At 35.6% G+C, this 144,179-nt stretch overlaps 10 protein-coding genes, 2 long non-coding RNA genes and 1 pseudogene across 17 annotated transcripts; 6 read left to right on the forward strand and 7 right to left on the reverse strand.

Moving 5' to 3' along the window:
* The first annotated feature begins 6,538 nt into the window (after window positions 1-6,538).
* On the forward strand, window positions 6,539-7,408 carry LOC133871612 (uncharacterized). The gene has a single exon (XM_062309038.1). The coding sequence runs from the start codon at window positions 6,539-6,541 to the stop codon at window positions 7,406-7,408; it is 870 nt and encodes a 289-aa protein (XP_062165022.1).
* A 4,407-nt stretch (window positions 7,409-11,815) lies between these two features.
* LOC133870994 (preprotein translocase subunit SCY1, chloroplastic) lies at window positions 11,816-24,215 on the forward strand. 5 transcript variants are annotated; one of them, XR_009900805.1, is made up of 9 exons: window positions 11,816-12,054; window positions 13,334-13,491; window positions 13,591-13,976; window positions 14,498-14,797; window positions 14,880-14,969; window positions 15,664-15,787; window positions 17,916-18,181; window positions 18,492-18,688; window positions 21,909-22,047. XR_009900805.1 is itself a non-coding variant. In XM_062308316.1 (8 exons), the coding sequence occupies exons 1-8, from the start codon at window positions 11,876-11,878 to the stop codon at window positions 23,971-23,973; spliced, it is 1,632 nt and encodes a 543-aa protein (XP_062164300.1). In that variant the 5' UTR covers window positions 11,817-11,875; the 3' UTR covers window positions 23,974-24,215. The 5 variants fall into 5 exon arrangements, 3 of the variants coding, with proteins under 3 accessions (XP_062164303.1, XP_062164300.1, XP_062164301.1); XR_009900806.1 differs by having other exon boundaries at window positions 18,492-18,652; window positions 21,909-22,041; XM_062308316.1 differs by lacking the exons at window positions 17,916-18,181; window positions 18,492-18,688 and adding an exon at window positions 23,743-24,215 and having other exon boundaries at window positions 11,817-12,054; window positions 21,909-22,072.
* Window positions 24,216-25,357: 1,142 nt separating this feature from the next.
* Window positions 25,358-35,618, reverse strand: LOC133870584 (cyclic nucleotide-gated ion channel 17-like). The gene is made up of 7 exons (XM_062307743.1): window positions 35,456-35,618; window positions 34,196-34,766; window positions 30,797-31,009; window positions 30,307-30,593; window positions 28,465-28,576; window positions 27,007-27,243; window positions 25,358-26,420 (listed from the first exon to the last, which is right to left on the reverse strand). The coding sequence occupies exons 1-7, from the start codon at window positions 35,482-35,484 to the stop codon at window positions 25,698-25,700; spliced, it is 2,172 nt and encodes a 723-aa protein (XP_062163727.1). The 5' UTR covers window positions 35,485-35,618; the 3' UTR covers window positions 25,358-25,697.
* Window positions 35,619-39,734: 4,116 nt separating this feature from the next.
* LOC133870162 (uncharacterized) lies at window positions 39,735-46,854 on the reverse strand. The gene is made up of 5 exons (XM_062307219.1): window positions 46,725-46,854; window positions 45,812-45,896; window positions 44,918-45,031; window positions 40,349-40,450; window positions 39,735-40,181 (listed from the first exon to the last, which is right to left on the reverse strand). The coding sequence occupies exons 1-5, from the start codon at window positions 46,820-46,822 to the stop codon at window positions 40,137-40,139; spliced, it is 444 nt and encodes a 147-aa protein (XP_062163203.1). The 5' UTR covers window positions 46,823-46,854; the 3' UTR covers window positions 39,735-40,136.
* An 11,265-nt stretch (window positions 46,855-58,119) lies between these two features.
* On the reverse strand, window positions 58,120-59,058 carry LOC133871613 (uncharacterized). The gene has a single exon (XM_062309039.1). It carries the CDS (start codon window positions 59,056-59,058, stop codon window positions 58,120-58,122), a length of 939 nt encoding a protein of 312 aa, XP_062165023.1.
* A 2,990-nt stretch (window positions 59,059-62,048) lies between these two features.
* LOC133871614 (small ribosomal subunit protein uS11c-like) lies at window positions 62,049-62,759 on the forward strand. Its single transcript, XM_062309040.1, has 2 exons — window positions 62,049-62,307; window positions 62,653-62,759. Exons 1-2 carry the CDS (start codon window positions 62,049-62,051, stop codon window positions 62,757-62,759), a joined length of 366 nt encoding a protein of 121 aa, XP_062165024.1.
* Window positions 62,760-63,059: 300 nt separating this feature from the next.
* LOC133871269 (uncharacterized) lies at window positions 63,060-66,019 on the reverse strand. Its single transcript, XR_009900840.1, has 3 exons — window positions 65,205-66,019; window positions 64,584-64,619; window positions 63,060-63,282 (listed from the first exon to the last, which is right to left on the reverse strand). It is a non-coding gene; the product is annotated as an uncharacterized LOC133871269 (long non-coding RNA).
* Window positions 66,020-70,992: 4,973 nt separating this feature from the next.
* On the reverse strand, window positions 70,993-72,057 carry LOC133870334 (uncharacterized). Its single transcript, XR_009900699.1, has 3 exons — window positions 71,992-72,057; window positions 71,692-71,923; window positions 70,993-71,596 (listed from the first exon to the last, which is right to left on the reverse strand). It is a non-coding gene; the product is annotated as an uncharacterized LOC133870334 (long non-coding RNA).
* A 5,118-nt stretch (window positions 72,058-77,175) lies between these two features.
* On the reverse strand, window positions 77,176-80,242 carry LOC133872015 (RING-H2 finger protein ATL56). 2 transcript variants are annotated; one of them, XM_062309520.1, is made up of 2 exons: window positions 79,566-80,242; window positions 77,176-77,328 (listed from the first exon to the last, which is right to left on the reverse strand). In XM_062309520.1, the coding sequence occupies exon 1, from the start codon at window positions 80,114-80,116 to the stop codon at window positions 79,580-79,582; it is 537 nt and encodes a 178-aa protein (XP_062165504.1). In that variant the 5' UTR covers window positions 80,117-80,242; the 3' UTR covers window positions 77,176-77,328; window positions 79,566-79,579. The 2 variants fall into 2 exon arrangements, with proteins under 2 accessions (XP_062165504.1, XP_062165503.1); XM_062309519.1 differs by lacking the exon at window positions 77,176-77,328 and adding an exon at window positions 78,161-78,807.
* A 6,316-nt stretch (window positions 80,243-86,558) lies between these two features.
* On the forward strand, window positions 86,559-91,709 carry LOC133871616 (putative EG45-like domain containing protein 1; annotated as a pseudogene).
* Window positions 91,710-97,781: 6,072 nt separating this feature from the next.
* LOC133870286 (putative EG45-like domain containing protein 1) lies at window positions 97,782-98,560 on the forward strand. Its single transcript, XM_062307375.1, has 2 exons — window positions 97,782-97,881; window positions 98,289-98,560. The coding sequence occupies exons 1-2, from the start codon at window positions 97,782-97,784 to the stop codon at window positions 98,558-98,560; spliced, it is 372 nt and encodes a 123-aa protein (XP_062163359.1).
* A 20,759-nt stretch (window positions 98,561-119,319) lies between these two features.
* Window positions 119,320-121,180, reverse strand: LOC133871963 (RING-H2 finger protein ATL13). The gene has a single exon (XM_062309448.1). It carries the CDS (start codon window positions 120,980-120,982, stop codon window positions 119,444-119,446), a length of 1,539 nt encoding a protein of 512 aa, XP_062165432.1. The 5' UTR covers window positions 120,983-121,180; the 3' UTR covers window positions 119,320-119,443.
* A 12,422-nt stretch (window positions 121,181-133,602) lies between these two features.
* Window positions 133,603-142,952, forward strand: LOC133870471 (probable E3 ubiquitin-protein ligase XBOS32). The gene is made up of 10 exons (XM_062307601.1): window positions 133,603-134,907; window positions 135,039-135,098; window positions 135,310-135,381; window positions 135,481-135,656; window positions 135,747-135,907; window positions 136,904-136,962; window positions 137,044-137,090; window positions 140,043-140,183; window positions 141,058-141,149; window positions 142,199-142,952. Exons 1-10 carry the CDS (start codon window positions 134,713-134,715, stop codon window positions 142,717-142,719), a joined length of 1,524 nt encoding a protein of 507 aa, XP_062163585.1. The 5' UTR covers window positions 133,603-134,712; the 3' UTR covers window positions 142,720-142,952.
* Window positions 142,953-144,179: the final 1,227 nt, after the last annotated feature.

The raw sequence follows: 144,179 nt of genomic DNA on the forward strand, positions 1-144,179 counted from the left end.
ATGCATGATATAGGGCTCGTTTTACTCGAGTAGTCAAAAAATTATCTTTAAAGAATAAATATAATCCATCTTCGGTTGGCACAGACTATTCACCTAACCACTAAGATATGGTACGACCCGTCTTCCTTAGGTATGGATCAGCTATGTCTCTAATAGGATACATACAACCAATGAAAAAGTATAACTCATCTTCGATTGGTACGAACTGTCTATCTAAATTATACCAAACTAGGGTGTAGTACAATCTATTTTTCCTAGGCATGGCCTATCTAACATTCTTGATCATATATCAATTAAAACCGTTATATAACAATCATTCATATAATCACAGAAAATATGAAGGATTGAGTTCAATCAATATAAAAGACTTTTTAAGATAAGATAAGAAATTCATAATGATTGAATATAAACATTAAGATTAATTCTCACAGTTATACAACCATCATGCATATTGGAAATCCCAAATTAAAATACAATTAAACAATTGTTACTTGGAAATGGCTACATCAACACTCTATTACGAATTTAGCCGCTCATCATGGTGCTGGGATGGCCTCCTGCCATTTTTTTTTTTCTCTTCTTCAACTTATCAAGCCTCCAAGAAGAATTTTCTATTTAAAGCTATGCACCAATTCTCTTGAAACTTAGGGTCTATTTATAGAGACTAAGAGATGCCTAAAATCCCTAAGAATCCAAGAAAAATCGGAACTTAGTCTCTTAGTCAAAGTAGGAGATTGAAAATTCAATCTAAGTAGGAAAAAGATTCAAAATTCGTCCGAATCTGCAGTCTTTTATTGCGGGGCAATTTTGGCACTGTAAACATCTGAATTAGGAAAAATCTTTTTTCTGACATACTTGTTTAATTTTTTTATTAGCTTTCCAACGCCACCAATTTTATTGCAATCTAAGATTTGGGAGGAAAGTTATGATCAAAACACTGAGACATGTGCAGAATCCAATCCGATTTTGACTTTTATTGGAGAAATTCTGATTTAATTATTTCCTTGATTTGATTAAACTTAACTACATCATATAAGTCTTCTATTATGATTAGTTAAGCTCATATCTTCTAGGTATTCTCAAAGTGTGCTTTAAGCCCAAAATCAATGGAATTACTTGCATGTTTATTTAAAATCTGAAAATAATAAAACAACACAAAATCAAACAAATAACAATGCTAAGAAATTAACGTATGCAAGTTAAGGAGCTTGAATGTGCAATATTCATCACTTATCAACAGTTTTTGTTATTAAAGTTGATTTCCGCTGTTTAGATTTGTATCCCCTGCAAAGTTATTATTACTATGATATATCAGGTACAGGTTATGGGACTTGTACTATGAGTTGGCTGAGTGACAAATAATCATGCCACTGTGGTGATCCATTTTATGTGTTCATATAAAGGAAAAAAAAAAAAAAAAAGGCTGTCACAACACTGCCTTCGGATATAAAAAAGTGTATCAATGGAAACCTTATTCTTAGGTCCTTCCCCCACCCAACACCAACACCATCAACATTTACACCTACATCCTCCACCATCCCAATTGATGCCCCAATACTATAACCCGCCTCCCTATTCATACAAACTATTAGCATGTCATTGAACTCTTGTAGCACCATAAGATTTTGATTGAAAAGCCAGGCCGACCTTCCATCACCCTTGCCTTATCTCCTTCATCAATGAAATTGATCAGCCATAGGTTTTCTTGCAACTCCTTAAACACTACTTTACCTATAAGTTTCAATAGTTTTGTCATTAACATTCGAAAAGCCTCATTCTTTATCTATTTTTCGACAATAATCCATCCTACCAAACATCTTGCTCCCTTCTTTTCTAGATATGCAATATCCTATTCTGCAACAAAAATACCCTCCTCTACCTGTGTTAGAGTAAATCTACCCCACATCTCCTTTGAGGGCTCATTTGGTATATGGAAATGGAATAGAATAACTATTCTATTGTTTGGTTGCACACCATTCCTAAGAATAGCAATTCCTTAAAAAAAATGGAAAATTGCACCATTGATCTTTAGGATTGGCCTAAATTACTAATCATTCCTTGTGGTACAAAAAATTATTGTAGGGTCCTTGTGGTAAACTAAAATTACAAATTACTCTCCAAACTCGTTTTTCGTCCACAAAAACAAAGCTTGTTAATTTGCCATATCATACCCATAGAAATGCAACACGTGTAATTTGTTTTTTAAATTCTTGGAAGACACAGATTGACTTTTCCACATCATTTTGCGTTGCCCACGTAAGACACCCGACACACACGGCAGGGAGTGATCCACATCACTTGACTACGGTAATTTTTTTTAGGTAACCCTATCCCCAACTTTTACCACGATTATTCGCCATTTGCTGCCTCTCATCCACTCGTTCTCCTCTTCCTCAAACTCATCTTCTTTCTCACGCCACTCACCACCCATCTTCAGGGAACTCAGCCCATTATTGACCACCACTGTAATCTCCGGCGGAGAAGTCATTTTTCGAGCACTGCCGAGATTTGACACTTTTCACTCGTGTTTGAGCACCACCGAAATCAGCATAGGGTAAGCAACCTTCCTTCCTTCACGATTTTTTAAATTGTTATCTTGAATATGAAATTGTGACTTGTGAGTTTAAATGGGTATAGAATCGACCACTAATGGGATTAAATGGAGGTTGGAGATAGTGGGTTCCAACAAAGTTGGGCTTCTCGGTTCTTTTTAGATCTGCAATCTATGTGCCATTTTTTGGGCTTGTTTTCCCCCTTTGTATGTCTTCATGCGTAGGATTGTGCATGTGCATTTGGAACACCTCAAATACTGAGTGATAATTGATCATTCTCTTGGCTCATGTGTAATATAACATCAGCTTATTGTTTCATCATATGAAATGCAAACTGTTAATTTTGGGTTATTTAGACATTTATACATACTACGAGAATCACATGTTTTATTTGTTAATTTGAAATCATTTGTCTATTGATTTAGATGTTGTCGAATTGGTCATCCTTGGCAAATGGCATCGAAGAGTCACGTGAATGCTATTGTAGTATGAGAACATATATAAGGACTTCATGGACGGAGAAAAATCCGAGAAGACGGTTCTTTGGATGTGCTCAATACGGCAAAGGCCCATATTACAAGTATTTTGAATGATTTGAACTACGCATTTGTGAATGTGGCAACAAGCTTGTATACGAAATAAGGGTGAGGATTAAGACTATAGAAAAAGAACTTCATAAACAAGCAAAAAAAGAGAAGTGATCAAATGTCCTTTTGTTTGTATCATGGGGATTATTTGTTGCACTTTTGTTCACTTTTATGTGTTCGTTTTAAATCACATTTGTTTAGCAACATATAAATTGGTCATGATTGTATATAAGCGTGAATGCTTTTTGTTATATGTAATCAACTGTAATTTTATTTCTTGGACCTTAAAAAACAAGAATTGTTTCTTGTTTTGTTATCCACATGAAGAACAATTCGTAATGGTAATCTCATTATTCGGATGCTTAATTGAGCGAATTGTTATTCGGATGTTTTATATTATACTAAAACACTTTTTCAAACCAAAAACAAAAAAATACCTCCAAACAAATTAACAAACAGAAGCTAAATGTTTTTTTACTAAATTGACACTCATATAAAATTCCAAGGGTATATATATATAGGGAGAACTTCACAAAAGGGTATCGAACTATACCGCGTTTTTACAGAAGGGTACTGAATTATCATTCCTCTCGAACCCGGGGTTTTAACTATCAAAATGAATCCCAGAAGGGCATTCCGTCTGTTCTCGGCGTTAAAACGCAACGGAAGTCAATTCACATGACTTCCACGTGATTTTTTTAATGGGTTTGGTCTTCTTTGCCCCTGACTTCAACGGATACAATTTCAAACTTAAAATTCCGCGATCGTATTATATTTTCCTATTTTTCCCCAAATTGCTTTGTAAGTATCCGGAAACCCTAGAGCTCCCAATCCGTACTCGTGCGCTAAGAACCCTAACCGTGCTGTTACATTGTGGCTTGTTTCGACAGTATACACAAGAATCAAGCATCAAAGGCTGATTTTGACTAAAGGTAATGAACTTTTTTGCTCTTTTTTTTTTCAGTGTAAATGAATATTTATTTAATCACATTTGTTTATTTGCGGATTACTTGTTTTATTTTCGAAATGCTGGGCATTATTTTAGGGACACTTTTCCCGTTGTTTAGGGTTTAGGTTGTTATGGGACCATGTGTTTGGTCATCGGCAATATCTAGGTCTTATTGAAGTTGCTGAGATGGTGTATTTTATATATTCTTTGGTTTGTGGTCCTATTTTGTTTGGGTTTGTGGTCCCATTTGTTCCTGTCATTATTTTGTTTCAGGTTTGTTGTTCCCTTTTCTTTTCTTTTTTGGTTTGTGGTCCCATTTCGAGTTTGTTGCTTAAGGTTGCAGAAAAGTTCTATTTTTTTAACACTATCTGTTGTGGTTAGTGGGTCTTGATGTGTTTGCCATTATGGGGTGACTTTTGTTTTGGTTTGGTGGCTGATGCCTTTATTATGCATGCTGTATCCAGAATTGCTTTACTCTGCTTGTGGACCCAATGCCTTTACTTTTTTCTTTTTTTTTTTGTCTGCTCACTAGGACGTGTCATTGTTTTGTCAACTTGTCTATTTGTAGGACACGTAATGTATCCAGAATTGCTAATGTTTGAGGTGCACCGTGGTGGCCGATTTAATAGGGAGCATAGGGCCACATATGTTGGTGGAGACATATCACATTACCCTGACCCATATGATAAAGACGAGTTGTCATTTATTGAGATAGAGAGGGTTGTTAAGACTTATGGGTATGGTCCTGGTGACCTAATTTACTATAATCTACCTACCAAGAGTCTGGATGAACGGCTACGACTTATTTCTTCTAACCATGATGTCATTCAAATGTTGGAGCACCATAGGGAGCATGGAATTGTAGAGTTATATTTGGTTGCCTTTGGTGTAGTAGATGTAGATGTAGATGTAGAAGTAGAAGTACATGGAGAAGAGGGTATTGTTGATGAGGAAGAGGAAGAAGAATATGAGAGAGTGTCTGTAGACAAAAGTGACCCATTCTGGGATCCGGTTCTAATTGATGACTCTGATGCTTATGATTTAGATGCAGAGGTGGGATTAGAATATGATGATGTTGGAGTAGATGAAGGGTTTGAACTGCAACCAGAAGATGTTGTGGATCAAAAGGTTGGAGTAGAAGCAGCAGTTGGTGAAGCAGAAGAGGGTGAGGGTGAGGGTGAAGGTGAAGGTGAAGGTGCGGGTGGGGGTCAGGGTGGGGACCAGGGTGAGGGTGAGGGTTATTCAGATATTTCCGGTAGTGATGGACTGATCTCACCTATTGCTAGTGATGAAGAGGGTGCGGCTGAGGCTGAGTCTTCAAGACGGCCTTGTGTCACCAAGAGGGTTCCATTTAGTAAGGATGATTTGAAAGATCCGATTTTGCAGCAAGGTAACACTTTTCGGGATGTTTATGAGTTTAGAAAAGCCATTATGCAAGCCTCTGTATCGAAAGGGAAGGACTTGACTTACCAAAAGAATTCCAGGACTAAATGCATTGAGTGTGTGCAAACAAGAATTGTAAGTACAGAGTTTATGGGAGGCAGTTGAAAGATGAGTCCACGTTCATGCTAATTTCAATTAGGCCTAGATATACATGCCCTAGGAGGTACAAAAATCACTTGATCACTTCGAATTGGGTTGCCGAGGAGTGCATGGACTATTTTAGGGATCAGCCAAACATGCCTATAGATGTCCTGAAGAAAAAGGTGAAGAAGAAGTGGAATGTTGAAATCCACGATAGTTCCTTATATAGGGTTAGGAAGAAGGCACAACAGACCATTTATGGAAAGTTGGGTGAGCAATACTATCGATTATGGGACTACTGTGCGACAATTAGAAGCACAAATGTTGGGAGTTGTGTTGTTCTGATGGTTGAGAGACCTATGCCCGAAGTGCCTTGTAGATTCTAGAGGATGTACATGTCATTGGCAGCCATGAAAAATGGATTCAGAGATGCGTGTAGGCCTATCATAGGCCTTGATGCATGTTTCTTAAAGGGAGTTTACAAGGGACAGTTAATGGCAGCTATTGGAAGGGATGCCAATGATAACATGTATCCAATTGTTATAGTTATGGTGGAGGCAGAGACTAAGAACAGCTGGACATGGTTTCTCGAGGCCTTATTAGCAGATCTTGGCCCTAAGGGTCCACATGGGTAGACTTTCATTTCAGATAGAAAAAAGGTAAATATTAAATATATCTTTTTTTATGATTTACATGTCTTGTATGTGATTTGGTATGTTAAATCTAATGAATTTGATAGAGATATTGTTTTCATGTGTGCAGGGATTGGTACCAAGCCTACATGAGGTGTGTCCTCATGCTGAACATCGAACATGTGTGCGACACTTATATGCCAATTTCAAAGACGATGGTCATAGGGGGTGTTATTGAAGGACCTGCTGTGGAGAGCTACTTCATCTTACACATAGACTGGATTTTATGCTACAATGGAGGAGCTCAAGGGACTAAACCCTAAAGCACATAAGTACCTAGAAAAGGTTGACCCTAGAACCTGGTGTAGAGGATGGTTCAACACAAGCACAAAGTGTGACCTTCTGCACAACAACTTGGCTGAGTGCTTCAATAACTGGATCCTTAAGTTTCGGGATAAGACCATCTTGACAATGTTGGAAGGAATCAGGGGCAACTTAATGAGAAGGTACCAAAGGAAGAGAGATGCTATAAGGGCCATGGAGGGGAATGTGGGGCCAAAAATTAAAGAGAAGTTGGAGATAGAGGAAGATGAGGCCAGCCATTGTACACCAAGTTTTGCTGGTGATGGTTTATTTGAGGTTGATTGCAAGGGCAGGAAGTATGTGGTCAATTTGATCCAGAGAACATGTGGGTGTAGAAAATGGGATGTCTCTGACATCCCATGTTGTCATGCCATCTCGGCAATATGGCATGGTGGAGGCAACCCAGATGATTATTTGAGTCATTACTTTGGAAATGAGATGTACTTAAAGGCATATGCACCCATCATTTACCCTGTACCAAGTGAGGAGCAATGGGTTAGGACAAATCAATCAAAGATTGAACCACCTAAGTCAAGAGCAACTATAGGTAGACCTAAGAAAGTTAGAAATAGAGGTGCTGATGAGACATCAAATCCATACTCAGTTAGAAAGGGTGGCAAGAAGAACCAATGTGGGATGTGCAATAAATATGGTCACAATACAAGAACATGCACGGTTAGGATGAGGCATGTTGAAAGACAACAACGTAGGAGAACTTCCTACAGAGAACATGCTGCAGATACTGACTGCAATCTTGACAGAGTAATGTTTCTTCTTTGTGATTGTTTAGCATACATTTAGTACCTAAAGGCATATGTTTCTTTATACTGTGAGTTTAATATGTTTGTGTTGTTTTGTGATGGTTTCTGACATTTGATGTGTTCTTTTTAGTTGGGTGAATCCTCCAGTGCACCATCTGTGGGCCATTCTAGTGCACCAACATCTAGTGCCTCAACATCTAGTGCCCCATCTACTCACAATCCTACTGTACCAACAAGGGGGAGGGGTTGAAAGAGGGTAAGAGCAAGAGGAGAGGGTACAAGCACTACATCTACTGCACCAAGTAGGGGTGAGAAGAGCACTAGAAGAACGGGTGCAAGCACAAGATATACTAGGAAGAAGGTCAGTACCAGTTTGGCAACTAGAAGCAGAGTTGGTGGAAGATTGAGAGCACATCCTACACAAACTAACCCAAACACTCGAGGAAAGGTGATGCTTGACCTCATTGGGAACCCTTCTGGACTACCCAAGGTTCCAAGAGGTGGACCTGCATGCTCATGGGATCCTCCCAGGGTTGCAGGTGGCATAACTTTCAGACTAACTCCCCCTGATTTTGACATAAACAAGACAAAAGCAACAAGTTCTGACATTCCTCCACCTGTAGGCAAAAAGGATAAAGGAAAGAAGAAGATTTGGCAAGTCTGATGTGTATGTTTGGATATGTGTTGTACATTTTGGAAGGGCATGGACAACATGGTCATGATGTATATTTTGGATTTCTGTTGTGTATTTTGGAAGGGCATGGACAACATGGTTTTCAGGATGTATTAACTTAACTCATGATATCTAACAGCATGGTTATGATTTGTAACTTATGTTATTTAACTTATGGTACTATTTTTTGGAAGGGTTTAATTTGTAATTTCAGTAGCTACATTTGATGTGTTTTGATGTTATTTGAGTAATGGAAGGTTAAGGAATTGTTATGCATTGGTTTGTTTTTTATGTCATTTGACTTTTGTGTAATGATTGGAGGAATTTGTTTGGTTTGTGATTGGATGAGTCTAGCTTTTCTATTCAGGTTTTTTATACCAACAGGTTTACAGGAACACATATATAAACCATTTTGAAACCAAGTGGTTTATGATGGCATTTTGGTATTGTCTGTTATTGCCTTAATCTGTTGGTACCAATTTTGGACAAAAAACAATAATTAGTAACAAATGGTATCAACAAGTTTACAGAGACATACCAAATTGGTCATTTACAAGTTCTTTGGAACCAACACAGTATTACAGAATATCACCCAATGATAACATGTACCATTTTGAAACCAAATTGTTTATGATGCTATTTCTGGTATTGTCTGTTATTGGCATTATTTCCTTAATTTGTTGGTACCAAATGTTGTTTATAACTCTGTGAACTTCTTGTTAACAAATAGACCAATTGAATGACCAATAACATCCATCCAATTTTGGTACCAATTTTGAACCCAAAACGACAATTGGTAACAAATTGTAGTAACAAGTTTACAAAGACATACCATATTGGTCATTTACAAGTTCTTTGGAACCAACATAGCAATTGATATCACCCATGAACAACAATATTTCAAAGATAACAACTACAATACACTTATCAAGGGAAATTCATAATCCGGCTAACAATTACAAACCAGTTACCACCCTTGAACACAATCCGACCAACACTCAAAACATTATAATGCACTACATCATTACAAAAAAGTTTCATGCCAACATCATCCTTGATGCATTGCACTGGCTGTGAGATTGAGGATATACAAGCAACAACATAAATATCACCCATGAACAAACAAAGGCAAATTTGTACTTCCTCTCTACTGACCGAAGCTTCATCTTCTGTCTCTCTAGTTTCGACTTGTATTTCTCAACTTCTTCCCTGCATTTATCAGCTTCATTCTTATTTCTCTCAGCTTCAGACTTATATTTATCTGCTTCATCCGAGACCTGGGTTCCACTCAATTTCCGTTCAAGCTTCAAACTCTCGTGCCACTTTCTCAACCTCGACACAACTCTTAGATCGTATACACACATTTCAGGATCACGCCATAAAAAATAATCATATTTCACAGCTTCTTGCTGTATAATCGGAAAATCCCATCAATCAACACTTGTGGAACCCTTAGGAAAAAAAAATTGGGAAAACAGAGATGGAACCCTAAAGGGGAAAAAAAAATTGAAAACAAAGATGGAACCCTAAGGGGAAGAAATTATTTACCTTGTAATTTACACAAGAATAAAAACTTCTACCATAATTTTCCATGGTGAAGGATGTCCACGAACATGCTTTCAATCCACATTTACACAGTGGACCGGTAAAGGTTGTCGAGCTCGATTCACTGTCAGACATAGGTTATGATCGCTTCCACGTGAAGAAGGGAAGAAATTAACTCATGCAAAAAAACCTACCTTTCACGCGTTGATGGAGGTAGGCCGAAGCTGAGAGTGTATATATGAGCTGAGAGTGTATCAATGTATATGAGATAAGTGCTTTGTGAATGAAGTTTCAGACTTGATGTATCTGTTGAAGTCAGGGGCAAAGAAGACCAAACCCATTAAAAAAGTCACGTGGAAGTCACGTAAATCGACTTCCGTTGCGTTTTAACGCCGAGAACAGACGGAATGCCCTTTTGGGATTCATTTTGATAGTTAAAACCCCGGGTTCGAGAGGAATGATAATTCAGTATCCTTCTGTAAAAACGTGGTATAGTTCGATACCCTTTTATGAAGTTCTCCCATATATATATATATATATATATATATATATATATATATATATATATTATTTTCTAATTAGTATCTCCAATAGTTTAGCTAAAAGCTTGTGCTTCTCTAAATTCAGCTAATAAAGGCAAAAAATGAGCTCCAAAAGATTCTCTATAAAGACATAATGTCAATATTTGCTAGAGTGCTTGACCATTTCTAAACAAGTGTAGGAAAGTTCTGATACCATATAGAAAAATATAAAATATAAAATATGAAAGAGAAGAGAGAGAGAGAGCGGAAGCAGTAAGAGACTTATGGGTTACATCTTAATTGAATTGTATTATTATATTCACTATATTGAATTGTATTACAATGCTCTCAATTTATAGAGAGATTATGAGTGATGAACAAGTAAACTTAAAATAGACCTAAACTAATTAAAGAAGGAAATAAACCCTACAAGGAAATAGAATAATGGATAATATAAAGTGGCAACCAAATCTCCAAATAAAACCTAAAAGGAAAATATTCTTATAAGAAAATAAACTAATGTAATATGTAATATAATCAACATAATATAATATATATAACAACAAGCATGGTAGCGTGTTACTTAATTTTTTAATCATTTCCCACCATTTTTAATTACTTGTCACTGTTTTTAGAGGCTTCCATTGTTCTTAATTTAATTTTTTTTTTTTTCTCTTCTTTTCATTTTGTTTCCAAGAAACTTGAATATTGGACTCTTTTATTTCTTGTTGTTACTCTGTTTTTATTGGTTGCTTTGTGATATTGAGGTATATTGAATTTTGGGTATTTGCAAGAAAATAATATAAAAAGAATAATAAATATTAAAAAAGTAGTAGTTAAAGTAGGTACTTTTCTTTTTTTTTTTTTTTTTCTTTTTTTTTTTTTTTTTTTTTTTTTAGTGTAGTGCGTGTAAAGTGGAAGTAGGTCCTTCTTTGGCGGAGGCTATGGCGGCTCTTCATGCTATTCTTTTTTGTAAGGAAACAAGTTTTACAAATATCATTTGTGAAGGTGATGCCTGATAGGTGATCCAAGAGATAAATGCGCCTCATTCTCTTCATGCTCGTATTGGTTACTTTGTGGATACTATTAAGCAAGAGCTGAGGTGTTTTTCATATTGTTCGTGGGTTCATTGCTACAGAGAATCTAATTGTGTTGCTCATGTGATTGCTAAGAAGGCTTCTTCTTTGTGCTTATCTAGGACATGGATAGATGAGATGCCTTTATTTATTTCTGATGTTGTTTGTAGAGTCCTTGTTGTCTCTAGACTGTAATTTGGTCATCTTTTTTAGAATATATTTGACTTGAGTTCAAAAAGAAGAAGAAAAAAAAAGAAGAAGGTATGTTTGGCATGTAGGTGTGAGTTTAATATTTTTTGGAATAGCAGTAAGAAGTGATAGATGCGATATCAAGTAAAAAGAAATTATATAAAAAAGTGGAAAAAAAAATTGTATCGTAGTGAAATTTTTTATTTAAATAGTAATAAAAAATTATTGATTTAATATAAAATTAAAATATTTTAAAATTGATTGTTTTTAAAAAAAGTAAAAATAAAGTAGGAGGATTTTTTGCCAATGCCAAACAAGCCCTTGCTGAGATGCTAATATAGTAAGTAATAAATATTAGTTTTACTTACAAAAAAATAAAAATAAAAATAAAAATTAGTTTTAATTAAATGTTTATTTCATTGTACGGATGAGAAAGTTGAGAAACTGTTATCCAAAGTGAGATGCACAGCCAAAGTGAGAATTGGTAGTAGCGGCAGATAAAAATGTTGATAACGGTCAGAGAAGCTTCTTCTTCTCCCCTTCGCTTCCACCTATCCACCCTTTCTCATCTCAACCCCAAAGCCTGTCGGAGACCCAAAACATCGTTCTGCCGAGCCAGCTTTTCTGTTCAGAGAAAACCCAGCAGCACCGTATCATGGAACATGGGTCTTGTCTCAGAAAGGTATGCGATACCCTTTTCACTCTTTTTTTCTCTTCCATAATTATTTCTATGTTCCTTAATTCCTCAAAAATGGGTCTTTGGCTTTTGTAATATCTTGTTTGTGCGTGATTTCTTTTTTCTGTTCGTTTTCTAGCTGTAGTTTATGAGTTTCTCACACAAACACATACGCAGTTACACAAGGCGAGCAATTAGAAAAAGGGACCAAGAAACTGAGAGTAATGAGTAAAATTAGATGGAATTCTAGTCCGAAAAGACACCGCCACTAGAGGATTTAGTGGACAGTCAGCTGAAGCTGGGATGCAGTTTAAGTAGTGGGACAGAACTGGCTTGAAGTTGTTCACAAACAATGTGGCATTTCAACTCATTGTGTTCTGTAGATTTGTGAGAGACTAGGTTAGCAGCTATAGGAAAAGCAAAGATGGCGGTCCAGGGGGACAGACCGTTTGAAGAACGGGAATGTCAAGATTGTGTAGTGGAATGCCCAAAAAGTAAACATTGTTTGGTAAGTCATTATCTAGGTTCATTGTGATTTTTTCCAATCCCACTCAAAGTAGGGTTCTGAAGAGTATCCGTCAGGGTCTTCTTTCAGATGCACATGCTATCGCAGTGTATAATATAAGAAATATCATGCATTGTGGCTTGAAAATACTGTTTTCTGCAAGGATTTGTTTAGTCTAGGCAAACTAATTCTCTATTTATTTTGGTCACCTGACCTATGATAGTGCCTTTCTTTTGTTGAGTATCTTCATTTCAAAGATTTTCTATTCATTTTTCCAACATAGTATGATCTAAGGCATTTAGGGAAGTCCAATAAAAAGTTGAGACCTTGAGAAAGCCATTCATGAGAACTATAATCTAATAAGGCATTAACTTTTGAGTAATGCTAGATATTATATTTTTATCCTACAATTGTTCAACAATGTTGACGTGTCACTCCAAATCAACCATTCGATTTATTTATTTAACAAGGATTAATCTAAGGGTTAGTTGGGAGTGTCACGTCAGTCTTATTGGATGAATGTTGGATAGAATTATAGTATCTAGCATGTCTCTTAACTTTTATTTGTTTTTCCAAATTGGAGAAAAATTTCACCTCAGGAATTTGGGTTCTGCATACCTAGTGACTTTTAAGAGCATTGAACTCTTCAATACTGATAACAGATTAGATTAAATGCAAATTTCCTTTTTTGTCATCACCGTATTCTGGAGCAACTGCCAGAAATGCAGGTACCTGTTGTTGTAGTTATTTATCCTTCTGCTGACAATAATTCCTTTGCAGCTGTGAGGGCTCCAATTTTGATCCCTTGAATATTAATTCAGATTCATCTTCTGGTCTAAATGCTGTCTGGGAAAGTTTTCTATGCTTGTTTTCACAAACATATGAGGGTGCCTCTGGTACAAAAAAGGAGAAACCTAGCTCTGCTCGAGGAGTGGCAGGTTTGTCTCTTGACTTAATTTTTTTTTTTCTCAAGATTATCAAGTTGCAATTGATGTCCGTAGCTTTTAGCAGTTGATTGAAGCATTTTGAATTGGCAGCTGCAATAGAGGACAGTTCCATTGATTTTGGGGACTTCTTCAAAGGGCCATTACCAGGAAAGTTTCTCAAGCTCTTGGGATATCTAGCCTTATCCCGACTTGGAATATATATACCTCTTGGTGGGGTAAATAGCGAGGCTTTTCTTGGAAATTTGGATCAGAACAGTTTATTAAGCACTTTGGATTCTTTTTCTGGAGGAGGCATTGGTAGACTTGGGATATGCTCTCTTGGTATTGTTCCCTTCATCAATGCACAGATTGTGTTCCAGCTTCTTGCGCAAATATATCCAAAGTTGCAAGATCTTCAAAAAAGAGAAGGAGAAGCAGGAAGAAAGAAAATTCTTCAGTATACTCGATACGCTTCGGTTGGGTTTGCCATAGTACAGGTAAGGAACTTCACTTAACTTGAATCAAGAACAGTTTTACACATTATAACTTGTGGGATGAAAAAGAACTTCAACTGGTGTCTCAGGTTACTGATTTGGATCTTTAGATTAAAATAAAGAAAAAAAGTGAAACTGAATACCTTAAAACTGGAATTCAAAATAATAGAATGATTCCAATAGAAAGGAAAAATTGCACAACCATCATATGCTGAATATTGATTCCTATTATTAGAATCTACCAAGTCAAATTTGAGTATATGGAGGGCAGTTTTACTCTGAGCTGGTATGGACTGTCTAATTAGGGCAGACAGTGGATATGTCATGGATAATTTAAATCTAATAATATGGCACAACTGTTTCTGGAAGGATAGACCATCAACATCCTCTCCTGAAAGTTCCTATATCTTATTAAAAAGTTCCCTAATACCAACACCATGTACATTGTAATGCTTCTACATTAGGGGCTGTTTGATGAGCTCTGATTGTAATATTCAGTTATCCATCTCTGGTTGCCATTACAGGCAATTGGCCAAGTACTCTACCTTCGTCCCTATGTTAATGACTTCAGTACGCAGTGGGTTCTTACTTCTGTTACCTTATTGACACTTGGCTCAGTATTTACAACATACATTGGGGAGCGAATCTCTGACCTAAAACTTGGAAATGGCACATCTCTTTTGATATTCACAAGCATTATCTCCTACTTGCCAGCATCTTTTGGTAGGACTGTTTCACAGGCATTTCAGGATGGTAACTACATTGGACTCATTGCCATCGTTGTCTCCTTCTTTCTATTGGTCCTCAGTATTGTATATGTTCAGGTAAGTGCTGCTTATATTTTTTTAACCAAGATGTCATTGGAAGTAAATAAATGTTCACAATTATATCAACAAAGGGTTTCAGGAAGCGGAGAGGAAAATTCCACTTAACTATGCTTCAAGATACACCAGTAGAAGTGGAGGACTTCAAAAATCTGCTTACCTACCCTTTAAGGTTTGTATACTAGCTTCTTGCTCTATGTTTCTGTAGTTTTGGAGTTCCCATCCTTTAATTGGAGGACTCTAGTCAACACATACTTGGAAATGTTTACTAGTTGTTTTTTCATCTACAGAGTCATTTACTCATGCTTTGAGGCTCATAAAGACAAGGATAACTAATCTGTGGCCATGGGCCAGATTAATTTGGAATCTTGTTCCAAATTTAAAATCAAGCATATTCTTTTCCTGCCTTGTAATCATATAATCACTAAACCAGATCATCACAGCCAATTTTATCTTATTCTGTTGACAATTGACAATGATTTTTACCTCTAGCGTCTGGTGAGAACATTGATTACAGATTAAATTATTTCTTATCTTGTCGGTTATTTCTTTGACATCTTTGTTTAGCCATCATTCATGATCACCATATCCGTTTCATAGTCCTCCGATCAGGTTGATAGCTGTATATTGATGTCAGAGCTCTGCCAAAGTGGTTCTCCACATTCCATTCCTGATCTAATTACTTAGTTTATGCACTTATAGCTTGTTTTATGTGTAATTTTACATTTACATTTATCTTCTCTTTGCTCTAGCTGAGTCTAATTCTTTTGTTTAGGATAAAAGAATCTAATAATTCTACAATTTTGTCCAAGTGAAACTTTATTAGTTTGTTATCTTCAAAAACATCTAAATCGTCTGATAAGCAGGTGAATAGTTCTGGGGTGATGCCAATCATATTTTCTACATCATCATTAGCTCTTCCTGGTACTCTAGCACGCTTCACTGGTTTAACTGTGCTGAAGAATGCTGCAGTGGCTTTAAATCCAGGGGGTAAGATTTGTAACTTTTAGTTGTAGAAATTGTTGAAGATTGAATATATAAACTGAATATGGTCTGTTTGTGGACACCAATAATGCTATTCCCATTCAGCTGACATGATGATCTCTAAAACATATTACAAATGTCCATTTTTTTTTTTTTTTTTTTTTTTTTTTTTATGAATAATAATAATTTTATTGAAAAAAGGCAAAGCCCTCGTACACGAAGAGTATACAAGAGAGCCGATGCTCTATCTGCTACTACAATCTAGAAAACAAATCAGATCTACTAAATTCCCCACGGAAAAATTAAGAAGGGGGACAGGTTAAGGAGAGGGTGATAGGTTAGTTTGGAATCCCTCTACAATGGGCTTATTTGAAGTAAGGTCCTATTATGAAGTGCTTAGTAGGAAAGAAGACCCTTCATTTCTGTGGAAGAATATATGGTGTGCTAAGGCTCCGACAAGGGTAGCGTTCTTTGTATGGTCTGCAGCTTTAGGAAAAATACTGACCCATGACAATCTGCGAAAGAGGAATATTGTGGTTATTGAGTGGTGTTGTATGTGTAAAAAGAAGAGGGAGGCTATTGATCATCTGTTACTTCACTGCGACACTGCCCGTGAGCTTTGGAGCTTTATGTTTTCTTTATTTGGAGTTGAGTGGGTCATGCCACAAACGGTGCTGGATTTGTTGACTACTTGGGGTGCGTCTTTTGGGCATGGCCTAGCTAAAAAAGCTTGGCGGTTAGTTCCTCACTGTGTTTTGTGGAGCATTTGGCAGGAGCGGAATGCGAGGCTTTTTGAAGATGTAAAGACTGTAATGGTAGTGTTAAGGAAGCGTGTGCTTAACACGCTATTTCTTTGGTTAGCGTCCAGTCTTTGCCACCTAGGTGTTTTTACTTTTGTAGACTTTCTAAATTTATTACCTGTTCCTCCCTTTTAGGGGCGCTCTTGTATATTTCCCGTGTATTAGGGTTGAGCCCCTCTGCGCTTTATTGGTGAATTTGAAATTACTTATAAAAAAAAAAAAAAAAAATTAAGAACATATACAAATGTCCACATTTTACTCAAGTTATAGGCAGCTGTTGTGTGATGAAACTGTTGAAGATGGAAACTTCAGATATGCTATGATTTGATTGCTTGATTTATTCCTATTATTCTGATTGTAATTTGCTATTAATTTCTTTTCATAATAGTTTGTATTTCTCTTCTATTTAAAACCCACGTAAACGTATGAAACAATATTGAGGAACAAAACAACCTTCTTCTTCTTCCACTTCCAACTTGGTATCAAAGCATTTGTATCCTAGGGAATAGGAGGCTGTTGGTGGTAGTAAGAGAACCTGGAAGATTTGGGTTGTCCAGATACTGACGCTCTAATGATAGGAGCTGCCGGAGTTGTGCTCAGGGTCTTATGAGCATCCTCTTTGTGTACCCCAAAGGTGGTCGGAGCGTGATGGTGGCTGGTCTCCTTTGCCTCGCTTGAGAACATGGCGACCAAGCGATTGGATGCTTTGATATGTTGTTGCGTTGTCTTTTCTAATGTTAAGGTGTCAAATAGGGTGTTCTTGACTATTTTGGCACCTTTTTGGTGTTTTCCGGTGACAGTGTTGCATTTGCTGGTGACAAGTAACGACGGTGGCATACAATGCAAAAGCGACAATCCGTTTTTGTCTTGGCTGTAAATTGCAAGTCGTTGGAGAGGCCCAAGATTCAGGTTGTTTGGTGCACAACAAACTATATGTTGTGCAGTGGAAGGCTAAACAACATGTCGTTTAGGAAAATGTCGTCCGATAACACATTAACCTCAATGAGAGGTCATTTAGTGAGGTAAAAAAAAAGAAAAGGGAATCAATATATTTCTCATGTCTGCCAGAAGCTCAAAACTCCCTTAACTCAGATCTTATGATATGATTCATTTTAATTTATTCATTCATATTTGATGCATTCCCGAGCATAGTTGTGTATTAGAGCTATTTCATTGAATGTTTGAACTCAAAACGTCAAAAATGAGTTAGACCTCAGAAACTCACATCAAGGGGATAGAGAGTCAAGTGACCTCTTATAGTGAGAATCCAACTCTTCATACATGAGGCTCAAGATGTTGGAAGACTTATTGGAGATTTCGTGGTTGTCCTACAGGATGTCAAGAGGGTCGTTCAAGAGGTGGAACCAGGCCTCGGGCCAATCATACTTCTTTGGTAGTGAAGATTTTTCCACACCAGATTCTAGTTCTACTTTGGCTGATACTAGTCTTTTTACCAAGGAAGAGGTAGACACACTTCGTCAGCTTATGTCTCGATTGGAAACATTTGCTAGTGTTTTTAGTAAGGAAGAGGTAGACACACTTCATCGACTTATGTCTCGATTGGAAACATTTGCTACTGCATCCTCCTTTGCCCATACAGGTAATTTGGCCACGACTTTTAATGCTTCTGCTACTCTATCTGATGATCCTTAGATCATTGACTCAGGGGCCTCCAATCATATGACTGGTATATCTTCCTTGTTTTCTTCTTATCATTCTTTGTTTCGCCAAGGAAAAAGTTAGAATAGCCAATTCTCTGTCATCAGTATTTGGTAAAAGCTCTATTTCTATTACAACTTCTATGTCATTGTCGTTTGTCCTTCATACCAGACTTTGCAGTTAACTTTTTGTCCATTGCTCGTGAATTAAATTGTAAAGTCATCTTTTATTCTGATTATTGTTTTTTCCAGGACCTTGTCACGGGGCGGATAATTGGTAGTGGTAGCTTAAGAGATGGTCTGTACTATTTGGATTATTAGCCCATGCCACAAGGTCAGCTGACACAAGCTTATTACACCATTCGGTCGGATGACTCAGCAGCAAGAATTTGGCTTTGGCTTTGTCATTGGCGGTTAAGACATTCTCCTTTTTTGTTATTGCAACAAAGGTTTCTTTCCTTATTTTCGCATAAACTTGTTTCTAAGTTTCAATGTGAAACTTGTGAACTTGCTAAACATCATCGAGCATCATTTTCATCTAGTAGAACCAAAAGTGATGCGCCTTTTGCTCATACTACTATTTGGGGTCCTTCACGGGTGGTCTGTATCTTCTATTGAAGATTTTTCCTAGACCACCTGGGTCTATTTGTTAAAAGATAAAAGTGAGGTGTCCTTTGCTTTTATGATATTTCACAGAATGATTCAAACCCAATTTAACGCCTCCATCAAAATTGCCTATTATGATAATGGGGGTGAGTATCTATCTATTACTTTCGGTACTTTTTTTCGTGAACATGGTATTATCAATCAAAACACTTGTGTTGATACTCCCCAGCAGAATGGAGTTGAGCAAAAAAATCGGTATCTTCTTGAGGTAACTCGATCCTTAATGCTTGATATGCATGTCCCAAAATCTTATTCAATAGGATGCCCACCCGTGTCTTAGATTTCAAAACACCACTTCAGGTGTTGTCCTCACCTTTATCTACTTCCAAGGGTGTCTCTCCAAAAGTGTTTGGATGTGTTTGTTTTCTTCACATTCACGCTTTGACTCGGGGTAAATTAGATCATTGTGCTCTCAATTGTATCTTTGTGGGGTTGTACCCCTACTCAGAAGGGGTATAAATGTTATCATCCCCCATCACAAAAAGATTTTGTTTTGATGGATGTTACATTTTTTAAGTCGCAACCATATTTTTCATCCACTCAAACTTTTTTTTGGAGCCAAGTGAAGAGAAGTTTTCTATGGTCCTTTACATGTCCCTGCTCTTGTGCTAGAGCATGACAAACAACAACCGTTTGCTCCTGAGTCTCCCAATGATGAGTGGTATGAGCTGTCGCTAGTGGAGGAGCTAAGAGAGTCGCCAATGGAGGAGCTTAGAGTTTACTCCAGACACCAGAAAAGTAAGACTATCTCTAATGGTACTTGCCAAACATTTGACCCTGACTTGGGTAATACTACTTCTCTCATTGATTTAAACTCATCAATACTCGTCATCCTATATCTGATTTTGTTTCTTGTGAGCACCTTTCACCATTATATCGTTCCTTTGTGTCCAAATTGTCATATGTGTCTATTCCTAAAAATCTATTGGAGGCACAAAATGGAGGAAAGCGATGCAAGAAGAGATTAAAGCTCTTCACAAAAATAATAATTAGGATCTTGTTGAATTGCCTAATGGGAAGAAGGTAGTTGGATATAAATGGGTGTTTACTGCCAAGCATAAGGCCGCTGGTTCAATGAAACGATATAAGGTCAGACTAATTGTAAAAGGTATGACTATGAGGAAATATTTGCTCTGGTAGCAAATATGAACTCACGTGCGAAGGAAAGGTAAGGCTCACGTGTTGTAGCATTGAATGCTGCTCCTTGTGGGTTTCGGGTTTGAGGACTTAGATCCTTGCGGGTTTGTTGGGTTTTTCTTTGTAGGCTGGTTTGGTTGTTCCTGTATATTTAGGGGCGCCTTACGCTTTTTTAAAATAAAACCTTTCTTATCATATATATATATATATATATATTTGCTCTGGTAGCAAAGATGAACTCAATTAGAGAGTTCTACTTTCGGTGGCTGCAAATTTGGATTGGTCTCTACACCAATTTGATGTGAAAAATGCATTTCTTCATGGAGATATAGAAGAAGTATACATGGAAGTTCATCTTGGACTTGAAGATTCATCTTCTATGGGCAAAGGGTGTAAACTGAAGAAAGCTTTATATGGTCTAAAACAATCTCTGAGAGCATGGTCGAGCGCTTTTCCCAAGCTATGTAGAGATTTGATTACAAAAAAAAGTCAAGCTAATTACGCACTTTTTAACAAACATGCCTCTCAATGAAAGGTAATGGCTCTGATTATGTATGTTGATTATATTGTAGTAACATGAAATGATGATGAGGAGATATGAAACTTAAAAAAAATATCTTGCAAACGAATTTGAAATAAAAGACTTGGACAATTGGAAGTATATTTTGGGCATTGAGGTAGCGAGGTCAAAACATGGTATATTTTTCTCCCAACGGAAATATATTTTTTGATCTTCTTAAGGAAAAAAGAATGCTTGGATGTAAAGCCATTGATAATCTAGTGGGGGCGAATGTTAAGTTGGGAGAAATTAGTGAGAGTCCTGTGGTGGATAAATGTAAATATTAGCGATTGGTTGGCTGATTGATCTATCTGTCTTACACCCGCCTCGACATTGCATATGCTGGTGGTGTGGTGAGTCAATTTATGGATTCAAATTACCTTATTGCGCCATGTAAGGCTATGCCTTATTCTGACATATGGCATAGCTCACAGTGGTTTCTAGATTCAGTACATAAGCAGAATTTAGAGCCATTGTTCATGGAGTATGTGAAATGTTATGGTTGAAGATACTATTGAAAGAGCTTGGGTTTGATTTCAAGGTTTCTATTAGATTGTATTGTGACAATAAAGCTGCAATTAAAATTGCTCACAATCCAGTCCAACATGATCAAACCAAACATCTTGAAATTGACCAGCACTTTATTAAAGAAAAACTTCGAAAGGTATAATCTGCACACCATATGTAAAGACATGGGAATAACTTGCGGATATTTTGACAAAGAGAGTGTCTAGTAATGTTCTTCATTCAGCCTTATGCAAGTTGGGCATGTGAGACATCTTTGCCTCAGCTTTAGGGGGAGTGTTGAAGATGGAAACTTCGAATATGCTATGATTTGATTGCTTGATTTATTCCTATTATTCTGAGTGTAATTTGCTATTAATTTCTTTCCAAAATAGTTTGTATTTCTTTTCTATTTAAAACCCATGTAAACGTATGAAACAATATTGAGGAATAAAACCTTTTTCTTCTTCCACTTCCAACTAAACTAAGTTATAGAAATTAAGTCTTATTATGCTCTATTCTCCCTTAAGTCTTTTCCATATGCATACGTTGATGAAGTCATTGTGATTGTTTCCCATAGACAGCTTATTGCTGTTGCAGTCTACATGGTGGGACACTGGGTTCAAACTGCATGTTTTACCTTGTTGAAGTTATAACGATATTTATCCATACTGAGGACTAAAGATAATCAAATGAAGTAAAAGAAACATTCCATCAGTTTTTTAGCATTTTGCAGGTTGACTTTCTATTTTTATCGTATTGAACATTTGATAATTTAAAACTAACCAGATAAATCTTTGCAGGTTCCCTCTATCTTCCGACGAACATCCTTTTAATAGGTTTCTTCAACTACTATTATACTTTCCTACAATTGGACCCCGATGATGTGAGTGAACAGTTAAAACGCCAAGGTGCATCAGTTCCACTTGTCCGACCTGGTAAAAGTACCGCTGCATTTATTAAAATGGTAAATTTCACATTTTTGATATAATTTATGGCCACTTAATACATTATTAATCCTGGGTTTTTACTCGATCAACTTTTTTATGATTGGGGCCATAAATGATGTTGCTTTGGTGTTAACATAGTAGGATTATCAGGTGCTGCTTGTGTGAATAAGGCTATGCCATATGTCAGAATGATTTGAAATGATGTGAAATTAGAGTTTTCTTCTTCTTCTTCTTTCTTTCTATTTTCTTTTTCTTTCTTTCACTGTGATTCACAGTTGCCTAAACTTTTCAAGCTGTAGCATTAACTGCCAGATAAAGTAAACGAGTAGAGTAAAAAAAATCCATGTTGTATATTTGAAAGAGGTTTACTTTCTTGCATTTCTCATATTACAATCATCTTCCTGCTGAGTCCCCCGTTCTTCTCGGTCCGATTCGAGTAACCCTCCAAGCTAGGAGATATTGAAAAAGGCAGTAACAAGAAGCCTGCTCTTGACTTGAATGGATGAATGAAGCTCTTAATGTGTATATTCATCAAAGTATCTTTGTATTGCATTTTGTTTTTGTAAGTATATTTCAAAAAAGCGTAGAGGGGCGCAACCTAAAGTACACAGGATTTATACATTATATATAAGTAAAGTATCTTTGTATTTTTTATTCATTAGGTCTTATTTTAGATGTTATTAGGTCTTGGGATTTTATTTGTGGGTTCTGTTAGTTATTTAGTTTTGGCTTAATGATCAAAGCCCATCAAGCCCAAGTCTTATAAGTAGAGTCTTTTTAGAAGTCTAATTCTTGTTAGGGTTAATGTTCCAAGTCTTATTAGGGGTTTGAGCCTTATTTGAGATTTTTTTTTTTTTTTTTTTTTTTTGTAATAAGTGTTGATGTAACACTTTACTTTAATGGAGAGAACAATTTTTTTGAAAATTTTATGGCAATTATGCTCTTGAGATTTATATGATGCAATCATTTCCTAAGGTGCGATACTGAGGAAACCCTTGATGTGATACTTAAATTTATTTTCTTCATTTTATTCTTATTTTCCTTCTTAATTTTTCAACGATTTCAACCTGATCCCAGAATACTCATACCTGAATTGTGTTTTCATCTTTTCCCTAAAAGTCCAATCCTGAAACCCCAAACCATCAAATAGCTTATAAAATACCTAATAATATAATTTTACTGTTAGGTGGTACTGTTGCACCTAGAATAGTAGTTCAAAACTTGAAATTTCCTCATAGTTTGACCTCCAAACCCTACCCTATACGTTCTCCTACTAAGAACCTTCCTACTTTTACCATCATAAAACTCTAATCCTAGCTCTTCATAAACCCTAAAAGAATGTTTCTGGTCAGAATTTTTTACATCGGATTTGGTGTCGAGCTTTTGTCCTACATCATGGTCTTCATTTTTGTTGACCTCCAAACAGCCCCTATTCTTTTCCTTCATTATTGAAAGAAAAGGGCTTCAAAAGCTAATTCTCCAAGAATTTTTCAACAGTGTTGTGCAACCTTCACTAACGGATTATGCTAAATATATCACACTTCCCTACTTCTGTTTTTTTTTCCCTTAATAAAATGGTAGCAAACTTCATTATTGAACCCTCTTTAAAGTTAATGCATGAATTACATACCTTTTTGGCTTCAATATGATTCTGAATTCAAATATGTTCTTTTATGGTTGGAAATAGGTTCTTAGTCGGATATCAGTTCTTGGTTCGGCCTTTTTGGCGATCCTGGCTGCTGGTCCTGCCGTGATTGAACAAACCACACACCTGACTGCATTTCGGGGATTTGCTGGCACATCTGTTCTCATTCTTGTTGGCTGTGCAACAGATACTGCTAGAAAAGTTCAAGCAGAAATAATATCCCAGAAGTACAAGAACATAGAGTTTTATGACACTGAAAGGTACGGCCCATAAAAGGAATGGCAGGTTAAAGGCTAGAGAGTGGACAAATCTGCAAAAGAACTTATAGTGGGAATCTGGCTCTCTATAGATAGCATGGTGATACTTTTCCATGTTGGTTTGATTCTGCAGTCCCTGTATTATACTATTTTTGATAATAAATATTGATTTAGGCTTGTACATAGTGCTGCAGAACAGCCCAAATTTTCTTCCTCTAAAATCTATGGCAAATAATTGCAAATTTCATCGTTTGTTAACCAAGTGTGTCAAAGGAAACAGAAGTGGCCTTTGTGTTATATATATACACCTTTTATATGCCGTCGGTATTCCAGTAGTATTGAGTCATTGAATAATGATAGATGAGTAAAACCGTCAAAAGAAAAAGGGTTACCACAGGATCAATGTTGATAGAATGGGTTGCTGTGAACGTTGGATTTTGAAGCGTAGTGGAATGCTATGATTCCAAGTGTCCCGCATTATGTATATAAGTTCTTAGATACTTTTACCTCATAAGTCGGTTTTCAAGAGGTGAGTTCTCCTTAAAGTTTGTTTCACATAAATGCAATCCGAAAATATTAATGAAAATAATGAAACGAAATGGGAAGACTTAACTGCAATCCTACAAAATGTATTGAGAAGATTTTACATTGCCAGTGAGTAAAATGTTTCAAACTCCCTCCCTATGATCTGGGTATACTTTTGTTATGGGATTTCATGATCTTTCTGCCTAATCGTATGGGGTGTTCAGGTTGGGACTATTTTACTTCCTATATTGACTAAAGTTAGCCTAGAATGAACTAGAGAGTCAAATCACACCTGCTTCATTTTCCTGTTGACAAGAATTCCAAACTATTAATAGTCAGCCCTAGGTGACCTGAATAGGAAAATAAAAACTCAAGAGTGGCGGCATGGCCACCTCATCTTAGGTGCTGGAAGCAGCCCCAAAACCAACCCACTTTCCTGTTGGCCATGTGGCCACCCCCTCTATTATGTTGGGGAGATTGCATAGCCACCCACTTCTGGCCACCCAATATGATAAAAAGAGCCACTCTGGCGCAACCTCCTCTCCGTTTTTCTTTTAATAAATATTAAGTCAATCTTTACACTTGAAGAAGAAATGAAAAAAGAAAAAGAAAAAGCATGTATTGTCTCAAAATACTATAGAGAGCTTTTTTAGAAAAGCTCTGGGGGAAGAACCAGTTTAGCAAACTCTGGTCGTTAAACCTCCAGAGACTACTTTCATTGAGGCCATAAGAGGTTAGTGTACCTAGAAAGTTGCCATATATGGATTTTAATGTCATATTGACATATTCCAATTTTGAATGGGAAAGCTGTATTTTGATTTCAAATCTGAAAGTGCCCTAATAGTCAGTTTGTTACATTCCTATAATGCTTATAATTAGATGTCCATCCTAAATATTATCCATTTGCAGACTTTATATTTAGGTTCGTAACACAGTTTGACTGAGTCAGGTGTAAAGCTCATAGTTGAGTCCACTAAATTTTATCAGCTTTCTCTCTTAAGCAAGTTTACATCTTAGACATAACATTAATGCCCCTCCCATCCTTTTCTGTGCTGCAAAACGATCTTTTTACCCACCTCCTAAAGGTGTCAACACTGAAGCAGAGAACTTCAAGAAGCATCACACAAGCCACCTCCCGTAAAGATGTGGAATCCCATATTCCAAATGAAACAAATTCTCAAGCACAGTCACCATATACTAGCCCGACGCAAGCAACTACTCGTCAGGCTCAGTAGAGAAGTCAGGCTCTTCAGGTTTCCGTAACTTTGGCATATCATCTTTTAACCTATGGGCTCCTCTCCTTGTGTTTGCAGCAAACCTTGAAGCCAGTATTGTGATCCCAAGGTTCAGTCTTGCCTGAGAAGGACTTGAACCAGCAGAAAAATGTTCCTCTTCTTCTTGCCCTGTCTCATCCACTTCTTTCTGGTTGAAAGCAAAGGATTCCCTCATGTTGTGATCTTTTATCGACATCCTCCTCTTGTACCGCCGCCAAGCAGCCTGTATAAAGCAGGCCGCCCATGTCCTCCAATGGTGAGAATAGAACCGGAAAGTGTGCTGCAGCTTCTTGCTGTGGAGCCGTCTGAATTGATTGGCCACAAATTTGAGATCTTCAGCTCGCAGTGCGAAAGCTTCAACTTCATTTAGTGCTTTGACTGTTCTTGTTGAGGATGGCAAGTTGACTGTAGATTTCGGGAGCAAAGCCCATGCAAGTAATTCCTCTCCACAAAAATCTCCAGGTCTCAATGTAATTGAGTTGAAGAAACCAGTCCGACCTCCATTGGTTGTGGAACTGTCCAGTCTACCTCTGATAATAAAGAGCATCTCTGTCACAGGGTCACCCTCACAAACAATGTAGGTGTCTGCAGTGCTTAGGGAAGATACTAGACGCTCGCATATTGCATCAAGCAGCTGATCATCCATCTGCGAGAAGAAGGGGACCTGCAAACACGGAAAGCAAGAGGGTTCATATACTTCCACTGAAGTAACTTAATTATATATAAAAAGAAAAATAATAATTGCCATTTGTTCCTAAGATTTCTTGAGACCAAATGATGCACATATATTGAATAGTTGTAGCAATATTGCCTAGGCTGGATGGAGATGAGGTATCTAGTATATCAGAGATACTACTTAACATGTATCTTGAATGCAAAAACATGCTTGCTGGTATTCTATATTATGACAGCATTTTTTACGTCTAATGTCTGGCTTATTTGGTACGCCATATCCCTTGATCATTTTCTAAAACACAATTTGTGAACTGGAGGCTACAGACAGCTTTTGGAGCAGAGTAATGCTCAAATTGGACCAAATGGCTTGTTTCTAATACATCTCTGTTGGGCTGTTCCTCCACAATTTCACACAAGTCTAGCCAGTTTAGTTAGAAATGACATTCCCAAGGATCTTTATGGCTGTAAGTCCCACATTAGAATTCCTCCAAACCCATTACTTTGGATAGAATATGACAACAGATGACCAATGAGTGCAGCTTTTTAGCTCTAGAAATACTTTGGGAGAACCATACTCGTCGAACAAGGTCCAAGCATAGGTGGCGCTGGATATCATGGCGAAGATCAGCAGGTAATCCACGACGGATGGATTCTTCATCAACTCCTCGAGTTGCAAGCCACTTATATTGAACAAAACGTCGAACACGTTGTTTTAAATCTTCAGGGAGTTGGCGATGCCTCATCCACTCCTCAGTGTCCCTTTGCTTGAGTCTCCATTCCTCGAGCCTCACGGTAAGAGATTGCAAGTACGTCTACACCAGAAAAACAACTTTAAGCACAAATTAACATATCTTAAAGGAGAATCAATGACATGTTCTCTAAATTTGATCCAAATTTTTTATTTAAAATGTAACTGATTCTAAAAACCCAGTAATTAGACTGGAGGAATGAAAAACAAGATACAAGTGAATGACAGGAAAACAAAAGAACTTAGTAGCATCAGCTGCAAAGTACAGACAACAAGATGATCCATGGTTTCATATTCACCATTTCCCAAATGGATAGGAATAGAGTGCAAGACCAGCAAGAAAAAGAACATAGCCAACCCTGCTCCGAACAACAAACAATTTCAGAAGACAGTACGAAACTTCCTAAATACACAAGTGTTGTGCATGCAAAGACGCACAACACCCAAGGTTATATGTTCTTACATTCAATTATTATTTCAGCAAAGAGGCAAAAGCAAAAGCACTTGGGTACATGGGAAACATTGACCAGAAAAACACTATTCATATGTTGAATCAAACATTGAGATAGAGAATAAACTATGACACAGACACGAAAGAAAGGTGCACTGGAATAACACAGATGAGTTGTAAGTAAGCTTTAATAACCCAGACGGCCTCCTGGATTGAAACATATTCATCTAGTGTTAGAATCTCGTAAATGACAAATAAAAACACCAAAAACTGACCCATATTACCACATTTTATCCCTCTCAAATTTCTCTTCTCCCTTTCCTTCTTAATCAACCTAGCAAGCAAACCATAAGGATCTATTGCAAGTACAGGCAGCACCAGGTATTAAATACAAATACAACAATTGAAACGGTCACAACATATCACAACCCCCAATTGTGCAAGCATGAGCCCAGATATTTCTAAGCAAATAAAATTAGTAATAACAAATAAAAAGACTTATATACCTTTTTACTTATCAAAAAACAAATAAAAAGACGCACTGAATTCACAAAAAGTCCCTCCTGAAGAAAAGCTCACTATTATTGCAGGAAAATATTATACGAAAATCTTAAATTCCAATGAAGATTTGGTGTAGACTTGGGAAGAATTAACAAAGAAATCGGTATCTTTTTAACTTTCTAATGAAAAACTTACAAGACAAAATGCATGAGAGATAAGTATTCAAAGTACAAAAAAAGTGAGGAATTAACATTTAATTAAGTCTTTTGATTGACAGAAAAGCAATTTCAAAATTTGAATGGTGAGAATTGAAGGAAAAACATTCTCAAATACCTGCATATTCCCAATCAAACGGGCAAATAATACCAGCCCCAAGATGGCAATAAGAATGGCAAACGACGTCTCTCCAATAAAAGTGGTTGTAGACAAATTCTGCCCGTATGAACTGAGACAAAAAGAAAGCAAATATATACGTAAACAAATTGTTTTTAGGCAGACTAGCTGTATGGCAGAGAATATACTTTCCCAATGAGTTTATAATATTGTATGCAATCACTTGTCAGTGGCAGGGGTTTGGGGGTTGTGTATATCCTTTCTCTTACCCGTTCTTGTTTTTACAGTTTTTCCCTATCATGGATCAATCATTTATTTTATTTTCTTCTGTTTCAAACGACATATGTTATGACAGTGGGATCCGGCTTCAGTGCTGTAGTTTTAAACTACAGCACATCGGCTGTAAATTTAATGAACGGCTGAGATTATTTCAAATTCCTTTTAACTACAACGTCATTGTTTTTAACTCAAAGTTGTCTTCTTATTGTTTCCTGTTTGACGCCGTTTAAGGTTAGTAGTGGCAACGTCTTCCTCTTTGTCTTGCTTCTCCATATCTGTGCAAACTGGTTCTCGGCGCAAGCAATGTAAGCAGAAAGACCCACGCTTGGATTTGAAGAAGTCATGCAGATTTTTGCTTTTTCTTTTATTAAACCCCCTGTATTGACAGGAATTGTCAAGAAGGCCTCCCCGTTCAAATACAATCAAAGAAGAAAAAAACCCATCCTCATTTGTTTGCGGAAGAGAGAGAGAGAGACATTTGATTACTCTTTATTCACAGAGATAGAAAATCAGAAACCCATTTCTTTCCATTATTTTTCAACAAATGCAAAGGAAACAAAGAAAGAGAGAGACCCATTTTTGTTCCTCTTCATTCACCGGAAATAGGGAGAGAGAAACCTGAACGTTCGGCCCCTAGAAACGAAACTTTCTCACACTAAACTTCTTGCGTAGTACTTTGATGAGCATTGAGAAGAGAAAGAAATCGTGGGTGGTGAAAAAAGCGTGACCCAGATCAAGAACGAGACTGATTTTGACATTTGCTCGACCCCTGAGGTTTCAAGAGTGACCCAGGACCTTGTTGGGTTAATGGGTCCTGCAAGCACTACCAAGACTCAACCAAAGACCCAACTCAAAGCTCAAACTAATATGGGCAAGAAGAAGAATTATCGGAGGACAAGATAATTAAGGTCACTCATCAGTACAAGAAGACGAAGAGGAAGACATTCCCAATACCCTTAAACGGCATCAAACAGGAAACCACAAGAAACATTTGCTTTAGACAACTTTGAGTTAAAAACGACTACGCATCAGTTAAAAGGAATTTGAAACAATCTGAACCATTCATTAATTGACAGCAGATGTGCTATAGTTTAAACTACAGCAATGAAACCGGATCCCACTATCATAACATATGTCGTTTGAAACAGAAGAAAATAAAATAAATGATTGATCCCCATGCAGTGATTGCATGTCATAAATGTCATACTTTAAAGAGTTTTTTTTTTCAGTTATGGATCATAACACAGGTCATATAGATACGGCATTGGCACCTACCAGGCATTAGTTGATGAAAATTCTGGTCCATTTCATAAATCATATACTAGAGCCAACAGCATGACATACATTTAAAAAGCAATTAAAAATGGTGAAAAAAAAAATGTATTGCAGCCATAATCGGGAAAAATAAGAGAAATCATAAAAATGATAATCTCAATGCCCGGCATATAACATATGTGTGTAACTGTGTAAGTGTGTGGGTGGGTGGGTGGGTGTGTGCGCATGGGTGTATCATTTTTATTAAATAATAACTTACATTCTACTAGTTAGTAAAAGAAATCATACCTTAGATTCTGTAGGCCCCACCACAAACAGTAGAAATACTTCTTCATGAAGTTTATGAAAACAACATCTTTCTGCACTGCATTTTCAAATATGCCATACTTGAACTCAATTTCATTATTAGGATTACATTTCTGAAACACATTTGTTGCATTTCCCCATGTCTTGCGATAAGTATCACAATCTAAATAATTTAGCCGGCAACCTGTAGAGTATTCCTCTTTACAAAATTTTTTCCAGCATGAGGTATACCGGTCAATAGACAGCAAATACCATGCTGCCCCTAAAACCTGCAATTACATAAGTACAATCATAAATTAACGTCCCCACTGTAACTCAAAAGAAAATAAGAAAAAAAACACTTCATCAAGGATAGTAACCCTTTTAAAATGGTTCTACAAGATTAGTCGAATACATTGGAGAGGGAGGGAGGGAGGGAGGGAGAGAGAGAGAGTAACAATTAGAGGAAGGAAAAAGCAACAGAAGTACATACATGGCTAGCCAACATGTACAACAGTAGATTGTATGCAGCCCCTGCCCAGGCAGTCTTGGTAACCACTCCAGTTGCTTTTACTATTTGCAGACTTAATGGAAAAATCAGATATAATCTCGGAACATACTGGAGGAGAACAATAAGTGCAAGGGCATTGTTGTTATGATCAGTTCGACGATTTCTTGTTGCTGGTATAATAAACCAGATCACTATCTGCATAAATATTTTAAATCAACTTTGCTTCAGCTTTCTCACATGGAAAAGTTTTGACCAAAAACAGGACAATAACAACATAATGATAAAACAAACAGCTCAGATCAAAATTGGCTGCACATTTCACATTGTCAAGAACAATGAAACTACACTTCTTAGCACGATACAGGAAGAGGAAAGTTTAGCTATGGTAATCAAAAGTGGATAAAATTTAATGTAAGTTCTATTTTAACTCGGTCATAACAACCAAAGGTTAAAACAAAAAAATTACAGAATTTTCAAACTTCGATATTTCTATCAATTTTTAGATCCACCTTTCAGATTATTAGCCAGCCTATTATCATGCATAAATGGAATCTACCCCAAAGCTCCCAAAGGTGTGGTAGTGATAAACCAATCAATTTATAAGGTATACAGGGGGCGCTGGAAGCATAAAAAGGGGGAATAAATCTACCTTGAGCACACATAAAAGACCAACTAAATTTATTTTTATTTATCCTTGAATCTTATAAGGGAGTATACTATTAGTGACACTATGGAGACTACCCGATCCAACATGAGCCAAGTTAGCCCAAAGGTCAACAAAATTACACTGGGTTTGTTTGACAAAACTTTTAGAGGGTGCTTTTTGTTTTTTTGGTTGTGATGTGAGATAAAGGTGAAAATAGGTTTGAGTGTTTTGTGAGTATTTTATGTTTTGAGTTGTTTGTTAATGCTTTTGCTTTTTTGCTAAAAAGCAAAAGGCTACCCTAAAAAGCATTGCCAAACGAGCCGAGTGTTTATACATGGCACCAAGAGCCCTCACCCACTACCCTTCAGCAAGTATAGACTAGACTTCAGGTGTACCAAAAGGAATTTTTGGAAGCAAAAACAATGAGATTAAGTCACAATTCAACATAATCAGTAAGTACCCCTACATTGGTTAGGTGTTTGCTTGGTTATAGGTATTATGTATTTGCTGGGCCTCTCTATCTAGCAGCTTAGGTGTTTGGATTGAATGCTTTAATATGACATCAGAGTCCAGTTTATTTGTTCTTGGACTCTATGTGCCAAACCCTTTGTCTTTGTTTTAGTCAGGTCATGGGGCAGTTTTCGATTTCAGTTGGCTGTATGTTTGGTTGCGCCTATATATACTTGTTGGGACACTCCACCTAGTAGCTAAAACTTTTTGGTTGGATTCTCTAACAGTAATATTCAATTGTCCCTAAATTGAGACAACTAGTCTCTGCATGCAACTGAAAGGTTGGTTTAGCTTTAGTCCAAGTAGTCAAATATTTGATAATTCCTGCATGACCAGGATTACCATACCATCCTTAGTTAGCTTAGATCATCTTTAATAGGCTCCACTATCTCTCTCTTTAAGTTTTCAGACCGTGCTCATCTCCAATACATCTTATCTTCACCTCTGCTAGAAGAGAAATTCAAATACAACAAATCAAAAAATTAACCACAAATTGCAATTCCCGATCCATAATTAATCCTGAGGATCCCAATAATGCACTCTGACTCTGATGAGCTGCCTAGGTATGAAGCAACTGAAGCATCCTTGTCCACAACCAAAAGAAACAGGCCAGGGAAAAGAAGAATCACCAAACATAAATCTCACTAAAAGCAAATCTACATGCCATCTCCAATAGCAAATTTAATATGTTTTGAAAAATTAATTCCAGCCTCCTCTAATACTCTTCCACAAACTCACTACATGTGACCCTTTAACTAACATAGACATCCAGCCTCAATATGCTTCCCTACACTTCTAACATCACACCTCCATAGTTGGTCCCATGCAGTTTATGAATCACCATAACTATTTCCCTAACAAAGCTTGGTTGAAAGTTCTCAATTTACAAACTCTAATCCTCCCTCAGTAGCTCCACTCAATAGCATAGAACAAAACTCAAACAATTATCAGTAAAAGGAATTTCCTATATTTCATTAAATGGTTTCAAATTCCCTTATTAAAGCGGGGGAACAAAAATTAAAAAACTTTTACTTCATCTACAAGCACCAATTTTCAGCAGACATCATCAAAATTTATCTGTTTTTAATGGGCTAAAGCTCCCAGTAAATAAATAATGGTACATCGCATGCTCTAAGTGTCAAACCATTATTAGGAGGTGAATTTCATCATTTAACAATAAAATGAGCATTATCATCGTTATTTCATGAAAAGATCAACATTATGTTTGATATTTCGTGTATTTAGCTACATTACTGACTCCTATAGTAAAATCAAAGATGTGGATGGTCCTGAGAACATGAATGGAATAAAAGCACTGAACTAAGAATGCAAATTACATAGAAAAACAAATATCCAAGGACTAGAAAGTTGTAACAAAAATAAATATTTTCCTTCAAAAACATACTTTTTGCAGGATGAAGTTTCAAACCTTTCTTCAAGGCTGCTTCTTGTTATTGAAGTCCAGATACTACCAGAAGAGATTTTTCTCTTCATGAATCAGCTAGTCATCAAAATGATTTTCAAAAGCTTACTTGAAAAATCACTCACTAGAGAAAATTTAATTAAAATATCATTCTGTAGTAGATATTAACTGACAATAATTCCCAGTTAAATTTCCCTGGAACTTGGAAATTTTTATCAAAATATGAGGTTTTTGTGGAAACTGGATTAATGACGCATAAAGAGCATTACAAGGTTTTTGTGGAAACTTCTATCAACCAAAGGCATCGCTTAGGGAAAAAAAAAAAAAAAAAAAAAAAAAAAAAAAAAAAAAAAAAAAAAAAAAGGAATCAAAAAGGGCAACCCATTGTCACTCTACATGATTAACATACTTGATGAAAACCTAAGTAATGACAGTAGAAATACTAGCATTAGCATCAGTTTATCAAAGGAAAGATATAAAATTCCAAGTCACAAACAATTCGAGCCCCATCAAATGATATTAGTAAAGGAGACATATGATAAGTGTATAGTAAGAGGACATATTGTTTACATAGATACCTCATATGATTTACCGAGACTAAACAAACACAGCAAGAAATGATATAGATAAGACAAAAAGAATAAAACCTCATAAAACAGCAGGTAGATTTTTCATAAGCAGATAGATTCTATTTGCTTCACAATACAATTACACTTTAACAGAAAAAAAAATTCAGCAGTAGGACATGTTTGCGATAAGATATCATGCATATAAGGTAGAACAATACTTTGCAATAAAATACCTGAGGAAGGGGCAGTGTGGCAATGAGATCAATGAAGAAGTCAGATCTAATATACCTCCGTGCAATCTTCTTTGGATCCATGACAAGTTCACCCCTCCCAAACACTCGAGAGCTAGGTGCAACATAAGCAGTCCTGAATTTTATAATCACATGCAACAAATAAAATATATCCGCAACAGTCCGAAAACATGTCACAACAATTCGCAAATTCAAGTCTGTCTTCACACATGAAGAATCCACATTTCCTCCCAAAGTGGGCAAATAAAAGTATAATGGGTCAACAAAAAGTGCCACCAAGCATGAAACGATGAAAACCCAGTTCCATTGTAACATAATCTCGCTACCCGGGTCAAGTATTCTCTTGCGCCATGGCTCATGATCCTCTGGAAACACCTTAGACTTCCCAATTCTGAGAGTTTCAGTGAATCTATTTCTGCCCCCATCTAGTCCATTATCAGGTTTTAGCAACGAAGATGATGGAACCTTATATGCAGATGACGACCTTTCTAGCTGTGATGGTTCAGTTCTTCCCCATGGAGACTCACTATGTTTTATTCCAGTAAAATGAAACCTACAACGGTTTAGGGAAACAAAATTGTCATAAAAATCTCCGTTTTCAACTGAAAAGACTTCCAGGAAAACCTACTTTGATGAAACAAAAACAGTTCTTCAAAGCAAACTGAAGAGACATTATAAATTTCTCCCAGAAGGCATGGTGATTATTCCCCCCTTTGGTTGCCAATAGAGTTCGAGTTTTCTCGGGTCTCAAATAATGAAGATTTTACATATTTTTCCTAACATTTATTCTCAGTAACCAGACAGCTTGAAATGAAATTAAAGATCCCGCACAAATGTTTTCACAGAATCCGATCTTTTATGAATCCCATTAGCTGTAATTTTCTTGTATTAAGGTCGAGATAAGTAGAGTTGAAGCTTCTAGAAACCTAACATAACTTAATAAAAAAAAACATCTAGCTTGTTCACAAATTCTCTAAGCAGCCAAATAGAGCATTTGAAGAAGTCAAAATCCCAGATTATTTTTTTAACAGAGAATGACATGCTTTATAATTTATATTATCCAGGTTCCCATGTAACCAAAATCTGAGCTCATCTGAGCTATAGAGTATTACGGTTCTAGTTCAATATAAATTTAGTCTCAGCAACCAAAAGAAAGCATAAAGCCCCAAAAAGGATCCCCAGAATCAATATTCCGCATTAAGAAACAAAACCCAGACGAGGAAATGAAGAAAGAACACTCACCTGACAAGCTTTTCCTTCTTCAGTTTCATGCCAAGGAGGAAGGCTGAATCGGATCCTGTAAAAAAACCCTCAAAACCCACTTCTTTAAAGCCAAATCTGAGCTCGGTGAGTTTTAGAGAGTAATGTAAAATAGAACTGGAGGAGAGACGTCACGATAGAGGCTTTGGCAGATGGTGGATTCGTGGGAATATTATTTTTATTTTTATTTTTATTTTTTTACTGGTGGGAATTTGAAAATGTTGACTAACTGGACTGAATTCGCCAATGGTTGGTTTTATCTCAAATCCATGTCGTTGACTCTGTGGGATCTGCTGTGGACTACTGTTTGGGAGTCGCTTAATTAAACAAACAATTAAAATATCTAAAAATTAAATGAATGATAACAATTATTTACTCAAATATGGTATATATTATTACTGTCAAATAAAAATGATAAAGTGCACATGTGTAGAACTAATTCAAAATCATAACAAATTCGTATTTATCTTATATTAAAAAAAACAAATTTATTTATATTAAACATTATATTAAATATTAAAAAATTAGTCATATTTATAATTATTAAACAATAATTATTTCAATCATTATTCCACACTAATTTTCATAACTCCAATAATTCTACCCAATTTTTCATACCACCAATCATTTGCTATCATGATTTTCCGTAAAAATATAATCTCATACAACTCTCATCCAAACTTGATTTCAAATACAATTTTAATTCTACTAAACATTCAAACATCTTTTTTTTATCTCGAAATTCACGTATTAAATAATAATTGAATTTAGTGTCTGTTTGGTAAAATTTTCAAATTTATTTATTTTTTTAATTAATTAATTTTTTTTATTTTTAACTCGTATGTTGAAACCTCTTTTCAAATATCATTTAATTAAATTGATTTTTATATTTGGCCCACCACTAATACACTTTTCCGAACAAGTTACAAAACTTTTCTCAAAAAATAAATCCCAATACACTTCTCAAAGAATAACATCATATTGTAATATTTTCTTTAGGTTGGAGATTGTTCTCGTAGATTTTTTATTTTTTATTTTTTTCGAGGTGTAGGGACTGTTGATTACTGGTATGAAAAGAAAATTGTATTATTTTTTTTCAACAAAAAAAGGAAAAAGATTGGGTGATGTTGTCGTCGGATGGTGTCGGCCCTATGGTGGCTCCAATAGATTTGGCAGCCACACTTAGTCATCCGGCGGCGGTTCCGCAATAGCTGCTTGAATCATCTGACAGTTAAAGGTGACCGCCAAATCACCGTCACAATAGTATTATTTTTCGAAAAATGATCCCTACACTCATTTCTTACAACAGCCCCACAACAAGCTGACGTGGCTGGTAATATTTTATTATTTTATTATTTTGTTTTCATTTCTTTTTGTAAAAAAATAATAAAATAGTACCAGCCACGTCAGCTTGTTGTGGGGCTGTTGTGAGAAATGAGTGTAGGGATCATTTCTCTTACCACAATTCAAAATTTTACCAAACAACTTTTCTCTTGCGGAAGTCAAGATAACCACTTTCCCCTCCCCGTTTGATAACCACTTTCCCCTCCCCTCCTCTTCCCTTCACTTCTCCCAAAAAAACATCAACTTCAAAACATTCTTTAACTTTTTTCACTTTTTATATCACATCAACACTTTCTTATTACTTTTTAAATAAAAAACTCACTACAATACAATTTTTTTTTTTTTCACTTTTTCATATAAATTATATCAACTTTATATCACATCAATTTTAATTTTCAATCATTCAAAAAAAAACCCAAAGGAAGGGGAGGGCAAGGGGGTTTTCAAACGGGCCATAGTCCCACCAAATCAATTTTCAATCCTTACACTTTTTAAAAAATAAATCAAAATTCAAAACACTTGTCCAAACTTTATTAGATGGACCCTCAGTTTTTCGTACAAAATGTTGAATTTCAGCCGAACCAAGAGTTTTTGGTCATGTTCACTCAATTATTATTATTATTATATTCTTAGTCCATCACACTTTTGTCTGCAAAGTAGTTTTGTTGGGTAATGTAATGTCGGCATATAATTTGGGGTAAAGATTAGTGGCTAAATTTATACATAAAAAAGGCGTTTGATACATACAGTGCTTCCATTTAAACTTTTTCAGTATTCTAAACCCATTAAACTATGCTTGATTGATATGAGCTTCATAATTATTTTTGGGCATATTCCAAACGAACACTTAGATTTTTTTTTTTTTTTCTTTTAACAAAGACGGGTACAAATGTTAGTTGAGACTGTTACATCTACATTGTAGCATTATTCAATGTCAACATATATTTTGGGGTAAACAGTTATTAGGAATTTTTGAAGTCGCTAAATTTATTTATTTATTTATTTACATGTCCATACAAGAGGAGGGAGATGAGATTCGAACTAGAGACATCCGCTTCATGAGGCGTGATCCCCAGCCGATTGAGCTACCCATTGAGAACAAGCGGCTAAATTTATACGTATGAAAGGTCATTGATATATACAATTGTTCCATTTAAACTATTCAGTATTCCAAACCCTCAGAACTACACTTGACTGAATATGAGCTTCATAATTACTTTTGAGTATTGTTATTTATCACATTACTCTCTCACTATGTGAACGTCCGAGTGTCAATCTATTATTGGATTTTCTTTTTTTCTTTTAACAATGTCTAATTTAAGGGTGAAATGACAATAACACATCAGTATAATGAGATAGTGATAAAATAATAGTGTGATATATAACATTACTCTTATTTTTAGGCTTATTTGATTTTACATGAAAAGAAAACCTATTTAGTTTTTCTATTTAGCTAAATCTTTTTCTGTGGTCAAATATTGGGCTACTCCTATCTTTTCTGAAACGCCAATATTCTTAGACCACCCAATATCATTTTCAATGTGGAGACCTACTGTCTTTCATTCTTGGTGTTTTCTAATGAGGCTTTTTATCAAGCAAATCAAAAGATTGTTTTATTAGCTTTCGTTCTTGAAAGTGTAATGAAGATAAACGTTATAGTCTAATCTTAAAAGGTTGCGTATCAAAGAATTCAATCACACAAAGTAATATACTTTGAGAGACACGAATCAACTTTTAAGGTAAGGATAACGTTCTTGCGTAATTCTATAGCATTATGAGTTATTTCTTAACTTTAATTTTAATCTCTTATATTCTATTTATTTTATTAATAATTTTTGGATTGATATTATTTTTATATCAACAAGAATTTTTTGCACCATCAAAATTATTTCCAACAAAGATAACCTCTCTTCCAACTTCATTGCATTGCTAGTAAAACCGACTTTGTTAGGCAATGAACTTGCCATGCCACGATAATGCCAGCCAATCATTTTCTCACTTTTTCTCACTTTTTCACATTTTCTAATAATAATCAACATCAAAGCAGTCCCACTTTTTTCACTTTTTATATAACATCAATAATTTTTTATCACTATTCAAATAAAAAAATTCACTACAATACAAAACTTTTTCACTTTTCTATACAAATTCTTTTTACTTTATATCACAGCATCACTTTTTACTAATTTCAAAATTAACAACTCACTACTTTATTCTGTACAAGCATTTGCCAAACATACCCAACATCTTAAGCTATATGTGAAATGTATGCACTTCAAACATCACAATATCCTTCTAATTACCGTCCTTGTCATGTACCATCACTCTGGCTTAAATTAGGATTCATAACAATTATCTGCCCGAATTGCTAGCAATTTGAACAGGTAATGTGAAAGACCCTATATGAAACCCACTTTCCTAAATAAATTGTGAATACTTGGCCATCTACCCAATTAGATGGATTTCATCTAAAGTCTCACACTACCTACTCAAATCGTTATCAATTCGAATCGGTAATTGCCATGGATCCATATTGTTTTGGCTCCAAGCGAACCCCAAGCTAGCCTAAATGGAAGGGAAACCCTTTTCTGCCACTTCAGAACTTCTACAGGCGTTTTCCTTATTTATGATCACTAAAAGCAGCTCTTGCTCTAACCCTCTTCTGTATTAAGCAACCAACAAAATCCAACTCCACCCAGCAAACTCCATATAAACAAAGAAGCTTGCTACCCATCCTAGCTTCAAACCTTTAAGATGACTTCCCACTACAATTTCATAATTTACATTTGTATTTCATGGTAGAGCCAACACATAACCGGGTCCCTCTTGGTCCAAAAAGAAGAGTATCTAAAGAATATATAGGAACCATAATGGTGAATCAAGCTGGGTGATAGCAACGTGACTAACAAGTAGGACCTAAAAGCAAATATTCATAATAGATCATTTTCTCATTACTTCCAAAATAAGATAAATTGAGAAGGAACCGCATGATCATCAAACCTTATCCGGCTTGGGTAGATTCCATGCCGTACATGCCAGGGTTATCTCAGCCGGACTGACTCTGTAACCGAACAGTAGACATCATTACAACAAATTATGACTAACATGTTCTATATCGAGGATTTCTGACAATATTCTTACACATTAATGGGATCTTATTACAGAGGGAAGCAGAAAGATTTTTCACAGTGTAATGAGTAGCCACTGAAATAAAACAGTACAAGATTGTGCGCAGAAGCAACATTAACTTGAAAGATCTAACAGATTCAGTTTCATAGAGTGATCAGACAATCAATCTGCAATTCCTCAAACTTTACTCCTATTGCACCAAAAAATTGACTATGGCACTCCAGTATCCAGCCAACTGAAAGATAAAAGGGTTAATCATATATCTAGTAACTCAAAAGATCCAATTATTTTAAGGAAGAAGCCACCCATTAACCAAATTCAAATTATTGTTTTTGCGTATGAGAGAGACCACATTCATGTGCACACAGAGAGAGGCCACATACATGTGCAAAGCAAATTTACCTGTGTCAGAATACTTTTTCCGGTGTGACCTTCAATGACCAAGCCTGCTGTGAGACCAATCATTGCCCATGCTCCATTAATTGCTTCAATTTGACGTTTTCTCTGTAATCACAACATAGTTCCAGCCAGGCTGATAAGTAACTTGAAGTATAGTAGTTACTTATGAACAAAAATGCCCATGCTTATGGCATCATCCAATATATTTTGCATTTGGGGACTGTTAGATAGTAGTTTGATTTTCTATGCTAATCTTATCTAGCTGTTTTAGCAGTCTATCTTGTTTAGGAGTTGTGATAAACTGTTTCTTGTTGATAGCCATTGTGTTAATCTTGAACTGTAATCTCCTCTATAAATAATGAGTATCTATATAAGATATTAGCCAACCATTTATTTTCTCAACATGGTAGTAGAGCATTCTTAAAAAATAATAAATAATAAACAAATCATTTTTGGCCACCATTCACCCTTGCCCCCGCTCCTTTTCCTTTCTACCCATAAACATCCACGCCTCCATTCTTCTTCCCTTCTACTCACAGACACCCATGCTTTATTTCCTTCTCATCTCTCCATGTTTGGCAAAGTGAGAGACTGAATTTTCTTCTTTCAATTCCCTCTCTTCCAAACGAGATTATCAGATGGTCTCGGTTGAAATTTTTTGTCTATCATTGATGGTTTTGAGTTTATGGTGGTTTAGACAGCAGATCTGTAACACAGCAGCTGTGGCGGTCGATTGGGGTTGTCAGTCTTGTCTGTGGTGTTTTTCGGTGAGTTGCTGCTGTGGTTGGCGATTGTGTCTCTGTTTCTAGTGGTTCTGGTGGTGTCACCCTTTCTTGTTGTTGTCCATTTCATCCATGGTGTTTTCTTGGGGTGGTGTTGCTAAGCTCTTTATGATCGCTGTGGTCGCAGAGGTTGGCAATGTTTGGTGTTAAATACTACTTGTTTCAAAAACTTATGCTGATAGAAAAATATGAATTTAATAATTTAATTAATATTCCAACACTCCTCACATGTGAGCTCAAACTCCCCATCAACAAGTAAGGCCTAACATGTGAAATATTTAACTAAAATAAGGGGTGAATTGTAGAGTCAATGTTCAAATTCATGACCTCTGCTCTAATATCATGTTAAATAACCACTTGTCCCAAGAACTTAAACAGATAGGAATGAGTGAAGTTAATATTTTAATTAATATTTCAATACCCCCCTCACATGTGAGCTCACACTCTTACTCAACAAGTGAAGCCTAGCATGTAAAAACATTTAACTAAAGTGGGGGATGAATTGTAGAGTCAGGGTTCAAGCTCATGACTTTTGCTCTGATACCATAATTAAAATATGTGAGGAACTTAATCAACCACCCACTACCATAGACATTAGATAGATGGAAAAATAGCGTGATAACATGCATGTCAAACCATTTTTTCTTGCTAACAGGTAGTTCTTGCTACCTTATATGAATGTGGTCGTGGTGGTCATAGTAATCATAGTGGAAACGGTGGTAGAGGCTGTGGGAGAGATTCAGGGGGAGGACAAGGTGGATGTAGTCGGGGTTCCAAACGTTATACTCATTGTGGTGTATGTGGACATATAATCGATTATTGCTGGGACTTACATGGTAAACCAACTGCCAATCAAGTGTCCTTTACTGAGCAATCAAACCAATAGGCCTCATAAGTTTTTGGTGGACATGATCTTATTGTCTTGAAAAAGGAGGATATCGACAAATTCTTTAGTCAATACCAAAATCAGCCATCTTCTTCCACCATCGTTCTTGCAAAAACAGGTAATGCATCCTCTTCAAATTCATCGATCATTGATTCTGGAGCTGCTGATCATCTGACAGGTAATCCCAATATCTTTACTTCTTGGAATCAATTATCACAAAAATTGTTAGGCTTATGGCTGTTCTCAACTTGTCTTAGGTGAAGGAACAACAAATGTTTTGCTTAATGTTTCCCTCTTATTTGTTCCCAAATTTCCAGTTAATTTGGTTTTCGTCAACAAACTCACAAAGCTCTTAGATTGTTCTGTTACATTTTTTGCTCACTATTGTGTCTTTAAGGATCTAAAGATGAAGAAGATGATTGGTGGAGGTCATGAAATGAATAGCCTATACTACATAAATGTTGCACCTGAAATTCAAGTGTTCCATTCTTCCTCTAGTCTCAATCCATTCCAGTGGCATTGCCACCAATTTCCATTCTTCCTCTAGTCTCAATCCATTCCAGTGGCATTGCCACCTTGGTCACCCTTCTGTACGTGTCTTGCGTCAATTAGTCACCATTATTCCTCTATTCTCCTTGTGGTATATGTAGATGATATTGTTTTTTTTTTTTTTTTTTTTTGATAAGTAAGAGAAATATCATTAAAAAGCACAAAACGCAATCAAAAGTATACAAGAAAGGCATCAAGAGGAAGAAGAAAACAAAACAAGGAAATTATTAAAACTAAACACTAAAGGTGAGAGGTACACAACCGACCAAGAGTACAAAGAATGAAAAAAAAAAGAAGAAATGAGTTCCTCAATAGTTCTTTCTTTGTCCTCGAACTGTCTATCATTGCGTTCCCTCCACAAGCACCACAAAAGGCAACAAGGGACCATCTTCCACACGACCGCACTCCGCGAGCGACCACCCGTCCACCAGCAAGCGAATAAATCTTCCACCCGAAGAGGCATAACCCAAGATAAACTGAAGCGACTAAAAATGGCGTTCCATAGAGCACATGCAACCTCGCAATGAAGAAGAAGGTGGTCCACCGACTCTCCATTCAATTTGCACATACAACATCTATCAATCAGAATAACACCCTTCTTTCTGAGATTGTCCAAGGTGAGGATCTTCCCTTGCGCTGCCGTCCAAGCAAAAAAAGCCACTTTCAAAGGAACCTTGGTCCGCCAAATACTTTTCCAAGGAAAATGAATAGCCTCTTTGCAAGTAAGAGCCTTATAGAAAGATCTAACATCAAATTTCCCTTTGTGAGAAGGAAACCACCAGAGCTGGTCATCCCCATCACAATCCACTATGGTAGAGTACAGCAAAGAGAAAAAGGAGGCCAATACATCCACCTCCCAGTCATGTGCCGCTCGAAAGAAGCTAACATCCCATTGTTATTATTGGAGATGATTCAAAAGTCATTGCCCAATGGAAACAATTTTTGCAGCAACAATTTCATACAAAGGATTTGGGCTAACTTTGATATTTTCTAAGTATTAAAGTTGCTAGATCTCGGACAGGTATCAACTTATCTCAAAGAAAGTATGTACTTGATTTGTTAGAAGAGACAGGTCCTTTGGGTGCTTGTCCCGTTGAGGTTCCGATGGATCCAAATAAAAAATAAAAAATACTAAAGGATAAAGGGGAATTATTTGAAGATCCTGACAGATATCATCGTCTAGTTGGAAAGTTGAACTTTTTACTATCACCAGACCAGATATTTCATATGCAGTTAGTGTTGTTAACCAGTTCTTGGAGGCTCATCGAGTTTCACATTGGGAAGCTGTTACTTGCATTATACGATATTTGAAGAGAGCCTTGAGTCTTGGGATACTGTATAGACTCGGTGGACATCGCAGGGTAGAAGGCTTTACTGATGCAAATTGGGCATTTTCTCCTTTAGATAGACGGTCTACTACAAGATATTGTACGTTCTTAGGTGGTAATCTTGTAACTTCTAAGAGTAAGAAACAGACAAGCGTGACGTGATCTGGTGTTGAAGCAGAATACAAGACAATGACTCATACTGCTAGTGAGTTAACATGGTTAAGACATTTTCTTCAGGAAATTGGGTTCTCAGGCCCTACTCCTATCCCATTATTTAGTGATAATCAGGTTGCTTTACATATTGCATCTAAGCTAGTTTTTCATGAGACCAAACATATTGAGGTTGATTGTCATTCCATCCGAGACAAAATACTTAATTGAGACATATCTACACCATTTGTGAAGTCTAGAGGCCAATTAGCTGATATGTTTACAAAATCGTTATGTTATAACCAGTTAGAGTTTATTTGTTTCAAGCTGCGTTTATATGATAAATATGCTCCAGCTTGAGGAGTATTAGAAGAGTTGGTTAGGGTTTGTGGATATTTTCATCATTGTTGTATGTTTCAAAACCTACAGAATAAGATGTGTGAGGTAAGCAACATACGTGAAAGGAGCCTCCTCTTTCTCTCTAATGCTTTTCATGCAAACTTCACAACAATTGGCATTGTGTTAATCTTGAAGTGTAATCTCTCCTCTATAAATAATAAATGAAAGTGTGGGTGATATAAGATATTAGCCCACCATTTATTTTCTCAACAGGGCCAAAACGAAAAAAAGGAATTGACAAGCATTCCTCTTTTCTTACCAAGAAAATTCATGATTCTCTAAAGATAAAACATGTAACATAGGAAATAAGCCACAAATGCATGTCCTAAATGGGACTTCCAAGGTCCCTGCAAATATTTATGTTAAGACCAAAAATCCATAAGATATTCATCCACACCAACAGCTTGTGGTATCAAAGAGTATGCTAGACAAGTCAATTCATAGTCAATATCTTCACCAAAGATGAAATGTCCTTCACCTTGAATTTCTCTTTAGCTTCAATCTCTTGCATTTGCTTGGCAGCCAACCGCTTGGCTTCCAAAGGATCAACCATAATCACTTGTTTGATTAAACCTATGTTCCCTGAAGACGCCTGTACATTTATTTATTTATTTTGGTGAGAGTACAACCAATATGGACAAGAAGCATAGGATAAGGAGCAGACATTGATTTTATTGGTACGGGCTGCATATTTATTTATTTATTTACACAAATAGAAATTTAATACATAAGCAACTCTTCTTAACATGAGATGGAACTTGATCGAGCAAAAAAGGCAGTTAAAGAAAAAGAAAGTACAAACAAAATAGAAAAAAGGGTGTAAATTGCAACTTCATTGAATCTCAGTCATTAAGATTGTATCAAAAATTTCATTCAAAAGATGAAATGTACACACAGTTGAGCAAAAGTACACCATTCTGGTTCTCAGATGGGAAACATGATCCGGGAATACGAGAGGAGTCAATTTATTGATCACCATGCTTGTATCTTACGAAAATTTGAGCAGCAATATAGAGAAATTTAGAGAAGAGAAATAACTGAAATGTATCTCAAATGGGAAAAAAGAAGTAAGATAATTTGCCACTACAACTGCAAAAGGTAGATCGCATGAACTAAATAGATCACCCAATGCTTACCAAACATCATGTCTATAACTATTTGTGGCTTGAATCACTTGAAGATGACTCCATTAAGTATGTACCATAAACCAAGCAATTAGAAAAAGAATCATCTAACACCCATCCAGAGTCTAAAAATTTTGCTCCCACTATGCACTAATTTCATCACCAACGACATACCTACAAAACCTTTGATCATATTCAAACCAAACATATTGGCATTATACATGCGGAAGCCTTGGATTAATGCGTACATTAGGTTTGGCCAAGATTTGAAATGCTTGGCCTCTGGTTCGGTTGATGACCATGCTTGCTTCTTGGTCTCTTTTCCATCCCCACCTGAGAAAAAAAATGTAGTTAAAAAGGATATCAAAAAATAAATAATGCAAAATAGTTAGGAAATGCTCGGGCTTTTAACCCTCTAAATCAGTTAAGATGGAGAAATGAGACTTATCAAATTCATTTGAGTTATGGGGACAGATTCCTTTTCAAAGGCCGCATGACCATTTGACTAAATAGGTAATTAATCAATCAATTATTTTTATGCTCTTCCCCATTCTAAGTTCAATTCTACTCTCTCTCTCTCTCTCTCTGTGTGAAAAGCATGGCTCTTTTTGATCAGCCATAAGTAGGCCATTGCATGAAATATTCCAATTACATCTGAAACTGTATATCAATAACAAATAATTAAACAGTGAAACTAAATTACGGCCAGAGGACCAAAATAGGCCAATACGATGCTTCCATCTGCTTTTTCTAAATATTATTTCAATAAATTTCCTAGCAACCAAAAGACAGAAAAAGTTTAAGAAATAAACAGTGGAGTCCACTTCTTAGATATATGAATAAATGGGTATGTGAATTCAAAGGACAAGCATTTTTGAAGAGTATGTATCAATTAAATCATAATTTGCTCAGCAACCAAACAGATGGGTAGAGAAAATTTTATTAAAAGAAGAAAGAAACCCACTTATTAAAGCAGATAAAAAAGTGGGTATGTGAGATTCAAGATTTAACATAAAAAAAGACTAAATATTTCTTTTTATCTTCAATATCTTTCTCAGCAAACAAACGACGGTGAAGAAAATCTGAAAAAAGAAAAAAAAGAAAACCAGGTGTCGGAGTGACATGGAGAAGTGAGTATGTGAGAATAACGATTGGACTTACTTGGGGAGAGTTGCCGGGCTGTGGTGGTTGGAAAGGGATGAGTACTCAGAGAAAAGGAGGAGGCCTCCCCTGATGAGTGGCAGAGATGTGGATGCCATCTACAGTCTTGAGATCCGTACGTACTCCTACTGTTTTAAAACAATTGGGTCAAAAAAATTTTATGGATAATTGCACAATTAGTCCTTGAGATTAACTTAAATTACGATTTATTCATTGTGGTACAAAAAGTTTATGGAGGATCCTTGTGGTAAACTATAATTACGAATCACCCTCTGAACCTGTTTTCCATCTGCAAAATTGCATCATTGGTCATTTTTTCAGTTAATTGCACCACGTCACTAAAATTGCACCAATAGGTATGACATGGCAAATTAACGGAATCTGTTTTTTGTATGGAGTAATTTATAATTATAGTTTACCAAAATGACCCTCCATGAGCTTTTTGTACCATAGGTCTATGGGGCATGATTCGTAATTTAGGTCAACCCGAATGATTAATAGTGTAATTATCCCAACTTTTAATAGAAACTTCCTAAAATAAATAAATAACATTTCTCGCAAATTACTTTAGCAACTATTTTTAAAAAAAAAAAAAAAAGAAAAAGAAAAAGAAAAAAACATCTTATACATTAAAAAGAAAATGGTTACAAGCAACAACAACGAAAAAGATCAGTAGGGATGGACTCTCCAATAATAAACTCAAACTAATAAAAAAGTGCTAGATATGTAAACAATAAACAAGAAATGTGTGTTTTTATGACCACATAGAGGTCATAAAAATGTTTGCATCCTCTATACCTTGGACACTTAAAATTTTGAATTGACAATATATCATTTATCTAAAAGTTTTGAGATATTTAATAAACATTTATTAGTACACTATTTTGGAGGGCACATGCTTGATTCCATAGGTTTGGGAATCCCACATGTATGTTTGGTAAACGACATAGTAGAATTTTTATTTGAATAGTATTAAGAAGTGATTTATATGATATAAAGTAGCAAAAAGTTTAGAATTTTTTTGTATGGAAAAGTGAAAAAGTTATATTTTTAATGGATTTTTTTGTTTAAACAATAATAAAAAGTGAATGATATAATATAAAAAATATGAATGTTTTTAGTTTGACTTTTTTTAAAAAAAAATTGAAATGATTTGTCCAACGGTGCATGTGTTATGTTGGGAAATATTCTTAACAGTTAATAAATGAGCTTATTTGTTAATTGCAAGCCCATCTATTAACATTAATTTTAAGAGAGGCCTGCTACTCAACTTATTGGACAATAAGTCAAAGCCCAAGCACATCCAAGAACAACGTGCAATAAGCCAGGTAGATGTCAAATCCCGAGATACCCGAGAGTATCTCAAAGATGCCACGACCCCGAGAATATCTCAGAGACACCACGACCCTAGGATACTTGGGAGTATTACGAGCGTGATAGTCCCACGATGCCAAAGTTGGAGGGATTTCGGATATCTCGAGATCCCCTCTCAAGATTAGAGAATCAGTTCCCTCCATATCCAAAGGGAACAGTTGAAATCCAATGGATCATCATGATTGATATGTTATAATACTTTTAAATTGAATGCTCAATTCCGTTAGTGACTATTAACTAAATTTTATAAGTTACAAGGTTTATGGCTTAGATATTCTGTATGATAATCTTATTAACACACCTAAATCATATTCAATATAACTTAAATGCTACATGTATATAAGGAATAATATGAACATGTATACAATGATATGCCCAATATTCTCATAAAATTCAGAAAATAAACAAATTTGTTTAATAAAAAAATGTCATAAAAAAAAAAAAAGAAGAGAAAACCTACAATCTAAACCTAATGCAAAACACCACTTTTATAGCCTCTAGTAAAACATTGACACGTTGGCTAAAAACACCAAATTGAATGGTGTGGAAAACACATGATTTTAAGCCTAAAAACTCTCTCATTCTTCTCTCTAATTGCCATCTCTCTCATTCTCTCTCTTGTCGCCGGATCTGAATCTCTCTCTGTCGTTCATCTCTCTTTCCCTCGCCCAATCTCTGTCTCGATCAGTCGATGGCGCACGGAGGACCAGTTGATCACCGGCAACAAAGATGAAATTTTGGGTGCAAGCAGGGACACCACTTCATGTGCGATGGTCGATTGCAGTGTGGGGAGGGGTTTATAGGTTTATGTTTGTGGGTTTTGCGATTTAGGTATCACGGTGGCTGGGATTTAGGTATTGGCAGTGGTTGTGGAACGATTGTTGGTTGTTTGGGATTTTCTAATGGGGTTTCTTTTTGGGTTTGGGTATTTATTTGATTTGTTTGGATTTGGGGGTGATGGAATGATTGGCAGATTGCAGGCTTGGTTGTTCGTTGATGGTGGCTTGGATGGGTCGTATGGTCGTATTGGGAGTGGTTGGGTGTTGATTTCCTTTGATTGTTGAATGGCAGTGGTTGCCGGATGGGTCGTATAGGATTGGGTATCACAATGGGGTGGTTTGGTGGACTGGGTGTGGCTGTTGACGATGCAGATTGCCGGAAGACCGGCTGGGGCGGAGTGGGGATGAGAAAGTGATCGATGGATTGGTTTGGCCAAAAGATTCGGTGTTTTCATTCTATTATTTTGTATAGTGTTTTTTCCAATGTGTCGAATTTTGACCGGAGGCTATAAATGTGGTGTTTTACAGTCCATCCGTATAATAGGGGCTCTCAAAAACAACTTTGACTTTTAGGGCATAAATCCTAACAAACAGAAGTTCATCAATGTGGTTTAGAAAGTTTGGTCAAACGAGATTGGAACTGATATCATCTGGTCCCTTTCCAAGGATGTGAGTCTTGTGCTAATGGAGATTGGCCGTTGGATCGATGCTTCCTTCGTTACTTAGATCAATGACTTTCAGTGGTTCTTCTAGTGGAGCAATTAGGTTGGGTTTTGCTGCAGGAACCTCATAGATGAGCTCTATGAGACCAATGCATATTGGTCCCTTATCTTGCTAAATAGAACCACTCATACAGAGATAAGATTTGAGATCTTCTATGGTGGTGGTAATTGATTTTCCACCAATGGCATCCCTCAGGAGTTTTACTACTCTATCATATTTCCAGACTTATCTTATGACTCCATGATTTCTAGACTTAAATATGCATCCCTGAAATTTAAGACATGGTTTGTATTATTTTAATGACATAGCTCATCTATTCGGTTTGTGACCGTACTGATGGTAGATTTGATGATATCATTAAGTTATGATATGATCATGATTTAAGTTATATTAGGGTTTGGTAGCTGCTTTGGTAATTATTATTATGAATTCAGTCTTATTGCTATTGTTGTTGTCAAAAGAAAGAAGGTCTCGTTTGGTTTGCTGAATAGACCCCCGAAATGGAATGACTATTCCTATGGAATAATTATTCTTATGTTTTGTAGGTATCTATTCCTTGGAATAGTTATTCCCATTGGAATACATATTCCCTTACGAAGAGAAATACCTATTCCTCTAAAAAATGAGAGGAATAGCTATTCCAATGGGAATATATAGACTAGATTTTCCAGAAGAAAAAAAAACTACTATTATTTTTTATTTTCTTTCAATTTTTTTTTTCAAAAAAGGGAAAAAAACGAAACCCCACCCCCCCTTAACAATGGTTGGCCAACCATCCCATGGGTGGTCGGTCAGCCACATATGGCTCCGGGGGTGGTCGCACCACCCCCGGGACGCCTAGTGGTGGACTCCCGAGGCGTTCCAGGGGTGGTGCGACCACCCCTAGGGTGATTTGGGGGAGGCACAGGCCACCCCCGAATGGGCTTGGGGGGTGGCCGACCACCCATTGTGGTGGTTGGCCACCCTATAGTTTTCAAATTTTTTTTTTTTTTTTTTTAAAAAAATAATATATATATATATATATATATATATATATATATATATATATATATATATATATATATATATATATATATAGAATGTGGGGTTTTTTTTAAAGTAATTTTGATTGTATTCCAATTAATGTATATGAATTGTTACCAAACTAAAGATTAAGAATAACCATTCTATTCCACTATCTTCTATTTCTAGGAATAGCTATTCATTTTCCTAATGGAATAGTCATTCCGCAAACCAAACGAGGCCTAAATAAAAGAGATGTACCTTTCTACTGCATGGTTATCTGACTATTGAGGAGTAGTGGTAACTCTTCATATAATTTGCCAAATTTGGGGACATTATAGTAATACTCCTAGTTATTTTTATTAGTTAAATAATTGGGGAGCATTACATATACTAACCATTAAATATGTTAGTTAACAACTTAACCATATGTTAACATATGATAAAACCATAATTATAATTATAGTTAATATATACTAGCACATTAATTATTGGCATATAGTTATATAGTTAAATATGTATAACTAGTTAATATTTTAGTCTCTCTCTCTCTCTCTCTCTCTCTCTCTCTCTCTCTATTTGAGCTGAATGAGTCGAGCCTTGTTCACAAACATTACTCGAGTCGAGCTGGGTTTGTACAAGTATATATCATTTAATATGTGATTAAATTTTTGTATGCACGATCGGCTCATTTATTAAATAAATCTAGTTTATTCGAGTTAAGCTTGAGTCAACCCACGAGCTGTTTGGCTTGTCTAATAGCCCTAATTAAAGTGCGATGATCAATTTCTTCCCTTTCTAAAATTTAATGAACTTTTTGTATTTAATCTAATTTTATAAGGGTAAGGTAGTTATTTTACATTGTCAATTGACATGGTCACATAAGCAATACACGTGTCGCATTTATTTTTCATTTGAAATAAGGTTTAATTCTGATGGAGGTGATATTGAAACAAATACTTCGACGTAGCTCTCATCGACCTTATCCGCTTTCCTTATTATTAACACAGCTTTCATTGGCCATATCCCTCCTCCACTGTGTCTTTCGTGAAATTTGGCTAAATTTTTGGGTCGAAAATTTCCAAGCTAGATCTACGTTCCTCCACCTGATTTTGCACAACACACGCCTCTCCATCATGTTCGTCGGCGTCTTCCGCTTCTGTTGACTGACATCAGCCGCGATCTCTCTAGATGTCCACGCACCGGAGCGTGGCATTAGGGGTGTAAATCCGGACCGGATATAACCGGCCGGGAAACCGGATCCGAGCATTAACCGGCTCTGGGAAACCGGGAAATCCGGTTGGTACCCGGGTACCCGGAGCCGGAGCCGGAGCCGGGTATTTATTTCAAAAAATCCCGGTTATACCTAGGTACCCGGCTTCGGGTAGGTTAATTAATTAAAAAAAAAAAAAAATTACGCCCCTGCCCTTTAATCCTAAAAGTACACGCAGTAAATGCCTTTTTACCCCCTGCCCTGTTGCCCTAGCCCTATCATCAAATTCAAGTATCAAAACAAAACAAAACCCTTCAATTTTGCTCACTGCCGCCGCTGGCGCTCAAGTTCACCTTCAGACAAATCTGAATCATCTCATCTCTTTCTCCATTTCATTCTCCATCACATTGCATCATTGATTCAGATTCACCGCATCACGTTGAGCCGCTCGCCACTCCTTCACTTGTTCAGCCGCTCGCCACTCCTCGCCGACTCGCCGCCTACCAGGTAACCAGCCGGTCCAGCCATCTTCTTCTTCTTCTTAGTTCTTCTTGTTGGGTTTAAAATGGCCTTCAGAAAGCTCATTGGAATCAACCAGACGCCCGTAGTTTCTTTGTTTGGGTGAAATCATTGAGAATTTGAGCTTCAAGAATCAAGAGTGATATTTGAGCTTCAAGAATTTGAGCTGCAAAAAATTAAATTTTCTTTTTTAATATACCACCCGGGCCGGATAATGGGTTTACCCGGGTATCCGGGTAAAACCGGGTACCCGGGCACCCCAGTTACCCGGGGTACCCGGGTCCGGGCCCGGGTGTTTTAAGTAAAAAACCCGGGGACCCGGAGCCGGTTCCCGGGTTTTACCCAATACCCAGGAACCCGCTCCGGATTTACACCCCTACGTGGCATGCACCTGCCAGCGAGTAATCTCACTCGCCGGCATGTGGTGGCCACACTCCTCCAACTAGCCTTCCCTCGTCTTTGTTGTTGGCTGTTTCCGGTAGCTCCTGGCGTTCTCTACTGGAGAGAGGTCTTCCAGTGCTAGGGCGTGTTCTTCACGTGCCGTCACCAGCAACTTCGAGCCCCAGCACTTCCCCTCAACTGGATATGTGTTGTTGTTCTTTTATTTTATGCTTTTGCTGTTTTTTATTTTGTGTTTTGGGTTACTTGTTTACAGTCTGTCCTGTTAGATATTATATTAGAATTGGACAATTTAAGGATGATTTTAGATCAGATTTGTACTCTCTTAGATCATTCCATATAGCTCATGTGTAAAGAGATGCTAATTTTGTTTCTGTTATATATGTTTTAGCTAAGGCAGCTGTGTTTCAAGTCTGAGTTTCAACATGGTTGGAGGAAACTCACCCCCTGTCTTTGATTTTGCGTTAGGGAGTCTTTGTCCTCCTAATCATTTGAGCTTTGAATCTCATATTTATAAAAATGGTTCTTTGTTAAAAAAAAAAAAGGAAAAAAAGAAAAGAAAAAAAGTAGCAGTTGTTTGTATCTCTAGCTTCTTCTCTAGCTAGAGATACTATTTGATTTGAACACTTCCCATCTTTCTTGTCTGACATTGTTTGTAAGGAGGCTATTGCTCCTATTTTACAATCCCTTCAAGGGTTGTATTTTGCTTTATCAATGAAAAAGATTACTTGGTTCAAAAAGAAATAGAGTAGTAATTGGGGAGGAAAACATTAATTTACCCCTAATCCTCCAAATACGATAAGAAAAAACAAGCAAAAGTGTAAGAAGTTGTATGGTAGGTAAATGTTAGACTTTTTTTGTTTTGTTTTTATTCCCTTCTTTTTGTTGGAGGGTATTCACAATCTTATCTCTTAACTAAACGCCCTAGGTCACAGAACTGAAGAGCAGTGCTACAGAGAAGCACTCTTTTCGAAATTCATTCAAAAAAAGTACTTCTCCATTGCACACTTGTAATTATAATTTAAAGCATTAGCCCTGAACAAATGCTCAAATTGTAAATTAAGATTAACATGCAAGTGGCAATAGAGCGACCTAAAACCGACATATAAATAAATAGAAAAAAGTTTACATATTCTTTTTAAACCGTCACTTTATTGACAATGTTTTCTCTAAGTTATTGCTTGAATCAATATCCCCAAAATTACTAAAATTTGTTAATGTTTCCCTAAAGTCAACAAAAAGGAGAAAATAACCTTAAGACCACGTTTGGTTCGCAGATTAGACCCATAGAAAGGAATAGCTATTCATTTGTTTGGTTGTATATTATTTAAATGAATAGTTATTCTCACGGAATAGCTATTCCCTTACGAAGAGGAATAAGTATTCCACTAAAAAAGGAGTGGAATAGCTATTCCTTTCCTATGGGAATAAATAAAATTCATCTTTTGCCCAAAAGCCCCAACCCTCTCAACACCCAAGTCTCTTATCCCTCTCTCTCTGTTTCTCAACTCAGAATCTCTCTTCATCTCTCTCTGTTTCTCAACCCAACTTAATTTGTTGTGGATTACGTTTTTTTTTTTTTTTTTTTTTTTTTTTTTTTTTTTTTCTTTTTCTTCAGTGACGTAGCCTACGAAATGCACTTAGACGTAGCAGAACGAGTACCTCTTGGTATCGACGGGGACTCCAATTGCCTTGCGGAGGCTTGGGAAAAACTTTGTAAGCAAATAACGAATGTTTGTTGCTGGAAAACAAATAAAAAAGAATAAAATAAAAAGGGCTTTGTAGATGATCTTTTTTTTTTTTTTATCTTCTTCTTTTTTTTTTCTTTTTTTTTTTCTTTTTTTTTTTCCTTATAAATCATTTTACTTTGTAAGCAAAGAACGAATGTTTGTTACTGGAAAACAAATAAAAAAGAATAAAATAAAAAAGGGATTTGCAGATGATCTATTTTTTTTATGATGGTGATATGATGATTATGTGTTTTTTTTTTTTTTTTTTCTTATAAATCATTTTGTAGCGTAATTGTATATGAAAAAAATAAAAAAAGCCATGAACTCTACGAAATTAAAAAAAAAAAAAAAAAAAAAGTCATAGTATGATTGTTTATGTTTCTAAAAAAGAAAAAAATGTCCTTAAGAATGTAAATTATATTTGTATTATAAGGGTGTTTTAAGAAATTTGATTATAATATGATTCCATTCACAAGTGTATAGCACTGTACCAAACAAAAGAATACATATGCAATGTTCTATTCCACCGTTACAACCAAACAAAAGAATATGAATAATTATTCTATTCCACCTTCATATATTACCAGGAATAACTATTTCTTTTCCTAATGGAATAGATATTCCGCGTACTAAACGATGCTAATTTTTTTTTTAATAAGACAAAAATACTCTAATAATATATATATATATATATATATTTTAAAAAAGTTTTGGGAGTGGTTGGCCATATTAAAATAACTGGAAAATTCTGAATAGAATTGTCTTAAACTGTGTATAAGAGGGGTTTATTTATAATTGAATAAATCGATCTATACAAGTAAACTTAAATCGACTTATTAAAAAACATAAATTGACCTAGACTAAAAAAATATAAAACAAAAAATTAATATACAAAATAAATCAAATAAATACAATAAATGTGAGAATATATTCTAACAGGCAAAAAGGGCGGTGGGCCGGTGGCATTTCCACGTAATCAAGGCCAGCCCTCAGCTTTGCATCGTTCCCTTCTTTTTCTTCTCCACCCTTTGGAGCCTGCTGCATCACCGTTCGGCCCATTTCCTCCATTATAAAAAATGGCCCTTATCTACTCTGCCCTTCTCAAATATTCCATAAATTTATGAGTAATTGCTTCCTTAATCTCCGGATTCTTCTCCTACTTCAAATGGGTCCTGAAGTACTCTAATAGTCTAATGCATTCATGTAGAGGGGTGACAATAGCTTAAAAGTGCTTATTTTTCCTATTAAAATAAGTATTATCATACTTTATTATAATTTAATTCTTGCATTTTATATTTAATTGTGGAATATTGTTCAAATATTAATATTAAGATTAAATGATATATTAATGCAAGAAATTGTGTTATGTAGGAATTACAAAAGAAATCAAAGAGTAAAGAAACCATAGGGAAGGGGGAGCCCTAGCCGCCAGGAGAGGAAAAAGTCTTGAGAGCTTGGTTTTCGCTGGGAGGGGGTGGTTTTCTTGCCTCCCTCTCCCGGTGGTGATTTCCCTATGACTCTTCGTGAGTCAGAGTTTTTTTGTTCCCCCTGAGTTGGTTCAGTGGGGTTAGGTTTTCTCCTAACCTTTAGGGTTGTAGAGCTTTTGTTCCTCCCGGCTAGATCCGGTGGAGGCGGGTCTTCCCCTAGCCTTTTTGGGCTATGGTGGCTTTTATGGGTCGTTATTTGTTTGCTTTCTTTTGTTTTGGCAGGATTTCTCATCTCAAGTTGTCTTCTTTGGGGGATTGGCCGAGCGTTCGTGTTGTCGGCGGGATGTTTTTTGGCCCATTCTTTCACCTTTTTTCTTCAGATTTTGGAAGCCAGATCTGCTCTTCCTCGCCCATTTCTGACTGACACGCGCCCACTAGCCGGGTTCTCCGTCGTCTTCCGCCCCTTCCGTCGCTAGATCCGGCCCTGTTGGTCACCGGTGACCGGCGCGTGCGCGTGTGGGCCACGCGCCACTTTTTTCTGGCCGATCTCGGCGGGTTTCGGTCGTCCGGCTTTGGTCCTCCGTCTGGGTGGCACTGGTGTCGGCGCGTGTCCCCCACGCGCCGCCGTCTGGCTTCTTGGCCCTTTTCCTCCACTGCCAGCAGCTTGTTTTTTGGGTAGTCTCTGCTTCAGTGTCATGTGTTTTTTCTCTTTTCTTGGGTCACAGTCTGCTTGTGTTGGGTTCAATTTTTACGGGAATATTTGTTGGCTAATTGCTAGATCTGGTTTCTTTTATTTAGAAAATGAGCGTTAATGTAAAGAGGCTCATATGCTTTCTTGTTAAAATTGTATTTCTGCTTAGGCAGCTGTTTATTAAGCCAGATTTTGCTGGCTTAGAGAATGGGGGGCTTGCCCCTTATTTTCAAGTTGTAAGCCTTGGGCTGTTCACCATATCAATGATAGATTATCATTTCCGTTCAAAAAAAGAAAAGAAAAAGAAATCAAAGAGTAAAAGCCAAGATGTGGGTCAAAAGAAGAAGTCTATCCTATGCCCAAGATAGAGTCCAATGTGTAAAACAAGAAGAGGTGAAACCAAACTGCTGGACCCACGAATTGGATAAACATTCTAATACTACTACATGACAAAACCAAGAAGAAAAAGGTGTCTTTGGCTCTTATAAAAAGAAGCGGAGTTTTATTTCAAGTGTAAGAGAGAGACATGGAACAAAGAGAAGACTGAGATTCTTATAGTAGTACGAATCCCAAAAGAAGAATGACTCTTATCTCTATAAGAGAAGCAACACGGCAACAAACAAGGGGGCCGAAAAATTGCAGAAAAAAAAGAAGAAGACGTTCAGCTCAAGATCAAAGAAGACAGCGACGACGGTTCAAGATTTATTTTTATTCCAAAAACTTGTTAACAACTTAAGTGTGCGAACCCAAGTGCAAGTTGTCGCGAAGTAGTAATTCTTGGAAGTCGAGTGTCGAACCACTGGGATTTGGGAAACAAAGAACACTAAAAAAATAAAATTAAGAAAAATTTATAATAGATGATTTAGTGGAATGAAGCAAATAAAATATATAATGAAAATAACAATTAAAAGGGATCGCTAAGGCTATCATCAAGAGGAAATGCCTTACTATGGTTTTCAGTATCATCTTCTTGATCAGCTTGCTTCACAGACTCAATCGCATGCCCCCTAAAATTGCAATGCATCTTTTGCTTACAACAAATGTATAGAACTGAAATCCACCCAACACAACTTTCTAGCCACTGAAGCGGAATCCAATACCAAAGCTTTGCATTTCAACCATTTTGTTTTTTCCTATGTGACGGTGGTTCAGTAGTCTCAACGCAATTTTTATGTGATTAGGCATGCATTAAGGAACGAGTTCGAGTTCGAACCCCGCAATAAAATCATTCACTTTTGATTAATGTTAGTCACCTTAAATCCTACTGATATTCTGGTAGGACTAGATTAGATTATAACTCAATTAGTCTTGAAGGTGCCTGCGGTTCTCCGGCATCTAGGCTAACATAACACAACATTTTTCCTCATAATGCATGAAAATATCAAACCCCAAAGAAAATCACGAAATTGACATTGAAAGCAACAAAATGTTGCATTGGCAACAATTGAAAAATGTAACTTGAGCACAAGCTCAATTTTTTTTTTAAAACAAAAGAGTAATGTAAGCATAAAAGAAAAAGAAAAAAAAAAATTACAAGTCTAAACTGTTACGCTCTCATCTTCACCCCTACCTACGTGTCGCTTTCTACACTCGCAGTAAAAAACTGTGGTAACTATGTAACTCCAAAGCACAACTATACCATACAAAAAGATTAACCCCACGTTATCTTTAACAACCGTCGCTACCCTCATCGTCGTCAATGTTGTTGACTCTGAAGACGAATCCAGACTGTCCATCATCCTCTGCAGATCCCTCGCGATCGCGCCCGATATAAACACGAACAAACCCGACAGCGCCCACCCGGAAAATCTCCTGTCCGCAATTACAGCCGATCCGACCCGAATGGCATCCCACCCGAACCTCTCCTCCACGATCGAGACCACGAGACCGAGGCTCAGAACCGCCATCAAGTAAATCTCGAAAGCCGACCCGATTACAAGCACCAGAAACTCGGACGCGGGCGATCCGGTTAGAGGTGCCAACACGCGCGGAACCGGGGCGTACAATAGCGAGAGGGCGTAGATGAAGATGGTGGTGACGAAGGGCCTCTTCCACGTCAGCTTGACGACCGTGAACGCCGTGCGGAGGGTGGGGCGCGTCGCGTGGCAGGAGGAGGCGGTGGAATTGACGGCGGTGACGGCGGCGAGGAGGGAGAGGAAATAGGAGGGGAGGAAGAAGAGGGCCTTGATTTTGAGGAGGGAGAGCGCGTGGACGCGCGACTCCTTCCAGACGTGGCTGGCCTCGAAGCGCGTGGAGGAGAGGAAGGCGACGGCTTCGAGGTGGAGGACGTGGGACTTGAAGGAGAGTGAGAAGAGGGAGAGGGAGACGAGGAGGAAGGAGAGGGGGAGGGTGGTGAGGGCAAAAAGGGAAAGGAAAAGTTGTTTGTTTCTGAGGAAAATCTTGAGGGAAATGAGGATGGTAGAGAGAGGGGGAGAACAGGTGTGGGGTTGGGAGAGAAGATCGTCCCTTTCGGACATTTTTCTCTTTTCTCGGCTCTCTTCGTGGTGGTTGGATCGATGGGCATTCGAGTTTTTCACGGGCGCTGGAAGGGTTTTACCGAAATGCCTCCATCGGAGGTTTTTTTGGTTTTTGCTGAAAATGTATTTATGACCCCACCAGTGGGCCGAGAGTGCTAGAGAGACAGTGAGGTGACAGCGAAGGGAGTGAAATGGCGATCCTTTGAAGCCAAAGGACCACGCGTTGAATTATAACTGCATTTAACTACGAACCACTCGACTGCGATAGGACCGTTGGAATCTGGAGAACGACCGCGTGTGGCTTAGATTTCAGGTTTCCAAAAAGGGAAATGCTCTAGTTCCCAACTTTTTATCCCAAAAAGTGGTTCCCAAATGATGTGTCATCATCCCATGAGATGATGACACATATCCCAAAATGATAAATCACATGAGATTGTGACACATCATTTGGGAACCAAATTTTGAAAAAAAAATTTGGGATGTGTAGCACTCCTCTTCCAAAAAAGGATAATACTATAATAGTACCAAGAGACGTCGTTTAATTTCCTAAAATATAGAAAGAGAGTTATAGGTAGATGTAGATTTAATTACATAGTGGTATCATTCAAGTTTTGTTTCAAATTTTTTAGGTCGAATTTTGAATTCAACACTTTTGAATGAAGGCGTGTACATTTTCTTTTACTATTATTATTACCATGATAGTGAAAATTAATCGTTATTATTAGTTTTATATAAATGCCGAGTTAAAGGTTAATTTTCACTGCTATGTTAGCAAGTCATTTATAGGATAATTTTCGTCTTGAGAGTTATTTGGTGTTTTTATACGGTATTTGTGATTCCTCTCGATTTATAATTCAATACACAAATTAATTGGTTCCGTTAGGTCAGTTTGTGCGTGTATTATCAACAATTTTCACAGAAAGTGATAAGATGATGCCTTGAGCAGTTACAAATCGAGAACCCTTGACACAAATAGACGCGCTACGAATTCCATACAAACTATACTTCTCAATACAATTTCTTTCATATTCATTAAAATTTATTCTACTGATTCTTGAATACCTACTATGGTAGAATATTCATGTTTCTTTTGACTTACAAGAATATGTGGAGCTAGGCATGTTTGGAAGCACAGGAGAACGTTCCTTTGCTAATATTATTACTAGTATTCGATACTAGGTGGAATGCACATTTGCTTCAAATAGTTCCCAAATAACCGTTTTACGCCCGATTTTTTTTGTTTATCAAGCGACACCTAGATTTGAACTAGGGAAAAATAATTTGCTAGAGGAATTGCCTCATAAGAAATTGAGCACAATTTTGCAAAGAAATAGCCCACTTGTTTCTCGAGAAGATATGGGAAACATGCTCACTATCATTTAATTGAATAGTTGATCCAATTACTTGTTGTTTGAAGAAACCCTCTACTTCATCAAATGAAATGTGAATAACCCGTCATCCTCTCTTTGAAATAAGGGGCGCTTCAGGTTTTGTCGGTGCTTGAAACAATTTTGTCTTCTTCATATTACTATATCGCTAGAGTCAATAATTTTATATGAGGATCTACTGAACTCAGCTCATCCATTAGGAATAATAGAATCTCTCAACTTGTTAAGTGGTAGGAATTAAGGACTCTTTCTTGGTGTTGGCTGATTAAACATTTCGGAACCCATGTCTATTAATCAAAAGCGTGACTTTCAAGGAGTCCCTTTGTACGATAAGTCCCCTCAAATGCAATAATTGTCTTTTCCTTATGGTCTAGATGTTTTACTCCTACGGCTTCGAAAGAATTGAACGAGGAGCCGTATGAGGTGAAAATCTCGTGTACGATTCTGTAGAGTGGTAATAAGGGTGACTTATTTGTCAACTTATCCACTGTCTCTCCCAAAAAACCAAACTCTTCCTTACATAAAGTCTTGAAGACAATCATAGAAGAAGAACTAGAGGACGAACACGAGGAAGCCTCCTCCCTAGAAGAAGAACCCAACCCCTTGAATAAGAAGAAGAAGAAGAAGTTCTCTGTTTAGCAAAGCAAACTAGAATTACCTGTACTAAAAACTTGGCTAAATTTCATTCCACTAGGGACAGGTAGACGGGTTATTCATATTTCATTTGATGGTCAGAGGCAAATTGAAAGCTAAGAAGTGGTAATTCTAAGGATTCCCTCGGGGAAAAATACAGATGTCTCCTACGTTACCTGTAATATGTGGAAGTATCGACGTAATACTTTAGCAATTCTCAATCCATTATATGGATCCTGGTATTTTTCCTAATTGATGTATTTTGAATATCCAACAATACTATAAGAAGCGGTGGATTTCATTTTCAGAAAGCAGATTTCTAATATCACTCTACTCCTACATTAGTTAATACTTCAAAGAGGTTTTACCTGGAATAAAAGAAGAAAAATGGATTCATGGAAGTTTAATAACAAAATCACTTCCAAATGGTATATTTAAGATTCAGTTAGATAATAAAGATCGAATTCTAGGTTATGGTACAATAAGGATTTGTCGTAGTTTTTTACATATACTACTGGAAGATAGAGTAAAAATTTTAATAAGTCGTTATGATTCAACCAAATGGCATATAATTTATAGACTTTGAAACAAGGATTCAAATGATTAGTTAATTTTTTTTTCAATTTCAATATTCCTTTTGCTTTAGAAGGGATATAATTCGAATGTTCAAAATTTCAAGAAACATATTTTCTTCCAATAAGTAAATTCAAAATTAAGCTAAGGAATGACAAATATGAAAATAAGGGTCTTTGTTCATAAAATTTGTGAAAAATGTCATCTGATCCGTAGACAAGGACGAATTATAGTAATTTGTTCCAACCCGAGACATAAACAAAGACAAGGATAATCTTTCTAAAATAAAAGAGACTCTCTAAGGTACCGGATATACAAAAGAAGAAGAAATGATCCATTTTGACATGAAATGATATATCCATACATCTCTGACTTATATTTATGAGATAATAAAGTATGGCAAAACCTGTACCAAGAATTGTTTCATATAGGAATGGACGTATTGGTTTACGTAATAGTGCACGTAGAATACCAAATGGCGTTATTCATGTTCAAGCAAGTTTCAACAATACCATTGTGACTGTTACAGATGTACAAGGTCGGGTAATTTCTTGGTCCTCCGTTGATACTTGTGAATTCAAGGGTACAAGGATAGGGACACCGTTTGCCGCCCAAACCGCAGCAGGAAATGCTATTCAGACAATAGTAGATCAAGGTATGCAACGAGCATAAGTCATGATAAAAGGCCCCGGTCTCAGAAGAGATGCGGCATTAAGGGCGATTCATAGAAGTGGTTTAATATTAAGTTTCATACAAGATGTAACCCCTATGCCACATAATGGGTATAGACCCCCTAAAATAAGGCGTGTTTAAAAATAAACAAAACATTTCAAGAGAAATAAAATAAATAATTTAATGATTTGATCAAATAAAAATATTACTATGGTTCGAGAGAAAGTAATAGTATAGACTCGGACACTACAATGGAAATGTGTTGAATCAAGAGAAGATAGTAAGCGTCTATATTATTGACACTTTATTCTGTCTCCACATATGAAAGGTCAAGCCAATACAATAGGCATTGCAATGCAAAGAGCTTTGCTTGGAGAAATAGAAGGAACATGTATCACACGCGCAAAATCTGGGTATTCAAGAATCAGAAGATGAAATTTTAATGAATTTGAAAGAAATTGTATTGAGAAGTAATTTGTATGGAATTCGTAGCGCGTCTATTTGTGTCAAGGGTCCCCAATCTATAACTGCTCAAGACATCATCTTAACACCTTCTGTGGAAATTGTTGATAATACACAGTACATAGCTAACCCGACGGAAAAAATCTTGCCTAATTCACTAATTCGTGGGAAGAGACCAAATTCTTGTTGTATTTTAAAAATGTTCCAAGAGGGATCTCCGAAGTAGATTGTCACGCCCCCGTTTTGGAATATAAGGGAAAACGTGAGTTTAAGTGCTAAAAACAAACATTATAAATGAAAGCGTGCATTTACAACTAAAAATTTAAAATTTCTACTCTCTTAAACCTTTCTATTTATAAATCTATACAAAATCATGAACTCCAAAAGGAACAAATCATACTATACAATATTAGGGTTTGGCTGGTTCATCACGAACTATCGCTCTCAGCGAGGTCTACGCCCTTACAAGAAAAAGTCTTCGTCTTACGGTTGTCATCTGGAGAGGGGTGGAGGAAGAAGGGGTGAGTTCGACAACTCAGTAAGGAAAATACAACACCAGGGGAAATAAAACATGCTATAAACCTTTATGCCATAATCTTTAGTCATTTTCATAATGACAGATTTATTCTACTCATTGTTAAGAATTAATTTCACATATGATGAATTGCATAATGTAAATTGATTTATAACCTAAACCAATTGTATATTGATTTTAATTTATTTTAGATGATTTAAGTGTTTTTAAAATATATTAAGAGTTATGATGATGTTTAGAATATGAATATGATATGTGATTTTTGATTGAGTAAAAGTTCAAGATTCAAGTTATGAATAATTATCTGAGAAGTGACATGCTAGACTGTTTATGCTTTATAAGAAAACACATATTAAAGCATGATTTATAAAATGAAATGTATGGTTTTAGGACAGGTGACATAGCATATGAACAATTTAAATAGAATTTGTAGAATATGAATAATAGTATAAGAATGACAGTTTATAAATGAGAATGACAGTTTATTCCAGTATATTCTTTTTATCAGTTTTCTCTTTAATCCTTTCTCTGTGGTTTAACCTCTTATAAACTCTACACCGCCAATTCCCGTGAGCGGCGCACGTTGGCTTTGTCCAAAGGACCTATAGACTCAGCCTGTCGTCACAGAGAAGAGTCGCCGGGTTGGGGATCTTCCCTAGGTGAAGGCCAACCTCGGATGGTAGCACACACCGACTTGCGGTATGTTTGCCATGCTACCCTATACGGTACCGACCTAACTGTAGTAGTGCCTCAAGGTTAAACAATTACTGCACATAAACGTTTTCTGTAATACTGTAGGCTCTGCTTTATCTGTAAACTTTATTTCAAAACTGTAAGAGCCGCTTTTATAACTGTAGTCATGTGCAGAATTTAACTTTAGATTTTCTTTTCTTTCAAAACTGTATTCATAAATAGAGTCATTTATTTTGGAATGCTCTATAATCATAACTTTCAAATGCTCTCTTTTTCATCATTGCATATTTCACAACTTTGAAATGCTCTTAATTATGACTGTAAGTATGCATAATCCATAATTTTAAAATGCTCATAGTCTTAACTATAATTATGCATAAATCATAATTCTTAAAAATGCTCTTAACCAAAACTGTGATTTATACTCAAAATTCTTAAACAATATCATATGAGTAATAAAGCTTGGCATTAAAAATCGCATGAGCAACACTTTGTAAAATTCCCCAACACTTTTTCAAAAGATTTATAATAAAATCTTGTTGGGGTTTTTCGGTGTTGTATCCCCTTACCTGGACTTTCCATTAGCATCGGGATCGAGCTTTTACCTAAATAAATTGAAAGAAGAAGCTTAGAAGAATATTCTAGAATTTGTAGCCTAAAACTTAATTAAAATAACATGTATCAAGAGGTCTCCAAATTGTACTACCCAAAACAACCCCCTTGAATTTACTAATCCTTATTCCGAAACTTCATATCCAAACAACCCAATTTTTTTTTTTTTTTTTTTTAAAGTAAATTCTTCACAAAGCAAATTCCAAAATGTCAACAGGTACCACACTCTAAACGGTCTTGAACAGAAAATCTTTAATAGAAAATCACCATACCCATTTGGTTAACCAACCGAAAATTATCCTACTGAAACAAAATCTCCCAAAATCCAACAATACTCAAAAGATTCCATGATCCAATAAATAAAACAAGAAATCTACTCATTTAATCACTAGGAAAAACAAAACAAAAACCACCTTCTCGCTTGATTCCTCAAAATAGATTACACGCTTATTCGGTTTTTCTACAAAGAACATTCTCCAGAAAAATACGCCTCCAACTATTATCAACAACCAGCCCATTTCAAATCAGCTCACACACCAACAAGCCAAGGTAAAAACACTAGAGACTAAGATATTCACCTTGGGATTTCATGATTAAAACCAGAGAAAAGCCACCGAAAATCTCCCACGAAAATCGCCGGAGTTCGCGTCCTCCAGCTCTGCCGGCGTCCTCTGCTCCGACCCACCGCGATTGGCCAGAAAATTGGGCCTTCCGGAGGTCAAGTCCTCTCTCTGTTCAGCTCTCTCTCTCTCTCTCCCTCCGAGTCTCTCCTCTGATTCACTCTCTTTCTCTCGGTCTCTCTCATCTCACGGTTCCTCTCTCTCTGCGACTTAGACAAAGAAGAGAAGAAACAATATAGAAGAGAAAGGATGAAGGAAGGAGAAGGATCGGCATCTGGGCTCTCGGGTCTGGCGGGTTGCAGATCGTACGGGTCGTGGGTCTTTGAAGGTTCGGCCGGAGAAACACCTATCCCGCCGGAAAACGCGCCGGACATCGCCACTGAAGGTCGGCTTCACAGGTTCTCGGTCACTGGGTCATGGCTGGGTGGGTTCGGGTTTATGGTTTCGTCGGAAACCGCCATTGGTCCGCCGGATTTCCCTCTGACCACCGGACATGGAGGATCGGACCTCCCTGGCTCACGGCTCACCGAAACCTTTCCGGGTTTTCTCTCTCTCGGGTCACGGGCTGCACTAGTTTGATGGGTCTTCCGGTTATGCGCACACACGAGTCACGGGCTCGCCAGAAACCGCTCCCTGCCTCGCTGGATTTCGGTCATGGCCACCACCCACGGAGGATCGGGTTCCCTGGGTTCCGGGTCGACTCCATCTCTGGCTCCCTCTCCCGATCTCTCACTCTCCCTCTCTCAAACTCTGACTCTCCCTCTCTCAAACTCTCTGTCTCTCGCTCCTCTCTGTTTCTCCCCCTGTACTCGTGTGAGAAGAAAGAAAGAAGAAGAACTAAAAGAAGCATGAAGGAGATGATGAAAAAGAAAAAAAAGAAAACAATAAATAAAGAAGGAAACAACTTGTCGTGCAAGTTCTTCTCTCTTTTTTTTTTTTTCTTTTTTTTTTCTTTTTTTTTTTTTTTTTAACCAAGGTTAACTTTTATCCTAGTTAGATTAACCTAAGTTAATCTTTAAAAAAAATCTAGTTAACCCAAGTTAAGTTTTATCTAGTTAACTTAACTAGAGTTACTTTTTAATAAAAACTAATTAATAAACATAGGTATTTTTATTGGTTTTAAAAAATATGTTGTCTAATAAAAATTTGGGGTATTACATAGATGGTGGTTTATAGAGTAATCCTCGATCATAATTTCCAATATGAGTACTTCGCCAAATATGAAACTTGTGGCTGATAGTAAAACACTGCCTCCCCTGTTGAGACCTAAATCGATCTTCATAGATTTCTTGAGAAAGTTTTTTTACGAAGTTTTGCTATAGCATCTATAACTGCTTCTAGCTAAAATCATTTATTTTGGCTTTTTGACCCCATATTGTAGGGTGGATCTCGAAAGATATGAAAGATCTCCCTCCAAGTCGTACATACGACTTTTATTGTATGCAGTCGTATAACAGTCTACTAAATAACATTACTATTTATATATATATATAACAAATTTGATTTAAAGCAGCTGTACATGATGGAAGAATAATAGAATTAATAGAATAATGCCCAATCGTAACCCAAAATTATGACAATTGTAGCGCCACAAAAGTGGGATAACCAAATGGGGTGGTCCTGACATACATTTTTATCTCTAATGTCATGTATGCAAATTGAGATTTCTCATGTTTCGGCTCCGCCATTCCAATTCATCATTCCTATTCGCTAAAGTTATTTAAATAAACAATAATTTTACATGGTATTAGATCAAAAGTCAAGAATTCAAAATCTGACTCTATAATTTATCCATTTTAATTAAATATTGTACATAGTGAGTATATGGGGAATTTGAGTTTGCACGGACTTAGGAGATGATGTAAAAATAGTTTAGCATACACTGGAAAAGAGGATTTATACACCTCATTAATTTTTAAATAATATTAATGAGGCATATAAGATATTTGTCAAATCGTAATTACACATGACATGGCACGCTATTAAATTATTAGATGGAACATTGAAATAAGTACTAACAGAATTTATTAGTTCTCCATACCATCTGTGAAACTTTTTGAAGCCGAAGGATCTGTTTGATTTCGCGTTAAGCCACATGTACTAAAAAAATATTTAACCAAATAAACAAATATTACTAATGGTGATACCATTTACTAGAGACCTTTCTTGGATCTCACAAGGCTCACTCAAGCCCATTACTCCTTGGGATTTCGGAAAATCTATTTGTCCCCCAGGTCAAGCTGGGCCTGACGAGTCATCCCTCCCTCAGTGGGGACACCGACCCCAGACCAGCGATCATTTACCCGACAAACATGTGATAAGGGGACTATAGAAGGAAAGGTATTCTAAGTATCCCCTAGTTATTATCATGTCTATTTCAACTTCATTTAATAAGGGACTGATCTATTAGAGCATCCCCCGAAGGAAAACTATTCATGAGAATATGCCACTTTTCATATTAGACCCTTAAATCTCAGTCCTTGCCATTTCAAGCTCACTTACCATAACAATGGCAATCCTTCAGGTGTCGTTGAATACGACGGTTCCACTAGCAATATCCTGAATAGCCCACCAACCATTGAATTAGAAGAGATGGGGAAGCAATAGCATAGGAGTTGCAAATAGAAAGTTATCAAGAAAAAGCATCAAAACACGGGAGTCGAATAAAGAAGAAACGGATGCCCTTTTTCCCCCTTTTATACAGGCACCAAGAGTATGACAACCAAACAGTCACTATTTAAAATTCAAAATTATTCTTCAACACATCACTGCCATGTGTCACTCATGGAGCGCTTAATACATAAATCAGTGCGACTTTCAATATGACCAAGGCAAAGCAATCATATTGCCGCATGTCTCACGAATTCCCAAGATTAAGTAATCATGACATATAACGCTTCACTGAGTATGTTTGGCAAATGCTTAAACAGAACAGAGTAGTGGGTTGTTGGCCCTGTTTAGTAAACCACTCCCCCCGCCCCCCCCCCCCCCCCCCCCCCCCCCCTTTTCTCCTTATTTACTATCAGGACGGGATAACCAGAAGACTGAAATGGTTGGCTTCTTCAAGAAGCCAACGTTTACTCAATTCCTATTTTACCCCCAACCCAAAAACACCACCCCTTGCAAAACATCATGCCTAGCACAGTGCTACTACCTCATTACCCAAGAAAATCCAGCGTTCTCAAGAAAACATCATCTGGTCTGAAGCTAAGACAGCGCCGCCTCGTCCGAGCAACACAACACCGCCCAACACAGCGCCACCACCTCAACCCAGGTTTGAATCCCCTCCCCTGTTTCCCTTTCTTCTTCGTAACCCATCTTATCCTCATTTCCTTCACCAAACAAGACCGAGTGAGAGAGATAATGGGTATGTGAGTTTTGATTACGATTTGGATTTGGGTTGTTTCCGCAATTTGTTGGAGGATGGGTATGAGATTTGGCCGATGAATTGGGAGGCTGATTTTGGGTTGAAACAATGCTTGATTTCTGGCTTTGTAGATCTGGAGTATTCGATTCTTTTTCTTGGGTATTTTGTGTTGTCTCTATTTTGTATTTAGATTTGCCCAAAATTTAGGGTGTTTTGGTCGATTGAGTGGTAACCGATTGTAGAGATGTGTTGGCTGTTGTTGTTCTTGCTTTTGGTGTTTGGTTTTTGGTTCATTTTATGCTTTGTGTTTATCGTGAACATTTTGGAATCTTGAAGTGATTTCCTTAAAGTTGTAGTTATTGCTTGCCAATTGTAATGGCCTTATGGATTAGGGTGCTTTGGCTTTGTAATGGCCGATTGCTGATTTTTTTTTTTTTTTTTTGAGTCATTTCCACAGCATTGCTTATTGTAGATGTTAGTATATTACTGTAATTGATGTATGTTAATGTGTATGTGAGAATTTATAGATGATAGTATATTGCTGCAACAATATTACTTTGAACAAACTAGAACGTATAGAAGTTCTTATTGCAGCATTTTAATACTTTGACAAGGATGAATACGGTTATATTACAATTGATGAGCTCCAGCAAGCTTGTGTAGAACAAAACATGAGTGTCATTGATCATGAAGGTATTGAAGATATAATCAGAAATGTAGATCAAGATAATGTATGTCATTGGAATTTTTTTTCTTCAAATAACATGTGCCCAACAAGCGTGCATCTGAATTCTCCTTTCAAAACTCTATGTATTCATGATACTATAACTTAAGAAATATGTATGAGCTTTATAAAGGTGTCTTGCCTCTGGGTTTTAATGTTGTCTATTGTTGTTCTTTGCTAAGGAAAAAGCATATTTTGATGATATTCAATACAAAGAAAATGAGAATTCTTTATTAGCCAGTTCTTGATTCTTATATTTATATGATGCTTCTGCTCGACCTTAACATGTTGGTTTTGTATGTTTCTTTTGTAAAATTAAGAAGCTGAATGAGTGCTTTCATTTTGTATGTTTTAATGTTGTATGTTTCTTTTGTATAACTAAATGAATGCTTTCATTTACTCTAGTAATGTTGCAGAGAAATTTCTGCTAGCAAGAAGGGGTTCAGTAATGGAGAAAGGTGAAATTGAAGCAGATGAAAGTGGTTACTTTAAAATCAATAAAAAATAGTATTTATTTAAAGTAGAGAATATTTAGAGAGTTTGGTATTTAGACCTTTTGAAAAGTAACTAGCTAAAATAACAAAATTGAATTTTTTAGCTAAAATTTGCTTAAACTTTGACTAGCTCACTAGAAATGCTCCAAGACTTTATGTTTGGCAGCTATATTTATGTATACTAGTAAAGTATTGTAATAAAGGAATGTGCTTATTTTTGTGCTTACAGTTCTTTTCCTTTGAGTTGGAGAAGACTCATTTCATATCATATATACTTATCGATGTAGGCACGCGTAAATATATCTACAACTAGCAACTTATCAAATGGTCCTCTGTTATGTAAATGTGGAGTTCCTGTACGAGTAAGGTACTCTTGGACCTCGACCAATCCCAGTAAAAAGTGGTACGGATGTATTAACTAAAAGGTAATTTCAGAAATTACCTTTGTGTCATATTTCGTCGTTAGTAGTTTATGACATTTTTGTTCTTTCCATGCAGAAGGCCAGTGATTGTGATTTTTTTGTATGGGCTGATAAGGAAATGTCACCTTACGAGAAGGGTTTAGTGAAATATCTGAGAGAAATGGAGGAGAAAATGATTGCTGGTAATGACAGAGTCGATGCATTCATTGGAGAAAAATGCAAAGAACATTACGACAAACTATGGCGGGACTTAGAGTTGGGTCAAAATGACAAAGTCGATGCATTGATTGGAAAAAAAAATGCAAGAAACATTACGATAAAATACAGCAAGAGTTTGGGTTGGGTCAAAATAATTGGAAGATGTTAAGGGCTGCATTGTTAGTTGTCATTTTGCTTTTAATGTTTTATATTAGTGGTTAAAGTGGAACTAGAAGTACTAAGTTAATGTTAAAATGACAATTATGGAAGCAGTTTAGTTGTATGTTTTCATTTTGAATGTTATGTCTATATATGCACCAAATTGAGCATCTCTGTATTTTGAATGTTATGTACATTTTTTTGTCATGGTGTTATTAAAAATAGAGCATTCCGAACATGTATTGACGAAAACAGGATTTGTGTATTCAATACTGTGAAAAATGTTCAATAAACAAAGCTTCATTCCTGAACATATTCATCACCTAAGGCAAATATCATTGGTCAAATACCATATCCATCTCTAATTCATTACAACCCAACATATCAGAGACTTAAGTAATCAAAACAATTACAACCAAATTACTTGTTATAAAATTACAACCAAACATATCCATCACCTAATACCCAAACTTTGAACTTGTTGACGTTTATGCCCTATTGACCCACTCCCACATGCTATTTTTCATTGTATTCCGATATGTCCCCATGTACCTTGCACTCGACTGTGATTGATCTGATCGTAGTCTAAGTGTTACATGCATTTCACCTGTCATATTAACCTGATGTGAGACATCGATCCAAGCTTCACCGTATAGTTGTTGTAGAGCGTGTCTGAATAATGGATCAATATCCCCACAGTCCTTGCGGATGAAGTTGTGTATAGTAACACGCAACCACAATTATTCGTTGGTCCGGTATCGCGCACGGGGGCATATTTTCCAAAATCGTGAACCGATTCTTCAAAATCTCTAACGCCCGTTTCACCGTCGATCGTAGTGAAGAGTGTCGGTAGTTAAACAACTTTTTATCAGTCCTGGGTTGGGGTCGACCCCGGCGAAAGTTTTCCAAGTGGTATCTTTCGTTTCGATATGGGGGCAGGAATCCCTTGTAGCAACCATAAGCTGAATCCACTAAATAATAATATCCTACAAAATACATGTTTTTTCATTTGTTGTAAGTATACCCTTATCTAAATAGTAAACTATTATGCCGGGAAACACGATCGTTGTACCAACAGTACCTTCGTCTGGCGTTGGGAAGTTCATGGTTGGATCGTTTATTGTCTCAGTAAAAATTCGTGCGTCGTGTGCGCTGCCCTTCCACCCTCTACAGACAAACGTGAAACAAAGGTTGAAGTTCGTCACGCACATCACATTTTGTGTCGGGGTTGAGCTTTTGCCTCGAAAAGGGACGTTGTTGTGATTCGTCACGTGCGCCATCAAATGTGTGCCATCAATAGGACCTAAACAATACTGAAATTGGATAATGGTTAAAATTTGAATAATAACAAACACACACATACATAATAAAATTTGACTACCTTAAACTACGGGTAAAATTGCAAATTAAGGGCGATGTAAGGATGAGGAATCTTGGTGCTACAAGGCTGTATGATCGTCTTTCCCAATCTGCAAAGTTCCCTGCATACGCAATTAGCATATATGCTAATAGTGGCAGTTGATCACTGCAGCCTGTCAGACACAGTCCTCTGTGATTGTGCCTGTGCAACTACTAGGTAAAATGCTGCTAATTGCTCTATGATTTTAACATAGCGGCTACTTCTCAGATAGCCATTATGTTTTAAGGTACAACATAGTTTCATAAAGGTGCGGGGAAACATTCGGAAGCGCTTGTAGCATGTATTCGGGCTAGGATTGCTCAAAACCCAGTGGATCCACATTGGGCCCGTCAAGGAAGACGTGCGTTGCTGAATATGCACAACTCGGTCCAAGTGTTGCATCGTATAATTTAATTCTTGAAGCACCTTGAAAAGTCTATGAAATGCTGTCTCTAACTCCTCAAGGACCTCTTGCGTGTACCTTTGCCCATCGTCTTCATCATCATCCATTTCATTCTCCAAATTGGGTTTGCCATCTATAATATCTACCCAGTTTACTGGGTCGAAGTTCAAGCTCAATGTACTAGGGCCATCCATGTCAACTAATCGAAGCAAATAATATCACCTACATGAGGGTACTAACAACTAATCAAAATAACGAAATAGAAATCAGTACACTGGATAAATATCATAAAGTCGTAAATATCCCTACATAACCCAGAATAAGTCATAGCACATCCAAACTACAAACAACATTGAAATTTAAAAATGTCTACTGAAATGCCAACAACGAAACATAAATAAGGTTCAATCATCATCGCTTCGAATGAAACTCATTTGCCAGTCTCTCTGGCATCTGTCATCGCTACGAACACCTTCGTGACGTTGTTGTTGGACATGGCTTCACACGTCTTACGTTGTTGACGGACATTCAATCCAGTCTCAGGGGCCAATGTGCTTACTATGGCAATTGCGTCAATGACCCAATCTCGTCTATGGCCGGTGCTACAACCTACATCCCCAATGGATCCAACGGTCTCGGTCTTGATTAGCGTACGCTCAATGTGATCTGCGATGTCATAGAATTCCTTTGAGAGGTCATGCATAACCGCCTCTCCTTTCGACGACTGTTTGCTGCTGTGCAGCGACTGGTCTGTCGGGGAAGCAGCCCTCTTACCCCTCCTTTTGTGACTTCATGGGGGAGGCTGTTGGGGGTCGGTTAGGTCAATTATGGCCGGTGTGAGGTTCAGGTCGATGCATGCAATGTCGTCGCTGTCGGAACTTTCTGGGGGGGACCGTGTGCTAGCATATCTATACCGACCAGTTGCAGTTGACCCTACAAAGATGTTGTTCAAGAGGGAGTAGTTTGCCGGTGCACCATTCCTAAATCTGTAATATTTACTTGTGTCGTATTGTTGCAACACATTGTGAATGTGTTAGGGGATGAATAACGTTTGTCAAGTTCATAGACTAATTGCACAAATGATAGTGAGAGACTTACCCATTTCAGTTGTTCCCATTGACGCTCATCTAGTTCGACCGTGTTGTCCACCTCGTTCCAACCCACCCCAGTCGCAATGTTTCTGGTAAGGAGGTCAGTGAATTCCTTCCAGTTTTTCTTCAATTTCTCTATCTTCTTCTTAACCTACTCTTGACTGTACTAGACGCCATCCCTTTCAATACGTTTGTTCAAATTCTTGGTGATGGTGGAGAAATGGCCCTTGAACAACTACCGCACACCTTTTGTGGCCATATCCAATAGTTCATAAACGAGTGCCAATTCATGGTCTTTGGTCCATTTTAAAGAACGGGGATTCGACTGTGCGGAGGATGGGGTTGGTACCGGGTGCTTCCTTGGGGACTTTCGTGGGGTAGTGACATATGCCATCTATGAAAAGGTTTCATATGTATGTATAACAATTTTTAACACAATAGATGTTAAGATGTAAATGACATGAAAACACATTACAAAGTTTAAAACAGATGACCAATCGTTGAAATATTGAACAGCATCATAACTTTTTAGTTGTCGGGCGTGGTCGTAAGAAGTACCGTGGGCGCTGGAGTGAACAATCACAAACACAAGTATACAATCAATTACAAATCACAAGTGTAGAACACAGTAGCTTAATTATGTGCACAAAGCTATAAAACAAATAGAATATAAAACAATATATTAACAACAACGCTATAAAACAAACATAATATATAGAAAACCTACCACTCAAGTATTTATTAGTTGTGGACGAACAAAGCAGTTGCGGAGAAAATTAGTTGGTTTTGTGAACCCTAGTTAGAAATATTAGGAAGCATATGTAATTAAAGGATTTGAAGTACCTATCTTTGATGTTAAAACTTCTAGTGCTACATAAGAACATTACTTAATTCAACTCCAAACTTGAAACTCTTTGGTACTTAATAATCAGTACAAGACACAAAACCCTTATAATATTATATTGGATGTCCATATATGAACATAACATGTCTATATGATGACAGTGCTGATTCGAACCAAAGCAGATCGTAAATCATGTTTTCTTTGTTCTTCCATAATACAAAATGCTCATGTTTTTACTCTATTGGAAATAGGACGGGATCATAGATATTACTTCTCTTCATGATCCAGCAAATGAAGGTGAAGGAATTTTTGTTCATCTTTCTGTCTGCAAATATCACCTTCATGCTATTTAGTTTTTCCATGTAGTTCTCATATTAGAATCTAGCTAGTTATGTTGTATTGTTGTCTCATGAGCACTGAGACTGATTAAAAAAGATATTAATCAGCTATTATCCTTTCTTTAGATTTTGAGCATAAAATCTGTAACCTGTTGAATTCAAGCAAATTAATAAATATTTAACCTCTTGAAATCCAAATAAAATATTTTTCTTATTCACTTTTTTATTATTTTTTTTATGAACAACCGTCACTCCACTAAAAACTGGAAACAAACCCCAAAGAAAAGGGGAACAAAACCACACCTAACAAAAAAGATTTTATTCGTAAGGTAAGAAAAAAAAAAATCTTTTTCCTATTTACTTTTTACTATTCATTGTGGAACACTGATCATATGGCCTATAAACAGACCTCGTTATTGTAAAATAAAATCAATTCACTAAAAATATAGCCTAATCGAGAGTTTTCAATAATGAACTCAATAATGAACATATATTGATCTCTAAGACTCAATCAGTTGAAAAAATTGCAATAATATATATTTTGACTTTCAAATTCATACATAAAATATACTCTTAAAAACGGGAAAATAATTTTCATTTTTATGATATCTCAAAACAATTTTTTTTTTTTTTTTAAATAAAAAAAAAAAAAAAAAAAAATACCCCCTAAACATATTAACAAACAAAGTCATTTTTTTTTTTTTTCTTGAGTTTGAGAGGATGTTAATGTAATTAATAACATGTTTGACTTTGTATTTTATAAACAAGACTCATTTGTAATACATATTTAAGCAATCCAATATGCTATAAAATATTTCTCTATTCCTCCAAATATTGTTATGCATATTAATTGGATTGGAAGCATATATACATCAGCATGAGCAGCTCGTTCATTGTCTCAATAATCAAAGCTTCTTTTGACACAGAGAGTCACATGTATATTTAGTTGATGGAATTGATCATAATCAGTCTTATCATATCTCATTATCCTTTATTAACGTGGAAGAATTCAAATTGATTACGAAGATATTTATATAAATATAAAAAATATATAAAAGAGGGTAGGGAAAAGGAAAACGACGAAGCAATGGTAGAGACTAGACATAAGACATAAGACGTAAGACATAAGACATAAGACAGAAGAATGAGGTAATAATGTCAACGAAGATGGGGGAGCGGGGACCCACGAGGAAAACAAATAAAATGATATATGCAACATAACTATCGGTCTCCATTGGCTTTCTCCATAGTAGTTGCAGAGTAGGAAAGAGCAACTAAGAACATGGACAATAGAAAGACACAAATAGAATCAATTCCATTACCACCTAAAACGACCCAATTAAAGTGAAGTCATGGCATTGAAGCTGGCCAGAAATGTTATTTTGTACTTTAAAGTGAAGTCACCAATAAACAAGTTAATTCGCGAAATACCAAAATCATGAGGAAGAGTAACCCAGAAAGAGATGAACCGAAAAGAATAAATTAGCTACACACCTGTGAACGTGATTTGGTAGTTGGACCCGTGGTTGCAGAAGTCGTCGACCGTCGGGCCAGGCATGCATCGCTGAAGGCAAAGCACTTGGTTTCCCATGCAAACCAAAATCCCTTCGACCCACTATGCATCGATGCCGGCTGTTGCTACCTTGTGGAAGAGCTTAGATCCATTTATAGGCAAATAAAAGAAGATTGCAAAAATCACAATACCAAGGTTGGTTCGCACGATCTAATGGGGGACTAGATTGAAATGACCGGGGATGAGAAAAACGGTTGGAGCGTATCGTACGATGACTGACTGAGAATCCCAGAGTAGTTGAGGCATAAATGTAGGAGACGCTGGGTAGTTGATGGACTTACCTGTATATTGATGGAGGTAGACAAATGCAATAGTGTGAGAGGTTTGGGGAGAGGCACTTAGACGGAAGGAGATGGATTCGCTCAGTCCGTTCACTTTGGGGTGCATAACTTTTAGGGGCATGAGGGTCTAGGCACTATGCAGGGAAATATGGATTGCAAGAATGGAGAAGGAAATGAGGGGTAAAAGTAGGAATTAGCACTTGCATAAAGTTATGTGAGAGATCAGGAGTTGGATACGAGAGCAGGTTGTAAATTTTTTGATTTTTTGGGTTGGGGGTAAAATGCGTATTAAAAAAATGAAGTTTCGGACATGTTTCTGTTTGAATTTCTTACCTGTTACACCATACTACGGGGGAAAGGGTCGAAGGGGGAGAGGGGAGGGGAGAGTGGTTTACTAAACAAGACCGTTAATTTTGAAATTAATAAAAAGTGATGATGTGATATAAAGTAAAAAAAATTGATATAAAAAAGTGAAAAAATTTTATATTGTAGTAAATTTTTTTATTTGAATAGTAAAGATAATGGAAATCGACATTCTTAAAAGATATGAAGGGCCATTTAATGCAAATCAAACAATTTCTCAATTTCTACAATCTTTGGACAACCAAATCTATCCAGCTTGAAGAAAAACGGATATCAAAAGATACCATCAACAAATACAAAGATCTCACAGAGCTTAGTAATCCTTCACAAACTGGACTTGATCCATCAATCTGGTCCTAATTCAACCCATTTACATATCTAAAAACAACTAGTATACATCCTATCCACTACCATCATCCAAAACTCCTGCATTATAGAGCAACAAATGTTATGGCATTTCAAATCATTATCAGTCTCTAGGAAAAGAACATTCTCTCTACTTAATGATACTGCATAATAACAAAAATTCCCACATCTAATATAGTTGGCTATTGTCTCATAACTACTGAATTCTTGAGCAAATCCCAGAGTTCAGTATCCCATCAAAGAATGAATCTATGAACTGAATCAAATGAAAGCATTATTACAAAGAAAAAAAAAAAGGCTTAAATTACATATTCACATATTCAATAAAATTCCAATGCCACGGAAAAATCACAAACTTCATCTACAGATTTCAAATTGACAGTCGAGAAAGAAAGTTTGGCAAGCTAATCTCTCCAGCCCGAGTTCCTAATCCTCACAAACTCCATGAACACTGTAAGGGATATAATATAGTGGGCCTTTAACGGGTTAATTAGGTTAGTGGGCCTTTAATCTAATGAGCTTTTGTTTGTAAATAAGTTAGTTTTGCTGGGCTTTTTACTTTGTAATTTTGTTAAGGTGTTGGGCTTTATTGTAAGTAAGATAAAGAGTGAAGTAGGGAGCAAATAAAGATAAGCAAGTGATGAAGGGGCAATAGCAGAAAACTCTAAAAGATGAGCTGGCAATATTCTGTTAGCAATCGATTGGATTTATAAGAACCCAACCAGCAGAGACTGAAAGGAGAGAAAAAGAATATTGATGCTGAACCGTTCCCCGGAGAGTTGGGCCTATCGAAGTGCCCTTTCTTGGAGAGTTTAGGCCTCTCGAAGTGCCTTTATCCAGTATTTTACCGAATTCCATCCACACTCATCATCTTCTTCATTTATTTCCACCATTTCTGCAACTTGAATGTTCCACTACCACTGAGTACATTACAATTAGTATCAGAGCCTACAATTCTTCATTTTCCTCTTATCACGTATACAACAAAAACAACAACATTGCAATTCAAATATACATTAGCTTTTGCAGACTAATGTTCTTTCAATCAAAAGCTGGAGCAATGCACTATTCTTCTGTAGAAGAATGTTTTGCAAAGTTTCTTTAGAAGATTAACTCATCATGCACAATGCTACTCCAAAACAGGATACCTACACTGCACTAGCTTTATCTCACGGGCAATGACATTGACTGTTTGTTAGTCATTCTTATCGAAAAAAAAACCCAAAATTACACTAGCAGAGATGAGTAAGTCATATATTTAAATACATGGTGAAAAAGAAAAAGAAAAAGAAAAGAAAAAAAACGAAATTGCAATAACCTAAACTATAGGCTTCTCAAGTTTTTATTTTGGCCAGTAAACTTCTCAAGCTAAGTTTCCTACTACGGGGCAAATTACCCACAGTCAAACCCATTACCCTGCCCATCTATTTTTGTGAACCTTAGTCATCGTACTTTAATTGAAACACGTGATAAACTTGAGAAGACTCGCACCAATCATTTCCCCAGAAATCCTCAAGGAAAGATCTATGATGCTTGCACCTGGTTCACAGAAAACATGTATGAACACCTTGAAGCCAATATCCGTAATCAAACCAAGTAATTAATGTAAAACAACCGACAAAGAACGTATTTTCCTTCTTTCTTCTTTGCCTCGGCAAAAGAAGAGAACTTTAAACTTTGCTTTCCCTAATAGTGAACCGAAAATAAAGTACAATGAATCAATGTGGAAACAACTGTTTAAAAAAAAACAAAAAAAAATCCAACAAAACAGACATTGGCACTCATCAAACCAATTACCCTCCGTTTGAATCCTCGTGAGAACTATGGAATAGAAAGAACAATTGCAAACTTGTTCAAGAAAGGAACCCGATTTCTTGAGCAATACAGCACTTTCCTTTCACCTACTCTAGCTTTAAAGGCTCCAACGTGCAGCACCCAAGTTTTTTCTCATGCATTATACATGACAAAGGACTTGAGGAACACATGGCATAAAGGAGTTCTTTCACATAATCATTTAAACAGAGCTTTATTAATGAAATTTGGTGCTAAACAACAGCAATCTAGTGATAAGAACTTAACTTTCTACTCTCAATTTGCATTTTCCTCATCAGCAAACAAACAAAACCCATCATAGGAAAAATTAAAAGAATTGAGCATACAAGCACATAAAAATCTAAACAAACATATCTGCATATTATATCTGAAACTATACATTAAACAGAGGAAAAAAGCGAAAAAGAAGAAGAAGAAAACAAGAATCACAATTGGTACAAAATCTTTAAGTTTCCAGAACTTACAATAATTACAAGCCCTACCAAACCCCCCAGGACTGCTTATCCTCGTCCTCCAAACCCAACATCGAACCCTTCGTTGCCGCATTTAATCGAACACGAGCCCGGCAAATCGGACAGGCGGCGACCTTGACGAGCCACGAGTCCAAGCATCTCTTGTGGAAGACGTGACCGCAAGCGGCGAGCTTCCTGCAGCACTGGCCGTCCCTGAAAGCGTCGAGGCAGACCACGCATTCATCTCCTTCTACGGGGCCGTTCTTCCGGACGGTCTTCTTCAATCTGAAGTGGGGGAGGGTGTTGAGGTCTGCGGGGGGGAGCCCAGAAGACGGGGTGTTGGAGGGGAGAGAAGTGCGGCGGTGGCGCTGGCGGTGGGAGGAGAGGGACAGGTGGAGGAGCAGCAAACCGGCGGAGGCGAGGCCGAGGAAGAGGAAGAAGAGGGTGGTGAGGAGGATCATTATGATGGCCTTCAGGAGGAGCGACAGGAATTTCGGGTTTGCTTTTGACGGTGGTTGTACCACCGGTGGTGTTTGGTTGCGGTAGTCGTGATCAGGAGGCATGGAGATTCACCGACTGTTAGAGATCAGAGAAAAATGGAAGAGAAACAGAGGGGCCTGTCTGAGATATTTGTGAGAGAGAGAGAGAGAGAGAGAAGCATAGGAATGTGTACCAGATAGAAGAATCTATGGGCTTGTCCGGGGGTAAAGTTAGACGCTATCGTCACCTTCAATTTTGTTGACCACTTCTTTTTCAAGAATTTAGCTAATTTTGATGGTATTTAAAGATAGTGTATGTAAACTCTCTAAATAAATTTAATATTAAGCATATTTTTTCTAAAAAAAAAATAATAATTAATATGTAATCATGTTTGTCGTTAAATACACAAACTTTAAATTATGGCCGCCGTCTATTTTATTTGAAACAGAAATAACCATATTCCTTGAAAATGTAACATTTTTGAATTTTTAAGAACACTCGGGAACGAATACAAATTTGATAGAATTTTCGGAAATATAATACTTTCAGGTTCTGTTTATTTTAAGTATCATGTAACAATTATTTATTCTTTTTAAAATATTTTTATATTTCTTTCTAATTGTTTGTTTGACGATTAAATATTTGAGATGTGTTATACATTATTCTCTGGTCTTTTTTGTCAACATGACACTGTCAATCTATCTTTAGATAAATTTTAATTGAAAATAAAATAAAATAAAAATTTAATAGTGAATTGACAATGCTACATTAGTGAGAAATGATAAAAAAAAATGACAAAAAAAAATATAAAATAGCATATATCTAGATATTTAGAAATCACGTTTGAAGATTATATCCACCGACGGTGACGTTAAACTTTAGGTTGAAATAATTGGTTGATTGAAATGACCATTTTACAAGCGGTCACGTTAAAATCATATCATGTTATGTATATTCATAATTACATGGATTAACTACTTAAGTACATAAGTAATTAGTATATGGTTTATTAATTATGGACTATAGTTAATATGTAAGCATAAGTAACTAGGTTAGATGTTATATATTTAATTAAATGGGTTAGTATGCTTAAATTATTACGTATATGATATCTTATATTTTTATTTATGCATATTTTTTTTTAAATCAATCATTGAATTTGTACAAATTTAATGATTGATTTAAAAAATAGATGTACAAAAAATTTATGTGTATCAGGTCTCGTATACATCTCTTTTTAAAATCTACTATTCAGATCAAATAATTAACTTAAAAAAGAAATATACAAAAATACATATATGTATTAGGTCTCGTGTAGCTATACCATATTGTGTATAACAACCTTACATTTATATAGGATGTAATTTTTTTATACTTATATATGTGTGTGTCAGTGTGTAACATATATAGCATACATATTACTTAATAAGTAATAAATATACTTATAAGATAATTTACTCCATACAATTAAGTTCTGTCAACTGACTTAACATATTCTATTAGTGTGATACTGACTTAAATAGGACACGTACCAAAATTTTATTAGATCTGGCATGTCAATATGACAGATCTGTTATATTAGTAGACATAATTTAATTATAGGGAGTAAATTATTTTTTTTGATATGAACAGCTATTATCTCAATTCATAATACTACATAAAACTAATTACAAATCAAATAAACAAGATGAACTAGTTTTACATTTTTCCGTAAAATAAATGCAGTACACAAATCTTTCCAACCTTTTGTTTCCTTTAGGCAAGCAGGAAAGTCATACACCTTTTTAATATGGTTCTTCATTTCAATAATTTTTTTTTTTTTTTTTTGTTAAGTCATTTCAATAATAATTACATACGAAAACTCTTTGCAATTGTGTATATCAATCGCAATTTATACATAATAATAATAATAATAATAATAATAATATAGCTCTACAAGTAGGTTACATCTTTTTTTACGGTCTTTATGCATTTACATGAAAAACCGTGACCCTACCATATAAAAAATGGATAATTGCACCGTTAGTCCCTGTGGTATGCTATAATTATTTTTCACTCCCTATGGTTTAAAAAGTTTATAAGAGGTTCATGTGCTATGCAATAATTACAAATCGATCCCTAGTGTCAAATTCTATTAAATTTTTTAACAGATTCCATCAAATACTACGTCAGCACCACGTGTCGCCAATAAGATGGCAACACGTGTCCATCTTAATAAAAAATATAAATTTATTAAAACATAAATAAATATACTTATTTTTTTTAAAAAAAATTAAAATACAAAAAAAAAAAAAAAAAAAAAAGTAGCAGCCACCCCTTTGGGGGGTGGCTCAGTGGCCGGAGGTGGCCATCGGGCCACCCCTGGATCTTAAAGGGGTGGCCCGAAGGCCACCCCCATGCAACTGGGGGTGGCGCATTGGCTGGGGGCGGCCAAGCCACCCCCAAAGGGGTGGCTGCTACTTTTTTTTTTTTTTTTTTTAAAAAAAAAATATATATATATATATATATATATATTTATTTATTTTTTAATAAATTTTTATTTTTTTTATTAAGATAGACACGTGTCGCCATCTTATTGGCAACACGTGGCGCTGACATGTAGAGCTAACAGATTCCGTCAAAATGGTGGACGGAAAATTGACCCAGAGAGTAAAACGTAATTATTGCATAGCACAGGGACCTCCCATGAACTTTTTAAACCATAAGGAGTGAAAAATAATTATGGCATATCATAGTAACCAACGGTGCAATTACCCCTATAAAAAATGACCATTTAACAAAAAGTCTTTGATTTAAATTAAAGGCCAACCTGCTTTACAAAATTGTCCACTTATTTTTAACTTCTCACAATTTATCATTCTGCTATTTATCAAATTTGTCTAATAAATAATAATATGAAAACATTTAAACCATTTGATTTGAAAAAAAAAAAAATTGTTTGAGATTTGATGAAATTCAAACTAGTTTTGTACTTTCGTTTACACACTGTCTCTTGTAAAAGGCTGTCTGCTCTTCCCTCCTTCCTTTCTTCGCCATAATCTTCATGTTTTCTTCTTCACCATCATTTCTTTGTTCATTTTCTTCTTCTTATTTTTTCTAGTCTTTTATTTAGGTTATTAGTGGTTAGATCTATTGAAAATCACAACCTCTACCACCCGCGAGCACCTCCTCCTCCATTGCCGGCTTCTACTCAACCATCTACCTTTCTCGAGCGTATGCCCCATGCACCGTTGTGGTGCATGTGTGTTAAACAAGCTGCTGCTTCTTTTGATCTCCTCCATCACAATACTTATGACTCTCATTTGTGAAGCTTTTTTGATCTACCAAAAATTTGAAATCCAGATCTGGACCTCAAAAGTATCAAATTTTGATAGTTCTTTGTTCCCACCTCCATAGATGGTGTCTCATTCGTCGCTATACAACTACCTTTTAATCTCTCTAAATCTTTTATAAGCTGATCAGGAGCTAATTTAAAATAAGTTTTATTTGTTGGTACCCACAACATTCACCATAGGCCGCTACAACCAGTTTTATACATCATAAAAAGGGCCCTTGAGAATACTAAACTTAAAACCTGAAAATTTTCAAGCTACGTCTGCGTATTGGCTTTTCCAAATTTATGAATCCGGCGCGCTATAGGTCATATTGCTCGCATTTCTAGGGCTCGTTTTCTTCCTGTGCTGTTATAGCTATAAAATTAAACTGTAAGTTCATGGTTCAATAAGTAAAAACTCTCCATTAGACTGTGTGTTTGACGTGAGCCCATTTGTTTTGATAAAACTTCTCTCTTGTTTTAACCGACCATCCTCATAAATCAAGGTAAACTTTATTTAAAAATAAATGTTTAACTTTCTCAAAAGGATATAATTATTTTTCAAACTGGATTAGAGGAAAATTTACATGGGAGAGGCATTATTGAGGCACATATTTTTTTAATATACTTAATAGAGTATCTCACCGTCAACTCATCTCTTCTTCTAACAAATTAAATTATGATTTATCCAACGCTTCATTGTGGAGTACTAATATATATATATATATATATATATATATATATATATATATATATATATATATATATATATATATATATATATATATATATATATTTATCTTTTGATAGCTTCTTCTTTTTTTCTTTTTTTTTTTTTCATTTATAGAAGAATATTAAGTCATTGCAGTTGAATATATAAAAATCTTGGGCAGGTCTTCAAGTTGTCCTGTTTTGTAAGAAAATTGGTTTGTATGATATAGTTATGGAAGGAGATGCTCTTCAAGTAGTCAAATAGATCAATTCGACTAATCCTACGTTGAGTAGGTATGGATACTACATCGATGCCATTAAGACCGAAATAAGACCCCTCCGGTCTTACTCTATTGTTCATGTGCAAAGAGAGGAGAGGCCAATTATGCTGTTCATATCTTAGCCAAATTGGCTGTAACACAAGTCCTAGACACAACATGGCTGGAAGAAATTTTACCTTTTTATCTAAGATGTGGTTTGTAAGGATTAAGGAACTAGTTATCCCTATTTCTTGATTCTTTGTTCTCTTTCTTGATCCTTTATTTTTACAAGGATTCATTAATAATATAAATGAGTATTTTGTTAAAAGAAAAAAAAGAAAAAAAAGAAAGAAAGTAGAACATAGACCATACAGCTTTTGTTTCCGTGTTTTTTATTTTAATTTTATAATTAAACTATTAGTCTTTGGGGTCGGTCTAAATTACAAATCATTCCTTGTGGTACAAAAAGTTCATAGAGGGTTCCTGTGGTAAACTGTAATTACGAATCACTTCTTGAACCTGTTTTCCGTCCACCAAGTTAACAGATTCCGTTAGTTTCTCACGTCATACTTAATAAGAAATTGACACATGGCTAACCCAGGCCTAAGGGAGGCCATGCGTCACCCCCCAGACGTGGTCGGGCTACTCCCGAAATCACTTCTTTGTTATTTTCAATTTTTTTTTAAAAAAGAAAGTAAAAAAAATTTAAAGTTTTATTTATTTATATTTTTTTATTGTAATGAACACGTGTCGATTTTTTATTGGGTATGATGTGGCAATTTAACGAAATTTATTAACTTCGTGGACGAAAATTAAATTTAAGAAGTGATTTATAATTATAGTTTACTCCATAAATTCTCTATAAATTTTTTGTACAATAGTAAGTAATTTTATAATTTAAACTAACTCTAAAACTAATAATACAATTATTTTTTTATTTTCAAAAGATCTCTGAATCTCTTCTGCTTCCTTTTGTTTTCGTTGGTCAAAGGCTGACCATCTTTGAAAATTCTCTGGAAACCAAAAGCAGTAGGCTCACTTTCCCAGTAGCCTATAACTTGTGGAAGATAAACAGTTGTCCTAATCTGACAGGTCATCATACAAAATGTTCAACATAAAATCATGAAATTATTTGACTAACGGACAAGCACCTGCACCAGTAGAGAGTAGTAGGCTACTTCTTTTATTGAATTTATTTGAAGGCCTCTTCAAATAATGTTGAGCGACCCTCTTAACTAATAATTGATTTTTTTTATTATTATTTTTTTTTTTAGGAAAAAACTTTTTAAATTACTATCCAGTTGACAAAATATATTTTCAAACTTTCAGTTGGGAATTTTTTTTTTTAGAAAAATAAAAAATTTATTAAGTGTATTTTCATCATTAGGAAAAACATTAATAATTTTTGATAGTTTGGAAGGAGAACATTATTCAAATTGAAAGTTTGAAGAAATATTGTCAATTTTTGCGTGGACTTTACATTCTTTTATTATTATAATTATTTAATAAGAATTCATTTTAAAATTAGTTGAAAATGTTACGTCAGCATTATTAGATGAATATTATGTAGAATTATAGTATTTAATATTTACTCTCTTGAAGTAATAGGTTAAGCTGTTAAGTAACAATAAATTAAGGAAATTAATAACCTTAAAATGTATCAAAAATAGATGAGTAATGCTAGATATTATATTTTTATAGTATAATTGCCTTATAATGTTGAAGTAGCACTCCAAATTAACTATTAGATTTTTTCTTCTCTATTTTTAATTTCCTTATAATTAATTCAATTGTTAGTTGGGAGTGCCACTTCAACTTGGTTGAATAAATGTTGGATAAGATTATACAGTATCTGGCATTTCTCTTATATTAATTCGTATTAAATTTGTGATTTTAGATGATTAATGCTAGAAGGAATCGTTATCAATGATAATTGATAGCCGTCATCAATCGAGATTCAAAATAGATATTATCCATTTCAAATGAATATACAGTATTATTTTTGGCATTTGGAGTAATATTAGGTTAAGGTATTATGTACCAAGCAATTATGGAAATTAATATCCTTAAAATTTATTAAAAACAGATAACGACAGTTTGACATGAGCTGGATTTTTTGGGTTTAGTCCTATTTATAGGGAAAATGTAGTGTGTAAAATTATAATTAATAGTAATATTCTAAAAGAAATACTAGAATTTAAGTAGTCTTTTGTGCTGTTCGTGCCACAAGATAGTATACTCATGGAGATTCGTATGTTCATTTTGGTAGGCATAATTGCAAGCTTTGTCTCGGCAGCTTCAGCTATCCCTGGAATTGCCACCTTTTACACAAATTATGTTCGTAAGTATTTTTAAAAGAGTAATGCTACATATTATATTCTCATTTTACATTTTGTATACGTGCCATTAGCGTATTTGTACTTACCAAAATTATGTAGTATTTTTTTGAGTAATTGCAATTTAATGTTTCATATAAATGGATAAAATGTTATTAAATTGAAATTGCTTTGTTGCTTTGTTGACACCTAATTGCCATATAATTGCTTAGTTGACACTTATGTCAAAATACATATGCAGTTTGACATGATTTTGGTCAAAGAAAAAGGAAATGACAAAACTTTAGACCAAAACTAAGCGTACCCTATTTCACTAAATTCATTATTCACACATTAGCATTATGAGATAATAATAACTAAAAAAATTAAAAAAAAAATTAAAAAAAATTCTAGCATTTCTTTTACTCAAATAAGTAGAATGTGTAGCTACGCTAACCCAATCCAATGGCCATGTTTTTTTTTTTTGGCAGCTTCTGCATGTTATGGCAACCAAAACAAATGGGGTGATGATCGCGGCAGCCGGAGACGCCATATGGAAAGGTGGTGCTGCATGTGGCAAATTCTACACCATTCGATGCACAGGGGCCCGAAACGCCGTACCACATCCTTGCAAGGATGGCAGTGTGACCGTGAAGATTGTGGATCACTGTCCCGGATGCCCATCAACCCTTGACTTGTCACGAGAAGCGTTTTCCAAGATTGCTGATCCTGTGGCTGGAATTATCAACATTGATTACCGTTAATAAACCTAACTTTATTATGATACTGAAAATCAAATAAAAACGGTGGTCTCCCAATGAAAAAAAATGAAATTGAAATAACTTTTGGATGACTCTTAGGCTCAGTTTGTTTCGGTCTTTCTTCGTATCTTTTTTAGTATTTGGTGCGATAAAAAATAATAGTATTAAGGCCCAGGTTGGGAAGGTATTGTTTGACACCTGAATTCAACCTGCTAAAAATGCGTTATTGTTAAGTTATAACTTTGAAGGATATTTATGGCTATAAAATTTCTGACTCTTGCTTAATTTTCGGATCTTCACTCAACTTCGATCCAATAGATTATGTTCGTCCTTGAAATGACTAGTCATTCATTATCTTGATGTGAATGGTGTATTTCGTTTGCTTTTCTCCACTGAAAATTAAGAAGCATTGTAATTAATTATGTGCAAATTTTAGAAAAGCTTCTTACCTAGTCGGTACATCTAATATAGTAGGTAGCTTCAAGGGTTTGTCTAGTCATTTACTCTCGGTTCGGTGTTAGATGCCTATATTATCTATTATTAAAGGTTCAACGTAACCAAATTATGCCCTTATTTCTTAATAATATTTTTAATACAAAGGACTCTTATTTATAAAATAATTATAGTAGGTGGAGATAATATAAGTATAGTAGGCAGAAATAATATCATCAAATTTAAATACAATCAAATTTAATTACCTAAAAAGATAGAAAATTACAATCCAATTTGAAATCAAATATAGTCGTATATTCTAACATTGCCCTCTCTAACTCAAGGATCGAGGCTATTAATCACCTTTATTTTTTAGTTGTGGTGTTGAAAGAATCGTTAGGCAATCTAGATGCCCTCTCAACATAGCACCCTTTGAAGATTATCCAATTTCAAAGTGGATTCAATTCATTTTAGATCATTTAATAGTTATTTGTAAGAAAAAAACTTTACTTACCCCTGAAAGTTTTAAAATTTGCAATGTCGATATCACATGTTTTAGCTTATTTTAATTACACGCTTACCGTTAGTGTTTAAAGTTAATTAGACGGTAAACAGGTGAAATGTTCCTTATACGCCTATACATTAGGAAGCATAACTGTACTTGTGAGCTTTCATTAAAATAATAATAATAATAATAAAAAAAAAAGCCTCTCCCTTTCTCCTAAAAACCCCATCATTTGTCTCTGGCTGCCATGAGAGGGCTCCTCCCCCCCTTCTCTTTTACTCATGTGTTCTTCATTCCTCCATCCTTTCTCGTCTCTTTTGATGCTCATTTTGCCCCTTTGTAGGCCGTATTTGTCTCGTTGGAGGCCCTATCCGTTGCCATTAGCTATTTATCTTTGTCCAGCAGTTCTGTCGACTCCTCCTCCACCACAGACTGTCCGGTTTTCAACCCCTTCATCCATTTCCAGCCTTGGATCCGTTCCCTTTTTGAAGTTTTTGGATTTGATTTTTTCAAAACTATATTTGTCAACTTTAGGAAGCCCCACCCTTTAACACGTCTCTCCATCGTTCTCTTGTGGTGGTTCCCCAACTTTCGACGCCCATTGTTGGCACGTGGGCTGCATGTGCTGGCCCTTCGCCATGCCATATGTCGGTGTTACTACTATGTGTTTTTCTGTTCTGTTTCTTTTCTTTGTGTTATTGCTTTCAGTTTAACCTAAACTAGTTAGCCTGCAGACTCTTTGTCTATGTTGGAGATCCAGTTTTTGTTGTTCTTTTCATCCTTGGTCTGTTCGGTTTCTTTGGAAACTGGACTAGATCTAAGTTTGTAGGAGTTTTCATAATCTTGATAGTTTTTCTTTTACCCATCATTGTGGGCTCGGCTTTCATAGGCTACATTTCGAACTGACTTTTACTTTATTGGTTTCCTTCCAAGGCATTGAGGTGCTAATAATTTGTCTAGATTGGGTTTCTCAGTTGTTAAGCTTGTATTTTGTTTTGTTTTGTTTTTGTTTTTTTTTTTTTTGTTTTTTTTTTTTTTTTTTTTTCTGTTCTTTTACGTTGTCGTTTGTATTTTTTTTTTTTTTTTAATTCTTTCTTTTGTCCTTTATAATTTGTTTATGATGTACTTTTGAAAAAAAAATAAAAAAAAGGAGGGAAGCATAACTGAAGTTTTACACCGTCTCTTGTTAAAAGCTGTCTGCTCTTCCCTCCTTCCTTTCTTCACCACAATCTTCATGTTTTCTTCTTCACCATCATTTCTTTGTTCATTTTCTTCTTCTTATTTTTTAGTTTGTAGTTTTTCTAGTCTTTTATTTAGGTTATTAGTGGTTAGATCTACTGAAAACCACAACCTCTGCCACCCACGAGTGCCTCCTCCTCCATTGCTAGCTATCACTCAACCACCCACCGTCTCCCTTCCTCGAGCGTATGCCCCAAGCACCGTTGTAGTGCATGTGGGTTAAACACTTCGCTGCTTCCTTTGATCTCCTCCATCACAATACTTATGACTCTCATTTGTGAAGTTTTTTTATCTACCAAAAATTTGAAATCGGGATCTGGACCTCAAAAGTATCAAATTTTGATGTTCTCTGCCCCCACATCCACATATGGTGTCTCATTCGTCACTGCACAACTACCTTTTAATCTCTCTAACTCTTTCATAAGCTGGTTAGGAGTTAAGTTAAAATAAGTTTCTTTTGTTGGTACCTACAACATTCACCATAGGCCGCTACAACCAGTTTTTTTGAATCATTGCCAACATTCTTAATTGCCTTTTTCCGCTGTTGAGGATTCTCTCTAGAACTGTGGTTAGATTGCTGTTAAGATTGAATTTTTTTTTTGGTCTTTGTATTTTAGATTCTTTAATTTTCTATTTTTGTAATTTTGTAAATTGTTTGTGGGTGTATATATATTTATAATGATGAAATCACTTAAATGCATTGAAGGGCACGAACCTTGCGCCAAATCCGTGCAACTCTTCAAGCGTTTCTGCTAGAATGAGTAGAATCGTTGATTGTTGCGCAGTTAGTGGTGCAACCATCAATCCTTCTCAAGAGCCTTTCTCCACAATTGCCGATCCAAATGCTGGGGAAATCAAGATCCACTATCGATCAGATATTCCCATTTTGAAAATTACATTAATTGATGGGTATTCTTGGCTTCGGATTAGAATCTTTTTTTAATTTATGAAATTTAAGCCGTTTCTTTACATCAAAACGCTTAAAAAAATGTTGCCTATTAAAATATATATACATTATGGTCAACACATATAATTACCACAATACAAAAGTCTTAAAACTATACATCATAAAAAGGGCCCTTGAGAATACTAAACTTAAAACCTGAAAATTTTCAAGCTACGTCTGCGTATTGGCTTTCCCAAATTTATGATTCCGGCGCGCTATAGGTCATATTGCTCGCATTTCTAGGGCTCGTTTTCTTCCTATGCTATTATAGCTATAAAGTTAAACAATTTTACAGATAAAACTTTAAGTTCATGGCTCAATAAGTAAAAACTCTCAATCAAACTGTGTGTTTGACGTGAGCCCGTTTGTTTTGATAAAACTTCTTTCTTGTTTTAACCGACCATCCTCATAAATCAAGGTAAACTTTATTTAAAAATAAATGTTTAACTTTCTCAAAAGGATATAATTATTTTTCAAACTGGATTAGAGGAAAATTTACATGGGAGAGGCATTATTGAGGCACATATTTTTTTAATATACTTAATAGAGTATCTCACCGTCAACTCATCTCTTCTTCTAACAAATGAAATTATTTCCCTAATCCAATTTGTAATCAGCCGATATCAACATCATCTAGCCACTTTCCAGGCTCTATCTCTAAGGCTAGTCAATCTCAAATCTTCCCAATTTTCTTAATTGTCGTTCTTTAAGCTATTCTTTCTGGTAATTCCACAATAAAACAAAGATAACTCTCAATCTCCGTGTAGTCCTCCATGAAGAAATTGAACTAATAAAATTATGATCAATTTATCCAACGCTTCATTGTGGAGTACTAATATATATATATATATATATATATATATATATATATATCTTTTGATCGCTTTTTTTTTTTTTTTTTTTTTTTTTTTTTTTTTTCATTTATAGAAGGGTATTAAGTAATTGCAGTTGAATATATAAAAATCTTGGGCAGGTCTTCAAGTTGTCCTGTTTTGTAAGGAAATTGGTTTGTATGATATAGCTCTCGAAGGAGATGCTCTTCAAGCGATCAAAGAGATCAATTCGACTAATCCTACGTTGAGTAGGTATGGATACTTCATCGATGCCATTAAGACCGAACTAAGATCCCTCTGGTCTTACTCTATTGTTCATGTGCAAAGAGAGGAGAGGCCAATTATGCGGTTCATATCTTAGCCAAATTGGCTGTAACACAAGTCCTAGACACAACATGGCTGGAAGAAATTTTACCTTTATCTAAGATGTGGTTTGTAAGGATTAAGGAACTAGTTATCGAAATATCCTTTGTTCTCTTTCTTGATCCTTTATTTTTACAAGGATTCATTAATAATATAAATGAGTATTTTGTTAAAAGAAAAAAAAGAAAAAAAAGAAAGAAAGTAGAACATAGACCATACAGCTTTTGTTTCCGTGTTGGTTTTTTTTTTTTTAAAAAAAAAAAAAATTATAATTACACTATTGGTCTTTGGGGTTGGTTTAAATTACAAATTATTCCTTGTGGTACAAAAAGTTCATAAAGGGTTCTTGTGGTAAATTATAATTACGAATCACTTCTTGAACCCGTTTTTCGTCCACCAAGCTAACAGATTCCGTTAGTTTCCCACGTTATACTTAATAAGAAATTGACACATGGCCACCCCAGGCTTAAGGGAGGCCATGCGTCACCCCCCAGACGTGGCCGGGCCACCTCCGACAATCACTTCTTTGCTATTTTCTATTTTATTTTTCAAAAGAAAGGAAAAAAATTAAAGTTTTATTTATTTATATTTTTTTATTGTAATGAACACGTGTCGATTTTTTATTGGGTATGACGTGGCAACCTAACGGAATCTATTAACTTCGTGGACGAAAAATAAATTTAAGGAGTGATTCATAATTATAGTTTATTACATGAATTCTCTATAAATTTTTTGTACCGTAGTAAGTAATTTTAAAATTTAAACTAACTCTAAATACCAGTAATACAATTATTTTTTTATTTTCAAAAGATCTCTGAATCTCTTCTGCTTCCTTTTGTTTTCGTTGGTCAAAGGCTGACCATCTTTGAAAATTCTCTGGAAACCAAAAGCAGTAGGTTCACTTTCCCAGTAGCCTATAACTTGTGGAAGATAAACAGTTGTCCTAATCTGACAGGTCATCATACAAAATGTTCAACATAAAATCATGAAATTATTTGACTAACGGACAAGCACCTGCACCAGTAGAGAGTAGTAGGCTACTTCTTTTATTGAATTTATTTCAAGGCCTCTTCAAATAATGTTGAGCGACCCTCTTAACTAATTATTGATTTTATTATTATTATTATTTTTTTTTAGAAAAAAACTTTTTAAATTACTATCCAGTTGACAATATATATTTTCAAACTTTCAGTTGGGACATTTTTTTTTTAAAAAAAAAAATAAAAATTATTAAGTGTATTTTCTTCATTAGGAAAAACATTGATAATTTTTGATAGTTTGGAAGGAGAACATTGTTCAAATTAAAAGTTTGAAGAAATATTGTCAATTTTTGCGTGAACTTTACATTCTTTTATTATTATTATTTAATAAGAATTCATTTTAAAATTAGTTGAAAATGTCACGTCAGCATTGTTAGATGAATATTTAATATTTACTCTCTTGAAGTAATAGGTTAAGCTGTTAAGTAACAATAAATTAAGGAAATTAATAACCTTAAAATGTATCAAAAATAGATGAGTAATGCTAGATATTATATTTTTATAGTATAATTGCCTAATAATGTTGAAGTAGCACTCCAAATTAACCATTAGATTTTTTCTTTTCTATTTTTAATTTCCTTATAATTAATTCAATTGTTAGTTGGGAGTGCCACTTCAACCTGGTTGAATAAATGTTGGATAAGATTATACAGTATCTGGCATTTCTCTTATATTAATTCGTATTAAATTTGTGATTTTAGATGATTAATGCTAGAAGGAATCGTTATCAATGATAATTGATAGCCGTCATCAATCAAGATTCAAAATAGATATTATCCATTTCAAATGAATATACAATATTATTTTTGGCATTCGGAGTAATATTAGGTTAAGGTATTATGTACCAAGCAATTATGGAAATTAATATCCTTAAAATTTATATAAAAACAGATAACGACAGTTTGACATGAGCTGGATTTTTTGGGTTTAGTCCTATTTATAGGGAAAATGTAGCGAGTAAAATTATAATTAATAGTAATATTCTAAAAGAAATACTAGAATATAAGTAGTCTTTTGTGCTGTTCGTGCGACAAGATAGTATACTCATGGAGATTCGTATGTTCATTTTGGTATAATTGCAAGCTTTGTCTCGGCAGCTTCAGCTATCCCTAGAATTGCCACCTTTTACACAAATTATGTTCATAAGTATTTTTAAACGAGTAATGCTACATATTATATTCTCATTTTACATTCTGTATACGTGCCATTAGCGTATTTGTACTTACCAAAATTATGTAGTATTTTTTTGGGTAATTGCAATTTAATGTTTCATATAAATGGATAAAATGTTATTAAATTGAAATTGCTTAGTTGCTTTGTTGACACCTAATTGCCATATAATTGCTTAGTTGACACCTATGTCAAAATACATATGTAGTTTGACATGATTTTGGTCAAAGAAAAAGGAAATGACAAAACTTTAGACCAAAACTAAGCGTACCCTATTTCACTAAATTCAGTATTCACACATTAGCATTATGAGATAATAATAACTAAAAAAAAAAAAAAAAAAAATTCTAGCATTTCTTTTACTCAAATAAGGGTTTGACTAGTCGTTTAATCTCGATTCGGTGTTAGACGCATACATTAACTATTAGAAAAGGTTTAACAAAACTAAATTATGCCTTATTCCTTGATAATATTTTTAATACAAAAAACTCTTATTTATAAGAGAATTGTGGTAGGTAGACATAATACAAGTATGGTAGGCAACAATAATATCATCAAATTTAAATACAATAAAATTTAATTACCTAAAAGATAGAAAATTATAATCAAATTTGAAATCAAATATAGTCGTATATTCTATCATATATTGTCCTCTCTATAACTCAAGGATCGAGGCTATGAATCACCTTTATTTTTTAGTTGTGGTGTTGCAAGAATCGTTAGGCAATCTAGATGGCCTCTCAAAATAGCACCATGTGAAGATTACCCAATTTCAAAGATGATTCAGTTCATTTTGGATCATCTAATAGTTATTTGTAAGAAAAAATTTTACTTACCCCTGAAAGTTTTAAAATTTGCGATGTCGGTATCACATGTTTTAGCTCATTCTAATTACACGCTTACTGTTAAGGTTTAAGGTTAATTAGACGGTAAACAGGTGAAATGTTCCCTATACCCCTATACATTAGGAAGCATAATTGTACTTGAGAATTTTCGTTAAAAAAAAAAAAAAAAAAAAAATTCCTCTCCCTTTCTCCTAAAAAACCCATCATTTGTCTTTGGCTGCCATGGGAGTGCTCCTCCACCCCCTTCCCCTTCACTCTTGTGTTCCTCATTCCTCCGTCATTTCTCGCCTCTTTTAAGGCTCATTTTGCCTCTTTGTAGGCCTTATCCGTCTCGTTAGAGTCCCTATCCATCGCCATTGGCGACTTATCTTTGTCCAACAGCTCCGTCGGCTCCTCCTCCACCATAAACCGTCCAGTTTCAACCACCTCCATCCATTTCCAGCCTTGGATTCGTTCCCTTTTTTAAATTTTTGGATTTGGTTTTTTCAAAACCATATTTGTCAACTTTAAGAAGCTCCACCCTTTAACACGCCCTCTCCACCTTTCTCCTGTGGTGGTTCTTCACATTCCGACACTCACTGTCGGCTCGTGGGCTTTATGTGCTGGCCCTCCGCCATGCCATCTGTCAGTGTTTCTACTATGTGCTTTTCTGTTATGTTTCTTTTCTTTGTGTTATTGCTTTTAATTTAACCTAAACCAATTGGCCTGCAGACTTTTTGTCTACGTTGGAGATCCCATTTCTCTTGTTCTTTTCATCTTTGGTCTATTCGGTTTCTTTGGAAACTAGTCTAGATCCAGGTTTGTAGGAGTTTTCATTATCCCAATGGTTTTACTTTTACCCATCATAGTGGGCCTTGACTTTCATAGGCTACATTTCAAAGTGACTTCCACCTTCTTGGTTTTCTTCCAGTGCATTCAGGTGCTAATAGTTTGTCTAGATTGAATTTCTTAGTCGTTAAGCTTGTATTTTGTTTTTGCCTTTTTCTGTTCTCTTTATTATTATTATTTTTTTATTTTTTTTTTCTGTCGTAGTTTGTAATTTTTTTTATTCTTTCTGTTGTCCTTTATAATTTGTTTATGATGTACTTTTGAAAAAGAAAAGAAAAAAGAAGAAGAGGGAAGCATAACTGAAGTTTTTGCTATTTGTAATTTATTCCCCGCAATTAGGGGTGAAAATGCGGATGCAGATGCGGATGCAATTATTAGCAATCCGCATCTGCATCTGCAAAATACGGTTATTATTTTTAGATATCCGCATCCGAACAGTTATTGCGGTTATAAAATGTGGTTATTATCCTCTATACGAATATGGGGTAATAGACATTTTGGATTACTATCTAAATAAAGATAAACTTTCTTTAAAAATAAATATTTAACTTTCTCAAAAGGAAATAATTATTTTCTAAACTGAGTTGAAGAAAAATTTACATGTGAGAGGCATAGAGGCACATTATTTTTTGGATAAATGTATTATAAATAGCTGAATCAACGCGCGATTCGAAATCATTCCCTCACTTTTTAAAAATAAAAATTTTCGCTCCTTAAGTTTTTCGCGGATTTGAAAAGGTCATTCCGTGAGTTTCTGGCCAATTTTTCGACAACCATTTTGCAACGTCAGCTTTTTTGCCACGTCACCTTAAAATAATATATTTTTAATATTTTATAAATTAAAATCTTATAGTTGGTGTTGCAAGTAAACGTCGCTAGCAAAACTCATGTTCACTATCCTATCCTTATCAACACGTCCAGCTTTGATCTTCATAAGGAAAAATACATTATTATTTAATAATAATAATAATAATAATAATAATAATAATAATAGTAATAATAACTATGGAAATCCTAATTAAGAGCAGGTTTGAGTTTTTTTTTTTTTTTTTTTTTTTTTTTTTTTTTTTTTAAAAAAAAAGTATAAAAAAGAAAAAGTTGAATATATCCCCCAACCACCCCTCCTTTTTCATTGGTTTGGTTCTTCACGATTGGCGTGTGTTGATACATGCCAAAATCATTCAAAGAATATACCTAAAATGCCATTAGCGTGGTCACAGCCATCCTCTGCTAGAGAAATGATTTTTTGGGTTTAGTCCTATTTAAAGGGAAAGAGTAGCATGTAAAATTATAATTAATAGTAATATTCTAAAGGAAATACTAGAAATTAATGCTCCGTTTGTTTCGACGTAAAATGATTTCCGTCGTAAAATAATTTCGACGAAATCATTTTCAGAAAAAATGATTTTCTCGAAAATATTTTTCGGTATTTAGTTCACACGAAAAAATTACGAAATGCAAAAATAAGAGTTTGGTAATTGTCGCCGGAATCCGGCAACGTCCGGTCGCCGTTGCCGGATTCCAGAGAGAAAGTTTGACCGGATCCGGCCAAAATGGCCGGATTCAGGCCGGAATCTTCCGGATCCGGGCGGATCTCGGCTGTTTTGGCCAGATCCGGCCGGATCAATGGCCGAATCCGTCAAGATCCGGCCGGATCCCGGCCGTTTTTGCCAGATCAATACCCGGATCCGTCCAGATCCAGCCGTTTTGGCCAGATCCGACCTGCTTGGCCGGAATCCGGCGATATCCCGGCAGGAATTTGGTCTGCCGGTGCCGGATTCCGGTAACGGCAGAATTCCGGCCGCCTGATTCCTGCACCGGCAGAATTCCGGTGGCCTGATTCCGGCGCCGGCAGGTTTCCGGCGACTGGATGTTGTCGGACTCCGGCGCCGACTGGATCCCGATGACCGAAAATTGCTAAATTTTAACGATCGGATATCAAACATGCGTGTAAGGACGAAGAGCTTAATTTCGGAAAACGATTTACGGTTTTAAAAATCGTAAATCGTTTTCCGAAAATTAAAGAAGCTTTTACGGTCAAACCGAAAATGATTTTCGTTGACTGTTATTTTCGCCCCAATCAAACACCGGAAAATGCCGAAATCATTTTCCAGAAATCATTTTACGTCGAAACAAACGGAGCATAGGTAGAATTTTGTGCTGTTCATGCCACAAGATAGTGTACTCATGGAGATTCATACATTCATTTTGGTAGGCATAATTGCAAGCTTTGTCTTGGCAGCTTCAGCTATCCCTGGAATTGCTACCTTTTACACAAACTATGCTTGTAAGTATTTTTAAACGAGTAATGCTATATATTACATTTTCATTTTACGCTACATCTACGTGCTATTGGCGACGACTTACTTGTACTTACTAGAATTATGTAGTATGTTTTTGGAAATTGCCATATAATGTTTCATATAAATAGACAAATTGTTATAATTGAAAGTGCAGAGATTAATTTGACACCCATGTCAAAATACCTAGGTAGTTTGACATGATTTTGGTCAAAGAAAAAGGAAATGACAAAACTTCAAGGCCAAAACTAAGCAGACCCTATTTCATTAAATATAGTATTAACACGTCTGTATTATAAGATAAAAATGTATTTTTTAACATCTTTTTTACTCAAACATGTAGAACGTGTTGCTACGCTAACCCAATCCAATGGTCATATTTCTTTTGTTGCAGCTTCTGCATGCTACGGCAACCAAAACAATGGGGTGATGATCGCGGCAGCCAGCGACGCCATATGGAATGGTGGTGCTGCATGTGGCAAATTCTACACCGTTCAATGCACAGGGGACCGAAATGCCATACCACACCCTTGCAAGGCCGGTGGTGTGACCGTGAAGATTGTGGATCACTGTCCCGGATGCCCATCAACCCTTGACTTGTCACGAGAAGCGTTTTCCAAGATTGCTGATCCTGTGGCTGGAATTATCAACATTGATTACCGTTAATAAACTTAACTTTACTATGTTACTGGAAATCAAATAAAAACGGTGGTCTACTAAGGAAAAAAATAAAATTGAAGAGACTTTTGGATGACATTTAGGCTCAGTTTGTTTCGGCGTCTTTTTTCTTTTTTTGTATCTTTTTTAATATTTGGTGCGATCGAAAATGATAGTATTCAAGCCTGGGTAGGGAAGGTGTTGTTTGAGGCCTAAATTCAACCTACTGAAAATGCGTTATTGTTAAGTTATAACTTTGAAGGATATATATATATATATATATATATATATATATATATGCCCATAGAAGGCTAGAAAATTTCTGAAAATTTCTGGCTCTTGCTTAATTTCCGGATATTCAATCAACTTCGATCCAATCGATTATGTTCGTCCTTTAAAAGACTAGTTATTCTCTTCATGTGAATGGCGTATTTCGTTTGCTTTTCTCCACCGAAAGTCAAGAAGCTTTCTAATTAATTATGTGTAAATTTTAGAAAAGCTTCTTACCTAGGTAGTACATCTAATATATTTAGGTAGCTTCAAGGGTTTGTCTAGTCATCTCATCCGGCATCGGCGTTAGACGCCTGCATCCATCATTGGAATTATGTTCTTATTTCTTGATAATATTTTCAATACAAAATACTCTTATTTAATTTATAAGAGAATTGTGGTAGGTGAAGATAATACAAGTATGATAGGCGGAGATAATATCATCAGATTTTAATACAATCAGATTTAATTACGTAAAATGTAGGAAATTAAAATCAAATCTTAAATCAAATATGATCATATGTTTTAACATTGTCTTCTCTATAACTCAAGGATTGAGCCTATTGATCACCTTTAATTTTTATATTTTTTTAGTTGTAGTGTTGCAAGAATCGTTAGGCAATATAGATGGCTGTTAAGAGTATCGAGATAGCAACTAAACCTATGTCAACACTCCTTAGCAATGACACCAACAGCTACATGGTAGCGGACTAACCGGCTACGTGGATTTTAAATTTATAAGTTTACCACTCGCAATAGTACGTATCGATTGTACTATAGTAAGGGTGATCGAACCACAGAGATTATTGGTTGTTTTGCATAATAGGATATCTAAAGGAACGTATCTAACTTAACTTTGAAGTAAAAATAAAATCAAAGGCAAAGGTTGTAGAATTGAAGCTACAACAATAAAGTGAAGGAATGAAAGTGGAAATTGAAAGCAAACTTAGAAGAAACTTAGGGTGTTGATCTTATCCAATCCTCAACCAATGAAATGCTTAAAGTCTATATGGTTCTTCCTAACATGCATGATATGAGCGCGTAATAGGCGTAAACCATTACGACGACGTCGACGTGAAAACATTTTCGTTAAGATGTAGTTATAAAGCACATAGGTTTACATTAATCAACTCCACGTAAAGATTAGTCTATAATTGAAAAACGTTTACACTACGAAAGGTGTGGAGTGATTAATGCTCCTAGCTTACTACTCTACAACACATCATAATAAGCATACATAATATATGCAAACCCTAACTAGGCCACAATGATAAAGCATCTAGTTTCACACCGGTCGCATCACGTAAAAGTTACACTATAATTGAAAAACGGTCAAAGATGTGAAATGACCGGTGTTTCCTAGCATACCCTATAAGGTGACTCTAATAGGTAAACATAAATCATGTCAAATTAGAACCATTGCAAAAGAAATCGTTCTTGTTTCCACAAACGTTGGTTTTACTCAAGAAATCTAAGAAAACTCATAGACAAGTTTAACTCTTTTTCATGAATAATTAGATTGGAATCTTGAAAACAAAACCTTTTAGCATGGGTTTTAAGATCCTCTAGCCCTTAACAATCATCAAACATCTCAAGAAAATCCTAAGAACCTCAAAAACACTTCATGGTTTTTGGAGAGGATTTTGATCAAACCCTAAGGACTAATTTAGCTATGCATAATGGAATCTAATCTAAGCATTAAAATTAATCAAAAATAGTAAAGGAAACAAGATTAAAATGAACTAAAAACAACTATATTAAAATCATAAAATTCGGATTACAAAAGGAAATAAAACCTAAGCTAGAACATGAAGAATAAAGAAGAAAAAGGAATGAGACAAGCTCTCTAGAACTAAGCCCAGAAAACATGCATTAAAGGAAATGAAAAACACTAGAATTTAAGTGATACACCTGAGCAAATCCGAAATCCCCAAAAGATGCATGTCTAAACCTAAATCCCTAATCTCATATATATAGATAATAAGATTTACAAAAGACCATCAAGAATTAATTTTAGCCAAGTATTCAGAGCTGGTCGGCGTCCATTTCTGTCCACAAAATCCAACTTATGATTTGAATTGCATAAAGAATTCAAAAGATCTTGAAATATCTGATCTTCTGGAAGACGGAAAATTCGATCGATCGATCTAACTTTCCATCGATCTAAATTTCGATCGATCTCATTTAAAGTCGATCGATCTAATTGCCTTAGCCAATTCTTCAGCTCCCAGGAACAATTTCGAACTCTGTAAATGACTAAAATACCCTTAATGTATTTCCAAGTCTAATTCAAGCGTTCTGAATTAGATTTCAATTAAGACCTGAAAATAAGACAAAACACAAAAACTACAACAACACGTTATATATACAACAAGAACTAGGTCTAACAAATGCAAATTAAGGGGTCTTGAATCGAATAATTCAAGACTTATCATTACACAACAATGACAGCTGCTAAACCTATGCCAGCACTCCTCAGCAATGACACCAGCAGCTGTGAAATGTCAGCAACCAGGAATCTTACATGCCAGCAATGACACCACTGCACTGCAATGACAGCAGAAACTAGGAGTTGCCTTATTCCCTCTTTGGTCCCTTACTTAGTTTTCCTCACTTGTAAAGTGTTCCTGATACTTTCCTTGTACATTGTATTACACTGTTTTGTTTTGTAACCTTTGTACAAAAACTGTAATCCCTTGCCTTTATAAATACAAATGAAACTCCTCTGTTTTGGTACGCTTCCAAAATAGAGAATTCCTAAACTTCAGAATTTCAAAACCCTTTTTACTCTCAACCTTTCTAACTTGGTATCATAGCCCTTGGCTCATCCCCTCTTTCGATCCTAGTCTTTTTGAAAAATCATCCATTTGAAATGGCCGCAGATAACTCCACCTCTGCAACTTTTGTTTTCCCAAACATCACATCTTTGGTGTCTTTGAAACTGGATGGTCCAAACTTCATAAGCTAGACCACACAATTCCTTCTAGCTCTACGAACCCATGAGCTCTTGGGTATCGTTGATGGCACTGAGCCTTGTCTAGCAGAATTCATCCTTGATGATGAAGGCAAACCCACATCAGTTCACAGCCTAGAATTTCTGGTTTTGCAAAAGAAAAACCAGTTTATACTGGCTTGGATTAATGCTACTCTCACTGAGAGAATCCTTTCTACAGTCTATGGAATGAACACAACCCACTAGGTTTGGTCTTACCTCTCCAACAGATTTGCTCCAAACTCCCGCACTCAAATTTCTCATCTCAAAAGGCAACTTCAGACTCTTGATCAAGGATCTCAACGCTGCTCGGACCACCTCCTTACTGCTAAAAGCTTGGCTGATCAACTTGCTGCAATAGGAAAAGGCGTAGATGATGAAGACCTCATATCCTATGTTGTTGGAGGCCTTAACCCCTCCTACCACCCTTTCATTACAACACTCAGCTTTGTTACTCGAGGCAACCCAATTTCATTTGATGCCTTTCAAATGGAATTACTGAACTATGAACAGCTTCTAAATGCATCCCAAAAAACTGTCCAACTTGAAGGTGGATAGCTTGCCTTCTTTACACAAAAGAAACCACAGCAACTCTCCAGAAAACCCAAGTTTCAGCAAAGCTATAGGCAGCCTCCTCGACATTTCTGTAGTACTCATCCTCTCAGCATCAAGTTCCACCTCAAAGACCAGGTTTTCCACCTCAGAGACCAAGTTTTCCACCTCAAAGACCAAGTTTTCCCACCAACATGCAACCGGGTAAAACTACAAATCCTTTCTCTTCTTTTGAGTCTTTTAATCGTCCTCCTTGTCAAATTTGTGGGAAAAATAGCCATCAAGCCTTGGATTGCTATCATCGGATGGACTTTGCTTATCAAGGTCGCCACCCACCTTCTCAACTTGCAGCAATGGCAGCAACTACACACAGTGCAACCGAACTAGAGCAACCTTGGTATCTTGACAGCGATGCTAATCACCACATCACCCCGGAACTTGAGAATCTCACCCTACAACAACCATATCAAGGAACTGAAACTGTGACAGTAGGCAATGAAGGTGGTTTGCAAATAGCCAACACTGGTTCTTCACTACTCTCCACTTCCAATAATCATTTTTGTCTTAAGAACATTTTACATTGTTCACATGCCTCATCCAATTTACTGTCAATACAAAAATTTTGTAAAGCCAATCATTGCAATTTTATCCTCACTACTAATTGCTTTCTCATCAATGATATGCTGACCAAGAAAATCCTCCTGCAAGGGCTGAGTGAAGCAGGTCTCTATCCTATCTACCTCAAGCAGTTGCAGTCCAACCGTGTCAAATCCAAAGCTGCCTTTCTTTCTTCAACAGCTTTTCTATCTCGTTTTTCTGCATTCCTAGGAGTAACAACACCTCTTGATGTCTGGCATTCTCGACTTGGACACCCAGTCGAATCTGTCATCAACTGACTTTTATAGTAATCCCTTTTGCCATATACTGGTTCTGTAAAACGTACCCAACTATGTGATTCATGTCAAGTGTCCAAAAGTAAGAAATTACCATTTTTGAGTTCTGATCGAGTGTCCACACATCCTCTTGACTTAATTCACTCAGATGTGTGGACCTCTCCTGTTGTATCAATTGGTGGCTGTAAGTTTTACGTAGTTTTTATTGATGACTATTCTCGTTTCTCATGGATATTTCCTTTACGTCAGAAATCTGAAGTATTCACATGTTTTACCCAAGTTTAAAAACTTAGTTGAGAACTTCTTCTCTTGTAAAATTAAACAAATCCAAACTGATAATGGGAGAGAATATGTCTCAGCTGCCTTTCAAACCTTCACCACTACCCATGGTATCTTGCATAGACTTACATGTCCTTACACTTCTAAACAAAATGGGGTCTCTGAAAGAAAACATTGACACATCACAGAAATCGAGTTATACCTTCTTGCTCAATCTAGTCTCTCTTCCTCTTATTGGGTGGATGCCTTTTTAACTGCCACATACTTAATTAATCGGATGCCAACTGCTGTTTTGGACAATGTTTCTCCTTTCTTCAATTTTTTTCAAAAACATCCTGATTACTCTCTCCCCAAAACCTTTGGTTGTGTTTGCTATCCTTTACTTCGACATTACATGTCTCATAAACTGCATTTTAGGAGTAAAAAATGTGTTTTCATTGGTTATAGCAGCATCCAAAAGGGTTATCGGTGCCTTGATCCTCAAACTAACCGTGTTTACATATCTAGGCATGTTTTATTTGATGAATCTCACTTTCCAGCAAAGAATCTACCTACTGCACCTTACCCTGCACTGGATGCTCCTTCCGGGTCTGCTGCTCTTATCCCCTCAGGTAATTTCTCTTCTCCTATTCTCCCTTCAACATTTTCTATCACTACTATTTTTTATCCCTCACTTACCTCTCCTATTAGTGATCCTCAACCTTCGGTTTCCACCTCAGCATCACCTTCACCATCCTTAGATTCACACACGGCATCACCATCCTCAATTTCTACTGAACAGCCTGTTTCCCTCCAATCCACTGACTATACCACCTCTCCTCCTTCTTCCTCACCTTCTCCTCAACAGCCACCTAGGATGCTCACCCGCTCCCAAACCATCTCATCCACACCCAAAATTTTCCCTGACTACCACCTATACACAGCAACCAAACAACCCTTTCAAGCCCTCACCTCTGTTAGCCTTCCAACAGAACCACAAACTTACAATCAAGCCGTGAAGCACCCGTGTTGGTTATATGCTATTCAAGCTGAGTATGATGCACTCATGTCATATAAAACTTGGACCTTATGTCCTAGAACATCTGATCGGAAGGTTGTGAGAAATAAATGGGTTTTTAAACTCAAACAAAAATCTGATGGCACGATTGATCGGTATAAAGCCCAACTTGTTGCTAAGGGGTTTGATCAAGAAGGGGGAATTGACTTTCATGACACATTCAGTCCAGTTATAGAACCAGCAACCAAACGGCTGGTTTTAGCTTTGGCCGTTCACTTTGGATGGTTCATTCATCAATTGGACATCTCTAATGCCTTTTTGCATGGACTTCTTGAAGATGAGGTGTTTATGGAACAATCCAAAGGGTTTGAAGACCTTCACTTTCCTGACCATGTGTGCAGACTCCATAAGTCTCTTTATGGTTTAAAACAAGCCCCCCAAGCTTGGTTTATGCGGCTGTCTCAAGCTCTATTGAGAGTTTTGTTGTGGATGTCTCACTCTTCCATTTTCATTGCTCTTCATTAACTATCTTTGTTCTTATCTATGTAGATGACATACATGTCACTAGCAACTTTTGTTCTGCCATCTCTCATTTGATTACTAGGTTGCAATGTGAATTTGCTGTGGAAGACTTGGGTCCCTTATCCTAATTCCTCGGAATTCAAGTTACACGAGGCCCCCAAGATCTCTTTTTGTCCCAAACTAAATATATTACAAATTTGTTATACAGAACAAAGATTCAGGATTCCAAACCAACTTCTACTCTATGTGCTTCAGGGGAAAATTATCTCGGTTTACTGGCGATCCTTTGGAAGACCCCACTGCCAATCGCCATAGTGTAGGTGCTTTACAATATTGTACACTTACACGGCCTGATATTGCCTACAGTGTCAATCAACTGTGTCAATTCCTTCATGCACCTACCACTGTCCATCTCACTGCCGCCAAGCGTGTTCTTTGCTATCTTAAGGGCACCATTACCTTCAGATTACACTATACTAAAGGCTCCTTGCATCTTAATGGCTATTGTGACTCTGACTGGGCAGGAAGTCCGGATGACCGAAAATCTACCACCGATTACTACATTTATCTCGGTCCTTGCCTTATTTCCTGGGCTGCTAAAAAGCAGGCGGTTGTGGCCAGGTCTAGTACTGAGGCTGAGTATAGGTCCATGGCACTTGCGGTTGCTGAAATGTATTGGATCTGCATGTTATTCAAGGAGCTTCGGGTTCCTCTTCTTTCCCCTCCTTGCTTGTGGGTTGATAATATCAGTGCTCTCTCACTCTCTTCCAATCCTGTCTTTCATGCTTGCACCAAATACATTGAAGTGGATTACCATTTCATCAGAGAAAAAGTTTTCAACAAGGATCTCATTGCTCGGTATATCTCCACTCATCATCAACCTTCAGATATCTTCACCAAAGGCCTGTCTACCACTCGTTTTCTCCTTCTACGAGACAAGTTGATTGTCCTTTCTATCCCCATCAACTTGAGGGGGAATGTTAACAGTATCGAGACAGCAACTAAACCTATGCCAACACTCTTCAACAATGACACCAGTAGCTACACAACAATGACAGCTGCTAAACCTATGCCAGCACTCCTTAGCAATGACACCACTGCACTGCAATGACAGCAGAAACTAGGAGTTGCCTTATTCCCTCTTTGGTCCCTTACTTAGTTTTTCTCACTTGTAAAGTGTTCCTGATACTTTCCTTATACATTGTATTACACTTTTTTGTTTTGTAACCTTTGTACAAAAACTAGGAGTTGCCTTATTCCCAATTTGGCTCGGCCCATGTTTGGAGCTACAAGCCTGTCAGCCCATGTTTGTACGAGCCAGAGTGTAGGCCCAAAGTCCACTTGATATGGGCCAACAAGGACAAACATTCATAGGTCCCGGGCATCGTATTGTCCGAGAGAAACACAACGGACCGGAAGTCCGTTACATGCGACCCCGGGTATCCCGGAAGCGCATTCCGTATTGTCTCGGATATTCCGGAACCGCGCATCACTCCTGATAATCCAGGATTTATGTTAATCTTGAATTATCCTCCATAAATCTCGCCTTAAGATTATTAAGGAAAGAATCCCAATATGGAAGGTAGACTGTTACAGGCTACAACATGACCTTGGCGGCGTTCCTAAGATAAGGGAGGTGAAAGAGACAAAGCCCTAAGGGCAAAAAGGTAATTAACACCTGACCTATAAATATGCCAGAACCTCAGGTATGAAACAAAGATTTCAATTTGATACACTTGCGCTTAATACACATTCAGTCACCGACTTAAGCATCGAAGGGAGGAATGCCGACCAACCCTCGGCGTATTCTTTTCACTTTGATTGTCTTGCAGTAATCGGATGATGATATCACCATAGAGGAGCGAGCTGTCACGGCCATACCAGAAACTTTACCAACAATTGTAATTGAAGAAGAGTTTTCGTAATAAAAAAAAAAAAAAAAAACTATCATTTGTCTCTAGCTGCCATGGGAGGGCTCCTCCTCCCCCTTCCCCTTTACTCCAGTGTTCCTCATTCCTTCATCCTTTCTTGCCTCTTTTGAGGTTCCTTTTGCCTCTTTGTAGGCCTTATCTGTCTCTTTGGAGGCTCTATTTGTCATCATTGCCGACTTATCTCTGTCCAGCAGCTCCGTCGGCTCCTCCTCCACCACAAACCGTCTGTTTTCAACCCCCTACAGGCATTTCCAGGGTCGGACCCATCCCTTTTTTGAAGTTTTTGGATTTAGTTTTTCAAAACTAAATCTATCAGCTTTAGGAAGCTCTACCCTTTAACGCGCCTCTCCACTGTTCTCCTGTGGTGGTTCCTCGCCTTCCGACATCCACAGTCAACGCGTGGGCTTCATGTGCTAGCCCTCCGCCATCCCATCTGTCGGTTTTACTACTATGTGCTTTCCTGTTTTGTTTCTTTTCTTTGTGCTATTGCTTTCAGTTCAGCCTAAACCAGTTGGCATGCAGACTCTTTGTCTTTGTTGGAGATCCCATTTATGTTGTTCTTTTCATCCTTGGTCTGTCTAGTTTCTTTGGAAACTGGTCTAGATCCAAGTTTGTAGAAGTTTTCATAATCCTGATGGTTTTACTTTTACCCATCATAGTGGGCCTCGGCTTTCATAAGATACATTTTGAAGTGACTTCCACATTCTTGGTTTCCTTCCAGTGCATTGAGGTGCTAATATTGTCAAGATTGGGTTTCTCAGTCGTTAAGCTTGTATTTTGTTTTTGCTTTTTTCCTTTCTTTCTTTGTTGTCGTTTGTAATTTTTCTTTCTTTCTTTTTTATTTTTTATTTTTTATTTTTTTATTTATGTTGTCCTTTATAGTTTGCTTATGATATACTTTTGACAAAAAAAAAAAAGAAAAAAAAAAAAAGAAAAAGAGGGAAGCATAACTGAAGTTTTTCCTATTTGTAATTTATTATCCGCAATTAGGGGTCAAAATGCGGATCCAGATTCAATTATTAGTAATATCCGCATCTGCATCTGCAAAGTACGGTTATCTATGTTAGATATCCGCATTCGAATTATGTTATTGTTTTCGCATCCGCGCGGTTATTGTGGTTATTATCCTCTATCTAAATCAAGGTAAACTTTCTTTAAAAATAAATGTTTAACTGTCTCAAAAGGAAATAATTGTTTTCTAAATTGAGTTGAGGAAAAATTTACATGTGAGAGGCATTGAGGCACATATTTTTTTGGATAAATTTATCATCAATCATAGAATCAACGCATGATTTGAAATCACTCCCTCACTTTTCACTTTTTAAAAATAAATTTTTGCCTCTTAAGTTTTTTACGGATTTGAAAAATGTCATTCTGTGAGTTTTCTGTCCAATTTTTTTTACATCCGTTGGTGTCACGTCAGCTTTTTTGCCACATCACTCTAAATTAATATAAACTTTCTTTAAAAATAAATGTTTAACTTTCTCAAAAGGAAATAATTGTTTTCTAAATTGAGTTGAGGAAAAATTTACATGTGAGAGGCATTGAGGCACATTTTTTTTGGATAAATTTATCATCAATCATAGAATCAATGCACGATTTGAAATCACTCCCTCACTTTTCACTTTTTAAAAATAAATTTTTGCCTCTTAAGTTTTTTACGGATTTGAAAAAGGTCATTCTGTGAGTTTTTTGTCCAATTTTTTGACATCCGTTAGTGTTACGTAAGCTTTTTTGCCACATCACTCTAAATTAATATATTTTTAATATTTTATAAATTAAAATTTTATAATTGTGTTGCAAAAAAACGTCGCTAGCAAAACTCTTGTTCACTGTCCTATCCTTATCAACACAACTTTGATCTTCATAAGGAAAAATACAATATTATTTAATAATAATAATAATAGTAACTATAGAAAAACTAATTAAGAGCAGGTTTGAGTTTAAAAAAGAAAAAGAAAGAAAAAGCATAAAAAATAAAAAATTGAATATATCCCCCCACCACCCCACCTTTTTCATTGGTTTGGTTCTTCATGATCGGCGAGTCTTGATACATGCCAAAATCATTCAAAGAATATACCTAAAATGCCATTAGCGTGGTCACCGCCCTTCGCATGAGAAATAATTGTTATACAACTCTTGACACAACTTTTGTATAACTCTAACAACTTTTTTTCAAATTAACCATTGGATCTGTTTTTCTATTTGTGGGTCCTACATATCCAATAGTTGATTTTAAAAAAAATTATTGGAGTCGTACAAGAGTTGTATCACCATATTATCATGATATGCATCAATATTTTATGAAAAACAGATATAACAACAGTTTGTCATGAGCTAGATTTTTTGGGTTTAGTCCTATTTATAGAGAAAAAGTAGCATGTAAAATTATAATTAATAGTAATATTCTGAAAGATATACTATAATTTAAGTAGACTTTTGTGTTGTTCGTGCGACAAGATAGTGTACTCATGGAGATTCATATGTTCCTTTTGGTAGGCATAATTGCAAGCTTTGTCTCGGCAACCTTAGCTATCCCTGGAATTGCCACCTTCTACGCAAGTTATGTTTGTAAGTATTTTTAAACGAGTAATGCTACATATTATACTCTCATTTTACGCTTCATAAACGTGGAATTGGCGACAGTGAACTTGTACTTACTAGAAGTACATAGTATTTTTTTTAAAATTGACATATAATGCTTCATATATATAAAGAGCTAAATTGTTAAAATTGAAAGTGCATAGATTAATTTGACACCTATGTCAAAATACCTAGGTAGTTTGACATGATTTTGGTCAAAGAAAAAGGAAATGACAAAACTTCTAGGGCCAAAACTAAGCCGACCTTATTTCATTAAATTTAGTATTAACACGTCAGCATTATAAGATAAAAATGTAATTTCTAGGATTTTTTTTTACGCAAATATATAGAACGTGTTGCTACGCTAATCCAATCCAATGGTCATGTTTCTTTTGTGGTAGCTTCGGCATGCTATGGCAACCAAGACAATGGGTTGATGATTGCGGCAGCTGGAGACGCCATATGGAAAGGTGGTGCTGCATGTGGCAAATTCTACACTGTTCGATGCACAGGGGCCCGAAACGCCGTTCCGCATCCTTGCAAGGCCGGCAGCGTGACTGTGAAGATTGTGGATCACTGTCCCGGATGCCCATCAACCCTTGACTTGTCACGAGAAGCGTTTTCCAAGATTGCTGATCCTATGGCTGGAATTATCAACATTGATTACCGTTAATAAATTTAACTTTATTATGTTACTAAAAATCAAATAAAAGCGGTGGTCTGCCAATGAAAATAATGAAATTGAAATTACTTTTAGATTATTTTTAGCACAGTTTGTTTCGGCGATTTTTTTAAAATCTTTTTTAATATTTAATGCGATCCAAATTGATAGTATTAAGGCTCGGGTTGGGCAGGTATTGTTTGACGACTAAATTCAACCTGTTGAAAATGCGTTATTGTTAAGTTATCATCTCATCCGGCTTCGGCGTTAGATGCCTACATCCATCATTGGAAAGGGTTCAAAATGACTAAATTATGCTCTTATTTCTTAATAATATTTTCAATACAAAATACTCTTATTTACAAGAGAATTGTGGTATGTGAAAATAATACAAGTATGGTAGGCGAAGATAATGGCCCCGTTTAATAACCCCTCTCCCCTCCCCTCCTCTTATGGTGGAATTTTTTTGTTGAGTGAAAGTAAAAAGTGATTGATGTGATGTAAAGTAAAAAGAATTTATATGGATAAGTGAAAAAAAAAAATTTGTATCGTAGTAGGTTTTTTTTATTTAAATAATAATAAAAAAATTGTTGATTTGATATAAAAAGTAAAAAATGTTAAGAACGTTTTGAAGTTGATGTTTTTTGAGAGATGTAAAAATAAGGAGAGGGGAGGGGATGGAGGTTATTAAATGGGGCGAATATCATTATATTTTAATACTAATACATTTAGATTTAATTACCTAAAATGTAGGAAATTTCAATCAAATCTTAAATCAAATATGATTATATATTTTAACATTGTCCTCTCTATAACTCAAGGATCGAGGCTATTAATCACCTCTATTTTTTATTTTATTTTAGTTGTGGTGTTGCAAGAATCGTTAGGCAATCTAGATGGCCTATCAACATTGCACCCTTTGAAGATTACCCAATTTCAAAGTGGATTCAGTTCATTTTGGATCATCTAATAGTTATCTGTAAAGAAAAAGTTTACGTATTATTTGTAAGGAAAAGTTTACTTACCCTTGAAGTATAGGTGTTTTTGCAATATAATATCCTCAAAGTTTAAAAATTTGCAATGCCGGTAGTACATGTTTTACCTCATTTAATTACACCCTTACCATTTGGGTTTATGGTTATTTATACGGTAAACAGGTGAAATGTTCTTTATACGCTATGCATTAGGAAGCATAACTGTTGTTGGGAATAATCCCAATTTGGCCCTGCCCATATTTGGAGCTACAAGCCTTTCAGCCCATGTTTGTACAGACCAGAGTCTAGGCCCAAAGGCCACATGATATAGGCCAACAAGGACGAACATTTATTGGTCTTCGGCATCGTATTGTTCGGGAGAAACACAACTGACCGAAAGTTTGTTACAAGCGACCCTGGGTATCCCAAAAGCGCATCTCGTATGGTCCCGGATATTCCGAAACTACACATCGCTCCTGATAATTCGAGATTTATGTTAATCTTGGATTATCCTCTGTAAATCTTGCCTTAAGATTATTAAGGAAAGAATCTCAATATGGAAGGTGGACGGTTATAGGCTACTGCCTGACCTTGGCGGCGCTCCTAAGACATGGGAGGAGAAAGAGACAAAGCCCTAAGGGCAAAAAGGTAATTAACACCCAACCTATAAATATGCCAGAACCTCAGGTATGAAACAAAGACTGCAATTTGATACACTTGCGCTCATTACACACTCAGTAACCGACTGCAGCATCGGAGAGAGGAACGGCTAACCCCCGACATATTCTCTTCACTTTGTTTGTCTTGCAGTAATCGGATGACGAGATCACCGTAGAGGAGTTAGCTGTCATGGCTTTACTGAAAACTTTACCAACAACTGTACTTGAGAGCTTTCGAAAAAAAAAAAAAAAACCCTTTCCCTTTCTCCTAAAAAAACCCATTATTTGTCTCTGGCTACCATGGGAGGGCTCCTCCTCCCTCTTCCCCTTTACTCATGTGTTCATCATTCCTCCATCCTTTCTCGCATCTTTTAAGGTTCTTTTTGCCCCTTTGTAAGTCTTATCTGTATCGTTAGAGGCCCTATTTGTCGCCATTGATGATTTATCTTTGTCCAGCAACTCTATCGACTCCTCCTCCACCACAGATCGTCCAGTTTCAGCCTCTCCAGCCATTTCTAGCCTCGGATCCATCCCCTTCTTCTTTTTTTTTTTTTTTTCTTTTTTTTTTTTTAAGTTTTTAGATTTGATTTTTTCAAAACCATATCTGTCAACTTTAGGAAGCTCCACTCTTTAATGTGCCTCTCCACCGTTCTCTTGTTGTGGTTCCCCGCCTTCCGACACCCACTGTCGGGGCGTGGGCTTCATGTAATGGCCTTCCTCTATGCCATCTGTTGGTGTTACTACTATGTGCTTTTCTGTTTTGTTTCTTCTCTTTGTGTTATTGCTTTCAGTTTAACCTAAACCAGTTGGCCTGCAGACTCTTTGTCTATGTTGGAGATCTCGTTTCTATTGTTATTTTCATCCTTGTTCTGTTCGGTTTCTTTGGAAACTAGTATAGATCCAAGTTTGTAGGAATTTTCATAATCCCGATGGTTTTACTTTTACCCATTATAGTGGACTCGGCTTTCGTAGGCAACATTTTGAAGTGACTTCCGCCTTCTTGGTTCCTTCCAAGGCATTAAGGTGCTAATAGTTTGTCTAGATTGGGTTTCTCAGTTGTTAAGCTTGTATTTTGTTTTTGCTTTTTTTTTTTTTTTTTTTTTTTTTTTTTTTTTTTTCTTGTCGGTTATAATTTTTTTTTTTTTTTTATTCTTTCTGTTGTCCTTTATAATTTGTTTATGATGTACTCTTAAAAAAAAAAAAAAAAAAAAAAAAAAAAAAAAAAAAAGAAAAAGAAAAAGAAAAAAAAGAGGGAAGCATAATTGAAGTTTTTTCCATTTGTAATTTATCCCCCGCAATTAGCGGTGAAAATGCGAGTGCAGATGCGGATATTGCGATTATTAGCAATATCCGCATGTGCATCTACAAAGTATGGTTATCACTTTTAGATATCTGCATCTGAATTATGTGATTTTTATCTGCATCTGCACAGTTATTAAATGAGGTTATTATCATCTATTCGCATATGAGATAATAAACATTTTAGATTACTATCTAAATCAACATAAACTTTCTTTAAAAATAAATGTTTCACTTTCTCAAAAGGAAACAATTATTTTCAAAACTGAGTTGAGGAAAAATTTACATGTGAGAGGCATTGAGGCACATATTTTTTTTGGGTAAATGTATTATAAATCACTGAATCAACGCATGATTTAAAATCACTCCCTCACTTTTTAAAAATAAATTTTCGCTTCTTAAGTTTTTCGCAGATTTGAAAATGATCATCCCATGGAGATATGATTCTCCAGCACCTAAATATACAATTTTCACTACCTTATTTTATTTTTTAAAAATAAACAAACTCTAAAGTTAGTGGGAGACCACCTTGCCACATAGATAAAGTGGTGAAAAGTTGTATATTTAGGTAGTGAAGAATCATATTTCTTCCGTGAGTTTTCTGTCCAATTTTTTGACATCCATTAGTGCCACGTCAGCTTTTTTGTCACATCACCTTAAAATAATATATTTTTAATATTTTATAAATTAATTGTGTTGCAGAAAAAAGTTCCCTGCAAAACTCTTGTTCACTGTCCTATCCTTGTCAACACAACTCAGATCTTTATAAGGAAAAATACATTATTATTTAATAATAATAATGATAATAATAATAATAATAATAATAATAATAATAATAATAATAGTAACTATGGAAAAACTAATTAAGAGCAGGTTTGAGTTAAAAAATAAAAAGCATAAAAAATAAAAAGTTGAATATATCCCCCCACTACCCCTCCTTTTTCATTGGTTTGGTTCTTCATGATCAGCGAGTCTTGGTACATGCCAAAATCATTCAAGAATATACCTAAACTGTCATTAGTATGGTCACCGCCCTTCCCATGAAAAATAATTGTTGCACAACTCTTGACACAATTTTTGTATAGCTCTAACAACTTTTTTTCAAATTAACCATTGGATCTGTTTTTCTTCTTGTGGGTCCTACATATCCAATGATTGATTTTAAAAAAAGTTGTTGGAGTTGTATAATAATTGTATCACCATATTATCATGATATGCATTAATACTCTATGAAAAACAGATATAACGACAGTTTGACATGAGCTGGATTTTTTTGGGTTTAGTCTTATTTATAGGAAAAAAAAGTAGCATGTAAAATTATAATTAATAGTAATATTCTAAAAGAAATATTAGAAATTAAGTAGTCTTTTGTGTTGTTCGTTCCACAAGATAGTGTACTCATGGAGATTCATACGTTCCTTTTGGTAGGCATAATTGCTAGGCTTGGCAATTCAGGTTGCCGTGTCAACCCATCGGGTTAGGGTCAACCCATTTAGCTAATTTGGTAAAAAATGTGTAATTATCGCGTCATAAATATGTTATAAACAGGTCAATGAGTTATAAACGTGTCATAAACAGATTGGTGGGTCATAAACGGGTCATTAACGGGTGATAAACGTGTCATAAACGGGACGGGTCATAAACAGGTTATAGCATAAACCCAAACCCTATATATTCATGTCGTATTCGTGTCGGATTCGCGGGTCGTATTGAAATTGCCAAGCCTAATAATTGCAAGCTTTGTCTTGGAAGCTTCAGCTATCCCTGGCATTGCCACCTTCTACACAAACTATGTTTGTAAGTATTTTTAAACGAGTAATGCTACATATTACTCTCATTTTACACTCCATATACATGTTATTGGCGACGGCGTACTTGTACTTACCAGAATTATGTTGTATTTTTTTGGTAATTGCCATATAATGTTTCATATAAATAGATAAATTGTTAAAATTGAAAGTGCATAGATTAATTTGACACCTATGTCAAAGACTCAAAATACCTAGGTAGCTTGACAGGATTTTGGTCAAAGAAAAAGGAAATGACAAAACTTCAAGGCCAAAACTAAGCCGACCCTATTTCATTAAATTTTGTATTAACACGTCAGCATTATAAGATAAAAATATAATTTGTAGCATTTCTTTTACTCAAATATGTAGAACGTGTTGCTACGTTAACCCAATCCAATGGTCATGTTTCTTTTGTGGCAGCTTCTGCATGCTATGGCAACCAAAACAATGGAGTGATGATTGCGGCAGTCGGAGACGTCATATGGAAAGGTGGTGCTGCATGTGGCAAATTCTACACTGTTCGATGCACAGGGGCCTGAAACGCCGTACCACATCCTTGCAAGGCCGGCAGCGTGACCGTGAAGATTGTGGATCACTGTCCTGGATGCCCATCAACCCTTGACTTGTCACGAGAAGCGTTTTCAAAGATTGCTAATCCTGTGGTTGGAATTATCAACATTGATTACCGTTAATAAACCTAACTTTATTCTGTTACTGAAAATCAAATAAAAGCGGTGGTGTGCCAATGAAAAAAATGAAATTGAAATGACTTTTGGATGACTTTTAGGCTCAGTCTATTTCGGCATGTTTTTGTATTTTTTTTTTAGTATTTGGTGTAATCGAAAATGATAGTATTAAGGCCCAGGCTGGGAAGGTATTGTTTGACGCCTAAATTCAACCTACTAAAAATGCGTTATAATTAAGTTATAACTTTGAAGAATATTTATGTGCGCAAAGAAGGCTAGAAAATTTATGGCTCTTGCTTAATTTTTGGATCTTCAATCAACTTCGATCCAATAGATTATGTTTGTCCTTGAAATGACTAGTCATTCTCTTCATGTGATGGCGTATTTCATTTGCTTTTCTCCACCGAAAGTCAAGAAGCCTTGTAATTAATTATATGCAAATTTTAGAAAAGCTTCTTACCTAATTAGTGCATCTAATATATTAGGTAGCTTCAAGGGTTTGTCTAGTCATCTAATCCGGTTTTGGTGTTAATCCCCTACGGCCACCATTAGAATACGTTCAAAATGATTAAATTATGCTCTAATTCCTTAATAATATTTTCATATACAAAATATTCTTATTTATAAGAGAATTGTCATAAGTAAAGATAATACAAGTATGAGAGGGGAGATAATATCATGTTGTGTTGCAAGAAAAGCTTCTTACTGAAGGATGGAGGCTATTAATTACTTCTTTTTTTTCTATGTTGTGTTGCAAGAATAGTTAGGCAATCTAGATGGCCTCTCAATTTTGTGAGATAAAAATATATACCCTTGAAGTATAGGCGCTTTTGTAATTATACCTTCAAAATTTAAAATTTTGTCGGTATCACATGTTTTAGTTCCTTCTAATTACACCCCTATCATTGGGGTTTAGGGTTAATTCGACGATAAACAAGTGAAATGTTCTTTATACTTTAAAATTACCCTTAAAAAAAACTTGAAAAGTTATATGGGGTGGGTCTGCAGGCCCACGGCACAGCCACAGGCCTAAAATTGTTCTAGTTTTTTTTTTTTTTTTTTTTTTTTTTTTTTTTTTTTTTTTTTTAAGGGGATACTTTGTGAATTTTGGCATTCATGTTAGGATTTACTGTTAAATCCTAACAATTGTGTGACATTACAAAATTTTAAACAAACAAAAAACTCGGCATTGTAAATTTTTAAACTTTGAGTGTATAATTGCAAAAGCACCTATACATTAGGAAGCATAATTGTACCTGAAAGCTTTTGTCAAAAAAAAGTTCTCCCCACTCTCCTAAAAAAGCCATTATCTGTCTCCCTCTTCCTCCCCCTTCCCCTCTACTCCCGTCTCCTCCTTCCCCATCATTTCTCGCCTCTTTTGATGCCTTATCCGTCTTGTTGGAGGTCCTATCCGTCTCCATTAGTGACTTATCTTTGTTTTGCAACTCCGTCGGCTCCTCCTCCACCACAAACAATTCGATTTCAACCTCCTCCATTCATTTCCAGCCTTGGTTCCCCCTATTTTTGAAGTTTTTGGATTTGGTTTTTTCAAAAATAGATTTGTCAACTTTAGGAAGCTCCACCCTCTGACGCGCCTCTCTACCATGATCCTGGGTCTCTCTGCTTCCAGCCACTATCAACTGCGTCGCTGCCTGGCCAACACGGGCTAGCGCGTGTCCCACACGCGCTGATGTGTGGGCAGCTATACGCCGCATGTGATGTCTTCCATTGCCTTTTGCCGCTTTCACCGGTCTCCTATGGTAGTTCCCCCCCACCTCTTGACTCCCATTGTCGGCAAGTGGGCTTCACGCGCCAGCCCTACGCCATGCCTTCCGTTGGTGTTGCTATTATGTGCTTTTCTGTTATGCTTTTAGTTTAACCAAAAGTGGTTGGGCTACATACTCTTTGTCTATGTTAGAGATTTCATTTCGGTTGTTCTTTTCTTCTGGTGGCAGACCCAGGCTTGTAAAAATAGAGGGGCACTTTTTTATTTTTATTTTTTAAAAAAAATAAAAAAAAAATTGAGGGGGCAAAACTAAAAAAATTAAAAAAAATTAGGGGGTAAAATTTTGGGGCTTGGGGGGCCAGGGCCCCCCTAGCCCCAATGTAGGACCGCCCTTATTTTCATCCTTGGCTTATTCAATTTCATTGGAAACTGGTCTAGATCCAAGTTTGTAGAGGTTTTCATACTCTCGATGGTTTTACCCATCATAGTGGGCAATGGCTTTCGTAGTCTGCATTCCCAAGTGACTTCCACCTTCTTGATTTCATTTCAGTGTATTGAGGTGCTAATAGTCTTTCTAGATTATATTTCTCAGTTGTTAAGTTCATATTTATTTTTGCCTTTTTCTTTTTTTTTTTTTCTATTTTTTTTTTTTGTTCTTTTCTGTTGTCATTTGTAATTTTTTGTTTTGTTCTTTTCACTTCTATAAATTTTTTTTTTTTTTTTTAAAAAGAAAAAAAGAGGAAGCATAACTGAAGTTTTTCATGTATGTAATTTATTCCCCGCAATCATCAATTTCAGGTATATGTCATAGATCAGTTGGGAACTGAAATTTACCATTATATCCTAGTGGTGCTAAAGTGACGTCCTTAATCTGCACACTTTTTGACCTGGGATATTTCTTTAATAACAAGATATTTTGTGAAGGCCTTCATTATCCATTAAATGGTAAATGGTGTCCACAAGAAAATAAAATAAACAAAAAAAATTCAAGATGTAGAAATTAAGCAGAAACTAGAAAGGTTCATAAAACAGGCTTGAATTTGAACAGGAGCAGAGGACAAAATTGCCACCACGCCCTGAGCCCTCCAACTTTATAATCAAACGGAGAAGAATGAAGATTGCCAAATGGGGAGGTCTCTCCATCTGTCCAAATTCCGTTTGAAGGGGATAAGAGCCATAAATATATTTGAACACTACTATGAGTATCTTGTCTTCTTTAAAGACTAGGGCACGTTAGAAGGGGTTGGGTGCCACAAATTACACAAGACAGCAGCGTCCAACCGTTCCCGTGACCTTATTAACATCAGCCATTAATGTTTTAGTCCCTCAATACGCTATCATATTTGCAGATGAAGAATTGCCCCGTCCATTTAATGCAAACAGCCTGTAACCAAAATGACCTCTCTTTCCCCCATTTTCCTCTGTCCCCTCGAAGTTGTATTCAATTTGAATTTGAATTACCCATTTTACATTTATTACGCTACTTGATAACTTGCTTTAAGTTTATCCCGTAAGCGACGAACAGTTTAAAATTTATTTGAACGGTTTAGCAATTTGAATATTATTTTTTAAAAAATAAATAAAAACAAAATACGCTAATCACCTATTTTGTTTGCTGTACTTTACTTGAAAGAATGGAAGAATGGAAGAATGAAAGAGCCTATAAAGGTCACAAGTTAAGATTCAAAATCATTAAATAGGAAATCATTTGGAGTGTTGTTTAAGAGAAGCACAAGGAAGACATCTAAATGATCTAATTAAATCACCCTTGAGAGAATATTAAAATACTACTCATAATCCTCAATCTAGGAACTTAAACAACATACTATAAAGCATATCGTTAAGGATATCAAATTCTATATGCTGCTATTTTTTATTTTTTTGAAAAAAAAGAACGTGGGGAGCTGACAATAAAATTTTGCAGTGAAATGCAGAAACCTTGTATTCAGATCCCTTTCACACTTAAAATATTTTCTTTCTATTCTCTACTGCAGATCTTCCAATCTTTCCTTCCATAATTAGGGAATCAAATTGGAAAATAATCTAAGAAAGAAAATCAAAGAAATAATAGAAAGAAACTAGACACTGGGAGCTTCGGATGAGTGAACAACCTTGTTCTGTTTTCCCATAAGCCAAAGCAATGTCCGCCTTGCAAAAGATGGTGTTTTTGCTGCTTGAGAGTCCAAACTGTTACTGCTCTGCCTTTCCCCATCACAACCCAATTCACTCCCTCCATTCTCCCATATCCCAACGTCAATCTCAGAAATACTTCTCCTTCCACCACCATCCCCGTTCTTGGCCTTCAAATCTTCAGCATCAACAACACCCTGGTTCACCGGAAACCGGAATGAAACCGCACGCCTCGATGCATCAGCGGCAGCATTCGACTTCTCCTTCTTCCCTCGGAGCCAAATCTTTGATACAGAGAAGCTCTCTCTCTTGTTCCCCCTAACAGCATCGCCATTGCCAATGCTAGCACCCTCACAAGCTTCAACATCCCTGATTGCTTCAAAAGCATTGAACTTGAATTCTCTTCTAGATTCACAGTCACATTCAGACATTGCTGCCCTGTGGCCTGGCGTTAATGGCAGACCAGGCTTCTTACTTGTCTGCTTCTTCGTTTGTGTTCTAATGGGTACTTGCAATGAAGAATTCTCATCCATTACATACTCAAATGACCCCATGGAGAAGCACCTTCTTGCATCCACTTTGTTGTTGCTACTACCTTCACCACCACCAGCACCATCCACATTCCTGAACTTCCCAAGCTTAACAGTCACTACTTTTTCCTCTGAACCCACCATTTCTGTTGGGTTGGCATCTTTCGCAGCAAACTCACAGGATTTATGTAGTAAATCGATGCGGGTAGACCCCAATTCACTGAAACGTTGAGAACCCAGACAGGGATTTGCCCCTCCAACAGAACTGGTTCTGCCAAGAGCAGCTTCTGAGACAATCTCTCTTGAGCTTTCACTTCCAGATTCAAGAACAAACACAATGGGTGAACAGTTGTGGTTTGGCGAGAAATCAGGAAGCAAGCTAGCTCTACAAAGCGGGCAAGTGGAGTGGGATAAAAGCCATGTGTCTATGCACTCCATGTGAAAGGCATGGCTGCATTTTGGCAACAATCTGAGCTTGTCTTCAGGCTCAAATTCACAAAGACAGACAGCGCAGTCAAATGGGTTCTTCAATCCTATAATGGCTTTGTAATTGAAAACAGGGAGGGTGTCTATGAAGGACTGGTCCACCCCAGCATCATGGAGGTGGAAGAGTTGCTGCAGTTGTCCTTGAAGAACAGTCACACTCTCCAAATCATCTGGGTCTCTGTTTTGGGGTCTCATAAGAAATCTAACAAGCAGGTGAAGCAAACCAGAAACAAAGAAAATGATGGCAAGAATTATAATGATGAGCAATATGCTTGGACTCACCTTGTTGTTCAAATTGAAGAAATCTGATTGAATATTGGGTGGTGGAGGTGGGATTGGCAGAGAAAGGAAATCTGGTTGTGAGGAAGGAAGAGAGTTTCTTTGTTTGATTCCCAGGAAAAGTGACCCCATCTTTTCTAAGGAAAATTTGAGAAAACTCACCCCAAGAATGCAACTTTCAGAATGAGTCATGTAATATGAAGAATTCCATGTGATACCAACAAACAAATCCAAGACCAAAAGATTTTCAGGCTTTGATGGAGACTATAATTTACCTCTATTTTTTTTTTCTTCACTTGTAAAATGAATCTGCAGGTCAAATGGGGAGAGGGAAGGAGATTTTCAATGTGGGTTTTAAATGGTAGAAATAAATGGTGACAGAAGAGTGAGGTTTCAAAAAGAGCAACCAATAAATATACCCACCGCAGTGGAAAAATAAATGAGAATACATCATGTGATTAGATTAGATTAGCTAAAAATTAGTAAAACAATAAAAAGAAAAGACAAAAAATAATTGAGATGACTTTGCAGTGATGATTTCATCAAATGCAAGACTCTTCTATTTGACTTCAAAGGAACCCCTGCATCAACTTCAATGCCCATTTAATATCCCAACCACAAAAAAATATACTAAAATACTGTTTCACAAGAAAATTGCGCTATCTTTTTCATTTGATTTTGAAATGTGAACCCATTAGGTTTCCCTTTTTTTCCTTTTCTAAAGTTTCTTTTCTTTCTGATCACATTCTTTTCAGCTCTTCTATTCCACTTCTAATCTCGTGGGTTGGACAAAACAAGTCAAAAGTATGGAGAGAGAATAGAAGCGGCAGCATAGGATACGGAGTTCTTTTCTATATGTAAAAAGCGAGGCAGTTCTCTGGACCCCATAGCCCTGGTCAGTGGAACTCCTATGTCCTATCTGCACCCTTTCTCAAGGGTTTTAGGTACGGCATTTTTCTTGCTGCTTTAAGAAATAAGAGGACTCAGGTGATAGAACCAAACACCCACATAGAAGAAGGGTTCTCTACATTGGTGTAGGAGTCCGAGATAGATGAGTTTATAAGCATTACGGGTTCTCTTCCTATCAATAATTGTCTGAATGAATTACCTTTTTTAATCCCGCTTATAAACCATTCTTTTCTATTCAATCATATAGTATAATTTCTCCTTTAATTACCCAATTCTCTTGATATTGCGTAACAAAAAAGAAAAGAAAAGAAAAACCGGGGCCTTCATTTTCCAACTAATGTTTCTTTCGTTGCGAGAAATCTCATGAATGACCTATCTTTTCAAATAAATTCAAAGATGTTCGGTCACTTATTTAGACAATTAGTGAAATCTTATAAAAACTCTTTCACAGTTATTGTCAAGTTGCTAATAATTCGAACAACAAAATTGTTGAAATCTTTATCTGAGACAAGAATACTTTGACATTACTTGAATATTAAAGTATATACATGAGTATTGATTATTTATGTTAAGTGTATATTCTTCTCATATTTTGGTATTATTTTACGTTACCGTATTTTCATTTATGTGACGGAATATTTCGGTAATCTTCTCCACATAGTATGATAATTTGTAATTTTGTAATTATCTCATTTCTTTTCTTTTATTTTCTGGCCTCATTCAACTATATTCCCTACTTTTGAGATCTTTGTGCAGAATCTGCAACTTCACATTAGGTTTTGTTCCACCTTTTTTTAAGGTAACTGTGCAGGAGTTAAATATTGCATTGTCAATGAAGCAAATTAAAGCTCCTTGAAGTAGATGTTAGTGGAGCAAAAGTATATCTCTATGGATTAATAAAATCTAACATTGTGGGAGGAGAAGAGGAACTCAAACTCCAGCGTATCTTCAACACAAGGACAACTTCCACTTTCTAGCTCTTTTGTTGTCTTGTCGGGTCTAGCAAATCCCAAGCTGCATGCATCGATAGCGAGTCAAAATGTCCCCTTTGAAGGACCATGCAATATCGGGATTCATGAGGCCTATACCTAACTAAACTTTGTCACGAAAAACAGATAAGAATTGAAAGCAATTATATGTCTGAATTTCTAGTAATTTAAGTAGGTAATGTGAGGCACTCCATATAAGATTTATCTGTGTGAATAGGTGACTGTAGACCAAAATTTATTTAGACTAATAAATACTATATTGGGTCTCACATTACTTATCGGCTAATAATGTGAGAGATTTCATATAAGACCCACCTGTCTGAGTAGGTAGCCGCTGCCCAAAATTTATTTGAACAAGTGGATCCAAAATTGGGTCTCTAACATTATCTATCGGTAAGTACTGTGAGACATCTCATATAAGACTCACCTGATTGAGTAGCTGGCCGCAGCCCAAAATTTATTTGGACAAGTAGACACTACACACACAAAAAAATAAAACAATAAAATAAAAACACCCAAGGTTTAGTGTCACTTGAATAGTGTCGTTTTTTAACTATTCATGTTACGTCATTTGAATAGTGTTTGGTTGGAAAACGGCGCTAACCATAGGGTTTGGACTTCATATTAGCGTCGTTTACTGTTCAAACGACTCTAATTAAGGGCGCTTGTGTTCAAACGACACTAATCGTTTAGTTTCGTTTGAATAGTGAATGACACTAAACGATTAGTGTCGCTTAAACAGTGAAACAACACTAGCTGTTTAACGTCACTTGAGAGGCTAAATGACACTTAACCCAAAAAAAAAACAAAACAAAAAAAATAACATATAATATGAAAACGTAAATATACAATCTTAACTCCATACACTCATAACAATCTTAAACTCTCGACGTACACTCATAACAATAACTCAAGTTCAAATCAAAACTCAATTCTAAAACTCAAGAAAAGGTAATCAAGTCCAGGACGACTTAATCAATTCCAAAACTCATAATCAAGTCCAAACAACCAGGGCGGAGCTAGGATTTAGGATTTGGGGGGCCAAATTGAAAAAAATAAAATAAAATTATATAGGATCTGTCATATTATCTGATCAAATTACTAGCAATTTAAACATGAAATTATTATGAATTTCAATCCAAGAAAAACTACCTTTGAGGTATCTTTGACCGAACACCGGCCGGCTTTGACAAGCTGCATGTGGTTGGGCTCATTTTTTCTGAAAAACATATGTGGGAACACAACGCCTACAACCATTTATAATTTTAGTCCTCAGGCCATTAATCTGATATTATAGTTTCATGTTAGAATATCATGTGCTATGGAATCTCAATGGAATAATAACAAAAAAAAAATAGTAATCAATATGATATTATATATTAATCGAAACCTATAAAATTACACTTTTAGATAAAATAATATCTTAATATGTTATAACAAAAATACAATTTAAAGACTCTTAAATATTAGTCTCTTCAAGTTGTATAAAACCTGATGATAGAATTAGTTCCTTCAAAGAATTATTTTTTTAAAAAAAATAACATAAAAGTAGAAGTTGAATAATTCCTTCCGACACTCCTATATATATATATATATAGCTATGTCACTGCATGTAATGGCTTTATCAAGGTTGAACACGTGAGTTTTGTTCCCAATAATTCTATTAAATTTTGTAATAAAATATGAAAAATGAAAGAGTATATATATTGAGAAGCAAGAGAGAAAAATGGGAAGAAATAATTTGGGATGGTTTGACTTTTAGGGTTTACCTCGAGCACTATAAATTGTCCTAAGAACCATCAAGTCGACCAAATCATGAGTCAACCCGCTTGACTTACGGGTGATTTGTTTGACTCGTTTATAAAATAAAATTTTATTTATTTATTTTAAATTTTAAAATAAATGCCTTAAAACAGATCAAAAAATGGTCATGTTTTGGTCAACCTGACACAACCTGTTTATCAAACGAGTTGTGTCGTGTCACCCGCTTATTTAAATAGGGTGTGTTAGGATGGAAGGATCTGATCCGTTTAACTAAACGAATCGTGTCAAGGTTGACACTTAACGAGCTACTTGGTGAACCCCAATCTGACCCTTAACCCGAATTATTAGCCTTACTTTAAAGGTCTACCTGCATCACCTTAAATTGTCTTAAGAACTACATTGTATTTATCCTGAAGAGAGAGAGAGTGAGAGGAGTTGTAGGTTGTAGTTAATTGCACATGAAAGAAGTCAACTGAAGACAAAAAAATGATCACCATAGTTTTGGTTATTGAAAAGCAAGAAGTGTCGTCATGGATAACTCTGATGGCAAGCACCCTACGACCCACGTTGAGATTGAAATGCATAAAACAACAAATATACACCAAATGCATGCAAATGGAATTTGAGGTCCACTTTGAGATTTTGAGTTGTCGTACTAGTCTGCCAGTTTGCCTTGGGCGGAACACAAGGGGATCTGATCACACGTTGACCCTGCCGACTACTGCCAATGCCAGGCTAGACCACTTCGTGACATTTGGCCATGTCCAACAAATATGAACAGATGGAACAACCCTAAAAAAACAAAATGGAAGGATGAGTCAAACAAAACAGGACATGCATGTCACATATATCATCTTTTATTGTTTTTAAGTTTTGTGGAAATTAAATTATACTAAAGTACTCTCTCTCCCATCTACTACTCAATTTGTAATGTTCTCTTAATCTTTTGGTTAATGTGCCTTGTCAATTTACCATTGACACTATAATCTCCCCCTGTTATGAACCTAAATGGCTTAAGTATAATTTTAACTATGCGTATATAAGATCTTGTGCACCACCATTTTGTAAGTTGGGGCTTTATGACGGAGTCCCAAAGGGGTGACTTGTAGGCTGAATTAACATGTATCGATCGGTACTATGTGTAGGCCTAATGTTAACTCATTAAATTTTGATAAGTGAGTGGAGCCACTAACTTACCCACATTTTTTTTTTATCCCCTTTTATTTTTTATTTTTTTTAGGGATTTTGCATTTTTGAGAACTTTTAGAAATATTTTTAGGGTTTCACTTCCCTGTATCCCACTTTCCGGTTTTTCTATATATATATATACGGGTTGACCAGATACGATTCGTTTATAAATGTGTCATAAATGGGTCACGACCTAAACCCGTTTAACCCAAACCTAAACTTAAACTCTATAACTTTGAATCGTGTTAATGTTGAATTCGCGACTCGTGCAAAAAATTATCAACCCTAATAAAGCCTCACTAATGCACCATAGCCGTCTTATTTGGACTTGTGTTTGCTCAAAGAGTGAGTCCAAACATCTGAGCTGTTTTCGACCTAGCTCCATTATATAAAAAATAATAATAATAAGACCAAGTACTTAAATCAGCCAAACACTACCGCGTATAACTTTTTGATTAGTCAATTGTCCAAAAAAAAAATGTGATTTTAAAACATTTTGATATATGCAATGCTTCCTACTTTTGTCGGTGCCTAGGAAATTCAATACTACAATTTCACAAAAGTGAAAAATTAGGTAGAGATCGATCTCCTTAACCCCAACTAATCAAATTCACATGAGTTATTGTTAACAACTCTTTTGTCCCACATGGTTACAAATGTCAAACGTTAGTTCTTATAGCTCACCAAAACAAGAAAAATATAAATGTCTAACCTTTGAATTGAAACAAATAACAATGGGTCTCATTGAAGAGCAGGAAAAATAAATATATATATATAAAAAAAAATAATAAAAAAATAAAAAATAACAGAAGAGGGCATATGCAGCTGAAATACTTTAATTTTTCATGACTTTAATTATGTGCAAGATGTGGACATTACAGAATTTACGGAGAAAATGGGAAACCCCCATGTGCATTGGGGCCTATTTATGCCCCCACCCATTAGCTATATATGTTTTTTATTATTATTATTATTTAAAAATAATAATATATTTTTCTTAAGTGATCAATTAAAGACAGGAAACACCTAGGTCTCACGTGACTTTAGACCAAATGCTTTCATGAAATAAGGTATTTGTTACGATTCTAATGTTAGGGATAGTGTCCTAAGATCCAATTAGGTGTTAGATGCCTGATAGGCTAATTTCACAAACTTGGGACATAGTCTTACATATCATTATGTAACGTTCAAATTAACATCCTCTTCCACATTCGCCATCTTTTTTCTTTTTTCTTTTTTCTTACGATGTATCAACTCTTTGCTTCTCGTGTCCATCTCTTCAAAATCTACGTATCAAGAATTATCTTTAATTATATGAAGCAAGTAAAAAGCTTTCAAAGTATGACAATACAAAATCCGAAATGTTTCGAACTCCTTACAACTGCACGAGATTATCTTATTAATAGTCACAAAGTACTTTATACTCTTTATCCTCGTTAAGAAGCACAACAACATATTTATGTACTTACTAACACTAATTGCGACATTTTATTATCGTTGTAGATGCATAGCCATATTCATCTTGAAATATTTTAAACGTTACATATGTGTATACAATTATGCTGCCTACCTCAACGAAGGAGAATTCTTCAAGCTCAATGTAGACAATTTTTGTCTAACATTAAATCCAGCTTCTAATTCCTTATGCAGCTTTAGCGCTACCACCCTCTCAAAATATTGATAAAATTAGATTATACCCAAATCTAATTTTAAGTACTCCCAAAGTAAATGCACTTTTCATGTGACACATTGCCCATTTTGTCTTCTGTATATACCATCCAACCAATTGAGATCCACAACATTATGTCTGAATAATTTTGTCTTAAACATTTTCAAATTCAATCTCATTCTCATATTCAAACATATAAGTTTTGAGGTCTCGGGAAAAAAAGAAAAAAGAAAAAGAACCACCTTCCATCAAATTCCTTTAATGTTTGGTCCCATTTTGCATTATGTGCCAAGTATATAACCTATGCCAAGTGTCTGATATCACCCCGATCTAATGCTTTTATCATTTTCGCATCTTGATCTGTAAAGATCGATTAAGGTTTCTTACTCAGAGTGTGCATTTAAGAAAATCTTAAAATGCCATTTAAATGATTACATTGTTTCATCATAAAGAAGTGCAATCCCAAAAATAGATATGGACTCTTTATTAGTGTCGTATCTAGTGTGAAAAGTCATCATATCACCAAAACGGACATAGTCAATGATCATTTTAGTATCAGTCCAAAAAATATTAATTATTTGTTTTTTACTATCTAATTGTACTGCATAGTAAAATGTTGGATTTTGAGTCCACACGTCAAATTCCTTTGTCGTCTTGTTTGAAAATAGTTATTTTGATCAAGTTCAATGTATTCCAGATTTGCCCTCCTACCTCCTCTCTATTCATTATTACATAGGTTTCTGGAGATGAAGAAAAGTAAAAACAATATTTTGACAATGGCTCTTGAAAGAACAATTATCTATCCTCTTAACATATAAACATATTCCATTATTCACAATTAAAAATCGCATCATTGTACCCATTAAAAACACAAATAATAAAAATAAGGATTTAAATAACTAATTGTACCCATTAAGATACTTATCAAGTTAAAAACATTTTATGTATGTATTCTATTAATCTTGTAGTTAATTTATGAGAACTTCAATAAATTCAAATGCATAAAGTGAAAAATGGCAAAGATGGAAAATTTTGGCTCCATTGTGCACTATATAAAATCCTCTTCTCATGACATCCCATGGTATTTTGCCCAAAAAAACAATTAAAAAAAAAATACTCATAAAAATTTATTTAACCTCCTCTTCTCATGCTAACTCATGATATTTTCCAAAAAATAAAAATAAATAAATAAAAATTGTTGATGGCAACTCATGGTTTTCTGGCTCAAAAAAATTATGGGCTGCAATTGTTTTTTCAATTCCAACAGAGGTAAATTTTTTCCCAAGCCCAAATTAAAAAAAAAAAACCATGAGCTAGAATTTGGCCCAACACACATGGGTTTTGTTTTCTGAGAAGCCCACGTGTATACAGGAAACAAGAAGAAACAACACTTGGTTAATTTTCATTACAGAAACAAGAATGCAAAACAATTTACAGGAAGAAGTAGCACTCCCAAGAACAACAACCATTTTCCAAGCACATTTATAAGCTTAAAACAAACAATAAAAGTTACTCTCTAATTAAGTTAAACTACCAAATTCTTTAGCTAATTATTTAACCAAAAGACTGCAGACTGTTATGGTTATAGAATTAGCAGAGTAAGGAAGAACATATTTTGAGCATGAAATTATTCTCTAATTAAGGAATGATGAATTAGAATTCTTTAGAATTTTTAGAGTAATCTTTCGATTCTCCTAAATTTCAATCATTGAGATTTTCCATGTCAACAATCTTCATTTTTCTTTTCTTTTCTTTTTTCCTTTTTTTTTTTTAATTTTAATTTTTTTTTAATATAATAACTGTTAAGGTTAGGCAAGATCTAGATCAAGCTTATCTTCTTCTTCTTCTTTTTTTTTTTTTTTTTTTTTTTTAATTCTTATTTATTTTTTTCATCTTCTTTACACGTTTTGTCTATCACATTGAGCTTCCATTATATTTTTCATGAAACAACAAGTAAGGCTGACAATTTTTAATACAAGTCGTGAATCCGACATAACTTTAATACAAAATCAGTAAGTTAGAGTTGAGTTAACCGTTTAATTAAATATTTCAGGTTATGATTAAATTGTATAGTTTTATATCTATGCATCAACATGATTCAAATTTTATATGCGACATAAGAGTTGGCAATTTTTAATACAACCTGTAAACTTGAGATGAACCTAACATAAAATTAACAAGTTAAAATTTAAAAATCTGACCATTTAATTAAATTAATCAAAATTAACTTAATGATATAATTGTATACATATATTTCAATACGACTTAGGATGCGTTTGAGATTGTGATTTTGTAGACAATAAATGCAATTTTAAACTAAATCGCAGAATATAGATCGTTTGGAAACTGCGTTTTTAAAAATTGCAATTTGAAAACGTAAAAAATCTACTTTTTCAAATCGCAAATAAGATGGTGTTTTTTTTAAAACGCAGAATTTTAAAGGTAAATTCGCGATTTTAAAGGCTAAACTGCGATTTTGCCAAACGCTTAACTGCGTTTTTAAAAATTATTTTTTTCAAATTACACATTTTAAAATCGTTATTTTAAATCGCTCTTTTTAAAATCGTAAACAGAAACAACCTTTCGTCTCGCAATCACGAATTGTCCGACCGACCCGACAAACCTTATTTCCCTCGTAAGAGAAGCCTAGTTGCTTCGCTTGGTTGTCATGTTAAGTTGACTTTGGCAAGTTGTTCCCACCAAAACCTCGGCAAAGAAACCAGAGGCTGAATGTCAAAAAAGAACCCACGGTCCACATCCCATATTGTATTATTGTGAATGTTTATTAATTGAAAATTCCAGGTTATAGAGAATTTATGGTCAACAAATTTTGCTAATACTACCGCAACTATTACTTTCTGAAAAATGATAGACGGGGACATCAAAGGATAAATTTTGATTTTTTTTTTTTTAACTTTAAAAATAAAAAAATAGGTGATGGGAAACGATTGTTTGTCCTTCATGTATCACTGCTCGTTACTTCCTTTTTCTTTTTCTTTTTCTTTTTTTCTTTTTTTCTCTTTTCGTTATTGAAATCTCAATAAATTCAAGGAAGAATTTCACTTGTAACTCTTAACTGTTACCTATTTTGAAAGAAGGTACCTAAACTTTAAAACGTCTCAATTTAGGGTATCCATTTTTCAAAAAGTTTCAATCTCAGTCTTCCGTTAGAATTTTCTCTAAAATTCTATCAAAATTTTCAAAATACCCTTGTGTTTATTTTTTTTAAAAAAAAAATTATAATTTTTTTTTTAAAGATTCAGGAATTGGTATTTTTGTAAATTCCGTTAAATTCTAAGCATTTTTTTTTTCTTTTTTTCCTAAAAAAGATGAGTATTTGGAAATGTTTACAGGATTTAACGAAAAATTCTAACGAAGGACTGAGATTGAAACTTTCTAAAAATTAAATACTCTAAATTAAGACATTTTAAAATTTACGTACCTTCTTTCAAAATAAGTAAAAATTCAAGGATTATAATTAAAGTTATTCTTAGATCCAAGGATCAACTAGGGACAGAAAGTTCCCTACAAACAATGCCATAAATATTAGGAGGAATGTCTTCTTACTAGACTAAATTTATGTCATGGGTGATAGCCTATCTTTCCCCTTTTATTTTATTTTATTTCTTCTTTTTTTAATTTATTTTCTTACCAATCACTTGCAAAATATAGTTCTTAATTATCTGTTGCCTTCAAGAATGCGTAAGAGTGGAAGGATGACAACTACTGGTATATAATTTATGTGTGACACCATCACAAATTGCATTATAAATGTTCATTAATTAACAATTAATTTCCAGGTTAGAGGTGTTTATAGTGAACAAATTTTTCTATTGCCACTGCTATTATTATTATTATTATTATATATTCATGGAAGCAATCCATCTCTTTCTTTTTCTCTTCTTCTTTTTCTTAAGTTTTCTTTTCCTGATTAAACAGTCATTTTCAAAATGCAGTTCTTACCTAATCAAAAAAAAAAAAAAAAATGCAGTTCTTAATTATTTGTTGCCTTGTAGCACGCATGGGAGGATGGATGATAACTTATAATATATAAGTTGAAACTGCATGTAATTAACTTTATTTGAATAAAAAGCCATTTCAATCCCAGTGCTTAGTCCACCACCTTTATTTATTCTCTCTCTCTCTCTCTCTCTCTCTCTTACAGTTTCATTGGTTTTTGCAATCTTTCTCAAAAGTTCAAAAACTTTTAATTTAATATATCAAATTTTTAATTTTTACATTTTCACCCATTCGGCTAAGATTTAAGGTCAAATCGGACGGTCAAATGGTAAAATGACCATTATACCATGTAAACTTTATAAAGTTACAAAATACACTTAAATTACAATTAGTATTGTATTTTGGAAATTTTTCACGAAAAATTCTAACGGAACGGTGAAAATGAAATTTTTTTAAAGTTCGATATAATAAATTTAGAGTTTTTAAACTTGTGAGAGAAATTATAAAAATGATAAAAGTTTAGATAAGTTAAGTGAAGTTTCATTTTATATATATATATATATATATATATATATATATATATATATATATATATATATATATATATATATATATATATATATATATATATATATTAAAGGTAAACTTTCAATCTTTCATTTAAATCATAATAATGCAACACTCTCTACAATTACAATACCATGAATAAAAGCAGGATAATATTCCGCCCATATTTGCTTCAAAGATCGCAGAATATTATCACCTTTGCTAGACAATGAGCTGCCATGGTTCGCTCTCCTTTTGGCGTGCCTCACATATTATGATCGGAGACCTTTGAGCACCGTCCCAAGTATATGTACTACATCCATTACAATAGAGGCTTCGAAAATTATAAAATCAACTAAATAAGATTTGGGGGAGCACACAGCCTTAATTTGAAGAATATAATTAATATGCAAGTGGCAAAGATTCTCTAGTCCCCCCAACACAGGCATATATACAAAGAATATTTTAGGTCATCATCATAGTTTAACATGGGTTGACATATAATTGGCATTTTTGCTACTTTATTGAGGACAACCATTCTTATTTATTCCTTTTACTCATGATTAGGAACATGATCAAGGTTGGAAGGATTATTAGGTTGCCTTTTCTTCGTCTGTTGAACACTGCTGGCTTTTTTGTTGTCTAATATACACCATAATGCCGAATTAAAGCTTAAAAATTGTCAGTCCATTTGCCTAGAATTAGATTTTAAAAATTAAAAGACCCCATCATAATTCTTTTATATATATATATATATATATATATATATGCTTAAGGGTTTGGTAGAGGAAGATGAAATAAGAGGTTCTACCAAAACAAAAGAGATAGGGAGGTGGTTCGTGTAACTATTTTCAACCAACTTCTACCTTCTTCTTCTTTTCTTTTTTTTTTTCTTTTTTTATTTGAAAAAAAAAAAAAAAAACCCATTACAAATTTGCTTGCATATCATTCACATGTTATTTGCAAAAATAGTTTGTGATAGTAGCTACGACTATGTTGGTTAAAATATTTATTTTTTGCCTTTTGCCTTTTGTTTTTAAAATAAAGATATAGAGAAACTTCATTTAATCATTCTGAACTTCTATTATTTTTGTAATGTCTACAAAAAAGTTCAAAAACTTTCGATTAAGTGTATTGAACTCTCAATTTTTTTGCAATCTCACTCATTCGATTAGGGTTTGAGGTTAAATCAAACTGTCAAATGATCAAATGACCATTATACCCCTGTAAATTTTATAAAACTACAATTATTATTATTATTATTATTATTATTATTATTATTATATATATATATATATATATATATATATATATATATATTAAAAAAAAAGAGAATATTTTAAGAATTTCAACGGCCTCATTTAGGATTTAACAAAAAATTCTAACGGAGGAGTACGAGAATGAATTTTTTGGAAGTCCGATACACTAAATTAAAAGTTTTTAAACTTTGAAAAAGACATTAGAAAAATAATGAAAGTTTATAGGGTTAAGTAAAAATTTTCACAAAAATATTAACAAACATCCAAAAATATAAAACACACTCTAAAACATGAAAATAATTTTCACTTTTATAGAAACTCTGCAAATACAACATTATCTCACATATATTAACAATTACCTGTTGTGCTTGTAATAATCCGACACTTGAAAAAAAAGTCGTTATTTTCAGTTAGAACCAAGTCTGAAGTCAATCTATGCCGGTGAAAAGAAGTAAAACAAAAAGAGTGTAGGCGCATGAGCCGTAGGATAACCGAGTCAGCTGACCCTGTCGGTGAGGACTCGGGAATTTCCCCACCGCATAGAGAGAGAGAGAGAGAGAGAGAGAGAGAGAGAAAGGAACAACACATGATTGGCTAATATTATCCAAGCATGAGAGACACGCTTTTGTTGCAGGATGTTGTTGGTTGAGGAGGTTGCTGTTAGAAGCCCCTCTCCCCAATAAAACATCGCCCAGACGCCCACACTACTGTTCTTATTTCTTCATCTTCATCCTTTTTTCATTTTAGGCACATTTCAGCTAAGCAATATATGTTATGCAGTACATATTTTTTGGTCAATTCTCTTGTAAAGTTTGATTAATCTCTCCAACATAAGAGATATGCTATATTGGGATTGCAGATTTTGATTCCTTGGAGGTATATCTGGATATGGGTATTGGGAATTCTTACTTTTTGAGCGAGAATTTGGAAGTGGGTGTTGGATATTTTGATTCCCCTGGGGTATTTGAAAAAGGGTATTGAGGAATTTTTACTTTTGAGGGAAAATTTGGAAGTGGGGATAATAAATTGTGACTCTTTTGGTTTTGGGGTTATGCAGAGGTGGATATCAGAGATTAGGATTCTTTGGGAGATATTAGCTATTCTGCTATTGGTTGTTGACATATAGGATTTTGTTGAAAAGGAATTTAAAGTTATTTGTTGCAACATGTATGTTTGTTGGGTTTCTAGAAGTTAACGAGGACTTGTAAGTAATCTATAAACAATCACATCTTGGCCATTTTTTTCTAATGGGTAGTTTCAGAGTGGGTTGTTCTTCATTTGTCCAAAATAGAGTGCGTGTGTGCATAACAAAATAAGAACAGCAGCTCTCTCTCTCTCTCTCTCTCTCTCTCTCTCTCTCTCTCTCGCTAGGAACAAAGATTTAGTGGGATTCTGACCGTTACAACCAATTCTTATGTATGTCTTTGAGAGGCTTTGTTTTGGGTTGTTATTAGTTTGGTAGGTTTAAGTAATTTTGCGAAGAGATTTAAGGATTGCTTTTTCACTTTTCCTTCAAATTCTTTATGTAAGCTCTCGGATAGGTTATGATCAATGTCATTTGTATAGTCCATTTTTAATGATTGAGGACGGGAGCTAGGAAGAAATCTCGCTTGTTTTATTCCATAATTTTCGAGGGCCATGAGGTTTCTTAGCATTATGGGGAATTCATTCGGATGTTCGGCATCCGGGGAGCGCTTAGTTTCGGCAGCAAGAGATGGGGACCTTCAAGAAGCCAAGGAATTATTGGAATATAATCCTCGTCTTGCAAGATATTCGACTTTTGGTGTTCGTAATTCCCCTCTCCATTACTCTGCAGCTCAGGGCCACCATGAGGTATTATATAACTTAATTTAGGATGGAAACTATTCTTAAAGAGATGTTGAAGTTGAGCCTTTTCTTTTACCTTTTTAATTTAACAGTTTTAAGCCTAATTTTAATGTGATTGTATTTTTCCTTGTGTTTAGATAGTCTCTCTCTTGCTCGAGTCTGGAGTTGATATTAATCTCAGGAACTATCGTGGTCAGGTAATATTGATCCTCTAGTTTGATTGATTTGTTCTCGCCATTGAATATAGATAGCCATTTAAGTTTCCCTGTCATTTTGACACTCCGACCGAAAAAGGTGACTTTTTTATTTTTCAAATTTTTATTCGAGGACTTGCATTATTTTGATATCAAAATTTATTCTCATTCCTTTAGGAACTAATAGATTTGTATTCTTTATATTTGTGAACAGACTGCTTTGATGCAAGCCTGTCAGCATGGTCATTGGGAAGTCGTTCAGATTCTGGTTGTTTTTGGAGCCAATGTAAGATTTTTACTCCCAGCCCTTTTCCCAAATTTCATTACCTTGAGTGGTTTAGAACATTTATGCGATAAGTGTATGACAAATTTGTGGGGAATTTAGATTCACAAAGCGGATTATCTGAATGGGGGTACTGCTCTCCACTTAGCTGCTTTGAATGGTCATTCTCGGTGCATTCGTCTCCTCCTTGCAGATTACATACCTAGCATCCCCAATATCTGGAATATATTACAGAAAAGATCAGGCGGTGAAGAATCAACCTTAGAATTTGATGAGGGGTACCTTAATCTCAAAGTCCTCTAGCACTTTTAAGTTCGCTTACAAGTATGCTTCTTTGATTTACTTTCTTGTTCCATCGCTTGCACCAGTGCTCTCTGTCAGGTAATTAATAAGCCTGCTGATGGAGGCATCACTGCTCTCCACATGGCAGCTCTGAATGGGCATGTTGAGAGTGTGCAATTGCTCTTGGACTTGGGGGCTTCTCTTTCTGAGATCACTGAGGAGGATGGAACCACTATTGATCTAATAGGTAACTCCTTTAGCTTATGCCTTTTTGGTCGATAATCATTGCTGACTATTTGCTTCAGCAAATGTGGATTGTTTCTAATTGGATGGTAAGAGTATAATATCTTTGTAGTTTGCAACTTCTGTTGGGTGTTTCTGTTTGCTGTTGGCCATAGGTTCCTCCATCCAATCCCCATGGTGGTCTCCTTTTCTTTTATGCACTCGGACTAAGAAATAAATTTTACTTGTTCAAATAACAATTAAGGTGAAGCAAGGTTTCATTTTTCATGGTCTAAGCCTTTACCTGATTGACATAATTCTTCTAACTGAGATGAGTTATAGTTAGTACTATCAGTTCCTGCCGCTTACAGTTATCCTGTTTACTCCTGCCCTGTTCTTCTATAGAGGCTTATAAACTGAAAATAACTACCATGTTTATATTTGAATTAAAACCATGTTGATAATTAGAATCATTATGCACAAGAAATCATATCTAAAGTATAATCCATCATTGGCATTAAATTGTATAAGACTTCTGGGACCATAAGTTTTGTGGTCTAATTTAATTGAAATATATATATATATATATAAATAATGGAAAATTTTGGTGCATTTCATTCAAATTTTGTTTGCCCTTTCTTTTCTTTTCTCTCTCTCTCTCTCTCTCTCTCTCTCTCTCTCTCTCTCTCTCTCTCTCTCTCTCAATAGCATTGTACTGAATATGATAGATTCATGTGTCATATAATGGTTCTATGAATTAGATCAAATGGTGAAAGGAATTCAAGCTCGATTTTAAATTTTTGTATAAACTTTTGTCTGTTGCCTTCCTGCTATAGTGCAGAGAGCAATAGCATAATTATTATAGTGTGATATCGTAAATCTCTAGTGTCTAAAGTCAAAAAATTAACCTTACAGAACAGACTGTACAGGAATTAAACTGACAAAAGAGGGGGAAAAGGGCTACCTCTGAAACTTAAAAGTGAAGACGTGCTCAAAAGTGTTTGATTATTGTCACTTGTAGGTGCTGGAAGCACAGCTCTTCATTATGCAGCATGCGGTGGAAATGCACAATGTTGTCAAGTACGTTCTTAATAACTCCGATTATGAATATGTCATTGGTATTTATGCTGAAGTTTTCTATTTTCATTGTTTTTGGTTCAGATTTTAATTACCAAGGGTGCCAGTTTGACTGCTGAAAATGGAAATGGGTATGCCTTTACCTCTTATGATTTTATTGTAGTATACTAGTTTCAAATGGCAATTGTTCTGTTTCTTATGGCTGTAAGCTTTATTCATCTGTTATTTAATTAGGCTTTAAAAGCCCCTATTCATTTGAAATTTTTTAAATAAAGGCCTGTTTGGCATGTCCTGTAAGGCCTTATTAGTAGTTTGTAAACCATGTGAGACACAAATCCATCATTGTGAATCAGAAAATTTTATAATCAGTAGCTATTATCAAAATAGAAAATATGTTGAAAGACACCTCTAAAACTTCTAAAAAAATATTTTTACCCTTTTGTTTTGCTGGTGATTAGATGATTCCACCTTTTTATAGTAGACCTATTCAAGATAATGATTTTTTTCATGATGTGCTGCCTAAAATATTAATGGGGGTTATAAACCTCATAAAGAGGCTCTAATTGTTTTCTTTTTTATTTCTACTTTAGATTACCCTGGATATGGGTCCGTGTTTATGCTTGTGTATGCATTGGTGGGATATATCATGGAAATTTATGTACGTTTAGGGTGAATTTTTGTCCTTTTGAAAATTTCAAGTCTGTTTAGACTGAGAGTCCACAGCTTTGAGTCTTTGACAGTAAGCTTTATGTGCTCAAGAAACTTTGCTATTACTAATGTTTGTTAAATTTGGCACTACCACTACAAATGGTAGAAAGAAAAATCACTTGCTAATAAGCATTCAGATTATTCCTATCGATGCAGAAGGTGCCAATTGGTTTGGTTTGTAACCTCTCTATGTGTCTTACTAGAGGCCTAGGATCAGACCCTGCCTCCATGTACGATGTCAGGGGTTTAAGGAATAGGGAAAGATCCCCCATTATGTACCCTACCATTGCCATTTGATCAAATAAACACATATGTTTATATAAAAATAGCTACGATGTGATTACTTGAATTATGCTATATTGGCTATAAAGATGGACTGAAGTTCTACCAGAGTAGATACTTTGACTTGTAGGGTATTATAAGTGGGATCAATTTGTATTCAAATTAAATTAAGATCTACATTCCTCATGCGCTGTTGATAGGGTTGTAAATGAATAGAGCCACTCGTGAACAAGCTTGGGCTCGGCTCGGATTAATTCAACTCAGGATTGGTTCATTTGTTAAATGAATAGGGCTTGAATAAATTTTCAGGCTCGTTTATTAAACAAGCTGAAATGGCAGGATTGGACTTGCGAACAAAGCTTGTACAAGTTCAACTCGACTCGTTAGGCTCATTCATATATAAATATGTTATAGAGGATGTACATATATGTAACTAACTAGATATAACATATAGTATATTACTATATTAGTATAACATAAATAGATATGGTATATAAGTACATATTTCTAACATAATTCACATAAATTTGTAACTAACTATCCATTATTATATAATATCTATGTAAGCATATAGTTAACATACCATATGTGAAGTATACAATTAAGTATACACTAATGTTTTAGTATGTTCTTATATTTATATGTAAGCGTACTATATGTAAGCACTTATGTGTTGTACTTATACATTGTTAGTATATTGACGTACTTATTAATTATAAGTATCACATATACATATTAATTATACTTATATGTTATTCATTAAGTCATTATACATTTATACTTATGCTTATACATATACAAGTATGTTAACGTATAGTATTAACATATGTATTCATTATACTTATACATATAAGTACAGTTACATTACATATTAACATATAGTATTTACATATATACAATTAATATATTTTATTCATTATACTTATACACTATACACTATACATTATAATATATTGTTTACATAAATAATATGCACCAAGTATATTAATTATATAACACTATTAGTGTCTATTACTATAAGTCTTGCACTGTGTGAGACGTCATTTACATATGGGATTTAGTGCTTTAATGGATTTAACTCTTTATCTTATCATTTAATTGGTGTTGCGTAAAGTCGATACGCAAGACTTAGTAATAGTGTGCTAATGACATCCCACACAGGAAAGGAAAAAAGGTCTCACAAGAAGACAACGAAAGGGTGGTCCTCCCTTTATACAAGTCTGAAATCCCACATCGAAAAGGCTAAGAGAATCCCACAATTGAAGTTTTTTAAAATGGGAAGGAAGGTGCTCCTCCCTTCATACGGTCCCACATCAGAAAGGGATAACTAAATCGGACAACTGAGCTTCTATAAAAAGAGAAGCTCAGGTCTTTTTATAATAAAAATAAGTTGACTCGTGCCTTTTCATGCCGAGTGTCTTCTCTTGTGAGTTAACAAATTAATATTTGTTCTCACTTTCTTTTAAGCATTCAGATTCTTTAATCTTTTGGTTTAGATTAATTTTTCAATGAGCCAACTTCGAACAAGCCAAGTTTGGCTCCGCTCGAATACAGCCCTAATTGTTGTGATTGGCTTTTGGAATATGCTTGTGGATTAAAATTGCACCTCTTAACCCCATATCTGTGGTAATATTTGCATTCATGCTAGTCCTACTGGTAACAATGATGAAGGTTTGTAGTAGTCTTATAATAAGATTTGTTGATTCTGGTTTTTGGTAGCAGAGAACCTGCAACTCCATTATGCAATTGAGGATCAAATTAAATACATTTAGTTGTCAGTTTACAAATTCAATTGTGGGTCTCTAGAATTTTCGTGTTAAAAATGTGCTTGGATCGTTCAGTGTATTGGTGACATTGAATGCATCAATTTTCAATGAATCCACTCTAAATGATGGATCTATGCTGCCATTTATAATGAAAGAAACAATTGCAACATAACCTAACATTGGATGCCCAGGTGCTCTGTCTTATACTGCATCATGAAGACTCAGTTGAGGACAGCCTAAGCATTTATTTGGTTTAAGCACTATTGATGTTATTTTCTCTTCATGATTAGAATTGTCTAGTTATGCCTGTTTGTTTTCTGTTCAAAGATGGACTCCCTTGATGGTTGCACGTTCATGGCATAGAACTTGGCTTGAGGAAATCCTTAGCGCAGAGCCAGAATGCCTGGTCCAAGTTCTTCCTTCACCACATCTATCTCTTCCCCTTATGAGCATTTTCAGAATTGCTAGGTGAGTAAAGCTTGTACTGTTCTATTTGCTATTTTGGGTTACCTTATTGAACGATGTTACTGGGCCATGAACTCTGAGGTTTCAAAATTGCGAGTTGGCCCACACCAGTTCAAAAGAATGTATTAGAATTACTGATCATGAATAAAAACTCCCATGCCCCAAATTCAATTCAGCGTGACTTTTCCTATTTAAAGAGTCTTCTCTGGAATTTTGACTCATCCTTACGCCCTAGGCTCCAAGAGTAGTTGTTTTCTTTCTTTCTTTCATTTCACCTTAATTAAATGTTTGAGTTGAAATTGTTTCCCACCGTTAACTCTTAACTAATTTGTACTGCCTCTGTTGGTTCTAGTCCTTTCCATTTTTATTGTTGTCATTGTTATGTTGGATCCGGTATGACCTCTTCTAACGAAAAGATCAGACTAGGCTTTCTTAATATGTAATGTCTTTCCAAGCTAACTTACAGCTATAAGTTATATTTCAGCCTGGCGAAGTTAGTAGTTGTCTTTTTGGCCATACAGAGATGGCTTTTGTTTGCTTGTTCAAGCCACTGGATTTAAAGAGATATGGTTTTAAGGCCAATTTACCTGTTGTGCGAATCAAAGGCATGCATGTGGTTAAAGAAAAATCAACAATTTAATTGAAATACCATGATAGTTCCATAGTCGAGTTATTAATGACTCGGCCTGCTCATTGTAGAAGTTAAGAAATGCCGTCAAATCTCATCTGCTTTCATATGTTTTTATTCTGTTTCTTCTTTTTTTTTTTTGATTGTTGAAATGCACTTATGCCATCAAGTTGTGATGTGGAAAAGGATAGCAACACGTCAATAAGTTGAACCTTATTCCCATTTTTTCGTTTTGGGCACCATTTACAGAGAATGTGGATGGAGGACTAGTGAATCTTTACCCACTTGTCAAGATCCATGTGTCGTCTGTTTGGAAAGAAAGTGCTCAGTAGCTGCAGAAGGTAGATAACCTTTAAATCTAGCAAAATTTCCCTTGAATTTTTTTCCCTCCCTTTGTTTATGTACTTAACATATCCAAACTGCTAGAGATATAGAATTATGAGAAAAGAGTGTGTTACTAACCTTGATTGTTGTTTATTGATAAATGGTTGTAGCTGAATCTTACTATTATGGTTCGTCTGGTTGCCAGAAGATTACAGTGGAAAATAGATGCAGAATCTTTTACCAACCTCTTTTCCAATATTCCAATCTAGCTATATAAACAAGTTGTGGCCGTACTAGTATGGAAGATGATGGTGCTATAGGGGTCATGAGGGTAGACAGTGAGGTTTGGTTCAGTAGTGTTGCGGTGGTGGCATGTTAGGTGAAAGCATTCTTGATAATTGTCGGTTAATGATTATAGAGCTGATTAGGTGGCCGCTGCTGTGCTGGTGGTAGTACTAGTTATTGAAATTATATTGGAAATCTTAACAGAAACATCAGATATTGTCAATCAAAATCACATCTATCACCCACAGAGAGAGTGTGTGAGAGCTCAGCATGTAACATTGAAAACAAACTCAGTTAAAGCAGCTACAGAGTAGCATGTGATTTTTATTAGTTACAGAAGTAGTCTGAAATTTAAAGTCATAAAATGCACGTTAACCATGCATAGCATGCTCTTTAAGGTACATATGCTCAATGCTTTGTTGATTTATCCACATATAACATGAATCCTTAAGTCCTGGGCAGATTTGTGAATTAGGCAACATATTCCTAATATTCCAAAGTATTACACCCTTATTTTATTTTATTCTTTGCTTTCTTTGTCCTCAATCTAGCTATATTTCTCTATATATATCAATTTAAACTCTCTTTCTTCCTAATGTATGGATTCTTCATGGTCCTATCTTTTGTTTGTTCGTTGATTTATTGATGGCAGCCACCTACTAAATATTATTTCGAAATTGTCATGCCAATCTCTCAGTCCTTAACATCTACACTTAGTATGCTACTGCTCTATACTATAAATCCATTAAGCACTGACAGAATAACATGTCTCATGGTGCAGGTTGTGATCATGAGTTCTGCACCCGGTGTGCCTTGTACCTTTGTTCTACAAACTGCACCTCAACTGTTGCTAATGGTCCCCCGGGCTCAATAGCGTGTCCTCTCTGCCGGCATGGCATAGTTTCATTTGTCAAGCTTCCTGCAACTAGACCAGTTGTCAAGGAGATCGCCAGAACAAGTTTGTCTCTATCATTTTGCACGTGTACAGGGGAAGAACCAGAGCCCTCTTCACTAGAAACCCCATTTTGCAAGCGCGAGCTTCGTTGCTCCCGAATTTCCCCTCTAGGATCTTCTTTACGCTCCCTGAGCTTCCGTAGATTCCCATCGATGAAAATCAACTATAGTCTTTGCAAGGAAGTTCCTGACGTTTGTCGTTCTTTAGTTCCCTGTACTTTAAACCGAAACTTGCGGAGTCACTTGACTAAATGCTCAAAATCAGGCTTTCAGCGATCATCTTCTGCAGGCCGAAGGTCATGGATTTCTGCTCTAAATCAATATGAGACTGCTGGTGGTGGATGCTGAAAGTTTTCCCCCTTTCTGCTTGTCCATACATAAGAATCAAGTTCCCTTTTTATAATGATGATTGGGTTTGTAAATATTAATAAACGTCATTTACCAGCCATAGAAGGAATGTTGAACTCTTTATACAACGTTTCATAATGTGTCAAACTCATGTACATATCCTCTCCCTGTCTTGTTGGCAGGGTGATGGAATACAAAAATGAACTTGCGAATCTCAGAAACTGTTTTGTGCAGGAATTTTGTCTTGCATGTTATTGCCAAGTTAGTCTCTGAATGTGGAGATTCATTGAACTACGCAACCCTCTTTTCTATGGTACCAAAGCATCAAGTGATTTTACTTAGTTTTTATCACTTTTCGTGAGAATTTACTGTCATTTGAACATGGGTTACCTGCATCCAGAATGTGACCTGTGCATGGTTACAAGAACTATTTAATGCTCACGAGATTGACGCCAAAAAGGTCAACATTACTACCAGCGAATGCACATGCTGCGTGTAAACACTTAGAAGCCGGCCATCATCTGCTCCTCCTAAGTTCCCTTTTCAAATTCACTTGTTCTTATACGTACACATTGTTAAAGTATTTTCAAAATTAATGTATATATATATATATATATATATATATATATATATATATATATATATATATATATATATATATATATATATATATATATATATTTATTTTGTATCTTAGGAATGATTTAAAAGGAATGTACGTGTTAAAGAGCATTAAATAAAGATAGTTTTACATGGGAAAAAGAGTTGGCATTTATAAGGCTCAATACACTTTAAACATTTAAAGTAATGCTTAGATGTATACTCTAGTACGGTGCGAAGCACCGAACGCACATGCACACGCGTGTGTGACAGTGGGCTGTAGGACGTTAGTGATGCTTTAATGGCGCACTTGGCACTTAAGCATCAAAGCGATCTAATCATGACCTTTCAATTTTGGATGGTCATGATCAATTGATCTGGTAGTTTAATCTAAACCATAGGATGCTTCTTAGGTAGATCCAATGGTTGGATTTACTAGACCATCACTAAAATAAATTGTAAGGTTAAATCACATTTGATCTAATGGTTGAGATTAATTAATAACGATCTAATGGTTATTATTAACTAATCATAGACAATTATTTGATTTGATGGTCAGATTTAAGTGTGTTAAAATAGCAATTTATGACTGTTACTTAAGCAGTTATAGACGATTGGATTAGCAGTTATTTTCAATATAATACAGAAGTAACTATTGTCCAGTTATCAGAAAAATACAGAAGTAACTACTGTACAGTGATTATTAAAAGAGATAGCAAAATTTCTTTTATCTTGAATAGCTTTTCTGATACCTTCTGTATTTTTAAATTACAAAGTCTATGTCTGACTCTTACTATAATAGAAAAATCTAAAAGTATTCGGATTTAATTTTTCGTTAGTGCAAAACGCAATTAAACAAA

Source organism: Alnus glutinosa, chromosome 6, assembly GCF_958979055.1.
Source record: "Alnus glutinosa chromosome 6, dhAlnGlut1.1, whole genome shotgun sequence".
In the NCBI taxonomy this organism is placed as follows: Eukaryota; Viridiplantae; Streptophyta; class Magnoliopsida; order Fagales; family Betulaceae; genus Alnus; species Alnus glutinosa.

Coding starts and splice junctions, on each gene's coding strand:
- LOC133871613 (XM_062309039.1), bottom strand. CDS start 59,058: ATGTCCGAAAGGGACGATCTTCTCTCCCAACCCCACACCTGTTCTCCC.
- LOC133870162 (XM_062307219.1), bottom strand. CDS start 46,822: ATGGCATCCACATCTCTGCCACTCATCAGGGGAGGCCTCCTCCTTTTC. Junction 45,897..46,724: donor AGCCCGGCAACTCTCCCCAA/GTAAGTCCAATC, acceptor TTTTTTTCTCAG/GTGGGGATGGAAAAGAGACC. Junction 45,032..45,811: donor AAATCTTGGCCAAACCTAAT/GTACGCATTAAT, acceptor ATAAATGTACAG/GCGTCTTCAGGGAACATAGG.
- LOC133871614 (XM_062309040.1), top strand. CDS start 62,049: ATGGCAAAACCTGTACCAAGAATTGTTTCATATAGGAATGGACGTATT. Junction 62,308..62,652: donor TCAGACAATAGTAGATCAAG/GTATGCAACGAG, acceptor CACATATGAAAG/GTCAAGCCAATACAATAGGC.
- LOC133870471 (XM_062307601.1), top strand. CDS start 134,713: ATGAGGTTTCTTAGCATTATGGGGAATTCATTCGGATGTTCGGCATCC. Junction 135,382..135,480: donor TGGTTGTTTTTGGAGCCAAT/GTAAGATTTTTA, acceptor TGGGGAATTTAG/ATTCACAAAGCGGATTATCT. Junction 140,184..141,057: donor AGCATTTTCAGAATTGCTAG/GTGAGTAAAGCT, acceptor CACCATTTACAG/AGAATGTGGATGGAGGACTA.
- LOC133871612 (XM_062309038.1), top strand. CDS start 6,539: ATGGAGGAGCTCAAGGGACTAAACCCTAAAGCACATAAGTACCTAGAA.
- LOC133871963 (XM_062309448.1), bottom strand. CDS start 120,982: ATGACTCATTCTGAAAGTTGCATTCTTGGGGTGAGTTTTCTCAAATTT.
- LOC133870286 (XM_062307375.1), top strand. CDS start 97,782: ATGGAGATTCATACATTCATTTTGGTAGGCATAATTGCAAGCTTTGTC. Junction 97,882..98,288: donor CTTTTACACAAACTATGCTT/GTAAGTATTTTT, acceptor CTTTTGTTGCAG/CTTCTGCATGCTACGGCAAC.
- LOC133870584 (XM_062307743.1), bottom strand. CDS start 35,484: ATGAAACTGAAGAAGGAAAAGCTTGTCAG. Junction 34,767..35,455: donor AAGAAGGAAAAGCTTGTCAG/GTGAGTGTTCTT, acceptor AAACCGTTGTAG/GTTTCATTTTACTGGAATAA. Junction 28,577..30,306: donor TGGGGCCTACAGAATCTAAG/GTATGATTTCTT, acceptor TTTTTGTCTCAG/TTCATACGGGCAGAATTTGT.
- LOC133872015 (XM_062309520.1), bottom strand. CDS start 80,116: ATGCCTCCTGATCACGACTACCGCAACCAAACACCACCGGTGGTACAA.
- LOC133870994 (XM_062308316.1), top strand. CDS start 11,876: ATGTTGATAACGGTCAGAGAAGCTTCTTCTTCTCCCCTTCGCTTCCAC. Junction 13,492..13,590: donor CTCTGCTCGAGGAGTGGCAG/GTTTGTCTCTTG, acceptor TTGAATTGGCAG/CTGCAATAGAGGACAGTTCC. Junction 13,977..14,497: donor TTGGGTTTGCCATAGTACAG/GTAAGGAACTTC, acceptor TTGCCATTACAG/GCAATTGGCCAAGTACTCTA.